The sequence below is a fragment of the Hydractinia symbiolongicarpus genome, chromosome 8 (assembly GCF_029227915.1).
Source record: "Hydractinia symbiolongicarpus strain clone_291-10 chromosome 8, HSymV2.1, whole genome shotgun sequence".
Classification (NCBI taxonomy): Eukaryota; Metazoa; Cnidaria; class Hydrozoa; order Anthoathecata; family Hydractiniidae; genus Hydractinia; species Hydractinia symbiolongicarpus.
Window position 1 is genome coordinate 26,267,294 of NC_079882.1, and position 143,435 is coordinate 26,410,728.

At 33.7% G+C, this 143,435-nt stretch overlaps 12 protein-coding genes, 1 long non-coding RNA gene and 1 pseudogene across 19 annotated transcripts; 7 read left to right on the forward strand and 7 right to left on the reverse strand.

Annotated features, from left to right (window-relative positions):
• Positions 1–429: 429 nt before the first annotated feature.
• On the reverse strand, positions 430–2,083 carry LOC130654108 (transmembrane protein 272-like). Of its 2 annotated transcripts, none has more exons than XM_057456637.1 (6): positions 1,944–2,083; positions 1,678–1,707; positions 1,468–1,492; positions 1,293–1,364; positions 1,039–1,098; positions 430–908 (listed from the first exon to the last, which is right to left on the reverse strand). In XM_057456637.1, exons 2-6 carry the CDS (start codon positions 1,687–1,689, stop codon positions 511–513), a joined length of 567 nt encoding a protein of 188 aa, XP_057312620.1. In that variant the 5' UTR covers positions 1,690–1,707; positions 1,944–2,083; the 3' UTR covers positions 430–510. The 2 variants fall into 2 exon arrangements, with proteins under 2 accessions (XP_057312620.1, XP_057312621.1); XM_057456638.1 differs by lacking the exon at positions 1,944–2,083 and adding an exon at positions 1,786–1,927.
• Positions 2,084–4,023: 1,940 nt separating this feature from the next.
• On the reverse strand, positions 4,024–10,068 carry LOC130654107 (GPI ethanolamine phosphate transferase 1-like). Its single transcript, XM_057456636.1, has 5 exons — positions 9,607–10,068; positions 7,302–7,586; positions 6,865–7,224; positions 6,571–6,759; positions 4,024–6,309 (listed from the first exon to the last, which is right to left on the reverse strand). Exons 1-5 carry the CDS (start codon positions 10,052–10,054, stop codon positions 4,751–4,753), a joined length of 2,841 nt encoding a protein of 946 aa, XP_057312619.1. The 5' UTR covers positions 10,055–10,068; the 3' UTR covers positions 4,024–4,750.
• A 2,054-nt stretch (positions 10,069–12,122) lies between these two features.
• LOC130653890 (uncharacterized) lies at positions 12,123–17,786 on the reverse strand. The gene is made up of 2 exons (XM_057456389.1): positions 12,524–17,786; positions 12,123–12,181 (listed from the first exon to the last, which is right to left on the reverse strand). The coding sequence occupies exons 1-2, from the start codon at positions 17,784–17,786 to the stop codon at positions 12,123–12,125; spliced, it is 5,322 nt and encodes a 1,773-aa protein (XP_057312372.1).
• A 2,275-nt stretch (positions 17,787–20,061) lies between these two features.
• LOC130654440 (uncharacterized) lies at positions 20,062–33,516 on the reverse strand. 2 transcript variants are annotated; one of them, XM_057457020.1, is made up of 13 exons: positions 33,365–33,516; positions 32,520–32,607; positions 31,954–31,984; positions 31,821–31,874; positions 31,016–31,174; positions 30,857–30,933; positions 30,504–30,621; positions 30,127–30,165; positions 29,912–29,944; positions 29,396–29,686; positions 29,005–29,226; positions 28,492–28,835; positions 20,062–20,461 (listed from the first exon to the last, which is right to left on the reverse strand). In XM_057457020.1, exons 2-13 carry the CDS (start codon positions 32,583–32,585, stop codon positions 20,240–20,242), a joined length of 1,656 nt encoding a protein of 551 aa, XP_057313003.1. In that variant the 5' UTR covers positions 32,586–32,607; positions 33,365–33,516; the 3' UTR covers positions 20,062–20,239. The 2 variants fall into 2 exon arrangements, with proteins under 2 accessions (XP_057313003.1, XP_057313004.1); XM_057457021.1 differs by lacking the exon at positions 20,062–20,461 and adding an exon at positions 26,848–27,441 and having other exon boundaries at positions 33,365–33,501.
• Positions 22,573–26,947, forward strand: LOC130654443 (uncharacterized). Its single transcript, XR_008984424.1, has 3 exons — positions 22,573–22,710; positions 23,738–23,921; positions 26,640–26,947. It is a non-coding gene; the product is annotated as an uncharacterized LOC130654443 (long non-coding RNA).
• LOC130654441 (uncharacterized) lies at positions 22,800–23,891 on the reverse strand. The gene is made up of 2 exons (XM_057457022.1): positions 23,723–23,891; positions 22,800–23,611 (listed from the first exon to the last, which is right to left on the reverse strand). Exons 1-2 carry the CDS (start codon positions 23,889–23,891, stop codon positions 23,421–23,423), a joined length of 360 nt encoding a protein of 119 aa, XP_057313005.1. The 3' UTR covers positions 22,800–23,420.
• Positions 33,517–35,474: 1,958 nt separating the features above from the next.
• LOC130653951 (tuberin-like) lies at positions 35,475–71,533 on the forward strand. 3 transcript variants are annotated; one of them, XM_057456447.1, is made up of 26 exons: positions 35,475–35,621; positions 37,571–37,695; positions 38,038–38,116; positions 39,317–39,445; positions 39,520–39,606; positions 41,487–41,597; positions 42,063–42,142; positions 42,713–42,774; positions 42,852–42,897; positions 58,073–58,159; positions 58,978–59,026; positions 59,484–59,609; positions 59,830–59,903; positions 59,977–60,247; positions 60,347–60,493; positions 61,663–61,848; positions 62,303–62,548; positions 63,126–63,894; positions 64,329–65,636; positions 66,334–66,410; positions 66,487–66,505; positions 67,076–67,410; positions 67,772–68,045; positions 68,421–68,560; positions 68,695–68,862; positions 70,517–71,533. In XM_057456447.1, exons 4-26 carry the CDS (start codon positions 39,326–39,328, stop codon positions 70,679–70,681), a joined length of 4,947 nt encoding a protein of 1,648 aa, XP_057312430.1. In that variant the 5' UTR covers positions 35,475–35,621; positions 37,571–37,695; positions 38,038–38,116; positions 39,317–39,325; the 3' UTR covers positions 70,682–71,533. The 3 variants fall into 3 exon arrangements, with proteins under 3 accessions (XP_057312430.1, XP_057312431.1, XP_057312432.1); XM_057456448.1 differs by lacking the exon at positions 37,571–37,695; XM_057456449.1 differs by lacking the exons at positions 35,475–35,621; positions 37,571–37,695 and having other exon boundaries at positions 37,748–38,116.
• On the forward strand, positions 49,951–51,494 carry LOC130653952 (CX3C chemokine receptor 1-like). Its single transcript, XM_057456450.1, has one exon. The coding sequence runs from the start codon at positions 50,427–50,429 to the stop codon at positions 51,333–51,335; it is 909 nt and encodes a 302-aa protein (XP_057312433.1). The 5' UTR covers positions 49,951–50,426; the 3' UTR covers positions 51,336–51,494.
• Positions 71,534–76,405: 4,872 nt separating the features above from the next.
• LOC130655227 (trans-acting T-cell-specific transcription factor GATA-3-like) lies at positions 76,406–79,841 on the forward strand. Its single transcript, XM_057457959.1, has 5 exons — positions 76,406–76,551; positions 76,705–77,393; positions 79,132–79,280; positions 79,369–79,494; positions 79,580–79,841. The coding sequence occupies exons 2-5, from the start codon at positions 76,745–76,747 to the stop codon at positions 79,799–79,801; spliced, it is 1,146 nt and encodes a 381-aa protein (XP_057313942.1). The 5' UTR covers positions 76,406–76,551; positions 76,705–76,744; the 3' UTR covers positions 79,802–79,841.
• A 24,275-nt stretch (positions 79,842–104,116) lies between these two features.
• Positions 104,117–105,066, forward strand: LOC130653891 (uncharacterized; annotated as a pseudogene).
• Positions 105,067–105,190: 124 nt separating this feature from the next.
• On the forward strand, positions 105,191–106,908 carry LOC130654703 (uncharacterized). The gene has a single exon (XM_057457320.1). The coding sequence runs from the start codon at positions 105,335–105,337 to the stop codon at positions 106,862–106,864; it is 1,530 nt and encodes a 509-aa protein (XP_057313303.1). The 5' UTR covers positions 105,191–105,334; the 3' UTR covers positions 106,865–106,908.
• A 4,447-nt stretch (positions 106,909–111,355) lies between these two features.
• Positions 111,356–113,585, reverse strand: LOC130655286 (cubilin-like). 2 transcript variants are annotated; one of them, XR_008984619.1, is made up of 3 exons: positions 112,789–113,585; positions 112,648–112,671; positions 111,356–112,569 (listed from the first exon to the last, which is right to left on the reverse strand). XR_008984619.1 is itself a non-coding variant. In XM_057458021.1 (2 exons), exons 1-2 carry the CDS (start codon positions 112,669–112,671, stop codon positions 112,315–112,317), a joined length of 279 nt encoding a protein of 92 aa, XP_057314004.1. In that variant the 5' UTR covers positions 112,672–112,685; the 3' UTR covers positions 111,356–112,314. The 2 variants fall into 2 exon arrangements, 1 of the variants encoding a protein (XP_057314004.1); XM_057458021.1 differs by lacking the exon at positions 112,789–113,585 and having other exon boundaries at positions 112,648–112,685.
• A 3,277-nt stretch (positions 113,586–116,862) lies between these two features.
• On the forward strand, positions 116,863–137,075 carry LOC130654340 (bifunctional 3'-5' exonuclease/ATP-dependent helicase WRN-like). 2 transcript variants are annotated; one of them, XM_057456901.1, is made up of 26 exons: positions 116,863–116,960; positions 124,496–124,840; positions 125,745–125,845; positions 126,329–126,388; positions 126,472–126,538; positions 126,608–126,686; positions 126,960–127,027; positions 127,106–127,214; positions 127,321–127,957; positions 128,164–128,345; positions 129,530–129,709; positions 130,423–130,507; positions 130,576–130,632; positions 130,916–130,971; positions 131,053–131,084; positions 131,164–131,241; positions 131,326–131,390; positions 131,715–131,791; positions 131,976–132,099; positions 132,542–132,654; positions 133,114–133,300; positions 133,486–133,578; positions 133,816–133,912; positions 133,987–134,052; positions 135,018–135,196; positions 136,897–137,075. In XM_057456901.1, exons 2-26 carry the CDS (start codon positions 124,519–124,521, stop codon positions 137,065–137,067), a joined length of 3,285 nt encoding a protein of 1,094 aa, XP_057312884.1. In that variant the 5' UTR covers positions 116,863–116,960; positions 124,496–124,518; the 3' UTR covers positions 137,068–137,075. The 2 variants fall into 2 exon arrangements, with proteins under 2 accessions (XP_057312884.1, XP_057312885.1); XM_057456902.1 differs by having other exon boundaries at positions 116,864–116,960; positions 133,114–133,285.
• Positions 137,056–142,232, reverse strand: LOC130654341 (uncharacterized). The gene is made up of 3 exons (XM_057456903.1): positions 141,167–142,232; positions 140,103–140,233; positions 137,056–138,449 (listed from the first exon to the last, which is right to left on the reverse strand). The coding sequence occupies exons 1-3, from the start codon at positions 141,258–141,260 to the stop codon at positions 137,169–137,171; spliced, it is 1,506 nt and encodes a 501-aa protein (XP_057312886.1). The 5' UTR covers positions 141,261–142,232; the 3' UTR covers positions 137,056–137,168.
• Positions 142,233–143,435: the final 1,203 nt, after the last annotated feature.

Genomic DNA, 143,435 nt, shown 5'->3' on the forward strand with positions numbered 1-143,435 from the left:
TGCTGTAGAGTTGTTCTTATTTAAAAATTTCGCTGTGGCTATTAAAATAGAACTGGGTTAAAAGACCTTAAGCGAACGTATTTCAAGAAGTTAGCAATTCGTAATTGTGCGCTAAAAAGGAATTTAATGACATTTTCTTCAAATGTGTTTCAAGGGCTTTTATGTATGAAACAAGAATTGAAGGCAACCTTCTCCCCAGGGCTCCTTTCTTTTCTGTCTTTGAGAAAGAGAAAAAGAGCTCTGGAGACGAGGTTGAGAACAAAGGTTGCTGAAGTGGAAACTACATATCTGATGGTGAATCGCGTTTTTTTTTTAAAAAAAATAAGAAATTCAAAATTCGCCTTAAATAATTTTTTTGAAAGGAGAGTTAGCTACTCAATAATTTTGGCTAAAATTCACTGTCGCGAAATTGTCAAAAAAATACTTAGGTTATTTGGCGTCAGAACTTACTTATATTCTGCAATAATCTCAATATTTTTAATCCAATAAATAAATCAATACAACCTAAATTTACTTTATTTGATTATAGGTTGAACGTCGTTTAAAACAGCAGGAACAACAACAACTAAGAAACGTGCAGACGTACGTCATAATGATGAACCAAAAGGCGAATTTATACGTCGTTTCGTCGCAATAGTTGTTTCCCGGTACGTAGGATGGCTCGTATTGTCGAAATACCCATACATTGCCGCAAAAAAACCAAGCGAAGGAGAATAAACTAACTAAGCCAAAGAAGAAAGGGTTAATCCACGATAAGCAATTTCGAAGAGCATTTTCCTCTGGTAGGGCTTTAGTACTTGCACCACAGACGATCGAAATAGGAACCATTATGAGAGCTGTGATGCCGCTAACAATCAAATAAATTGGAATAAGATCTTGAACAGGACAGTTGTGAATATTATTAGCACCTATAAAATAAAAATTGGTTAGTGAGGAAGCTAAACGGAAAAGTGGCTTCTGGGAAACTTGTCATCAGCTAATTTTAGGATGATCTTCTCACGAAATATGGAAAAAAGGCCCCAAAATCAGATTACATACCTATAATTAGCATGGCAATTGGTACACCAATGGCTGCAATGATTATAAACGCAGCAAAAACTAAAAAGTAAAAGGACAGATATACATACTGTAAAACAAGCAACCAACCGTCACAAGTTGGATGGATTTCAACTTTAGGGGTAAAAAGAGGTTATTAAGGGGAAGGGGACCTCTATTTTGATTGAAAGGTCCGGGAAGGATGAGCTCTGACTACCATGCAAAGAAATATGTAATCTACACAGCCCGAATCCTACCTACTGATCCGGTTGCACCAAGTACGTCAACAGCTCCAGATTGAATACCTGTCACAGTTCCTTCTACGCGACCTTAAAAACAAAAACAAAAATATTTTTTAAACTTTTGTGAAAAATTAAGCTACAGAAATTTCTTAGCCAACATCCTCATCAGCTAACAAACAAAAACAAATACCTTGACTGCTTTGTTTTTCTGCATCCTAAAAAGTTTCAACGTTTTGTTGTTAAAAGATCTAGACACGAATCACGTTCCCTTGGAAACGCTGCGTAAAGAAAACATGCTTGCGTAAGAAATAAAACTCTTACAACGTTAGATGACTTATGTATAAAGGCTTGCATAGTAAAGCGAAACACGTTTATTGCAAAAATGAAATAAAAAACTTACATCGGACGACATCTTTCTTGTAGTTAATAACTAAAAACAATCGAATAAATTTCTGTTTTAAAACATAAAAGATAATTAAGAAATTAAGTGCTTCTGTAATTATAATACCTAGTTTACATTAGGCGGCTCTTTTTAATAGACACAAGTAAATGGAGGTGTAATCCTAACTTTATAAAAGCCGAAAAAGGTAATAATAATAAAAAAAAAAAAATGGCAAGAGAAGCTAAAAATTAATTTCCCGGCTTGAATCTTGAGTTCTTTCCTACCTGGTGAGCAAACGTGCACGAAAACTACAAAATAAACATCTTTTGTATTTCATCCGCTGTTGCACCGGTTTTCTCTCTTTTCTCATAAAAATAATGAATTAGAATAACAGATGGTATTTTTCAGCGATTTTAATTTTTTGCTCAAATAAAAATAACGACTATGAATGAATAGTGGATAAAGCCACATGGACGCAGATGTTTTATTCTTAAACCTATCGAAGATTTGAAAACAGGATACGAAGTTGAATACAAATCAAATGTTGGCAATATTGTGATTACATACGTCCTTCTTTTTCCGCAGTATGCATCTTTAATAAAGAAGCTACCTTGGATAAATAATCGTTATCAGAATATTCTCTACTTTTTCTCCGACTTATGAATTACAAAAAAACAACAAAAACCAAAAAAAAACAAAGCCAACTTGTAGCTTGTTGTCAAACACACATAAAAGAGAGTGAGTTATAACTGGGAGGTTAGGGTGTAAACCTATTCAATTTGCCATGACTTTACTTCCGATGGACAGGAAAAGAAAGAAAAATAATTCAACAAACACCAAAAGAAATCGAAAAAAAAAATAAATAAATAAAGAAAAAGAGAAAAGACTCTAGGATCATTTTAATTGACGAAGAATGGATTTTTGTTTTTTGTACGTAAATTAAAAAATAATTTGTTTTAATTGTGTATGGTCTAAATTAACCTAAAATGGAAATAAAAAGATCTTTTTAAACTAAAAAAACTTTCGAATTTCGAGAATGACCCTACAATTTCGCGGAAAAAACTTTTGCATTTTGCTGATATGATATCTCCAAATAAATAAAATTTCGGGAAAAGAGGCAAAAAATAAAAACGCGAAAAACGCAAACGCTTCTGCCCGCGAAAGTTTTAAGTAGCTAATCAGTTCACGAGTTTCATATTCGCATCCATTAAAACAAGATTTCTGTACAAACCTACGTTCTCAGCAGCTAAGCATAAAAATATGATCTAATCGGTCTGGTCTTCCCTTAAACGAACTCAACTGTTGTGTATAAACTAAATATAAATAAACCTCCATATTTCTAATATATAAAAATCGTGAAAAAACTCTCAGGGTACATACATATGTTAGGCTGAGTTTTGATTAACCTACCTATGTGCCATTGGATGCAGCACAAACAACGGGTAAGCGCAACATTCAATAAATTTTAGTTAAGTTAAATAAATAAAAATTTTTTGAAACTTAGGCTTTGTTTGAATCTTGAGTGCAGATGATTTCGAAAAGAAGCTGTTTTGAACTAGTTGCCTTCGTGTTTAAGTTATTTAAAAAGGAAACACCTTTGTTGTTGCAAGGGAAGATCAGCATTTAGAAGACGGCGACGAATCCGTAAGAAGTAGGAGAAAACTTAATGTTTAAAGCCTCGCCCCCATCTCTGTACATAGCCTCATACCCCGTGTAAAAGTCTGCCTGAAAATACTTATGAGCCTATATAGCTTTAGGACTTAGATTCCGGTCTCACAGTATTATACCGAAGCGGTTTAGCCTGAGACTAGTTTAGCAAAGCAAGGCTGGTCTCAGAAAGTCCACGCGTTTACAAGAAACATGTGGCTCAGATTATAGGTAATATAAACAGCTTATTTGCAAAATATTTAAAAGTAAAAAAGTAAATTGACAAACAAAACAATCTGATGTTATAATATCGGAGAATAGGCATCCGGGCTAAACCCCAAAAGGTGTTTTTTTTAAAAATAGTGTAATTTATGAAATTACAAAATTACAAATTTTTGCCCAGGACATTTGCCTCATATTTTTCAAACATTTTCAAAGTAAATTCCAAGTTCTTCAGGACTAAATCGGGAATATTTTGCGAATAATATGTTATTGTTTATAAAATATCATCTGCTAACACGGGATCGACTTTCGAGCAAAAAATCAAAATTAAACTTCATTTAAAAACCAAGATAACATTTTGAAATAAGTAAAGATGAAATAAAAACGTTGCAATAAAATACAAACATATACCTTGAGATGATTAATGAATGTTGGATAAATTTTGCTGGATTCACTTTTAGAGAAAAATGCGCAAGAAATAAAAAAAGAAGAATTTTTTCCTTGTTTTTGCGGATTATAATTTGCAAATCGAATTTTTTTTTGCGGGATTATTTTGGCAAATTGAGACAAAGTGGTACACAAATTAAGCATGCCCGATTAATTCAGCATAAATTAATCCTCTTAATGGTGTATCTATTAAAAAAAATAAAAATAGATATAAAAAATAAAAGCGAGTGCAAACAAGTAGCGAAAACTTTGAATTACTAAACACTTTATTTTTGTCAACGCCAAAAATGAAAGATTCTTTATAACATCTACAAATTACAACAAATAACCCTTTAATCCGAAATCTTTAAAATATGATTTTGACATCTACAATAAATAAATAAAAAAGTAATTTAAAATACAATTATTATGAACAAAATAAGCAACTGAGAACGACTGATTTTTAAGGACTTATCCAGAAAATTTTAGAAAAATTAAGAAATTCCTGGATTTTGCAGAATCTGTGGGAAATCTGTATTTGAGAGGCTGCTGTAGATGTCATTTGAATTACACGGCTATAAACGAACCTAATCGATTGGCCATCGAAAATCTGATAAAAGAAATTGCGCGAGAAATCATTGCGATGTTGTGTTTTCGCAAAATTAAATTCACGGTAACAGGGTGCTTTCGATAAATAACGACTTTTAATATCTTATATTTCCTAAATGTTTATAAAAAATAATTTGCAGATAAAAATTTGATTCGCTAAAATTCCATACACCTAAAACATATTTCTTTATAACGAATGAAACTTTACATTCTCATTTTCAATACGTCCACTAATAAAATAAGAAAGTTCGTAAGCTGGAAGCAAAAACACAATAAAAATTAAAGTGATTACAAAATGGCTTAAGCTTTGACCGATATCTAACCAGCTTCCTTCGTCTTTAACCATAAAGAAAAAATTAATTGCCATAATATCAGTCAAAAGCAATATGATGGAGAATAAACCTCGCATTGGTAATCGAGTCAATGATTGCAGCGAGCGAAAAAAGTAGGTCACCACAAGAAACGGTATCAACACTTTTACACCAAGTATAAAACCTTGGATCCATGGATTGAATATCGTTTTGAAGCAATACGTGGTTGCAATGTCAAACGAATTAATACTTGCGATGTTACCTGTCCCGAAGAACGCCAAAAAAATAAAGTAAATAAACATAAAAGAGACACGCAGATGATCAGTGGATAAAATGTCAACAGTTGTCTTGCTTGCCCAACTTTTTTTGCCAGCCTCACTCGATAGAATGTTCACTTCCAAGAAAATCCACAAACTTAACTGCACTGTCAGAACCAATAAAAATAGAGCGTCATACGATATTGCCGTCAAAATATATACGGAAAACAACGACAAACTGACGGCTAATAGACGGATAATTGATTTTGAGTTCACCAAGAAACCGAGGCATGGCGATACCAGTAAAAATACCCAACTACATATTTGATTGACAAGTGGTAAACCGTCCCCATGTTGTACATGCTTCACTGAGTTCATTTTTAAAACGAGGCTAAGCACTAACATTCCTGTTAATAGCGATACGATGGATGTATCACGTGATTTTACTAACAAGCTGTATATAACACCGATGGTCGAGGCTATAAAGCCAGCTAAAAGAACTAAAAAGTAGTTCTCCTCCCTAGTGACGACCGGTAACAGCGGGAAAATTGATATAATTAAACTAATAACAGTCCAAGCAATATAAGAAATTTTATGCATTATACTCCACGGAGAAGAGTTTGTTACTATTTTATACCACGGCAACATGCTTAAACATAATGAAATCACAGAAAGTGCTCCCCTGTTGAAGAAAGCCACTACAATGATTTCCGTTCCGGCGAGACAGCATAAAACTTGAAAATAAAATAAGAGATTTGACTTCTTTAATATGGCGACAATGCTTCGAATTCTGCTTCCTCCTCCGTTAATCACTCTTTCGCACATAATCAAAGGTATTAAGGTGTACACAATATCTGCAAGATCTGCAGATTTGAACCAGTAAACAAAACAGATGATTGAGAGAGTAACATAATAGACGTAAGTGGAGTTGTTACACCTTGAATGAGATAGTTTCTCTTTAAAAACAGTCGTGTGATACTCCAATATATTCATCAAAACATATAAAATCCATGCTACAAATCCAATGTTAACCATAACACTTAAAAATAATCTGTTATACTGATGGTAATACTGCACACCCTCCAACGCAGACGTTATCAATTCTTCGCATTTAGTAATGGCGATTGAGTAGTCCTTTTGATCAATCATATCTGATATATACGCTAGTTTCGTCCTAACTACAAAAATGAAAGAAGATTCACAGTTTGAAATAAAAGATTGACAAACAAAATTGACAAACATCATTCATAAATTTTCTATTTTCTTTGACTTTTCCAAAATGGAAAAGTAAATCTCGCAGACTCATGATACACAACAAAATTCCCAGAATTTTTCTTGACTGGAAAATTTAATCATTCATTGCCTGACATTTTCATGTAATTCTGAAATTCTCTGACCTAATCAAGTTTAATCATTGTCTTTGAAAGGAAAAAACTTACCGCTGCTATCAGCAAATCCTGAATACGTTTTAAAGAAAAACGAAGAATGCTGTGCCTTTCTCTCATGAGCATGATATTGTTCTATTATTTGTTTAGCATTAGCTAACATTCCATCAGCTTTACTCTTCTCACTTATGTTCAAAATTTTGTATGGTAAGATACCAACTGAATTTACAGGAATACTAGTACCTAAAGAAAAATACTAAATGTGTACGTTCAAACACAAAATTTATTTTTATGTGGACATTTTCATTTCTTATAAGAGCTCTGGAGACAAAAATTAAGATCAGCTACCTATCAAAAAAGACATCAGTGGTGCTATATCAACCTGTTTAATATCATAACGTTCCATATCTTCTAAACCCCACACAGTACTCTGCAGATCATTATTTATGTTGTGCTTTCTGGATGATTTCTTTACACCAGCTCCCCATGCTATAAACGGTGTCTCAGTTTCACTCTGTAGACCTGTACCATGCGCACCCCAAGGTGTCATGCCATGATCGGATGTCACTATATATGAAGTTTTGTTATCGTTATCATAAAAACCACTGATTAAGTTGCTGATTTTTTTAATCTCTCTGTCAACTAGAGCCAGGTTTGCGATGTACTCTTCTGAGTCAGGTTTTTTCACATGCCCAATAGTATCGGTTCCTATAAAAATATATAAACAAAAATGGCCTATTTATTGGTTCATATTTCAATCAAAGATATAAAACACACATCCTCACCTAATAAATGAAGGAAAAATACGATCTTGTCATTATGAAGTTGTGAATATAATTTATCGTTCTTATTTGCCTTCGAGAAAAACTCTTCAACATGTTGGAAAACCCATTTATCTAATTTTGATGGATCTTTATCTCCAAAATCTATTTTGCTAGCATCATATGAATGGGAAACAATGTGCATAGAATCTTTATCGAATATACGCAGAATGTCTGGGCTTCCCCAACACCATGTTCTTGTTGATTGATTAAATACAGAATCAAAATCTACAGGATTATCCTTCCAACCTGCAGTAAAAAGAATATTAAGTACAGAAAATAAATATTTATGAAAGAAAAAAATGTGGAATCTTAGAAGTTTATATGAAACCTAAGTGACATAAAGATGAAGTAAAATTCCACACTGCAGTGAACAGTATGACTGTTTGCATGTCTCACTTTGGGATGAATTTAATTTCAGGGGGTGGCCCAAAAGGGCAGAATCTCCTTTGTTTGTCACTTTAAATAAGCATGCACACCGTTTGAGAACTGCATTTCACATTGAGGTGAACTGTTTACATGAAAATCTAGCACCGGTTTGAAATTGCACCTTAGTAAATTTTAATAAAGTGAAACATCACCCGAAGTAATCTTCCTTTCGCTTAAAGTGATAAAAAATCATGTAAACGAATATAATGTGGACGTAAGTGATTCAAACTGATTTAAATTCACTTCAAATCTTATGTAAAGTTGTATATTTGCAAATACTTTAAGAATTATATATTTGCAAACCTCAAGGATTGTGTAAAATGCAGAATAACGAATTCTGTGTAGTTGCTATGCCCCGTTTGTGGTTCCAGCAACTTAATTTCTGCTTGAGCAACAAAATCCAACCTCAAAACCTCAAATTTTTCGACATTTTTGATATATGTACGAAAAATGAGTCCTCTTTTAAGATTTTAGTCATTTTGATTACAAGCATAAATAATGACATCCAGAAAAGTATGAGTGTTTGGTTTAGGCAGCAAAATGCCGCCTCACTATTTCTTATTTCCAATGTTTGGCTAAAAGCACAATGTGAATAATGAAATGCAAGGTATAGCTTTTAAGTTAAAGCAGATGTGACCATGAAGAGGCAAAAAAAGGGCACAAAATAAAAAGGCAGTGCATTGGTAGTGGACAAAAAAGTTGTTTATAAACATAAAATATTTATCAAATAATAAAGTAAAAACGACATTCATTTTTTTAACTTATGCCAAAAACGCAAATATGTGCCCTTTGCAATTCTATTCAGCTTCAGTTATAAAATTTATTTCTAGTTTCGTTACAGAAAAAACGTAACATAGTAACCAAGTTACAGATCCTAAGTTATTGGATCATCAGCAAAAACTTGAGTGGTTTGGGAGCAGCAAACAAGTCTGTATGAACTGTGTGTTATCTGTATGAACTTTTTTTGCTACTTTCTGAAAATATTGCAAAAAATCATTTGATTGAAAATAGCCTATTGGAGGAAAGATGGGCTTCAACATGACTTGTTATCAAATCAAAGAAATTCATCATTTAAAAACGGGCTTTGCTATAGCAATTTGTCGGAAAAAAAACTTATTTTGAAAAAAAAGGCCACTACAATTTATGTGTCCTGCAGCTTTTTTTAGTGTCTGTTTTTTTAATTTTGGGCATTAATTGAGATCTTTACGAGTTTTTTCGGCTGAATCCTTTTTATTTTTTAAAACACCAAACTCGCCAATAAAACGCCCGCAAATTTTATTGTGTATGCAGCTTATCGGCACCCTCGTCCTAGAAATTGGTAAATACTACACACATACAAGTAAATGAATGCTGCTAATCACAGTAGAGAAGTTTTTTACCATAATTGGACTTTCTTCACCTGAAGTCTGCATTTTATTGCCTGTCGATTTTTCAGATTTTTTCTGCACATGCACAAAGAATACATACACAACCATTAACTATAGACGACTTTCATTGTGATCTGTGTTCTTTATGATCCCCAGACCTCTTATGCAAAAATCGACAGGCAAAATAATGCAGCAGGCAAAATAATGCAGCAGGTAAGTCGTTGACCAGTCCATTTTAAACTTTATTTTCAGTTAGAGGCATCTTTTGATCTTGAAATTAGAATAGTTTGCATCTACTTTAGATTTAGATCATATTTCAGTAAAAAGATACTAGTAGCCACAGTACAAAAGTTTTTAACCATAATTTTACTTTCTTCACCCAAGGTCTGCATTTTTACCTGTTGATTTTTGTAATTATTTCCGCGCATGTGCAAGAATCCCGTAAAAACGTAAACATTGAAAACCATCTATACCATTAGTTATAGCTGAAACATCCTCATACGTTCCAGCAATGAGTGATACATGACCAACTCTTGATTCTGTTGGAACTCTAGTATGTGATACTCCCCAGACGCCCTTATCTTTTATCACTGATCTCAAAAACTTGGTATTTTCTTCATACTTTCTATGAAAAGCCTTTTCAGCCTGAAGCCCATCAGTTATGATAAGTACCAATCGTTTTGCAGGGGTTTCAGTTGCATGAGCAACCTTTTTTAAACCTGGTATTATAGGTGATTTAAAATATATATGAAAAACCGATGAGAGATAAAATATATGCACGAAAATTCCAAGAAAAAGAAACCAGCCACTACTTTCATGCGCCATTTTAAAATGCGTATATGTCCTTGTTTCCTTGTAGTCCGCGACCACAAGTATAATGCGCGTCATGTAAAATTCACACTGAAAACGCAGTTTTTGCATTTTTAGACGGAACAATTTTGCAGATCAATTTTAAAAATAAAATATTGAACTAAAATTGATCTAAAATTGTTGTGTATATATGAATAAAAAATAATAGAACCATAATACTCAAATGACGTAATATTCAAAAAATGGATCTCATAAAATCAAGCTGGTTTGATTTTATTAGATTTTTCGTCAGAGCAATACTATTTCAAAGAAATATGGCGATCTGTTCACTTTCTTTTGAAACTCATGCACGGATTTTCATTCATTTTAAATGTTTTTATGCACGTAAAAGAGAATTATAGTAGCAAAAAGAAACGCGACTGAAAATTATGTCAGAAAAGTACGTTTTAATCGTATCAAGCCGCAAGGCAAACTGAAATACTTAAATAACTTCGGTAGCTCTTAAAAATCTGTCAATTTTAATTCGCTTAATCTTTCGCCTATACAGTTCTTTATTTTCCAACTTTTTTTATGTGAAAGAATAAAATTGGTTGCAAAGATTTAGAAGCACAAAAGTCTTTTTCCTTCATTGTCACTCATGCCTTATGTTATGATAAATTAAATTCAGATTGTTCCTTATATTGTATCGAGTATGTATACAAATATATTAAATCAATATAAAAATTGAATAATTAATGGGCTAAAATTTTTGCGTGTATTTTTTTCAACAATATTCCGACAAATAATATTTTTCGAAAATTGATCTACAAAATTGTTCTGTTCATTCGGGCCTTCACATTAAATTTTAAAATACTTCGTGTTTTATTTTTGTTAACAGTAGAAAGAAACAGGTGAGTCCAGAATAACAATGAAAAATGCTCATTTCAGTATGCGGCAACGCAAAATATTGCGGCAAATTTGGATTCGATCCAAATCGATAGTAAGTATAAGCCATTAGACAGCTAGTACTATATATAGTGAAAACGCACATCGACGCAGAACTTCAGCGTTCTGTCAGTGTTATATTAGCATGATGCACGATCTTTATTGTTTGTAGTATTAAGAATTTTTGTTGTAAAATTGTCGCCAATCTTCTGACATCACTCGATAAACTTGTTCAACAGATGGTAGAGCTTAACGTCGTTCCCAGGGTCTGTATCTTTTTTATATCAAGACCGCAAGCTCGTAGTTAGAAATAACAGAGGCACTGGGAGCTAGGTTGGGTCAAGTTCAATTCTCACAACCTCGTTTCCAGAGATCTTTTTCTTTTTCTAACAATCTCGGAAGGCATTACCTCGTAAAAAATTACACTGGGAATCGATCATCGACACAATTTTCCGCATCTCTGTTTTGTGCATCCTTGCCCGCTTGTTAGCAAAAGTAGCAATTAGAATTTACTTGAACGAGGGATGTAGCTTTGATTATAGGTGCAAAAATATTGCGAAAAAATCACAGGATTATGAGATATTTAAAAAAAACGGACAAAATACGGGTATAGAGATGATCCTGAGTATGAACAATGAAATGTTCCTTATCATAGGAATATATGCTTCAAATAATATCGTATATAACTTACAGGGATCGAGGCTAGCGAACATCATAAAAAATTTTACATATCAAACCCCTAGGCATATATGCGATAGAACAACATCTTGGTATTAATAACTCATCAATATTAATAACTTGTACCATGTAAATAAACAAATGCATTTTAAGTCCATCGAAGTTGATGGAATAAAGAGCTACATCCTGAATCCGAAAAAAAATAAGGGCTCGCCTAAGGACGATTTTTCTGGAAAAATACCGAAGCAGTTCGTCGACAATTACACAGAGAAGCTCACCAAAATTTACAATAACAGGAATATAAATGATACTCTTAGCGACGTTTAAAAATTTGAAGACGTAACTTTAGAGGTTGAAAATGTCAAAAGGGGGACCATAGTCCTTTTTGAACGAAAGATGTTTTATGACATAGTGATTTTCTGCAAAGTAAATTTTCACATAGTATAAGTATTTTAAGGAAAATTTATATAACACAACATACTCTTTTCTATATGATGCTCAAGTGGTATAGATGTTTAGACCAGGGTCAAACTGTGGCAGTTGTTCTAAAGGGATCTTAGCAAACCATTTGATTGCATTAACCATGATCTTCATATTGCAAAAATGCATTGCTTCGGTTTTTCATAAGAAGCTGTTCTTTTAATAAAAAGTGATCTTAGTCATCGTAAACAAAAAGTTTTTAAAAACCAGAAAAAAGAGGAGAAATAACTCTGTCTGTTTTTATTAAATTCTTCGCGGGTCTAACCACGCTGTTTCAGAGTTTACAACGTTTTTACATTAACGCATGCGCCGTAAAATAAACCAATCAAAATACAACGTATTGTCTAACATAATAAAAGAAACTATACAGAAAAGCTATTATACAGAAAAGCTATTTTCTTCATCCTCCCCCCGTAATTGACAGAAATCAATTACTATACTTGTCCTTAAAACGACGAAAGTTCTGCCCCTCTATCGCAGCCCGCCGGCGTACTCTACTTTCTACGCGGTGTTCATCGCACGCACCACCTGAACTACCTGAACTCTGTTCGTCGATGACCATAGGATAAAGTTGATTATCTTCCGCCTCAGTTGCCTTCACCTCTTCTTCTATCACTTCGAACGGTATTAACTTTTGAACAGGTCGATGCACATAAGTTGACCGGCCTGATGTCGAATTCACTTTTAATTTTGCACCTCGAGTTCGACCGTCCTTTCCAACAATTAATTTTTCTATCTTTCCGATTTTCCATTGCGAGCGTGGTGTGGGTGTGTCGTCCTTGATGAGTACAATATCATTCAGCCTCAACTCTGCGTCTGCTGTCTTCTTCCTTTCGTAAAGGTGTCGTTGCCTCAGTTCGTTCAAATAAGTTATACTAAAGCGTTTCCAAAAATGTTCTAAGACTGTTCTTAAACGAAGGACTCTTCGAGTGCATTCGGTCACATCTAATACAGTAATCGGTTGATTATTAGTTGTAGCATGGTTCAATGATCTCCCAAAGATAAGATGATTAGGGGTGATCATAGCTCCAACGTCTTCATCACTCGCATAACAGAGTGGTCTTGAATTGATTACACTCTCGACTTCACATAAAACAGTTTGTAACTCTTCAAACGTTAGAAACGACTTTCTTAGTATTTTCTTAAGAGATGTTTTTACGGAACGAACAAGACGTTCATAAAATCCACCCCACCATGGGGAGGCTGGTAGAATGAAGCGTTGACCAATTCTCATTTTTAACATATAAGCTTTAACCTCGGACGACTTAAATGTTTTGAAATTGTCACTTACAATTTCATTTGGTTTTCCTCTTCTTGAAACGAATCGCTTAAAGCCTCGGATGAACGCAGGTGATTTCATGTCAGGCGTGAGTTCAAGGTGGATTGCGCGACTACTAGCACAAGTAAAAAGTAAAATGTATACCTTTGAGCAGGAATGTCCGTGAATCCTTACAAATAGAGGACCGGCGTAATCAAGCCCTGTCGTAGCAAAAGCTTGCGTCAGATGATCCACTCGGAAAACAGGAAGATCCGGACTTTCTGGTGAGGTCATCGTTCGTCCTTGAAATCGCCGACATATTACGCATCGTCGTAAAACATTTCTCACTGTCTTCCTGCCACGCAAAATCCAAAATCTTTCTCTAATCTTCGCCAACGTTGATTCCACTCCAAAATGCAATACCTCTTCGTGGGCATTTCGAACGATTAACATTGTCACATGACTTCCTTCTCGAAGTAAAAGCGGGTGCTTTTGATCGTCTGTTAACTTTGATTCACCAAAACGACTTTTCAGTCTAAAAAATCCTTCAGTATCCTGGTAAACATTTAAATTCGACTTTGTTTTATTAAAATTCGAATTTTTGGTCATAGCTTGCTGTTCGGCACGTACAATATGGTCCAAAGATTTGGTTACTTCATCGACATTCAGGTTTTCATCGTTGTTTGATTCTTCATTTTTACGTATCTTTGCTATCAAATTGTTCTTAAAGCGAATAACGTAGGCTACGACGTGAATTAATTTGTTTAATGATCCATATCGAGAGAAATCAACGATTTCGTTCAAGTCAACCGCATTCTGTTCAGTAACAGTCAGTACGTTTTGTATGTCAGTCGAAGCTTTTAGCTCCTTTTCCACTTCAGTTTTTGAAAAGTCAGTTGTTACGTCATAATGAATGTTGTCGTTTAAAAGAAAAGAAGGACCGTTAAACCAAATACCATTAAAAAGACTCACAAAATCATCGATAGATCTTGTTGGTGGATCAGCAGGATTCTCTACGCCAGCTACGTGAAACCACATGTCAGGTGAAACAATTTTCCTTATTTTCACCACCCTATTCTCAATCCAGGACTTCCAAGTTCTCTCTTTACCCCTGATCCAACAAAGAGCTACTTGTGAGTCTGTCCAGCCAACAATGCGATCTATTTTTATCCTTCCAGCAATAGCCCTCGTGACATCCTCAATCAAAGTAGAAAGCAATAAACATCCTAATAGTTCAAGCCTAGGGATAGAAAGAGTTTTCAGTGGTGAAACCCTGGTCTTCGACGTCCAAAAAAATACTTTGATCCCAACCTTGGTAACAATCCTCACATAGACAAGAGCACAGTATAAACTAAGAGAACTATCACAAAACCCATGCAACTCTGCAGATACAACTTCGGTCCAATCAACGAAGGAAAACCTTGGTACGCGGACTACGCTCAAAAACTCAATTTTTTCTAACAGATCGATCCATCTAGCCTCAATACCACCTGAAATAACTTCATCCCAATCCGATTTATCCACGCACAAGGACTGAAAAAAAGTTTTAATTTGAGCTGTAATAGGAGAAATAATTCCAAGTGGATCGTACATAGAAGCAGATAAACTTAAAACATTCCTCTTTGTGAAAGAACATGCCTTAGATTTTCTGATAAATTCGTTAAAATCAAACAGAAAACAATCAGTGTGTTTATCCCATGTTAATCCTAAAACCTTATGACTATAGTCTTTATTTATTCCATTAACTTGGCTTTTAGCAAAAGTCATGTCATCTCCAATAGTCTTATCACACCCCTTTCGCCTATCAAAAAAAACTTGTAGTTCATTATTATTAGTAAACCATTTCCTTAATTCAAATCCAGCCTTACTCATCACATCCACGGCAACTTCTTGAAATTTTTTCCCTTCTTCAACAGAATTACAACCGGTTGTCGTGTCATCTACATACAAATCTTCACCCAATTTTTTCACAATCTCGGAATACATATCTAAGAATTTATTTAAATGCTGACGAATTGTTCCATTTAAAAGAAAAGGGCTGCTTGTTAAACCAAAAACAACTCTGAGGAAACGATAAATTACCACTTTGTTCTCCTCAAACCATAAGAATCGCAAAAAATCACGGTGAGGTTGATCAATACTAATATTTAAAAAGGCTTGCCTGATATCGGCAATAATTGCAATCTTGTTCAACCGAAACCTAAAAAGTACATCAAAGATCTTACATAATAAGTTTGGACCTGAGTATAAACAATCGTTAAGAGAAGGACCGTTTGCCTTACTGGATGCATCAAATACAACCCTAATCTTAGTGGTTTGCTTATCTTCCCTCACAACTGCCCTGTGTGGGAGATAATGGACATTACCACTTTCTCTGATTAATTCATTGCGACCTACTTTTTCAATTATACCTTCCTGGACGTATTGCTTAAAAATGTTATCATAGTCATCATAAATTCCTAGAGCATGCAGTTTCTTGGCCGTGGATCTAAGTCTTCTTTCGCTTACAAAATAATTATCAGGTAATGGATCGTGATCAGGCTTGAAAGGTAACCTTGTCACATAGCGTGATCCATCATGATAAATATGATTTTCAAAATCATTAATTACAGAAATTTCTTGACCCCCTACAGATTCAACCTGCCAAAATTTCTTTAACTCATTTCTTAGTAACTCATTTTTCTTCTCAACTTCCACTTTCATAACATGCTGTGTTTGCAAACAGTGCTGTTTCTGCTCCTCGGACTCGTATTTTCCACTTAAGACCCAACCCAACGTAGTTTCCAATGCTACAGGTCCCCCCGAACCCTTTTTCATTTTCCCAGTAAAAAAACTATAATAGAAATCTAGCCCAATCAATAAGTTTACATTCAAATCCCGACAATTCACGTTTCTATCAGCCAACTCTAAACCTTCCACATGAGGGTAACTTGCTTTTACAAACTCAAGGTATTGGTGGGTCAACGGACTACAAACATTTGGAACACAGTATGCTTCAACAAAACAAAATCCATGACAGTTCTTATGTTTAATCTTAACCTGGTAAACTTGGAGATCCTGAACCCTGGAATCGTCACTTCCGAAAGTCTTAACAATAACCTTTTCCTTTCTTAACGGTTTTAATTTTAAAGTCTTACATAAGTCCTGAGATAGATAGCTTCTCTGACTGCCACTATCGAATAGAATCCGCGTGTGCTTTTTTGCATTGCCTGATGTATCAGATACATCAGCAGAAGCAGTTTGCATTAAAACACCACTGTATGATGATACAAAATTGTTGTGATGAGCACCTGCTTGCGAACCATCAGAAGAACAAATGGAAATGTGATGTCTGTGTTTGCATTTTCGACAAGAATAGTTGCTAGGACAGTTTTTTCCTAAGTGTCCAGTTGCTAGGCATACAAAGCAACGACCTTGCTTACGTAACAATTCCTTTCTTGTAACAACCTCTGTCACAGACCTACATCGACTTGCCAAATGATCATTTCCATTACAGTATAAACAACTTTTGGACTTATTTAACAAGAAGTTTTGCCTATGCAAGCAACTTGATGTAAAAAACTCATCATTCCTTTTCATTTTTCCCTCTGCACTTGGCTTTACGACAGGTTTACAATTTTCGTAAGCAGTCAGTTCATCGTTAAAAAAGATCATAAGGCGTTCAAGCGTCCAAATATCGCTTCCAAATTTCCTAGCAATTATCATATTTAGATCATCCGGTAACTTTTCTTTTAATAGAGGAATCAACAAACTTCCATATGCAGAAATGTCCAACTTTAATGCACTCAAATTCCTAGTACAGTTTTCAATTCCGTTATAAAGTTTCCGTAAAGACACAATGTCAGATTTATTAGTTACCTTGTTCAGACGAATTAGACAATCCATGTGTGCTGATATCAGCACCTGTGGATTGCCATAACGTTCGGTTAAAATTTTAATGGCCTCTTTATAGTTTGTTGAACTTAAACTTAATCCAGATATTGTCTCAGAAGCTTGACCTTCGACATATCTCTTCAGATAATTAAATCGATCAATATCAGAAATCTCTTCGTTGTCATGAATCGACGCGCTAAACTGATCCCAAAATCCTTGCCAGCATAGGGGGTCTCCTTTAAAAATTGGCAGTTCAAATTTTGGTAAACGACAACGAGAGGACACACTTCTTACAGAATCTGGGCCGTGATGGTCAACCTCAGATGGAGGGGACAACGATAAAGATTGTAACTTTAACGTGACCGCTGCAAGAAGTTCATGTGTGGGATCAGTATATTCCATACTTTCTAGAACGTCCTGTTCAACTTCCTCTGGTTTCAACAGAGCTAAAACTTCATCATTCAACATGTTTAGCTGCTCAATCTTGTTAACAAGGTTATTCTGTAAACCTAGTAACTTTACATGAGTAGCATTTTCATCACTAAGCTGCTTTTCTATTCTTTTAGTAACCGAGGAAGTTTGGATGCGGATAGCCTTTCTTTGATTAATTTTCTTTTGTAGATCAGACATCTTCAGAAGCTTTAAAATAGAAGTATACCCAAACACTTACAAAGTATCCTGTGCCTAACAGGAGCCAAAATCTATCTCGATCTAATTCTTATCCACAAAGAGGGTAAACAGCAGTCTGTACCCAACAGGAGTAAACTTTTTCTTATGCACAAAACAGAAAAATGGCATGTAAAGAAACACGCGTTTAGAAACTAAAATAAAACAACCTTCAAAATAAATAAGTCTAAACAACAACTCCACGTATCAAAACAAACCAAGAAAAAACATGAATTCGTACTCTTCTATAGCCCCAAACCATAAGCTGTAAAACCAAAAACTATACTTATGTCTAAACCACGTGCTGGCACACAAGAAACAAAAAAAAGAAACTTCAATCAAATCCGTAAATATCTTTGCAATCAAGCAAAAATATCGATTTCGTAACGTCAAAGATGGCTGTCTAAAAACGTTCTTAAATGTCAATTAAATTATTAAGCAGTTCAAAAAAAAAAAGGTCAGTCAAGTCAAGTAGCGAATGAGCTTACTGAACTATTTTCGTTTCATACGTGTCTTTCGTTCAAATTTCGTTGATCCAATCTTGATCAATGTCTTTGCTCAACAGCAATAGCATCCAATTTTCTTTAATTATATAAATCAATCTTCGTGTCCCTCATCGGGCGCCATTTAAAAACCAGAAAAAAGAGGAGAAATAACTCTGTCTGTTTTTATTAAATTCTTCGCGGGTCTAACCACGCTGTTTCAGAGTTTACAACGTTTTTACATTAACGCATGCGCCGTAAAATAAACCAATCAAAATACAACGTATTGTCTAACATAATAAAAGAAACTATACAGAAAAGCTATTATACAGAAAAGCTATTTTCTTCAAAGTTAGCGTAGACAAATAATACGTAGTTGGATATATTGAGTGGCGCAATACGAGACTGTATTTTCAGACACCTGCTTTTTAATATATATTCGACTGGTGTTATACTTCAATGACGTCAGCATTTGTTATTCTGCTGGCGATAACACCCTTCATGCCTCTGGGGAATATGCAAACTCGTCCCTAGCGCCTTTTGTCTCTTTTTTTTACTGAACGGCGAGCTGGGGACGAGTTTGGGGAATATGTTGCTGAACTGAAACAAAAATGTTCACATGTTTTTAATTCTACGTAGTCAAAATTGATTCAGTTAAATGCGGAGAATTGCATTTGTAGCTAAATGGTCAGCATCTAGTGGAATGGGAGGAGATTAAGCTGGATAGAGATAACTACTGATGATAGTTTAACATTTCGTATTCATGTTTTTATCCTATGTACGAGAATATTAGAGAGAATTACTTGTTCTTATGCCACAAAAGAAATGTAGAATCATTAGAGACGCTTTTGTGGTATCTTAGTTTGTCCTTTTCAAGTAATTTATCAAGTTGAACGCACTCGTATAAGATCTAATGTTCTTGCATCTTCTAATAACTGTAATGTTTCTAATCAAATGCATCAATTATATTTAAAGTCGGTATCGAAGAAGATATCCCTTCTACATGCTTGAAGTTTCCATTACAAAGGAGATTTTCTAGATATAATTTGATCTATCATTCATAAAAAAATAGAATTAACTTGACCCGTCATATTGGTGAACAGTTCTGAAAATGCAAGTAATGTTTGTTCTCTCGGTTGAAATTTTCTGAAACAAGGTGCGGCAGTTGTAAAATCTTATATGAAAACTGCTAATATCGTCTTTTTTACCCTTTGGTCGAAATCTAGGGGTTTTTTTAGTTTGTTTTCGTGTATATATAATTTAGTCGATTAATTGGCTAACCACCTCTTTCCCTATTAAGACCCTTTTTTATTGAACTGGTCTGGGGAAATTGTTATCTTTTAGAAAATTGTAGCTATCGACTTCAAGCAAACATATCGCTATATTATCAATATCATGGCACATGAATATTCAAGTGACCACGCTAACACCAAGAATCTCAGTTGTATATATTCACTCAAAAACATAGAGCTTTTTTTTAATAAAAAATTGTAATAAGCAGGTGATATCAAGATAAACTATATGGTGTTAAAGGTACCCATCAATCTGAGGTTTCTGGCAATTTTTTGCTTCAAACAATATTAGTACTGCCAGGCTGTGAAAACATGTATTTGCAAAATACGTGGCGGCTGTGATTATTGATAAAGCACGAAGCGCGGAGTTTTAAAAATTTTTAACTACAAGTAATTTAGAATGCTGTTTCTATCAAAGTAGAACGCATCGCAAATTGTCAAAATTCATTTGTCATTCTTCACAGTGAGCTTTTTTTAGTTTTTCAAACCAATAATATTACAGATTTACAATAATGTTACAATATGTTTTCAATAAAGTAAATTTTTAATTTACAATAAAGTTTAAAATTAATGTACAACTTATTTTACATTATGGTTTATCCTTTTAAAGCATAAACCCATAAAAGTAAAAGCATGGACTACTTTATAGTAAGTAAACTTGTCTTCTTTTTTCCATTTCGCGAGTTGAAATATTCTCATAACTATGAGATTTCTTCTCCCATAAATTTTTTAATTTTCGTGGGTTTATGTCGTTGACAAAAACATGCTTCTGGTCAGTATCTATTGATGCAAATGAAGAACTTCTTGACTTGGTTGTTGATCCCCATATAGCAGATAGATTGCTTTTGCTAAAATATTTTTCACCCTGAAAAAAGAATAAAAGTATTTAGCTTTGCCAGTGTCTACCCAGTGGGCACTTCAACGTTGAATCAACGTTGAAAAGACGTTGCTTGCGACGTTGAAAAGACGTTGATTTTACGTTGCAAATGAAAGTTTTTTTGACGTCTTTTTCCGACGTCTATTCAACGTCGGACATCAACGTCTTTTCAACGTTGAAACAACGTCTCGCAACGTCTTTTCAACGTTGAAACAACGTCTCGCAACGTCTTTTCAACGTTGAAACAACGTTGCAGGACGTTGTTTCAACGTTGAAAAGACGTTGATGTCCGACGTTGAATAGACGTCGGAAAAAGACGTCAAAAAAACTTTCATTTGCAACGTAAAATCAACGTCTTTTCAACGTCGCAAGCTACGTTGAAACAACGTCCTGCAACGTCTCTTCAACGTTGAAACAACGTCTCGCTACGTCTTTTAAACATTGAAATAACTTCTCGCAACGTCTTTTCAACGTTGAAAAAACGTCTAACAACGTCTAATCAACGTCGTTTGGAAATGCTCTCGCAACCGTTATTCAGCGTCTTTTCAACCTTAAGAAACAGACAAACTTGACCGAATCAAATCATAATCGCCATTGTGGCTTCAGTTTTATATGTCCATAGTTTACATGTCCATGTATCTATTCCCTAGCATGATTCCGACGCTTATATTTGTGTTACGTTATTTGTACATGGTTATTGCGAAAAAGAAATAAAATCATTTCTACGATATGTCATTTTTTTATTATAAACATCGGCAGTATATACAACTTCTCCGCTGAAAACTTCCTAAATGAAACTTAACGGAGTTTTATAATACAAAATATAAAAACGATATTTCAAGTATTCACAACTGGTACTATGTGAGAATCTCCAGCGTTCCAACCCAATGCAAAAAATGTAACGCAGCAATGACGAGGTTGTTAAACGTGCAGTATTTGCAAATTTATAGCTGCGATTTCATGTGCCAGGCACGCCTCCTGATAAGGCAGCCTGTTAGTATGCTCAAATCACCTAAAGTGTCAAGCAAAACTGTTGCACCGAAGTCTTTAATCAAGCATTGGTTAGAGAAAAAGTATGTTTTCTTAATGAAGTCAGAGTTGAATACAAGGGTGTTTGTTAAGGATACCAGATGCGAATAAATACGATCATGATGCTATACTTTATAAAAAGTGTGAAAAGCCACCGTCCTCACCAGGTGCAAGAAGTCCAGGAATCGAGGTTGAAAATTACAATAAAAATATAATGAATATTATATTAGCACTGTATTTCCTTAAAAAAAGCACCCACTCATGCATATTCCATACTTTTACTAGTCACAAGTCCGATCTCTAGTAGAAACACTAAAAATTGTTGAGCTAAAATCACTTTAACATTTTGCCATTCTAATTTTCTGCCACCCAATCAAAATTAATATAAGCTAGAAGAATTTATTACGGCGCTTGAAAAATTTATAATCCTCTCTGATATAAAAGTTGTAAATTATTTAAAAATTAATCGATTTAATTTTCTTCGGCATTAGTTCTTCCCGCTCCTCCACATCTATCAGGTGCATATTTAAGGATTGATGCCGTACACGCACGAACTTCTCCTTCTGTCGCATTCTTTTGATGTTTGATAACAGTTTCTACAACGTAACAAAATTCTTATCACATATTGATGGAGGTAGTTTACAGTACAACAGCTGGACAAATAGATTTCCTCAGATTAATGTGTATTTTTCCCCCTGAACGTCGACCCCTCGAAATGGCGGGAAAAACTTAATACAAACTTGTCGGTTTGGATTAGCACTTTAATAAGAGCTATTGTATTTATTTGTACATATTTTAACCGACAATAAATAAATTAACAACAACAAACTAAAACGCTTACAAGCACATATATAAATTGAATATTAGGAATAGGATTTTTTTACTAACCGACAACAGCTTTATATAAGTTCATCCTTGCAAACCCAACCTTTTCACTTTTTCCCTTCCCTTTCATGTTGAGTGCCGACATTACTTCATTATTCATGATTCTATAATGAAAGTGGAATAAAAGTAAAACAATCGACATCGTAAGCGCATTTAATATATAGTTGCGAGTCCATTAGGCTGCGGGGCCGCATTCCGTAAACTATTCATTCAATTAAATAATTCTTGGACCTCGTGCACGATTTTTTTATGGAGAAGATGAAACGAAGCATGTGGGCACAACAAAGTGATTTTCCACTACCACTGTAAACTACACAACAAAGGTTAGTACATTTTAAATTCTCTAAGGGGTACTTATGCTTTGACTCACTTTAACAGAACATTTTTCACATTTTCGCGAATTTTTGAGCCACCAACTCTTGATAACTGGGATAGCTGTAAAATGAAACATATATCAATAAATATATTTCTAGCTACAGGTGCACACAAACACAAAAGTAGAAAAGTAGTATTTAGCTAGCTATAGTTGTTTCCAGGAGGGACAACAAAGGCAGTTCTTTAAGCTGTGTTCACACTTCATTAGAAGTGTAAGAATTCTCAGATCCAGGTTAACATTATCAAATTTTGAAAAAGAAAACAAGGAACTTTTGAGAAAAATGAGTGGCATATTTGGATTTATCAGCAAAAATTATATAACATAGGAAATTTAGAATACCAAGAGATTATTAGAACAGGATTTATTGTAATTTAAAGTTTTTAAATTTTATAAGAGTTAAAAAATTTCACTGCAGTTAATTTGTGTGGTCATTTCTTCATACAACATCAAAAGTTTGGCAGTTGTACTTAGTGTATAAACTTGAAAATTTGCATGTTTCCATAAATTTTGATGCTGAATTTAAATATGTTGGTCATTTTTGTTAAAAATGATCAGAAAATTCCAAGCATGTTAACCCGGATCCGAGAATAAGTGAACATGCTGTCAGGCTAAATAGTGTGTTTCATGTATCCTTTGGGAAAAAATGAATGTAAATGTTTAACTGACCAATCTATCATAGTTTGACTTGTCTTTTAATGTCTCCTTAAACTCTATTAGCTCTTGAACACTCTTTAGCAGTTCAAATGGCTCCTGTGGTTGAGCTGTGTCCGGCTCTGCTGCTTTTTCATTTTGTCTTCCCAACAAATTCCTGATATCGGTTAGGAGATACAATACCCTCTTCTGAAACTCTAAATCATAATTGGATTTTTTATTTACTAAATATATATATACCATGTATTTCAGTGGGATATTTTAAACATATCTATTTTATTGAATCCTGCTTTGTAATTACAACTTACTTCCTGTCGACATAGGAAAGGGATCGTTTCCAGAACTTCCACCTGCATTCTGTGATCCAGATGGTGTTTGTCTTACTGGACTGACATGCTTCCTCTTTAAACTATTTGGTGGTGTATGTGTTGGTGTTGTGTTTTGATGTTGTATCAATGGTCTGACTTCTGGTGACATGATGGATGAGTCTGTAAGCACATAAAAAAGGTATTTAATATCAATGTTGTATTAAGGGTATAAAAAAGTGCGAGAATAAAAGCGTGCAAAATAAAAAAGTGTGAAACTTGTTATCCCATGAAAACACTAAAATCGCACTTCCTAAAAATGTTGCCGATTAACACTAATTAATTCCGCCCTAATCTAAAAAAATTGAGGGACTAAAATTAATCCCACACTTTTTTTATTTTCACACTTTATACCCTTAAGGTATATAATATGCCTTATGTACTAATCTTTGTGCATATTAAATTCCACATATTTGTGCTTAAAGAATGTACATGTATATACAAATAAGAAATCTGTTTTGAACATTTTGTAAAAAAATTATGTAAGCACTTACCAGAGTCTTGAGCATCATCTTCTATATGTCGATATGTCATTGGTGGTTCACTTGGTATTGGTTTTTCTAAAAGTTTTCATTTTTGCATAAAAAAATCATAGCAACAGTGCTTTTCAAAAATAAATGTTTGAAAACTTTGAACATTTCGAAATACACAAAGTAAAAACGTAACAAGCTTTTACGAATTGCATAAAAATTGCATAAAAATTTCTGGAATACAAAATTAATCATACTTTTTGTAAACAATACATCACAAGACGGCGAGCTTTGTTTTTTTGTGATGACTTCTTCGTCATCCGTTTCTGCCTCCGTGAAATCAAACTCCTCACATAGTTTTCTATCTGTAAAGATAATATATAATGGTTCTGATACATGATTAGTTTTTTTTAAAGTTGTATTTGACTAATTAATTGAAGTAAAGCCACTTAGCATCGTACCTCCTGTAATTTTAACTCGGACTAGTGGAAATTTGTGCCATAATGCTGTAGGTTCTTTTAATTCTGCAGCTGCCTTCTCGACATTCAAAAAACTTGGCCAGTAGACTAAATTATTTTTTATCCAAACTGTTGGTATTGTACCTTCTTCTTCTTGTTTGTTTTCCAACCATATTGCTCGGCTCCAACTCATTTTATTCAAATATAGCTAATATAAAACAATGGTTACTCAGGGGAATTAAGGATTTAAATATTGACTTAACATGACAAGATCAAATACCGGATTGTAAGACTGTCGAATGAGGCATGAAGTTGGCTGATAGAAAATCTCAATCTTTTTCCAGCTCTTTGCAATAATTACAAGTTTAATAACTAAGTTTTAACCTAATTTGTATATATACATAATACTAGTGGTGTGTGCAGGTCTCTGGTATAAAGCAAGTAGTGATCACCAAGTTAATTTTCTTATTTTTGTTATAATTTTAGTGTAAGAATTGTAATTTATCAAGCAAGCAAGCACTCTATTTTTTAATAGAATTCCACAGGTGCACAAAATGTATTGAAGGAACCTTCAAGCAGACAATACAATCATAAGTTTTCAATCCTCTACGTTTATTTATCAGCATTTTCACTTCTGCATAGTTATGAATGTCTTTCAAGTACTTAAATGTCACAATTTTTTGCGAATCGATCGAGTTCAGATATTTCGCGGGATTAAATTTTAGTCAATATGCCTTTTTCATGAAAAGTTGGATTTTTTAAGTCAAAACAAATTAAAAGAATTTACATGGGCTTTGGAACAAAACATGCAGCTTTTTAAATATGATGATTTATAACTAAGAATTACTAAATACTTGATATTTAGCTTCAGCTATATATTTTTTTGTCACAATGTTTTCGAATAGATTGCTATAAATGCTTGCATATGCCAGGCACGCCCTCTTATAAGGCAGCCTGTTAGCATGCTCCAACCACCTGTATGTGTCAAGCATAACTGGTGCACATGAAAGCAAAATAGCAAAAATTTTAAATGGTTATTGAATCAAAAGTTATATCTTCAAATAGATTGCTATAAGTATGCTTGCATGTGCCAGGCACGCCCTCTTATAAGGCAGCCTGTCAGCATGCTCCAACCACCTGTATGTGTCAAGCATAACTGGTGCACATGAAAGCAAAATAGCAAAAATTTTAAATGGTTATTGAATCAAAAGTTATATCTTCAAATAGATTGCTATAAGTATGCTTGCATGTGCCAGGCACGCCCTCTTATAAGGCAGCCTGTCAGCATGCTCCAACCACCTGTATGTGTCAAGCATAACTGGTGCACATGAAAGCAAAATAGCAAAAAATTTAAATGGTTATTGAATCAAAAGTTATATCTTAATTAATGTTGTCACATGATTTACAAAGAAACAAACAATCTTTCATATTTTTAATGAGTTTTACGTTATCCGTCAAATTAAATTCCCGCCAAAATTAATAAATTTTGTTCTCCGCCAAATTTAATTTTTTTTGTTATCTGCCAAATTTTCTTCCCGCCAAAATTTTTGGATTGCAAGTATGTGTAATGTACTGTAAAATAATAAAAAAAGCTGGAAATACAAAATAACAATACCAGGCTGGAACATTAAAAAAGTAAGACCACCTCAGCCTGGGCATTATATCCATTAAATATTTTTTGAGAAATCTAGCTAGCATTGTTTTTTTAGAGATAAGTCTCTGGAAATAAATTTTTCTTACATTCTGAAGAATCCCCATCTCTCTTGTACTGAAATGTCGACTTGTTGACATGCAGACAAATAACATCACTTCGGCAATTTTTTGCCGACATGGAAAAATTTGATTTAAAATAATTTAGGGTCAAACGATTTATTTCTAGAATGTGTCAAATAAATATGCGTGAAAATTTTAGCTAACTTTTTCTTTCTTTAGATTCTGCTACGAATGCTACCGAAGCAAAGTTTACGAATTAGCATATGCTGTACAGAAATACTTTACTCACGTCTGTGGTTCTTCGCCCTTTTCGCCTTGTGAGTTGATACGAACTTCTTAGGGGCTTAGGCGCGAATTTCCTCATCGAAAGTTTCCCGCCAATGACTAGGAGGGATATTACATGCGACAAAGTAAAGGTTTAAATATGTGAAAGCGAAGTAAATAAACAGTTATTATTGTATTATAAATTATAATTTGACAAAATGGATTGTATTTTAAATGTCTCACATCCATAATACAAGTTGAAATATTTGTTTCTCTCAAAATACGAGGACAAAAAACCCCCTGATAAATATTACAAAAAATAAATCGAACGTTTGGTACGCTCTGTTGAAAAAAAATCCATTGAATGTTTTGTGTACATTTCATGTTTGTGTTCATTCATTCTCTGATGTTATGTCACAAAAGTTTTAACATAGCATAAGAGAATGAATGCACATTCGGCTCTTATGTAAAAAAGTACATAGATGCGGCTGTAAAGTTGCAAACAAATGGTAATATTTTGAAGTAGTAAAACTGCAGTAAAATTAGCGATATATATGAAAAACAACATAACGTCGGCATTAATATATCCAATCGCTGACAAATTACAAAAAAATTAAGTAAAACGTGCGTTCTTTATTTCTAGTTTATGACGATCTTTAACAAACACCGAGTACGCTTCGTTATTTTGTTGGACAGTTTGGAACACTTCTATGAACGTCTGTTTGAGATATAACTTTGCAGGCCAGTGTGAGACGAACTAAAACAAATAAGATTTGAACGGAACAGATTCTCGGTAAAAAGTTAATTTGGTGCAACGTTGAATAAACGTCGATAAGACGTCGGTTGAATCAACGTTGCGGGTGCGACGTTGAATAAACGTCGATAAGACGTCGGTTGAATCAACGTTGCGGGTGCGACGTTGAATAGACGTCGGTTGAATCAACGTTGCGGGAGTGACGTTGAATAAACGTCGATAAGACGTCGGTTGAATCAACGTTGCAGTACGACGTTGAATAAACGTCGGTTTTACGATCGTTGAAACAACGTCTTTTTTCGACGTTGTATCAACGTTGATATCACGTCGGTTGAAACAACGTTGTGGAAACGACGTTGAAAAGACGTCGATGATGCGACGTTGTATTCATGTCGGAGGGCAACGTTGAAAAGACGTTGAATTTACGTCGGTTGCATCGACGTTGCAGACCCAACGTTGATTAGACGTTGAATGTTGGTTGCGACGTCGCGACCAGAATTCAACGTCTAATCAACGTTGAAAAGACGTCGTGTGCCCACTGGGTAGTATCTTACATTTTTGCTGGTATCTCTCTAATACATCTTACCCTGGAGTAAATTTGGTATAGATAAATTTGTTTTTTTTTTATAAATTTCAAAACAAATACATTCTGGACCAAAGTGTCCACACAGGCTAGTATTAAATAACAAAGTTGGATGACTGACCAGTTTAGAAAAAATGAGGACATTGTCACTTGTTGTACATTGATTTTCCGTAATTTTCACTGTTCCTTAAATCGATACATACACACTTGCGGAATACCATTTCGCAGTGAAATTATTTTAGTTCGGGCATCACAACGTAATAATTGAGTTTCGTACGGTACAAAGTGTGGACACCATGTCGAAACAACGCTAATCCAAAAATAAGGTGAACATGGTACAAGTCTCAGCCCGTGTACATGTAATTGCTTATAGCTTATCTGACTTAGGTGCGTAGCTTTTTCTATCTGTGGCAATGTAATAGCAACGGAGGATTTTAACAGGAAAATGAAATTAACAAAATGTAAATTACCTTTGCACAGTTGTCACTGTAACATACATCATGAATATCTTGTAAAAACTGTTTTGACAAGCTTTCCATGCGATTAAATATAATCCAGTTATTTTCTTTTTTCTGTTTTAGAGTCTTGTTATCCACATTGGGTGACAATAACGTCACAATTTTATTGAAGTCATAAGGAATTTGATATCCATCTTGTTTTGCGTCCAATAAAAAACTTGGAATGTAGTTTATAATTTGTTTATATGAAGAGAGGTAGATGGGAATGAATTTGTGGACATTGTTTTGATGAAATAGGGCTCCAGTTATAACTTGAAGAGCGAATTCGAACGGCTTGTGTTTATGTAACGGATGCTCTACATACATAAATATAGAATAAAAATTATTTTTTTAATTTCACACATTTTTGTATCATCTTAATTGGCTGCTACATTAATAACAAAATACTTCCATGCTTTTGATAGACTAATTAGTCAAAATATTCGTTTTTCGGTCTAAATTTTTTATTTTATTGTAAAAACTCACCATGTTCTCCCTCTGTGATAAGAATAAACACATAATCACAGAACTGCAAGTTTTTTTGAAGATATAATGCAATACCACCTTCTGAATCTACTGAAGCTTGCTCTAATAATGACGTCCGTACGTCCACATTATAAACTGTGAGAAGATAGGCAAAATCTCGAAGAAATTTTTCTAAGAGAATGCATCCAGGTCGATGCAGTATCATAACAGTACAATGCTGACCTAGACAAGAATAACAAGTAAAAGTCAATGTGTAGGATGCCACAAACCATTGTTTTTCTGAATGAATAAATAAAATTGCCATTAAAAATTGCCTTTATTTCAAGTTATAATGGATCCTGTCAGCATTAAAGAAAAAATAGTTTTAATCAAACGTTAGTAAACTACCTACCTTGTGTTAATTGTTCGGCACTGTGTTTAACGTGTTTCTTTTTACAAATTCTAGTCTTTATAATACAATAACATAAGACAAAAAAGACGAGAAAAAATATGGAAATAAAAAGTAATATGGACAGTATTTTTTCTGTATTCTTTTTTCGAATGACAAGAGTAAGAGGTTGAAGTCTCATATCGCAATCCAACGTTTGTAATCTTGTTAATCTCTCATCCATCTGATTTGGTGAAGCAGAACACAATTCAATGGCAACTTGCTGTACTGTTTTAAAAGTGGGAAGGCTATAACCTAAAATGAGAGATGAACTGTTTGACATGCTTTCTGTTACAACTTCTCAAACAATTTCTTTTCAACCATGCATGCTCATTAAGATCTATAAAAAAGTTACTTTGCACGCGCTCGAAATGTTACTAATATTTTATTCGGTCTACAGTTACGCCACATGCAAACAGGTAGTTTTAAAAGGCGTGAAAGTTTCCTATCAAATGCTCAATCCACAATAATGACACTTACGCGAACATTTTTCTTTTAAGTTTTCTCGGCTTTCTAAAACAAACATTAAAGCAGTTACGTAGTATCGCCTCTGTAACAACAAAATATTAATCCTACTTACCTGTCAAAAAGCAAACTCTCGATTATAAAACTACAAACATGGGAGCACTTTAATCACTTGTAAAATAACAAAACGTGGGGGCAATTTAATCGCCTGTGTGTTACAAACTACTTACGGTTGTAAATATGTGTTAGCATCTCCATCTCGCATTTACCTATAAAACCCAAATAAAAAGGTTAGTTTTTTCCTCACAAGATTATTATCAGCATGTTGCTGAGGTATAAAGGTAGCACAATTTGCTTAGTAGCAGGTTAGAACCCGGAAATCAGTAGACTTTATATGAAGTGATTGCAAAAAACTCTGTTAGCATGTTACAGAGATTGCATAACTAAATATAAATTTGTAATGTTTGTCAACCTTAAATCAGAAACCTGTGGCTTCTAATTAACGAGTTTTTACGCAAACGCCGTCCGTATAAGTTCTGAAATTTGAAATTTAACAGAACACAAAAACCATAAGCTACCATGGTAACATAATTGATATGTGACGTACCTGTTGCATTCTGCACCAACTTTTGTTGTTTGTAGGTAGGTAATGAAATTATGGTAACTTCATAAGACACTTCAGCTTTCATTGTGATCGGTACCATCCTTTCACGGTTCCGACGAAGCTGCAGAGTATACAAATTTATAATATTTTTTGATTTATAACCTTAAAGCCGAGTAAATCATGTCAATAATGTTATGTAGAAAAACAATGAAAATAAAATTGCTACTATGTAAATTCAGTGGGAAGGGGACAGCTGCCAAGGGTGCTGCAAAGATCAACGAGTTTGTTTTAGAAAATGCACCTTTTCTACGGCGTCAATTGTCTTTAAACAAAGTGTGGTATAAATTACATTTTACCTCTTTGGCACCAAAATTTAAGTAAAAAGATGTTAGCCGTTGACGTGATTTGATCAAAACCAAATATCCCCAGCATTCTACAAATCAATGAAATAAAAAGTTCGTATTTTACTAACTTTTTTTCTAAAAAAGTTCTAAAAATAGTGTAAAATTATGTACCAATATTTTTAGGTGCCAGCAATTTACTAAACTCCAACATCAATAAAAAGGAGCCGTTAGTAATTACTTGTAGCTCTATCTTGGCTTTGTCGCACATCAAATGTGCATTGGAACAAGCTTGTGCCAGGTTAACCAGTGTTTGATTTGAAGGTTGAATAGCTGAAACATAATAACAAGATTTTTCGTTTTCTAGTTTTCCGTAATGCAATATTTATATAATTTAAACCCATTGTGAATAACAGATATTATCTGTGATTACCTGCTTATACGAAACGATAACAGAATGTGAAACATTGTACTATCTGATGCTTTGTATAAATATGAACACATTATTAACAAAATAGTTCAACCGGGTCATAATAAAACACATTGTCACTACCAATAATCTTTAACTGGGAATTAAAAGTTTATTTTAGGAGAACTACACATTAAGAAGTGTGTTATGTGGAAACATTGCCCTTTTAAAGCTTTTGCTTGATGGCAATCGTGGACGTCAATCATGCAAGTAACTTAAAACCAATGAGATGAGGAACTAGCCTATATGGCAGCGATTTATAACTTATATGCTAAGTTTATACTGTCTATAGTGCAGTAGAAGACTAGAAGACTGCTACATGGTTATCTGTTTTTTGTTAACACAAGAGCTTGGAGGTGTTTTCTCTCCTCTCGTGTTAGTTTTATAGCTTTTACAGTCAGTGAAATTCTAGATGCAGGAACACAAATTAAGTTATGGTTAAACATTGTTGACATAACAGTTCAAGTTTGTTAACATTCAATAAAAAACAAACAAAAATACCACACTTACACTGGTTTACGTATTGACTTTCAAACGAATGTGCATCGCATTTCAATTTATTATCTAAACATAACAACGAAATTAACACGAAACTTTTAAAAAGAGTTGGCGGTGGTAATTTGTTTTTGAGAATATTGATTACCTGAACTCTTGACATGATTCTTAGGAAGTTTCTGAAAGGGTAAGAAAAGGAAGATAATCCAACATCGTTTTGTAATAATTTTAGAGTTGAACCCTATCAGACTAAATCTTAAGAACTAACAATAACTTGAGTAAATATTTTATACACGTTCTATCTATCCTTTTTAATTATTTAGATGATTTAATTTCACTTATTTCGCGAATTTTTACGACTTTCGCGAAACAAAGACTTAGCGAAAAATGGCGTAGACACGATTAGTGAAATAAATCTCCACTAACATTCTACTTTTCGCAAAGTTCGTGAAATTTTGGTGAAAAGTTTTCAACCACATAACATTGTTCTTATTGTCTGTGATTCGCAAAATTCAATTTTCGCAATAGTACTCATTCGAAAAATTTTGGATTGATTTATTTTTTGGCACCGTAGCCACCATGGTTAATAACTGAAACAATATTTTTTATGTCATTTGCTTTAGTTCTTTGGAACTATATTTTTATGTTTCGTGTCATTGTCCCCTGAAAGACCACAGAAACAAAAATTTTGCCATTATAATTTCATCTGCATACCTTTTGTGTTGGTGTGGCAACGGCACAATGCATTGTCATGTATATCCAGAACCACCAATGACCCATCGGACTTCTTCACTGTGTTTTCCTGAAGAAGAAAATAAAAAATAAAATACAGTTAACTCCGGTAAGCCGAACCTCCAAGGGACCGATAAAAATAGTTCGACTTAACGAAAGTTTGAGCAAAACGATTCTCCTGTTTAGTCGAATTTAGTCTAAAATAAGATTATAGTTTGAATTGAAGCGTTTTTTTCAACAACAGTTACCGGAAAAAGGTGCAATCTTTACCATAAGAAAGGCATGCAAGTCCATTGTAAATAGAATTTTCCTTAACAGACAACATTATCTACCTTTATTAAAACGGGAGTTGATGAAAGCTAAAAATACGTCAAATAAAGCAAGCCTCAGAAAAGAAGAAATTTTCGCTGGAAGAAACTTTTGTTATTTTTTCTTAGACGTGTTTGGCGGAAGAAACTTTTGCGGAGAATGAGATTAAATTATCGAAAAGTTTCTTTCCGCGAAGGTTTTTCTCTTGCAGTGTGTTTGCAGTTTTTAAAAATACAGTTATAAGGACAATAAAGTTGTTTGAAATTACTGACAAAAAAGATTGCCACGTAACTTTTAATAAAATAATGTAACAACAAAATATCTGCAGAGCTGGGGCTCACTATGCCATACTTACTATGAAAAGTAACTTAAACTTTAGCCTAAACATCTTCTAAGCGTTATACTTTTAAACGAAGAGTACTAATGGCAACTAAAGAAGCAATTTTTAGGAAAACAATTGTAATAATATAAAAATAATAATAAATAAAGTATATATAAAACAAAATTAGAAAATTAACCTTTTACAAAGTTCATACGTTTATCTCGGATGAAGATTTTTTCGGATCTACATCATTATCTACAAACGCTGTTAGACATTACTAATCCACTTATAGAAATGTCAAAACTTAATTGTTACGACAGACGATGCATACTGCGTTACATAAACAGTCACCGGGCTTTCAAAATATATATTTATGTTGTTGTTTTAATATTAAGTCGTATGTAATGTGAAAGACTGCATAATATATGTGACTTTTGTTAGCGTGATTAAATATGGACAACTCTTTGTAAACCTTACGTAGTAATGTCAGAGTGGCATACGAGGCATGTTCGGAGTGATAGTAACAAATTTTCGTTAATTACTATAGCCTAAAATGTTTGTATCGTGTTACCAGTAACAAAAAAATGTTACTGGTTACAAAAACTCTTATTACTAAAAAATTTCCTTGTGTCGCCACATTCAACAACAATTCTAAGTCAACATTTTTGCATGCAGCCAATCAGAATGAAGTGATTAGGAGACACGATAAATTCTTTAGGCGATTGTAACATGTTTGAATTTTTTGTTATATGGCCTAAATTATGGTCTTGTGTCACCGCGGCTTACATATGCGCTCGATGCGGAGAGTTGATCTTCTACTTTGTATTTCATGTCAATTACCACATATATTTGAATGGTGAAGTTATTTTACAACTGTGAAGAAGCGTTCGAGATATTTTTAGTGCAAGCTACAGGGTAGTCTCGTTGCTAAACGGCGTTTTTTAAATGTAAATATTTACTTTGACAACATTAGTAGCCATTTTTGAAAATAATGAAAAGACTTGGAAAGCGTTTTATTTTAAAAAGATTCAAGCTGGAGAGAGGTGTTGCAAATTTATGAATGGTTGATATCAGCATATTTAGATGTCGATTCCATAATCTTTTTTGCTGGTTATCTCTTTAGCAGGTTGATTCTCACTCTTGTCTTCAGAACGTAGTGCCAATTTTAGGATTTGAAAATTAAATAATTTAAAACTAAAACAGAAACATGGTACAACATTGCGAAAACTAAAATTTTTATAAAGTGGTAATATAATTTTGCAAAAAGATATCTTGTTAAAAGTATTTTTAACTATAATTTTGATTTTGTTTTTTTTACTAAATTAAATGTAGAAAAGTTAATACAGAATTTTCGTGCCTTGTTGGAAAGTTTATTCCAAAGCGATAGAAAATGACCGTCCTTTAAACGCTTTTCAAAGTGACTGCACATTTAACTTTCAAGAAATCAAGCATCGACTGGTGACTTGCGATTCAACAACACTAGCACAACGTAAGGTAGAAACCCACAATTGATACAATCAGTTTGTTCAGTAACTGGAAAAAATGCCACTTGTTCTTTTAATTCTTCGAAAAAGTCTAAAAGGGGGAGTTTAAACATTCCTTAGAATTTAATATCAGATTGATGAGAAAGTTACAGGTGATTGGAACTATTCTGGATAAACCGTTCATCTTTCTGAATAAACCGTTCACAAACCGTTCATTCCGGAAAATCCGAAAGCGCTTGTAACGAATATATAACAGAATTATACGCATGCTTTTTTGCAATATTTCTCATCGACGATTTCCATTTCAATTTGATACCTTTATAGGTGTCACATGTGTGTCCAGGGGTAAAGAGGCTGTTTTTAATGAAATTTTTTAGTTCTTTGTTTTCTCTCGATGGATGTATTTTTTTTTCATCAATCAATCATAAGCAATGATGATCATGATGGCACAACATCGTTTATTAGAGGGGGCAAAAAAAACATTGAAAGAGGGCGTTTGAGTTGGGAACGTTAAAAGTAATTCTAGACCTGCACTAATTTGCTTTTATTCCGTAAGGAAATTCAGAATGATTTAGTTCTTAATGTGTTCCTTTTTTAGCAAAATATTAGCCTTTAACGTTTTTTTTAGTCCTTGCATCCTAGGTACTAGGGATCTCTTGGCCCCTGGGAGTCGTAATAAAATATAAGAGGGAAATTTCCCGGGGTCATAATTTCCAGCTACTCCGGCCACAAATCCGGCCAAAATAAACGGCCGTTGCAATTTTTGCAGTCCATACCTGGAGCAGGCAAAAAAAGGGGAAAAAGTGCAGAAGGCAGGCAAGCTTAATGTTCACTAATTTTTAAATTTCGTACGGTTTTGGTAGTATTGATAGCTATTGGACTTATTTAACTTAATACTTAATAGTCAAAGTCGCACATGGAAAGGTCACTGCCTGCTGAAACTTCTGTCATGAGTGGTCTTATATAAAGGTTGTCTTCAAAATTATAGTAGTGTTTATATTTTATACGATTATAGCCTGGCTAATTTTGAGGAATATACAATGTCAATTTTTCTAGGAGGCACCTATAAAATAGTTCTAGCTAGAGTGTTAAACGTTCCGATTTGAGTTGAACCTTTGAAATTTCTTTCCATCTCTAGTATAGCTAAAAATGTTGTGTAGCTAGATAGATGACATGACTTAAATGCTCTACCGACTGGACTACTCTTATTAATAGCTATCAGATAATTTAGTTCCATGGCTATCTAAATACTTCTGTCACATCGAATCAGAATCTTCTGAAAAGGATATTCTTCTATCAATAAGGAGGACCATTTGATTGATTCACACATGCCCATCACAATATAGAATAATCTTTAATTAATATTATGGGCTTTTGACAAGCAATTCCTGTCCCATCAAAGTGCTACTAAAACTCTGTGTTCTATGTGTAACTCACTCTACAAATTTGCGCAAGGATAATTCTAATAAGTTCAGATAAGACCACACGTTTTATCCAAAATAATAAAGCCAAAATATACAGAATATCTTACTATGTGCAACTACACAAAAATGAATATATTATTCTTGACCTCCCTTTATACAATGTCTATACAATAGACGCGAGAGAGTGCAACATCGGCAATTATTAATTTTTTAAGCTTTGTTAGTCTTACTTACCCATCCAGCCTTTTTTCAGGAGAGGCGTGCGATCACATGCGCATGCCTTGGCACACGCCTAAATCGTTTTGGACGTGTGATTAATCACACTCCTAAAAAATAGAGTTTTCAAAATCAACCTATATAATCCATTTTGTAGCGTGCGACGGCAGCCCTTGAAATAATTTTCAGAGACTCGTCAAAAAGAATTTCCGCCACATTTCGTTGTACAAAACGTCTGATAGATTTCTGTCTTGGTCGAAAACTTTTAGTCTCTGAATTATTGAATAGTCCTGGTCCTTTTAATCTATGAGCAATCCTATTCATAGCCAACCTGACCATCCTAGCTAATTCACTGACTCTTGACTTAGTTAAAAGAACTACGTGGACATAAATCTCTTTTGCCTAGCCCCTTCGTCGTTGGTCTCACACAAGAAATCCAGCCGTGCTGTTCTTCACTAATGCGGTGGTGAATGCAGACGGAGCACAGATGAATCAAGTCTGCAAAACTGCACTTACAAGCGGAACAGACATTTTATCATGGATTTAATTGTAGATAATTTCTTCATTTGACAAAACAATTGGAAACCATGTCCAAATTTAATGGATTTTCTTTATGCCGCAAGTGTTATTCAAACAATTTTAAAAACAAAACCCACATGCAGTAAAAAAAATTTTCTATATTAATTTTTAAAATGTAGCTGAACTTTTTAAATGAAGCTTTATTTAAGCCACGTGGATAGAGATTTTTTGTAATTTGAAAACAAAGAATATTTTTGCCCATTTGCTTGTGATGACCTGAAAAATAAGCAATAAATTTATAAAAATGATAGTATTGTCATGCATGCTATTTCGGACATGTAGAAAAGGAGGTTAAGATTGAGAGAGTCGCTATACATAGATGTTTAATCATCATGTTTATTGTTCACGATTCAAACGTCCCCCACTTTTCTACCGCAAAATGAATGCGCAACAAAGATTAGCCTTAGTAGTTTTTTGATGTCGCGAAATGAAACCGTGCCAGCAATTGCGATGGCAATTGCTGATTGCCAACGCTAATTTCAAGGGCTGAGAACAACAACAAAAACAGAATGGTAGATATTTACCATGATGTTGTGAACTGGAAAAAAAATGAAAAGAAATGAATATAAAGAAATTCTCACAGATATTTTTCATTTTTCTGTAATTCTAAGCTTAATTTAACTCTCAAAGAAGGATGTGAGTATCAAACCAGAGCAGTTATAAGCAAAACTGTTTTTAAAAGAACATTTCTTGTTATAGCTTTACTGCAAAATTTTCACATTTATGGACATCCACAACAACAAAGTATAATTGCTTGTGGATGTGCCCTTTCAATAATTTATAACCAAGCAATTACATTTCCTGTTGATTTAAAACCCATCAGGGTAAGTTTTTGCTCTAGTCAATTATTGAAAATGTAATCTATATATTCTTTATAGGTTGTAGTTGTTGTAGAAAATTGTAGAAAATATAAGCCCCTTTGTGGTTTGGAGGTAGATAGACAATCAGTACTGGAAAATATAAGAGATTATTTTCAATATTTTCATTTTATTTTTATTTTTCATTCTTAATAAGAAGCCCCAAAAAGAGAAAGAATTAACTAAGAAGTAGAGCTAATGGTCAGATTAATTAATTAAATCTGGAGTTATAGTTACAGAATGCATCTGTGGTTGGTTTAGAGATGACTTGAAAAACCTAATAAAGCATACTTTATTTTGTTTTCGCAGGACATTCATCAAGAAATCAAAATACCTTTAAATTGTGGCGATGACACCAGTAGACTAACTACTTTTTCAGCTTCCTGAGGTTGACTAATATATATATATAGGAAATGTGTTTTTAATACATAATAACTTATCAACAATTACTATTCACCATGTAGATTATTTTTTCTAATCATTTATTTCATTTCTACAGTTTTCTTAATTACCATATTCAGGTAAGGTTATAAAGCTACAAGTTTTTAATATCGTGATGCTTTAGATATTTAAAGATGTTTTTATGTTTTGTATACAAAATAACTTTTCAAATTTTACTATTGATTATTTACATTGTCATTACATTTTACTCATTTCTTTTATTTCTGAATTGCTTTTAAATTTGTTTTATTTACCTAAGTTATTATATAGCTCCTATGTCTGTTCTATAATAATCTAAAGAAAAAATCAAAGGAAATAGATTTCAATCCTTATTTGTGTAAAAGGAAGGACTGATGTCAAAAGTATATAACAATAAGCAAAATAAAACAACCTTCTGTTACTTGTTTGTCAATATCTTAAACTTGTAACTTGTGAAACTTTGTTCAAAATCTTTAGTTCATTCATTTCTCATTATCGTTGATTTTATTAAAGGTTTTTCACAGTCATTTACCAAATCTTTCAGTTAGCTGAAGGCTTCCATACAATAATATAAAACACAGAAATTGGAGACTGTTTTTTATAAGTAAAAACGAAACAGAAACAAAGGAATTGCAATGCAGCAACTTCTCTTTTTATAATCTATCGTTGTTAAAAAAATTGCAACAAAGAAATTGGAAATAGTATAAAATCATTGTCTATTTATACTGTTCTCTTTTTAAATGAAATTATCATATTCACAAAGATAATAAATTTTATGTTTTACTGTGTTATTTTTTTGTCTTTTTACTCAAGTTATACTTCTGAAGGCTCTGGGGAATACATATCACAGTATGGAGCAATTCACGTAAACAATGATTGTAATTTGTTTTGTGAACTTATAAAAGTTTAAATCGAATGACCTTGAATTTCAAAAGTGTAAAAATCAAACATTTTGTTTTGTTCAACCTTACAAGCTCGGTCTGTACTTTTAATGTCAATTAACGTGTGCTGTATAATATGCATACACTCAACCTTGGTTTTATTGCTGCTGACAGCAAACCATCTTTATTTATAAAAACATTTTGTGACTCCATTGTCTGCATACATATAATCCAAACTGCCTTGCCTAAAATCTTGATTAAATCACTAAATTATTGTTACTTTTTAGATCCTAAAAATGTCTCAAAAAGTTAAAGGGAAGATAAAAGCAATATTTACCAAAAAGACATCATCTGGAAATATACATGCTGGTGACAAGCAAGACTACAATTTTTTCTTTGGAAAAGATGTACTAAAGGTCTCGGATCCATACTTTGAATATTTTTATCTTAATAAGATTTTGATCAATAAATTTTCATGTTTTGGTTTTAGGAGATCAGCAATGAAAACACTGTACTACAGCGAGTTAAAGCACTCAAGGAGTTGACTGAAAATTTGGAGAGTAAAAGAATAGAAGAGGTATGTACCTCACAAACCTAGAAAAAAATGAATGAGAATGACATTCTAAACTTTAGAACTCACCATATCAGCACTAAATGTTAGTCAGATTACATGTCATTACTATCAAAATCTTTTTGTGCTTGGGTCTAAGTAATATTTAACATTTTCTCTGGTGGTAATTTTGACTTTTCTTTAACTTGAATCTTATAATCTGTGACTAAAAAAATGTTTATAGCATCTTATAATCTTCATGGAAAATGCAAGTTAAAAAATTGTTTGTAAAAACATTTTTATTCAAATTGCTGTTATAAGTAAAATAAAATATATGATAACAACCTCAAATTAGCTATTGTTTTACTTATATCACTAGTCGATAAGGCCCGTGGAGAAATCCATTTAGGCAGGAGGACAATGTAAAAATTTGTTATTTTAGACCTTTGCATATGCGAAAACAAATTGACAAAATTCAGTTTATCCGTTGTCTCTATTGTGTAGAGCTCTACACACTCATGAAGAGAATGTATGTGATTATGTGATTTTGATGAACCGTTAATGATATATCAGGGTTTAAAAATTATGCTGACGTCAGCAAAGACCCGCAAAAACACACAAAACTTTTTTTTTAGAAATTTGTATACCTGTTGCCTTCAATGTATAGGTCTTTAAACGCTGATCAAGAAAATGTATAGGATCGTGTACTTTTGACAAAGGGTTGGAGAGATATTAGGGTTTGAAAGTTTTTTGATGACGTCATCAACCCGTTCATTCTGAAAAAGATTCGGGGACCCAGGGCTGGAAAACTTACCCAAATTAGTCCCAGGTGGTCCCTAGTTACCACGCGGTAAAAAATCATTAACGTCACTACCTCATTTCCAAGTTATTTGGCCTCAAAGTTTTAAGTGCACTGTAACGGCTTCATTAATTTAATATAGGATATTGACAGTAAAGTAGTGTTCTTGACGTTGCGCCATAACGTCAGAAAATTTAACATATTATACATGCATTTTTCGGTTACTCCAAAGAAAATTTTGGTAAGATCAAAGGAAAATGAACATATCCACTTTGCCTGTTACAGACACACGGAAGTGGTGTATTATTATATAGGATATATTTAAAGTAATATTACTAAATGGGAAGAAAAATATTGGGAATGTTGGAAATAAGTATAAGTATTTATAAGGCAAAATAAAAGCTTTCGAATGTCCATCCTTTTTTAAAGAAATACGGAATTTAAGTTTGCGAATACAAAGGATTTTTCCTTGGGACCTTTTGTTGACATTGATGATAACAAAATTTCCATTAGATAGACACCAGCTGCTCCAACATCAAGGATGACAAACAAGAGTAAATGTGTCGAAAACCCTATGTTTTCCTTTTTTAATCATCAATAATCTCTGTTTGTTAATTTGCTAATTTAATTCTGGTTTGTAAATTCTATTTTAGAGGAATTTGAGGTGACAAATAATTTTGTAGATACAGTTTAAAGAACGCTTAATATGTTTTTAAACCCTTTAAATTGTTTTGCATGATTTCCAAATGCATGATTTTTTGTCTTGCGATACTTAAAAATAAACTTTGGAAGAAAATATGACCATTGCCATTCACCATTCATCTATATTTATTGCACAAACGGTTTTATTTATGGAAGAAAATTATCCAGTCCAAATGTCATGACTACAAGCGTAGGATTAGTTTGACAATCAAATTTCAGGAACTGTAACTTTGTTGTTACAAAACAAATAATTCTTATCATGTTGCCTGTTGTTAGTTCTTCTTTAATTAACATTCAGTGTAGTTTGCCTTTTAGCTTAATTATAAACTAATATACGTAATTGTTTCTAATTTTTGTATAGTAAGAATGTAGACCTTTTTATTAACAAGAGAACGTATTTATTAAGAATGCGATAGAAGCGTTATTGGTTACGATAACAGACCTTCTTCAACCTGATACTTCAGTGGAGGGAAGACATGGTGCATTTCAATTTCTTATATCTCTGGTTACTGGACAGGTAAGAATGCAAAGAAGATGCAACCAGCAGAGGCTAAGTAAAAGCTATGAATTTTACTTATGTAGTGCGCATTATTCAGAGAAGTATTTTTGAAGAAGACAATTTTGTGGATTTTAGCAAAACTTAAAATATTTCTATAAAAGATTAAAAAATAGGATTTGTAAGTTTAAATTTGTGCAAAATTTTTATCCATTACTTTTTGTTTGGGAGACACCTTAATAGGCAAAATTTGAAACAAGTGAAAAATATTGCCTATATATTATTCTGTTTTCGGTAGCAGGTTTTTTTCTTTTTACGTTAGAATTGCTTTTCATGGACTTAAGAATTCTAACCATTGTTTCATATTTTTCCTTCTATAATAATTATTTTAAATTTCTGTCTAATTATTCATTTTTAAAGATATGCAGTATTAATAATTTTACATTTTTCCTCCACATATTTATATTATTTTATTTTGTTGTTTAGTATGAGCGTCTTGGTATGTTGCGAAGTCATTTTTTTCGTATTGTCATTAACCATCCTTGTGAAGAAGACCTACACTTCAGGTTTGTGACATCCTATTTTCCTCTTTGTATTAATGAAATCTTAGTCCTTCAAAATTTGTATGATAATGATTTATAAGTCCCTTCTTTGGGAGTAATATAGTTATCTTCTGTAGTAAAATAGCAAATTTAGAATAGATTCTAATTTGGAAATCAATGTTAACGGTACTGAGAACACTGGATGACACCCTGTTTGTAACAATTTAATCTTCAAAATGGACAATTGTGCTGGGCAGCTGTACACGGCATGTAGTTTATCCTTTTCATAATTTCCACAGTTTTTTTAAAGAGGTATTTTACCTTTTTGAAACAATATACTGAGCCGCTCGATCTTAAAACGAGTATAAGACATTAAAGTAAAATAAAATTCAGATTTTTACCCTTTTCTGAAACTGTTCGCATTTTCACATATATACCTATATATATATATATAATATATATACCTTCATCCAGCATGTGTTTTTAATACTGTTGTTTTCTGATTGTTGCTATAACCATTGATTGGTGGTATTTCTTATTTCTTATTGCATTTGTAGACTTCGTTAACTGTGAATGGCCTACTTTTGTTCCTAGGATAATGTTGCTGAAGGTATTGACAGATAATGGAAAGGACATTTCATATTGCGAGCAAATTGGTAAAAGATCACTTTAAATAGGAATTCTTATTTTACACAAATACATCATGATGTTTTATTTTTATTTTGTCACATAGGCTGGTTTCTTGTGACTTTTATGTCAAATGCGCTATTTTCAGTTAGGTAAGGTTACTTTTTATTAAACTGTGACATTTTAGGCTTCTTTAATTGAAGACATAATTTTATGTGAATTGTTAGGCCTATCTATAAGTAAAAGAATTTTGTTTTTATATGGTGTGTCCTGACTGTCATTAAGTTTACTTCTCTCACAGTTCCCGAAATTTTTTGTAGTGTTGACATAAACTTTTTAAAATTATTTAAAAGCATTGCATCGTACAACTGAGGTGTGTCTATTTATTATTTATTCTGACTTAGCAATCGGCTAGACAAATTTTATAAGCTGACAAATTTTATAAGCTAGACAAATTTATAACCTAGAAAAATTTTAGTGTTCATTTGAGGTATTTAGTTTAATTGGATTTTTAACCTCCTTATGAACTATAAATATTTGGAAACAATTCACATCCAAAAAACAAAACAAAAGTCAGGAAAGTTGTTATAAAATAATTTTATAAAGCAGGTGGCATGCAAAGTACTGAGAAGCTGAAATATTTTTTTTAAAGTTTTTTTTTCAGAATGTTTAATTTGTTTTTATTATGAATTTTTGTGTGCAGCCCATTGAATAGCTATGCTGAACAGTAAATTTAGCCAATTGTGCCTAACTAGAATTTGTTATTATCATCTTGAGAGCTGGTCCAAAAAAATTGAAGCATTATAATAAGCATTATTTTAATTTCTTTTATACGTGTTTTTCACAAAAAATTATGTTTCTTAAATCTAAAATCCTAAAAATATTATAAGAGTAAAAAATAAAGCATTTTTCAAACATTTTAAAACTGTCTATCTATTTTGGGCACCCAAATCATAAGTCCCCTTAATCATTATACCAATATATAATTTGATCCGGCTCAGCCCCTGCACCTAAAGAAATGTCTGATGTCCTTGTGGCTTAATTCAAACTCTTACAAAAAGCTTTTACTTTATTTGAAACTTTTGTTCTGTTTTTGACAATTAACATCAGGAACATGATGCATTTTAGCCAAACTAACTTGTTTTTAATAAATTTTTTAACACAATTTCCCTCTACCAGTAGCAAATGTTTTATAGAATATTTTTGATAGCTTCTTTGATGAAGTTCCTTGCTGTTATGTAGAACTTTTCAACATTTTTGTTTGGGAGGTGATATAGTTACCAAAAGGAACATCATGTCCTGTAGATCGTTAAGGCTGGTAAAATTGGTCAGGAATTTGTAACTGAAAATGTTAAAAGAATTTTAGATATTAGTATAATAAATTGATTCTGTGGTAGTAGGTAAGAGTTCATGTGTTTGTCCAGGTTGTGTGTTGCAACCAATTTCAACCATTTCTCACTGACCAGAAAAGTTTTGGGTTGGATTTTTGCAATGTTTGTTTACTTCCCCAGTACTTCGCCCATTTCTAAAGACAGTTAAACTACTGACCCAAATTTTGTCTATAAAGTATAAGTACAGCAAAATAGAAATGTAGCAAACAATCCCTAAGCAAATAAATAAAGGGAATGCCAAGGTGATCACAGGTTCTAACCTTTACATGTGCTAAAGTTTTACCAATATATGATGTTGTATCCATTACACGAAAATGTATATATAACATCAGAAGTAAAGCTTTTTAAGATAAGAGATAGCGTAATAAAATCGTTCCTAAATGCAGTAATACAACAAATACTTTCTTTTTTGGCACATTAAAACACAAAGGGACAATATGTGTTGTGTTACCTTATCAACAAATTTCTTATTACACAAATCTAAAAAAAGTACTAGGATAGCTATTTTTTAAACAAAACCTACTTAAAAATTTATTGTAACATGCAATGAAATTAAAGCGTATTGTGAAATATAGAAGTGGCCTGTTTGTAATATAGTTGCTTTTTTAAATCCCTATATATGAGTTTGTGATTTTTTTAACATGTTTTACAACTATGACAAGTTTCATCACTTAAGCATACCAGGCCTTGCCTTGAGCAAATAACCTCCCGAGCAATTAATTGCTCGCGTCAGAGTGTGTACGCGAGCAATTTAGCTTGCCATATTTTTTGCTAAAAAAACTTTACATTTACTCTCTAAGGGCATCTTTTTCAGGAGAGGCCTGCGCCTTGGCACACACCTAAATTGTTTCAGGCGTGTGAATAAAATGTCTGATAGATTTCCGTCTTGGTCGGACACTTTTAGATCTCAGAATTATTGAATAGTCTTGGTCCTTTAAATCCACGAGCAAGTCTATTCATAGCCAACCTGACCATCCTAGCTAATTCCCCGACTCCTGACTTAGTTAAAAAACTACGTAGACATTAATCTCATTTGCCGGGCCCCTTCGTTGTTGGTAACCAGGTCTTACACAAGAAATCCAGCCATGCGGTTTTTAACTAATGCAGAGGTGAACGCTAACGAAGTCTGCAAAACTGCACATACAGGCAGAACAGACAATTTATCATGGATTTAATTGTAGATAATTTCTTCATTTGACGAAAAAATTGGAAACCATAGCAGATCCAAATTTATTGGATTATTTTCTATATGCCGCAACTGTTATTCAAACAATTTTAAAAACGAAACCCACGTGCGGTATAATTTTATGTATCTGACGTGTACAATGCGTGTACCCTTAGGGCCATTTTGGTACTAATTCATGTTTTTTAAACTTTTATATTTTGAAATTCAAAATTTATAAACTAAAATTCAAATATTTTAAAATATTTAAAATTAAAATCAAAAATTAAAAATCTTTTTTTTTTCTTTCGCGATCAAATATGATGCAATGAACCAACAGGTTCTTTTTAACCAACCCACTGCACTCCTGCATAGAGTTTTTTTATTAGGAGCGTTTCATAAGGAGCTGAAATTGGTGTCCAAAGTTTTCAGGAAGTCCTGAGACTGCCAGGCAGATATATTCTTTTTTTTACCAATATCGTTTTAATTGACTTTTGTTTGATATGCGTCTATTCTCTTGAATTTCTTTTGTTAAGAAAGATCTGGAAATAAAAGTTTATGCTAATCTTAGAAGTGTTTGAGATCAAATATTTTCAGAGTCCCTTAATTTTATAATTTTATAGGAGAAATTTAAAAAATGTAACTACACCAATCAGAAGCAATATTAATATTTATTTTTTTTAAATCTTTTTTTTGGTTTAGAACATTTGTTGACATTCATCGATAGTCTCTTATTGAACACAATATATGACAGTCTATTATTGTTATAATATTTTAAATTTCCGATTAACATTCGGATGTCCCTAGACAAGAACCCAGGATGCCTGGGGAGGAGACTGGTTTGACGTTTAACCGATGTGTCGCGTGCGTAGCGAAACTTAAAATTGAAAAGCAAAATTTGAATTTGAGTTTTCAATTATTGTTTTTTGATCTTTCTTGAGTTTTAAACTTTAAATTTTAAATTTTAAATTTTCAATTTTCAAATTAAATTGAAAATTAAAAATCATTAAATAATTTTGATTTTTGATTTTTAAATTAAATTAAAAATCAAAATTAGCCATTATTTCTGATTTTTAATTTTCAATTAAATTGAAAATCAAATGGCCCTAAGGGTACACGCATTGTGTACCTTCTAAAAAGAGATTTTATTTATTAGTTTTATTTAAACCACGCGGATAAAGATTTTTCTCATTTTGAAAATGAAGCATATTTTTTTCTATTTGCTTGTGATGACCTGAAAAATAGACATTAAATTAACGACAAACGACATAGTAGTATAGTCATGCATACTTAGTATAGTCATGCATACTATTTCGGACATGTAGAAAAGGAAGTTAAAATTGAGAGAGTCGCTATACCAGTAGATGCTCGATCATTGTGTTTGGGGTTCACAATTAAAAATGTCCCCCACTTTTCTACTGCAAAATGAATGCGCAACAAAGATTAACCTTAATGCCCGTATCGCACGCGTTTTATAAAATGGCAAATGAACTGTTGCACGATGGGTGAAAAATAATCACACCAAATATCTTTTCAGTTTCACTTAAAAGACCAATCAATTCTTGAGAAAAACGTTTATACTTATCTCAAAATGTTAATATTAACGCCAGCAATGGCATGCTTGGGTAACGAGCATTTACGCGAGCACTACGCGGGCGCGAGGAATTGCTCCTGACTCATGGCAATACATTAATAGTTGACAACACACAAAAAAGAAATAAAACAGCCTTGAATCATTTGGTATATTATCTACTGAAATATTTCAATCCAAAACATTAAAAGAACAGTTTGCCTTACAGACCCAAACTTATGATCAAGAAAACCACGCATAAAATCAAAGAAGATAACAATGCAGCGTTTTCGAATTTAAGAATCGAACATATTTCAAACGATCGTAACGTAACAGATATAAACATTGATTTATGTTTAGGTTTTAGGTTTAGGGTTATTGTAACGACAACAACACTGAATCACACAGTCTGTAGTGTTAAAAACAGTATAACGGAAGAATTATCTTTTACAGTTTATATAAATTCTTTTCTAGGATATATGCGCTGTTTTTATAAGTGTGTTTTAGTATTATTATATAGATGATTTTCTGCACAAAGATAGAGAGAAATTGACTCTCAAATGTGATAAAGTCTGTTTTTTGAAAATATTTTTATCAGCCTAATAATGGTTGATTCATGGACAAAATAAGTTAAAGCGGTTCAAAATTGTGGATTTTCAACCTTTTGAAGGATTGAATTAATAGTTTTTTTTATGTTTTGCACAAAGATAAGGAACAATACACCCTTAAATGTGACGAAGTTAGTTTTTTTAAAAAAGGTTTTAGGGCAAAATGAGTCAGAATGGTTCAAAAAATGAATTTTAGAACTTATAACTGTGAATTAAGTTGTTTTATGTTATAAAATTTTGATAATAACTGGCACCAACACTATTCATTGTTTAAACTATGTTTGTTTCAATAAAATGAATTATGTTGTTTAAATTTTGAGTTACTTAATAAATCGAGGTAGGTCAAATAAAGTTTCACTTTTAACACCGATATACACAGAAGAATATGCACAAAGATTATTGAATTTCCGCGCCCGAAGGCATAGGAAATTCTTTAAAACCGTCGTTTTTTTCTTTCGGAGCATTTTTTGAGAAAAAATCGACCCTGGGATTTCACATTGCTCCGCCACAGATGTAAACTTCGTACCCATGCTCCTTAACTACTGGGAAGTCTCGCATTGACGTTTCAGGCTAAAGTTGGTATTTGTTTTCGACAAAATTTAGCACAGTTAACAAAAAAGTATGCTGAACATAATGGTGACATCAAAATTTTGATTTTTGTCACCTAAATGCCATTTTAGGCCAAAATTGGTCCAAAAATTAAAACTACTTCATTTTCAACAAAATTTGGCACAGTTAACAAAAAAGTATGCTGAACATAATGGTGACATCAAAATTTTGATTTTTGTCACCTAAATGCCATTTTAGGCCAAAATTTGTCCAAAAATTAAAACTATTTTATTTTCAACAAAATTTGGCACAGATAACAAATAAAGTATGCTGAACATGATGGTGACATCAAAATTTTGATTTTTGTCACCTAAATGCCATTTTAGGCCAAAATTGGTCCAAAAATTAAAACTATTTTATTTTCAACAAAATTTGGCAAAGTTAAGAAAACAAGTATGCTGAACATAATTTTTGTCACCTAAATGCCATTTTAGGCCAAAATTGGTCCAAAATTAAAACTACTTCATTTTCAACAAAATTTGGCACAGTTAACAAAAAAGTATGCTGAACATAATGGTGACATCAAAATTTTGATTTTTGTCACCTAAATGCCATTTTAGGCCAAAATTGGTCCAAAAATTAAAACTATTTTATTTTCAACAAAATTTGGCACAGTTAACAAATAAAGTATGCTGAACATGATGGGGACATCAAAATTTTGATTTTTGTCACCTAAATGCCATTTTAGGCCAAAATTGGTCCAAAAATTAAAACTATTTTATTTTCAACAAAATTTGGCAAAGTTAAGAAAACAAGTATGCTAAACATAATGGTGACATCAAAATTTTGATTTTTGTCACCTAAATGCCATTTTAGGCCAAAATTTATCCAAAAATTAAAACTGCTTTATTTTCAACTAAAATTGACACAGTTAATAAAAAAAGTATGCTGAAAATGATGGTCACATCAAAATTTTGATTTTTTGTCAACTAATGCCGTTTAAGACCATAAACGTTTCAATCGCAAGACTTTCAACCATGAATGATAGGCTGTATTTTTTGTTAGCAATTTCTTTTAAAATGTGAGTTTAATGACACGTTTGGTTTTGTTTGCGTTTGTTGTAAGATATAATGTCACTAGTGTGCTTTATCTTCAGAGATTCATGCACCAAACCCCTTCGAATGTTTGGCACAATAACACAACGAATTAGGTTTTCATCAAATATTTTAGTAGCGCGCGGAAATTCTTATAGCCCCCAGGGCTTCTTGTTCACTTTTTAAATATTCTTCTAATACTTTTTTTGGTTTAATACACGCAAAAATATAAAAAGAATAATGTAACACCTGCCTACTAATTTCATATTCTTTCGTTATTTCTCAAACATATACACAGAGGATAATTAGAGTCAGAGTTCAACTATGGATAACTTCGAGAAACAAGCTGCTCTTCTCATTACTATCATGGGTTCTTGCAATAGCGTGATTAAAAATAGTAAAAGAAAAAAGCCTTGTAAAAAAAAGCACACAGTTTGGGTTAAGGAATGGTTACGAAGAGTGATGATGACGAACAATGATGAGAACCCCAATTTCCCCTAAAGAAAAATTAACTATTACTCTTATTTTCTTGGCCAGTGGCGAGTCACACGAAGGGCTAATGTATCAATTTCGGATCCATAAAACATATTTATTCCACGTAAATTATTTTGAAAAGAGTTTTGATTACCATTGCTCGTCATTTTTTTTAAAAAACGCTGTGCTTACTCAGCTTTACTCAACAATAACTAAAGTTTCTTTCACAGCCTTTCATTTTATGTGAGTAAAAGCGCAGTTTCGAAAGAAAAAGTGCCAATGACGTCATAATGCTGTACACAACTCATTGTTTAAATATTCTTTTTTCGCTGAATATAGCTTAAATCCATAACAAGTTATTATTTTAGTTATGTATAGAACAAAACTTTTAGAGAAAACGATGGGTATTTTTGATAAAATTCAATTAGAAAATAAATAAGGAATTGTTCTGAAGGCCTAACAGAACATCCTGTTTAACTGAGATTTTTTATTCTGTTTTTGTGTTGTTTGGTATAACCGTCCAAAAGTGTTGTTGCTTAAAATGTCTTTAATCAATCTCAAAAGTAGTTAGGTCAAACAATGTAAAGGAAACAGGTGATGACATTTTAAGTATGGAGACTCCTAATGGAATTAAACTAGAACACCTGCAATAAATTAATTGAAGGTTGGACTAAAAAAAATGAGAATTTTATTTAATAATAATTTCCATTTATTTATGTATTATTAGCTTTCCCAGCTGCTGCTTGTGCATTATTTCTCTTTTTTTAAACCAAATTTTATCGTATCTTTAAATAATATGGTGCTATTTGAAAAATGTATGACCTACATTATACATGTATTTCAGAATGACCAATAATTCGTCTGATGTGTCGCCATGCAGAAGCTATATGGTCCTCATTCTAGGTGTTAGTAATGTCGGCATCATAGAAAAGGGTGTGTTTTTTAGTGCATATACATTAGTGTCAGTATTGACATTTGTCCTTAATGCAGTGGTGATCAAAACTCTGTTAAAGCGAAAAAGAGCAAAGAGTGATAATCTCTTTCTTATATTATCCATATCTGATTTTTTGGTTGGAGCTGTTGCATTGCCGGTACTATCATTGGAATTTATTGTTAATGATAAACTGAACTGCCTAATTCAACCTTGGATTGCAACTTTCTCAATCTTCCCATTTTCATTTTCTTGGGTTTTGACAATTCTAATATCCATCGACAGATATGTTGCAATTTTGCTGCCCCGCATTCACAGACTGTGTAAGGAGACAAATTTTACTTACAAGTGTGTAATTTTAGTGTTTTTTTTTGTCGTCAGCTTTGCTACTGCATATGGTTGGAAAAAGAAAGAAGAAATGTCTTTGTTAAGTAACCCAGAGACTCATGTCAATATTTTCACTATAGCAATTCCTTTGATGGAACTTGTATTTCTTATATTCACATCATTTTTACATTTGCACTTGTACATATCTGTTCGAAGAAAAACAAGGAAAATGGATGCAAGTCGCCATACGAATAGTAATAGTCAAAGAAAACTAACAATAACAATAACTTTAATGTTTTTTTGTGCAGTTATTTTAAATATTCCATTGTTCGTCTTCAGTTTTTATGAGCTGTTTACAAGTAGATCCACTTGGAAACCAGTTGTCATGTATCGTGGTAGAAAATGGACAATGTTAATAACTTTCACAAATTCATTTTGTAATTCAATCATACTGATGCGCTCTTCAAGTTTTAAAAAGACATGACTAATAATATACTAATTATGTATTGTTTTCACGATACATTTGCCATATGTTAATTCCATGACATTGCTTTTATGTAGGTTATGTGGTTTTAATCCTGTTTTGTGAAATCAAATGTTAAGTCCAATGAAGGTCAAAATATTCTTTATACATATCTTTGAATTTTATTTGTTTTCAATAAAATTTGCCAGGTTTAAAGAAAACGTGTTGTATGATAAATCGATACTAACTAGTCAGTGGGATAAATCTATATTATAATATAGCCGTCGTCTGTCTGTCTCTGCGCGGACCCCCGCTAAGTTAGAAAATGATGTTACGGAAACACGAATATCAAATGCGATATATTCTTATCCACTTTGTTGCCACGGGTAAATTCAAAGGACGGGCGAACCCGTGGATTTTTCCACGGGCAACGACTAGTCTATATTATAATACCTGTATACGTCCGTCTGTCACGCAAAATGGTAGCTTAGCTGCGCAGTAGCGAGAAGCACGCAATGTGGTATAAAAAGGACGGGCGAACCCGTGGATTTTCTACAGGCTAACGACTAGTATAGATAAATTCACAGGATTCACCTGTCATTTATTTACCGTATTTCATGTGTCTTACTACTGCAGTTACTATTTTGTGTGACAGACAGACATAATACAGGCATTATATTATAAACTAGCAGGTAGCTCGTGGAAAAATCCACGGGGTTGCTTGTCCTTTATATATCACATATTTCGTGTTCCTGTAGCACAATGTTTATTTTGTGCCCAACTAGACAGACAGAATACGGCGATTATGAAAGAGACTAGTCTTCAACCTGTTGAACAATCCACAGGGTTGCCCGTCCTTTATATATCGCCTTGTGTTTTGTAACACAACAATTGTCTCACGGACACAGACAAAATACGGCAGAGACTAGTCGGGTTTAACCACAAGTAACTGTGTTAGTCATTGTCAGACACGTGGACCAATTAATAAGATATGAAATCTGTGCCACACATTCATGTGGAGCGCTTCGTCGTAAATCAATTGATTCGCACACAATATTATGGTTTCGAGTGTAATGTATTTTTCAAATAATAAGTTTTCCACAACTTTAGCTGAACTAAAAACACAGTTTACAACCTTTTGGTAACCCGTCATAGCAGATCCGTGTAGGTGTAATACTCCAAAAAGAGATTTATTACATCTTTGGTTAAATAGAAACACAGGATGCAACTTATTATTATTCCAAATATTTATACAGGATATGGCCACTTCAGTGTTTGAAACACTGTTATCAATGTGGCTCCTGTGTTCGGGATATATACATTAGGTATGCACTGGCATTACCTACCCAATTTCCCTCACATGGCATGGCTTTTCCCGTAGCTGTAGTAAAGACACTTGCTAAACATGCCCATACTGTGGAGTGAACCACGGACCTTGTAGCAAACTCCCTAACCACAAGACCACGCGCTGCTTGTCATTAACACTCGGCTAAATTCTTAGTACAGGTAAACCATGTTGCATAACAACACATCCTTTTCCAAAAAACTTTATTGCAACTTAATAAAGCAATCACTCAGCAATTTTATTTTGTAGAATAAGTTTTTATGACAGTAATAAAGGTGTAGCCACCTAACTGCATTTAGAATAAGAGTTATTGATTATGACTTTTGGTGCAGCCAAACTGCATTTGACTAGTTCCATTTTTTAGCCAGAAGAAAGTAAACTGCTATCTACAATCCCGGTCAAAAATAATGGCAGTAAACCCTTTTTACACGTGTAGCAAGAGCAAGATAGTACAAAGCCCCCTTTCCCCCAGTATCAATGTTCAAAAGCTGTGCTAACACGTTTCCAAACATTGATAATGGGGGAGAGGGGGTAGGATTATACTGCACTTTTTGTAGCTTACTGCCAATATATTTTGACCGGGATTGTAGATAGCCACAAACTAAATATAAAAATAAATATTATTGGCCAAATTAAAAAAAATTAAAAAGAATAGCAATAAATTAGGCTAGGTAGCTAGCTAGAGCTGGACTTAAGGATGCTCCCTGAAAATCTACGTTTGTAGCCAAAATCTAAAAATATGTTTGTTTAAGATTTATACATGGGTAGAAAACATGGCAACATTCTACCTTAACATGCAAAACATATAAATTGTACAATGCAAAGCTTTTAGAACACAAAAATGTGAAATTTCCTACCAAAGTGGCCATTACATTAGATTGTCCATCAAGCACAGCATTATTTCTAGAACCTTGTTGTCCTCATTAATAGAAAACATCGCTAAGCGTACCAGGGTTTATAATGAAAAAGGTGCAGTTTATGGCTTTTTTTATGTCTTTTTTTTTGTCAATAGGTGCTAAATTTTTTTAAAAAAAATGGATCATATAGAATTTAAAATATAACAAAATAAGATAAACAGAACCCTCGCTTTTTCAAGGACTTGCGACGAGGTCATAGAAGTCACTGCTGCTTCAAGTACTATTTTGTGTGCAAACAGAGTGGGGCTATTATTAAGAAAGTAAATTATTATTATATTTAATTCAAATTCAAAAAAAGGCAAATTCTATCTGATGGCGCAAAGTTCATAATGGCCACTAAAAATTCTTATGGAAAAAGCTAATCTGTAGTCACATGTTTTTTTTATGTAAACCTCCTTCCAGCCCTATAGCAGTACAGCATGTTGTGATAGATTTCGCCTAATTATTGCCAAAATTAACAAAGTGAGCAAATTCTTATTTATTTTATACATTTAATTTAATTATTAAGTGTAAACCATTTTCAATCATCTGTGCTGTTGCTTGAAGTTCGCTGTCGCAGACTATTTTGTATGATAGCAACGACAAAGCCTTTTTGTAAAAGTGTATTTAGATGCTGCAGTTCTTTATCTGTTTGTTTTTGAATTTTTAATTCTTTGTACTTTGTATCATTGAATTTTGTATTCTAAACCTTAAAGTATAAAGTATTTTTATCACATTTTTTGACCATTTGAAAGTCTTAAACAGACAACTTTTAAGATTGACAGACATATAGTCTGATGGAAGGCCCCTTAGTAGTTATATTTATGCCATTGTGTTAAGGTTTTTGTCCTTAGTCCGCTGTAAACTTTGACCAGTTTAAATTGCATGAATATAGTATAGAATATCTTATAATATAATTACCTGTGGCATCGAACCTCATTAATTTGCTACCTTGTCTATGCAGCTATACATAATGGTTAAAAACAAAAATCTCTTATAATAATACGCCAGTTCCGTGTCTCTGTGACAGGCAAAGTGGATGTCTTCATTTTCCTTTGATACTGCCGAAAAATGCATGTCTAATATGGTAAATATTCAGACATTACGGCGCGACGTCAATAACACCACTTTAACGTCAATATCCTATATTAAATTAATGAAGCCATTACAGTGCACCTAAAACTTTGAGGCTAAATAACTTGGAAACGAGTTGGTGACGTCAATGATTTTTCACCGCGTGGGTAACTAGGGACCACCTTGGACCAATTTGGGTAAGTTTCCCAAACCTGGGTCCCCGAATCCGTTTTGGAATGGACGGGTTGATGACGTCATCAAAAAATCTTTAAACCCTAATATCTCTGCAACCGTTTGTCAAAGATATATGATCCTATACATTTTCTTGATCATCATTTCAAGGTCTATACGATGAAGGTAACAGGGATATAAATTTCTAAAAAATTTTTTTTTGCGTTTTAACGGGCCATTGCTGACGTCAGCAAAATTTTAAAACCCTTTTATGTCTTTTGTTGTTCGTAGAAAAGTTATGATCCTATATTATTTTGATCAGCGTTTCAACCTCTACACGTTACAGGCAACGAATAAACTAAGTTTCGCCAATTTTTTTTTTTTTTTGGATTTGCAATGCTGACGACAGCAAACCAACATTTTCAATGTCCTATTGCCTAAGTGGATTTCTCCACGGGTCTTTATCGACTAGTCTCTTATAATAATACAGAGACTGTGTCTGTTTGTAACAGGCAAAGTGGATATCGTCATTTTCCTTTGATGTCGCCGAAAAACCTATGTCTAATATGTTAAATTTTCCGACGTTACGGCGCGACGTCAATACTTTAACGTCAATATCCTATATTAAATTAATGAAGCCATTACAGTGCACCTAAAACTTAAAGGCCAAATAACTTGGAAACGAGGTGGTGACGTCAATGAATTTTCACCGCGTTGGTAACTAGGGACCACCTATGACTAATTTGGGTAATTTTCCCAAACCTGGGTCCCCGAATCCGTTTCGGAATTGACAGGTTGATGACGTCATCAAAAAACCTTTAAACCCTAATATCTCTGCAACCGTTTGGCAAAAGTACATGATCCTATACATTTTCTTGCTCAGCATTTCAAGATCTATACGATGTAGGCAACAGGTATACAAATTTCTAAAAAAAAATTTTTAAGGTTTTGACTGGTCATTGCTGACGTCAGCAAAATTTTTAAACCTTTATATCTTCTTAACCGTTCGTCAAAACTATATGATCATATACATTATTTTGATGAGCGTTTCAAGCTCTACACATTGGAAGCAACGTGTAAACAAATTTGGCTAAAAAAATTGTATATGCAATGGTGACGTCAGCAAAACACCTGAAACAACCTATTTTTCTGCCTGAGTGGATTTTCCATGGGCCTTATCGACTAGTATCTATATAATAATACGCCAGTTTCGTGTCTCTGTGACAGGCAAAGTCGATCTGTTCAATTTCCTTTCATGTTGCCGAAAAATGCATGTCTAATATTTTAAATTTTCTGACGTTACGGCAATAACACTACTTTACCGACATTATCCTATATTAAATTGATGAAGCCATTAAAGTGCACTTAAAACTTTGAGGCCAAATAACTTGGAAACAAGGTGGTGACATCAATGTTTTTTCACCGCGCGGGTAACAGGGACCACCTGGGACCAATTTGGGTAAGCTTTCCAACCTTGGGTCCCCAAATCCGTTTCGGAATGCACAGGTTTATGACGTCATCAAAAACCTTTAAACCACAATATTTCCGTAACTGTTTGTCAAAAGAACATGATCCTATACATTTTCTTGATCAGCGTTTCAAGATCTATAAGATGGAGGCAACGGGTATACAAGTTTCTAAAAAAAATTTTGTGGGTCTGACTGGCCATTGCTGACGTCAGCAAAATTTTGAAACCCTTTTATCTCATTAACCGCTCATCAAAAGCACATGATCATATACATTTTCTTGATCAGCGTTTTAACCTCTGCACAGTACAGGCAACGAATAAACTAAATTTCGCCAAAGATTTTTGTAATTGCACTGCTGACGTCAGCAAAAAATCTAAAACAACCTATTTTTCCATTGTCCTTCTGCCTAAGTAGATTTCTCCACGGGCCTTATCGACTAGTTAGCTGAATAAACAAATAGTTGTTAATAATAGTTGTTGACTTTTTTTGTGTATCACATGAATAGCTATAAACTATAGCTATAAACTAAAAGAAATGTTAAAGAGAAAATTTTTTGGCTACTATGTAATATGAAAGACAATCTCTCCTTCAAAGCACTAAGTCTCAAAGTTGTTTCGGAAAAATATAAAGCCCAATGTCTTTTGCCTGAATTTAATGAGATTCAACCATCTCCTCACATTTATTGAGGATCTAGAAAAAGCATCACCACATTTTCTATTTGTACTAGATTTACACGGTCAATGGCAGCTCAGTTAGGTAACTAATAAGATAAATAAGTTATACTAATTGAATTGGTTTGGGGTTGTTTGTTATTATGTCGAGCCTAATTGTGTGGAAAAGATAAAGTTAGTATAAATATCTATGTAAAGAAAAGATTTTAAGGATACATAAAACACCTATTACCAGTGTTACCCATAGCTATATTTCCTAACCTGCAAAATAAATTTATCTAAAAGTACATATTTTCTGAAAGCCTGATAAATGTTTGATAAAATAGCGTTACTTTTTGTCATAAAAAGCTAAATAGGCGTAAAAATCTTGAACTTCTTTTTCGAGTTGCTGACTCTAGCGTATTCAGGTACAAGCATTTAAAGCTTATCACGATAAACTTACACCATTTAAATCTACTTTACTGGAGTACTAAAACCATTGTTTGATTTTGTTTTTAGTAAGAAAATATTCCTCTTGACTGTGCCTTGCCAATATATATAATAGAGATCGAAAACACAGGCATTAATGTTATTAATTTTTACTTTCTGTAAAAATCAAACTTTTATAAAAATAAAACATAAAATCAGCATTCAAAGCAATGTTGATTTTGCAACCAATTAAGCAAGCAGTTTTGCTTTGTATAACATTTATAAGAATTATTTAGATATTGTGGAATTAAATGCACTTTTTAAGACAGAATAATATATGATGTGGATTATAGCTGTCATTCAAAGGTTTATTATCAGACAGTTACCTGTCCAAACCTTGTTGTTTTCAATAATTTCAATAAGTTTTCAATAATTCATTAGATCCCATGTTTCCTCCCAAGAATCAACAAACAAATAAATAAGTGTCTTATTAAAGCATTTTTAACTTCAGTTTGTTATGTTTGAAAACAATTAAAAGTCTGATTTTAATACTTTAAGTTGCATATTACTTAGGTATCTTATGACTCAGTACCATTAGAAAATTTTTCAGCTTTTGTCAAAAATTGTAAAATGGAGTTGGATGCTTCTCTTCTTAATAGGTCTGGATTTAGATCAGGCTTTTCTTTTTATGTTTTTTGCATGAATTTTTTTTTGTTTTTCATAGTTCTGTTGAATTTCTTCATTTATTGGTAAACATTGTTCATTATAACTCAAGTTTCTTGGATAAAGACATCATTTGCTCATTAGTTGAGTAAGTATAAATTGAAATATTGCGTTTGCTCAAATGTATTAATCTAACATTTTTCAAGCAACAGGAATAGCGGTGCCTAGGATATGCACTTAAGGTGCAAATCAGGGAACTGGAATTTTCTTACACTGTCTTTTTACTATATTCTAAATCTTTATCGTCTCTTTAAGCTCTTTCATAGAGTCGCTTGAAAAATATTAGATCAAAACATTCCAACAGTGGTAGCTAATTCGCTCCATTGGTGTTACATAATTGCGTCTCCACAGTCTGCTGAAAGGAGGGGATGGGTTGGTGACTTAACCATAATTGAAACCTGAGGAAATGGCATTGTCGTCAATTTCCAGGAAAAAAACTTTGCTTGAGGGGCTGAGGGGTCCAGGAAGCTATAGGTCTAGAGGGAAACAGTTTAAGTTTTGCCTGGGGGTGAAGCCTAAGGGCCTAAGGGGATGGAGGAAATTATGTGTTAAGGATGCCACAAATCTAAGGATGTGAATATGTATGACGGTTAGATTTTCTCAGAAGTTAAAAATAACTAGTCTCTAAAATAATATTATGTTCAGTTCTGACATGTTTAAAGTGATTTATTTGTCATCTTTGGAAAGTTAGCTCTGTATCTGGGGAATAAATTGATTATGTAAACAGGGATTGTTTTAAGGCTAAGAGACCTGAGTACAATAATAATTTACTAAACGTTTTTATTTGTTCTTTAGTGGAATGAAATTGTGCCAATGAAATGATTGTAATGAAATTTATTAAGTCTTACAAAACCCTAAGCTTGTGGTCTTATTGTCAAAACTTTAAATGCATTCTGCTTGGTTTAGAAAAACTTGTGATTTCTGCAGCAATGCAAATGGTGAACAAGAAATTGAAGTAAGATTTTTTACAATTGATAATATGTAATAAGTTCTGATACAATAAGAATGTTTTCAGTGAAAATAAGCAAGAAGCAAACTAAATACTTATTTTATTTGGTATACACTCCTTTTATGAGCATAAAGCTTTTAGCATACTTAAGGTCAGACACTTAAAAAATAAGCATATTTCCAAGCTGGAGAATTTTCCCCTTATTTTCATTTCTTCCCAAATTAAGTGCAAAGAATACTGTTACGCAAAGGAGAGCGTAAAAAAAATATTTGGTTGAGGTTAATGATAAGAAAAAGCTGCATTTTACATGAAATAATTTTGAATTTAAATCTGACCATAAACATTAGTTTTAAAGTTAAGCATACTTTAGGCATAATTTAAGACTCAAATTGGAAATATCTTTAGCATATCGGGCTTTAGCTCCACTTACATGTACTTAAAAGACTACTTTATGTTACTTTAGAGCTGCCTGCTTTTTCTTGATGCCACGGTTCGTTATGGAGGTCTGCCGCCTGAAGGATTGTTCCCACTGATTGTTATGTTGTGCCGTACTGTCAATATTGAAAAATTCTGCCAACTAAGCTGGAAGGTATATAAAATAAACCTTTGCTTCCCATTGTTACACAATCATTTAATTCACAGATAAAAGGGGCATTATTCTTATTGACCTGATGGTGTTAATGCTTTTATATGCAATTTTTTGAGCATCACATTACGTATCTGCAACATTTATTGACCAGCGAGTATCTGGATTATCACACATAAATATTCCAAACTAAATGAAAGTTATATCTCTTTTATATATCTAGCTCATGAGGAACTTGCTTGGAACAAAAATTGGCCACACTGCGATTCTTATTATGTGTCAAATTCTGGAAGATAAGTATGCAACAATTTTTGAAAAAGCTATTAAACTATTAAGCAGAAATACAAAAATACTGTTTAATATTATTTAGCAACAATATTCTTGACATTATTCTTCTCCGTGGTGCTGTGTTCTTCATTGGTATGAGTATTTGGGGATCTAAAAAAGTCTCTTCTCTCCGCTTCTACCCAATTCATGTTTTACCATCATTTAAAATGTCACTGCAGTCAAATAATGTTCTTGTTGCACATGAAGTGAGTTTATCGATGCAACGCCTAGTGAAAAAGTTTGGTGGTGAACAGGAAATAATATCATGGGATATTATATTAGACATTTTGGAGGCACTTCTACGACTTCTGCAGGCAAGGACTTTTAAAGTGCCTCTATTTTTAACATTTAATGTGATTTAGTTTTACACTCAGCATTGTTTTTTTATATTTTAATTGTATTTTTTCACTTAGCATTCAAACACTGAGGAAAGTGAGTCATTGGAAACCATTGTTCACTCTTTATTAACAAACATTGAACAGCTCTATGCGGAAAATAAATTTTATGGATCTTCTGAAAGATTTTTTAGTATTATAGCCAGTTGTTCAAAGACGAGACCAGTAAGTTTTAATTTCTAATTTTTATTTACCATATCGCAGCAGTGTTTGATATAATTCATGCATTATCCGTCCATCCGTTGTGATTTTTTGTTTTGTAAGAACAACATTATCGTGCGAGAACAGTATTGTGAAGTCTAAACTATAAATGTCATTTTTTGTCACCGCTGCGATATTTTTTGTCAATTATATTCAGAACAGGCATGTTTTGTTTATTTTTTTCAATCAATTTGCATAATGCTATATACATTTTAAAATAAAACCACAAATTAAATTTTTAAGCTTGATTAAAATAAGGCTGATTTCTGCAAAAAAAGTTAACATAACATGAGTTTTTTATGCAGGCAGGATGGAATTAACCTGTAGCCACACCTGGGTGTCTTCCAGACCTTGAAAACCATTAGACGAGTTGACCTTATTAATATCGATTCTCTGGTGAAAACCTTGAAAACCTTGAAATATGGATATCCCCTCAAAACATTGCTGTCTGCAATCCCTAACAAAAAATATTCAGACAAGTTTGACCCCGCAAGTAATTACATAGGCCATTTCACACCAGATTCACGCCATTTGAACTTGCCAAACTTCACTTGTTAGTGTTATTTGACGTGAAATATTCAGTAAAGCGGACGTTTTACGTAACTTGTGTCACATGTTACGTTAAATTTTTACGCAACCTATGAGAATGGATAAACATTCTCCCATTACGTACGCTCTTACGTAAAAAAATACATACATGAATGTAGCTGCTGTTCATAAGTACAAGAGATTTGGGTGTGAAAAGACAAAATTACCAAAGCCTAATTGCGTTAATTGGGTTAATAACCGGCATGTATTTTTTTCCAATTGTAATTTATATAACAAAATTATTGAACAAATTAATTTATATCTATTTTTTTCTTTCTATTTTTTACACTTAAAAAGTGTAAAAAGCGATTAAACAAATACATACCTTCTTAACGAACAGAGCGCGTCTGAAAAAGAAAATTAAAACGCAGTTATGCAAGGGTGCAAAATGATGTGACTATAATGTTTATCTCATTTGCTTGAAATGTTAGGACTAAGAGTAAAATGATCATGATTACGAAGAGCATAATGAAAAAAAATGTGTGATATTTACTAAAACCTGAATAAAACCGTCATAAGCTGTCATGAGTTTTTACTTGTTTCAGGAACAGTCTGTCATTTCCCTTTTAACATACTACCAGGAGCTTATCAAACCGTCGAACGATGATTGGCTAGATTTATTTCAATCAGTCTTGGAAAGATATTACAAAAACGAAGAAAGATCATCGATCCGCATAAAGGTTTTAAATCTCTCAGCTTCGGTGTTTTCGCTGTATAGATACAAATACGAGGTTACTATATACGTTTTTTCATGCCAATGTTGAACATTTACAAATAGAAATTTTCATGTTTATGACATTATTTATTCCATATGTTTTTCATGTTTAAATTTTTACCACTTAATCCACAGTCAGTAAAAAAGATGTTGACACATGAGCGCAAATTTTGAAGTCCGTCACCACAAGTAGAATTTTTCTATATTAGATTAGAAATTTGTCAAAGATCAATTGTCAATATTCACGACGGACTTACGATTTGCGATTATATAGTTAAATCCAAACTCTTAACCTGTGCTAATTGTTGCTGACATCAACATGACTTTTTTTTGGCTAAACACTGTTTCGCATACTAACGCATATACAGAAGTTGCTAATGGATGTTTTTTGTAAATTTTCGAAACTGCCCAAAAACCTTCTGTTGGGCCAAATTTGTTGTTTCTAATAGTAGATACATTTCTGTTTCTAGGACGAGATTCTTAACCTTGTCTTGACTGATTTTATCGCAAGCAGCATTGCTGCTGAGAAGAACAAGGAAGTTTTAATTGTTACCTCTCAGTTGCTTTCTGATGTTATTAATATGTGCAGTTCAGATAAGTACCCAGAAGTACTGAGTGTTTTTGAAAAGTTACTAAATTCAACTGCTGATGTCAATCCACGAGATAACTTACAAGATATTGAAATCGCTATTGATGCTCTTATAAAAGCATTTAAAGTGAGTATTTTTATCTATGTTAATGCAAGGTTTTGCTTGATGTTTTACATTTCTTCAAGTAAATACTATGCCAGTGTTTCATGACTAGGTCCCCACACCAGGCTCCCTACAAATTGAAGATTTCCAATTCTAAAAAATTCAGATTATTCCTCATTACTCTGCAAGAAAATTTGATACCCAAGTAAAATTGTGCACATTTCTTGTAGTTTTTGAAAATTGTCTCCTGTGTATTGTTTTACCTGCTCTGCAAATGTTTATGGAAGAAGTAAAAAAGAGATATATCCATATATGTTACACCTTGGTTTTGCACCAGCTTGTTATGTTTTCGTCTTGTAACAGAGTAACTTTTTCCTTAGTAACTATAAAAATAGGAATGGAAATCTCCTTATTTCTCCTTTCTTTTCGCATCAAAATCTCTTTCAAAAACTTTATTAAATTTCCCTAATTCTTTTATAATTTTGATGTGAACAAGGAGTTGAAATTACCTTAACTGCTTGCCTCTGGAAAAATGTGCGCTAAAAATGGTAAAGAGCTATGTTGATTTTTGCAGCATATAAATTTGATTATTTTATTTTAGGAGAAATTGTTTGAACCGCACAATAATTACGTGGTGAATATTTTTAATATTTTGGTCAACCACATTGATCAACACTATACGTTTAATGTATCTGCATTCACTGGTGGTGTCATTAGAAAAAGAATATTCACCTTGTTATTGTCAGTAAGAGCTAACGAACGTCATTTTATTGGAATCAGTAACCACGAAGAAAACGTGAAGTACTCAGTGCATGCTATTTTTAAACCAAGTGTAGAAGATGTGGCAGGCTGTGGGGATTTTTGGTTGATTGACTGTGATTTCCAAAATGCATTTGAGATTATATTAAAGTGTTTAAAAAACGAACTTGATTGGATGGTGTTGGAGTATGTTTTAAAAAACCTTTCGCAGCAATTGCAAAACAAGAATTTATTTGTTTACTGTCGATGTAACATGAGTAAGCTTTGTGCTGCTCTTTGCACCATGGTGAGTGATAAAATGTACTTGAACAAAGTCTTTAACTGCCCTCCAAATATGGCAATATCAGAATTGCGAAACTTAATCTTTCCCATTTTGTCAGTGATAGCTACGTATCATAACTTAATATCTCGCGAAAGACAACGAGATTTAGTCAAATGTTTAGAGTTTGGTTTAAACACGTACTGTGCGCATACATGTGTGTCCTGTTTAACCATATGTACATTGGAAATGCAACCTGTCATGGTGAGGTTGCTACCACAAATTTTGGTTAGATTATCTCAAATTTCTGCGACTGTTGTTATGTCGATCCCTGTTTTGGAGTTTCTATCAAGTAAGTCCTGGTTTTTGCTTTTGCTATTGTTGTTTTTGTCATTATGATTACTTAAGTTTTGGAAGAAATTGTTTGCAGAAGGAAGGTTGCGAAATTAAAAAGTTTGCAGATAGGAACTTGAGGATTGTACAAATAAATTTCCAAACACGCACATTTTTATTAAGATTGCGTAATTAAGGTTTCCAAAAAAATAGGAACTGCCATAATAACTATTGGTTTAGTTATATTATTTGTTTCAAAGTTGATTTTAAACGGAATTCACAGGATAAGTAGTATCGAGCTGGAAATAAGGTAAAATGCGAAATAAAAGATGCCGATGCCCGTCCTTCTTTAAGAAATGCGGCAAGTCAAGGCAATTTCGCAAAAATTAATTCCGCATTCTTTTCTTCCACCATCTTTTCTTCCTTATTATTCTGGCAGTGGATTTATTTTAGCTCTTAAAGAAATACCAAGTCTTTATGTAAACTTTGTTGAAGAACAATACATGAGTATATTTGCCATGGCATTGTCTTACACTGACTCATACAAGTACGGTCTATACATCGTCACCCTTGCTCATCAAGTGATTGCAGATTGGTTTACAAGGTGTAGACTGACCTTTAGGAAAGGCTTCGTTACACTTATAGCGAAAGCCTTAAAGTCAGGCCTGCTTAACATCGAGCAGAATAAATCTGAACATAACAGCGATGACGACGTAAAAAAGTTTCACGAAGATATGTCTGATGTGTGTCTTGATATGATGGCTAGGTACTCATTCTCAACACATCTGTCCGAGCCAAAGCGTTCCCCTATGGTTGAATTCCTTCTGTCGAAAGGCATATCACACACTTGGTTGGCAGGCAATATGCTCGTTACTGTGACAACAAGTTCTACAAATACTGAAGATTGTGCATGCTCATTAATAAAGTGTAACGAACCGAAAAACGATCAAGAAACAGCAACTACGGTAAATAAGGAGGTTAACAGTCCTTCCAATAACTCTGAAAACCCTCCTGATGTTGTTGAAGAAGAAATTGGAACTGATGCACCTAAAGATAACTTTTCCAAGCAATCTAACGTGTGCAGTGAAATTGAAAATGATCCTGAGCGCTTTATTACTGCTAGCTCAGAAATACTTGACGATGGAGTGTCATGCGAAGAAGAGGGTTACGAACCTACTCCTCTTGTAGCCAAACTGACACAGCATCTTGTTGAACCCACCAGTGCAAGCAACCACGTGTTTTCGCCATCGGAACAACTTCTGTTCAGCCGTCAGGCATCAAAAGTGTTGATGTCTGACAATTTTGATGACGAAGACGATGATGATAGCAGTGATAGTGAATACTATGCTGAAAATATTTTTGATTTACAGCAGGAGGTAACGGAGGAACCAGTTGATGGCAATGATGAGATCGGAACTCGCTCACTTAAAACATCAACGATTACTGATGCTACTATTAAGACACCTGTAGAAGTAAAAAAGCCTCCAGCGATAGAGATATCCAAAGTTTTTCCAACCAAAAAAACGAATGAACCATTCGAACAGTATAAGCGAAACTACGTTGAAAAATCTTACGAGTTACCTAAGAGTAGGTGTCAATGTTCCTGTAGTGGATGGGCAGAAATTTATATTCGTAGACCAACTGGTAATACATCGTGGGTAATGAAACTGGAGAATAAAGAAAAGTTTTCAAAAACACCATTGTCTGAACTTAGCCTTCTAGCATCCAGTCTGAATACATCTAAAATCAAGAAAAAACTATGTAAGTAGAATATGTTTTTTTGTTTGTTTGTTTTATTCTTTAGTATTTAGTACAATTTAGTAAACTAGTAGCACCTCTGTATATTTCATCGTTAACACAAAAAGTATCTCCAACCTCATTGGCTAAGAGGAGAGATGTAAATATCATGTCTCATATTTAACATGTAAAATATGATGGCGCAAAATTTCTAGGAGTCTGTTTAGTGAGAGAAAAAACGACAAATGTTTGATTTCGAAAATAATTTCGAATGTTATCAAAACAAACATTTTAAACACATAGCTCTAGTATATGTAAACAAAGGTTTTTGTCTGTCTGTGACATGCAATTTTGAGTTTTTTGTCTCACATCTCTCTAAACTTTCCGTATTTTATAAAACTGCTTTGTCAAAATATACTATAACTTAATTTATTATGTAAAAGGCACGGTAAATTAACTTTTATTTTAATTTTACTCGATTATAATCTATTTCATCAAAAAAGTTTTAATTATTCCCGCCTTTAATTGAAATTTACAAAAAACATTTTGAAAAAAAAATTTACGATTTGATTTGTATTTCGTTTCATTACTGTATAACATATATTTTTTTCGTTTTGATATTTTTGTTTTTATTTTTTAAAAAGCTTTTAATGCTCGGAAAACAATTTGGCACTATGCACTGTGAGGTAACTATATAGTTCTTATTGGGTATTCGTTTTAGCAACTGCTTCTTCTACTGCTTCATCACACCGAAGAAGATTCAGCACAGGTTCCATGGAGAAGTACATTAAAATAATGGTAACACATTTATGACGTGTTATACTTGTTTTTCCTCTTCGGCAAGTATTTATATTTAACTGTTTTTTTGTTTTAGGAAGAAAGGCAATCCGAAGGTAAAAATTAGCTTGTTCATTGTAAAATAAGGTCAGATCATTAATTGAACCTCCTTTTAAAACAGAGAATGTTAATGTTGTTAAGTCAGTGTGTAATGTACATATTATTCTTACTGGTTAAGGTGTTCAGGCTTAATGTCGCTGTGTAGCCTTAACACATAATATCTCTGTTTAGCAATTTGAATCTTGGTATGGTTATAAGCATTCACGCTTATAGATTATACCTATTTTTTTCTTTCATTTGCTTCTTATTAGCAACTTTTTTAAGAATGAACACCAGAGCATCGTAGGTAACATGCTGCAACCTTGTCAGCCATGTCTTTCGTCATATGGATATTGTTTATTTGTCAATCATTTTCCAGAAGTATAGTGTTAAAAGAAATCACAAAAATTATGTAGGTCCGTACCAAAATAACATTGCATGATATTTAATGTAGCTGAATAATTTTTTGAAGAATATTATATGGAGAATACATGTTAAGATTTTACTTTAATTAATATTGTGTATTAAGAATTATACGCAGTTTACTTCTAAAACTTGCTGCAATTAAATTTTTACTTTTATTTTAGAAAGCTCTTTTTCACCAGACCTTGTTAATGCCATTACCATACCAAAGAAACAGCCCTTGAAGAAGTCCTTGTCCAGTCCTCGTAGTGCATCAAAACCATCAACTAAACATGACAGCAACGATACCAACAAAGAAAGTGGGTTGTTACCACCAGCTGAATTAACAACTGCATCAAATGAAACAAAAGTCTCCACCGCACGTCCTGATATGGTGTATACTGCTGATAGTAATACGAGACCCAACTTTGTCTGTCCCAATTTTGTCTTTTTACAGTTGTTTTACTCACCCTTTGGTTGCTACTTGGATCAAAATCCTGTTTTATTAGAACAAAATGAGGTAGCCTTTATTTAGAGTGTTTTTTTTAAGGAGTGCTTGAGCCTAACAAATAGATACTTACCTATAAAAAATTAAAAATATTTATAAACTGTTTTTGTTTTAACTGGCATTTACAAAAAAGTTTATTAATGTGTCTATTTTAATTTATAATCGAACCTCTTTTTGCTTTTTAATTGTCAAAACAATGCTGTGGGTGATCTCAAGAAGTTTTGATTCGACAAGTTTTGAGTTTAAACAGAAATTTTCTTATAGTAAGCATAGTCTTGCATTTAATTTCTACTACAAAAAGGATGGTGACTCTAGAATGTATAGTGCACAGAAATTGAATGGTAGTTAAACATTTCAATTGATAAATTTTTAGGTTATCGAGCGAGCCATGAAAATTCTGGATCGAATCCCATCTTATAGCACACATAAGTTTGGAGTTATATACGTTGGACGTGGTCAAGAAAAATCAGAAATTGACATTCTCTCAAATGAATTTGGATCGACAAGATATACTGACTTTATAGCAGGACTGGGAGATTTAATAAAGTTAACAGAATGCTCGGCTAACGGTTGTTTTACAGCAGGGATGGATCGCACTGGAGCGGATGGAAAATTTGCTTATATCTGGAAAGATGACACAACGCAAGGTAACTTTAACCATTATCACATAAGCTTTAATAACAGATTCTTTTATAATGAGTGGAGCCAGAAGAAGAGATTCTCTACCCTACTTCTTTTTGAATAGCTCTACCCTAATTCTACCCTTAAAGTTTTGATATTTGCGAATTAAATTATTAATGATTGGTTGAATATCAAACTCGTAAATGCTGAATTCTCAAAATATATAATTATGCCGTGGTTTTTCTTAATTATCAAGTTTGTACCTGCAGTATATTTGTGCATTTGTGAATACTTTGTGTCAATCTCTTCTTTATAACGTAGTGAAGTATGTTTTTTGCTTTATTATGCTAATTTTTTAACGCTATCATTTTGTAATCTTTTTTTCTGTAAATATATTTTAGTTGTATTTCATATTGCCACCCTGATGCCATATAAGGAGAAAGATGCGCAATGTGTGTCCAAAAAGTTACACATTGGAAATGATTTTGTGACCATTGTATACGATGATTCCAAACATGGTTATAATTTTGGTACGATCAAGGTAAAAAGGTCTTTTAATATCATTTTCTATACTATCTTGTGTGGTACACTTGCGGTTGTTGAGATAAGAGATTATTTTTTGAGAATGGTAAAATGGTAGTTTTGTGTTTAAATTTTATTTTTTGCTTATTTTAGGGTCAGTTCAACATAGCAGAAGTACACATACGCCCACTTGAATATGATAGCAACATGGTTACCGTTCGGAAAAAGTCTGGAAGTAATGAAGACAGCAACAGAGCACCTTATGTTGTTTCAGACACAAATTTGGCTATGTTGGTACGCCAGCTGGCGATTCATGCAAATGTAAGTTACTTCCCTAAACTATTGGTCTCCAAACTTTTATTTAAATATCTTAAAAACGTATTCACATGAAATATAAAATTTCCGTGTAACTTTTGTTCCTGTTTATAGTTACTTTTAATGTATGTTAAAAACCAGCACGACGTCAATATAATTTAAGAAAGCTCACGTCGGGTGTTTTCGTCCTACATAATTTTATTATGTGTTGCTTTCTAAGAAAGGATGCGAATTTACCTTTCTTTGAGAACTTTTGATCAGTGGTAAAAATACTCTAAAGTTAAATTTAATCAATGTACCCGTTTTTTTATGTGTATGTTTAATCATTTTCCTGTTCAATTTGCTAATACTTTTAATTTTTTTTCTTCTTAACTTTGATAATAGTTTTCGTAAAATTTATCAAATTTTGGGAATGAAACAAAGTTTTAAAAGTTTTGTATCGAACTTTTATCACGAAAGTTTTGTATCAAATTTTTTTCACAAAAGTTTTGTGTTAAACCTTTTTTATAAAAGTTTTGTATTGGGCTTTCTTCACAAAAGTTTTGTATCAAACTTTTTTTACAAAAGTTTTTGATCGAACTTTTATCACAAAAGTTTTATATCAAACTTTTTTCACAAAAGTTTTGTATTGGACTTTCTTCACAAAAGTTTTTGATCGAACTTTTTGCATAAAAGAACTTTTGTATCAAATTTTCTCGTAAGCTTTTTGCATCGAACTTAACCTAACATTTTTTAAAATCAAGCTTACCTCAGAAAAGTACGTTTTAGATCGAACTCACTTCATTCATTTTTTAATCGAACTTTTTATAAGTTGAGTCCGATTAAACATACTGCGTAAAAGTTTCAATACCCAGTCTGAAAATCTTTTTTTATAGCTAGACGCTTGCAGGTGGCTTTTGCTTGTTTATTTTGTTTGTTTGCATCTATATTATCATTTTGTAAATTAGTTCCCTTTCTGACAAACAGCTGGCGTATTTACCATAACTTAAATTACAGGTGATTAACTTTAATTTCCAGGTTTCTAGTCATTTGTTTAACTTTGTTTGTTTGTTTATTTGTTTGTATCGAACAGCATGAGTCATGTAATTGTTATTGTTTTATATTGTTTTGTTTGTTATTTCACCTAATTACTGCAACGATCTCGCGAAATGAGTAACATACCTTTTTTAACATTTGACTAAATGTCTAGGATCATAGTTGAAATGTTGTATTTAGTTACATGCGTGTTTTCATAGTTTAACTGAATCAATGTTACTAACAGACAACTTAACCACATCCAAAGGCGGTCATTCTCTGAAAATTTGTCGTGTAAAGAAAACTTAGAAAGACTACTTGTAACAATCCGAAAAATGTTTTTTTTATATGTAATTGCGTAAACGGAAACGGTCATAAAAAGCAAACGATTTTGTGGTTTCTCCATGGGAAAGCTGAAGCTTTATTGCCAATTAGTGTACGGCGGTGCGTTAGTTTACCAATTAGTCTTCGTTCCTTGATGAACCTAATTTGTTTGTCATCCTGTGAGTGATGAAGAATAAAAAGCCGCGATTCATATTATGTATAGTGTAACTATATCTTATGTATAGTGTAACTATATCTTATGTATAGTGTAACAGTAGCTTGTCTCCCCTATTTATAGTTAACAATTACTTTTTATTTCAAGATGGCTGTCGTGGCAGAGCAAAGTTCGAAGCAGACGACTAACGCGTACGCATCCAATTGGTTGGAACGCTTAAAACAAATTCACAGAATTAAAAATAAAGCAAAATCCACTGAGACTAATAGCAACGGACATGACCTGGCGTGTGATTTTACATTGTATACTTGATGATTGGGCATGGATTAACGTGTAAAATTAATTCTCCGATAACGAGAAGCGTATAATTTCGTTGCGTTCATTGGCCAGTTTTTCGTGTTTAAATTTTTGCTTATAAACAACCGATATAAAAATACTATGTTGTTTTTTGGTGACATGGAGTGTGTTTATTGGTTCGTTGTCTGCTGAATTCAACAAGTTCGCATGACTCTAATGTTCAAATGTAATTAAAACGATTGAAAATAATTGCAGGGCGGAGACTAGATGACCATGGTTTCATATCATTACTTATAACTTCTCTAGACCGTCTTGCATACTTACCATTCATTGTTCACAGAAGCAATATTAATGTTTTCATTGTAATTCTTGTCGCGTCAACAAATTCCAATATTAAACAGTCAACCAACGAAAACAAATATAATTCGCTGTAGTAATGATTTTATAGTTTATGGTTTTATATTTCCACGAAAAACTTTAAAATAAAATTATAAACATTGCCCTGCATATGCCACAGCTATTTATCTTTTGTTTTAAAAAATTCCAATGTTTTTAGAATTTTGAATTTTCAAATATTTTTCAACCGTTTTTGTGTATTTCAAGAGAATGTTGTAACTTGTGCAATATGGGGTATATTTTCCAGTTCTTACACTCGTAAAATCATCTTCTGCAAAGGTCGAAAAGCTCGAAAAATATGTATCAAGTGCACAAGGTATGGGCAGTAATTAGTGATTTGCGATTGTAAACTTAATTTGCGTCGTGATTTGCTGGAAAATTTTAATTGTAAATAAGGAAAATTCTATATTTGTTATACCGTGTGTCAACTAGTAATTTTGAAGAAAAATTGTTTATTCGTGGCTTTTTCAACCTTTTGTTTTTATTTGGACAGGGTATTGTTTAATACATATGACTAATATAACCTTATGCGATTTAGTTATAGTGAATTCATTATTTTTAAGTCACATGTGATGTCTTTTTGGAAAGTTTGTCTATTTTGGCAAGGTTTTGCTAAAAGGGAACATTTATGCAACACATGTTTTGTATCAGGAGTCGTGGTGCCATGGTGTTTTTTTGTTTGGTACCTTGACCATAGGAACGTCGAAATTTTTAACTCAATCAAAACACATAGGGTGGGTATTTTTTCTGTATACTGCGACGATGCTTCCCCACTGCTGACGATGTCTTTTTTTATAAAACATCTGCACTAAAAAAACCCACGAGTTTTACCAGAAAGAAGAAAATTAACAGCTAGCAGCTCTAAAAATACAGTTAAACACGCATGTAACACATGTGTTACATGCGTGTTTTAGCCCTTAAAATACGCACCCGTTTTTGAAAATACCCATTTTTGGTTAAAAATAATTAACTTTCCAAAACTTAAGTTGCGATTGGTTGCTAAGTAAAAGTCGTATATGGGTAATGTTGGGACCGTTGGGTAGCCCAATTCTTCCTCTATCTAAAACACTTATGACAATCTGGCCCTCAACAATTATGCTGGTCTAACTGCAGGGATCCAATTTTTTGTCTCTACATACGTGATTGGAAATACCCTTAAGAATACGTTAAAATGGTTTAATGGGCATATTCAAATTTCTTTGTTAAAACGCACGGGTAAATAAAAATTCCACGCTGTAAGGCTGTTATATTTCCTAAAGTCTATGACGCTCGATATCCATTTAAACTATCCTCTAAAATGAAATTTCCACGCCTGTTTATTTTGCTGCAAGTTTTACCTGTCTCTTTATCTTTACAACTAATAAAGCTAATGAAGATAAAAGACTCCGAATTGATAAATACCCAGGGTTTTTCTCTAATATACGTTATTAAGTTGATGTGCGAGTTAAAAAGCGATCTTTCAATTGTTGATGTGACATACTGAAGGTTGGTTCTTTGTTTTACTGCTATCCTTTTTTTATTTTTCTTTCTAAACAGAAACTTTTAGGAAATTGTGTTTTCTTTTTCTCGACATGTTTAAGCAATATGGGGAAAACATTAGCAATAGTGTTAAAATGAGAATATAATGGTAGCTAAGCTTCACGGTGTTAAAAAGATATTACAAGGAAGTTTCCACGTCTACGAAAAAGAAATGATTTACAATGTGCTGTTGTTTTTTCTCCTTTATTTGACCGAAATACAGAGATGAAAAATTGTTGTACAAATGATGGTAATTTCAAATATACATTTTTAATTTCATAAAGGAATCTCAAAATCTTTCAAAAGCGCGCAGAATGACTTTACAGTTTAAAAAGCGGAAAGGAAATTAATTTGTCGTTATTTAAGGAAACGATTTGGTTTGTTCCTTCTTTTCAAAGGCTAACCGTTTTTTTATTTTCACACCGCCCAGGCGTTTGGCTGGTTCTGAGTTGAAGCCCCAGCTAAGGCTATTTAATTAAATCAAAGTATGTCGCATCTGGGATCACTGGGATAATCGATACTCTGCAAAATATATTCGGGTTTGGGTGTAATAGATATACCTTATATTCTTAAGTGTAGTCACTACAATGCAAACAAGTACAACCGAAGTGCACTCAAAATTGTAGTAGCAAGAAAGATAAACTCAAATGCAAAAGATCACAGTTTGGTGAAAGTTAAATATTGTCATAAAAATTGAGTAGCAATATTGACGAGTGTATGGTATTAAAAATGTTGAGGTAACAGAAGACAGGGGATTGTAAAAATTTTATAATTTAGTCGTAAAGAAAAATTGATCCAAAAAATTTAGTCTATAAGTGGACCAAATAAACTTATGTACCACCATGGAAATATGTTTACATCTCTATGGTACTAACTTTACTCTTCATCCGGGTTATATTCGAGAACACGAAAGACATTGAAGCAAAGATGCACATGTATAAAAATTATTCATCTTCGTATTGAACGTAACTTAAGTGCTTGTTCATGAATGCATTTCCTTTTCCTTTTTTTTTAACTTTAACAAATAATAATAAACAATACAGAATAGACATTTTCGAACGGATATGGATGCACGAAACGTACCTGTATATGACGTGTACCGATATCACCAAAAACAATTGTAAAATTGATGCCGTATACTTTATTTCAAAAACATATTTCTTTATTATAAATGTTAAAAAGCTAGCCATCTTAAACTTTACCGTCGGTATCACCGTGGCTGTTCTACTGTTGTCACTGTTCTTGCCGTCGGCGTTGTGTTGGCATTTAGTCGCTGTTGTATCGTCATTGCTACTCGTTTCATCGCTGTTGTGATCTTTACTTCGTCACTGCTGTATTTTCTAATTTTTCCCTAATGTTTTTGTCGTCTTTGATTATCTTGTTGTCAACTGATTATCTTGTTGTCGCTGTTGTGTCGTCATATTTTCCACTTTGTCGTTGTTGTTGTCGTTCTCTTTGTTGTTTACCAATATTCTTATCGCAAAATGATTAAAAATGTGGAATTATACGCCTGCGAATATGTTAATTGTATGAGGTTAATAACTTGTTTACTTGTGGCTTTCTCTGTTTGTTCGACTAATCACGTGACATAGGGTAATGGTTTCGGTCGCATTCGCTGCATTGAGGTCAACATTACCTCATCATCTTTGCGGTTGATGTGTGTATAGCAACGAGACGTTTTTCCTTCTGTGAACAATACTAGACTACGAGGGGCAACTTCAACATTATTAAGTGTTTTAGGCTAATTCCGATGCTATCGTGATTTAACGGTAATCAACACTTCTATGTAACTGATCCGATATTTGATAATAACAAAAAATTGTATCGTGGGTAGGTAACATTGTTTTAATTGCAACAATAGCTTTTATGCAAACATGCGCGTGGGCGAAGGAGGAGTGAACAAGTTAATTGGAAAACATGTTGACGAAACAAGCGAGTCGACAAAAGTCCCTGAAAATATTTTGGTCTCTATAATCTTTTCTCCACTTTTGAATTTTATGAATACGAATGAGCAGAATCAAGTATTTCAAGTATCTTTTCGCCGTCTGAGTGCCTTAACACTATGAAGCTAATAAGAAGCTTGGGTATGAGATTGGGTGGACAGAACTAAAAAAATTCTTCCCAGACACTACTTCATTGTATAAAGTTTTTTTTTTATATTACCTTAACATGTAAAAAGGGCTCAATGTTTCATATATCTCTTCCATTACAAAAAATGTAAATGATCTAATCTTCTAAGAACAATTTTAAAGATACAATAAGGCTGGAAAAGTCTGCGAAAACACAATTGTAGTGAAATATATTGCAAGACAATAATTCTTGCAGAATCAGTTATTGCAATTTTGGGAAGTAAATAAATCTAGGTCCACAAAAATTTATTATGTAAATCAATATAAAAACGCATAAAATAAAAAGTCAAATATGCCACAAAATAAAGAACAGCTTTGGTTAAAGGTAAATTTCTAGGACCGTATTTTTTAACTAATTAGGGAATATTTATTAAAGAAAGATCTGAATATTTTAAAATTTGCGGTTGTGGGGTCCAAGGTGAGGTTTTATTTGTTTAATATAAAAAAAAGAATTGCTCATTTTTTTTTGGTCTATAAAAAATTCAAAATGGAAATGAGAACACGCTAGGTTTGGAAGTGTTCATTTCATGAACCTCCTGCAGAAATTCTTCTTTCCATTGCAACGCTGCTAAAAGAAATAAACTAAAAAAAAGATAAGATAAAAAAAGATATTTTAATTAAAACACTGAATATAAAGTTGAAATAATAAACTCGCTGTTTTAATTTGAAATTAGTAGTTTCTTTTGTTATGTTGAATTGAATGAAAATAATGGTAGTTTTTTAAAAAAATAAAAATTGTGCGTACATTTCTATGAAGTTTTCACTTTAACCAAATCCTATAAATACGCCAAGTCCATTTTTATTGTGAGTGGAATTTGATAAACCTTTTCACCGTTATAAAAAACGTATCAACATTATTTGATTGAAAGATAATTCTTGCCCTGATAAAAAAAAACAAGAACATTATAAAAAACAGGTTAGGCGAAGACAATGAGTTAACAATACCAGTGACCGGATGGGATATACAATAAAAATTAACACCATTGATGGGTATCTTGTTTTAAGGAAAAAAAGATCCCATTTTTTCGTAGTAGATGGAGGCTGGTTGCCAATGCACGGTGAGTCACTTAAAGTATTGATACCATCTTTTTCACTAGCGGCGCTTTTGGCGATAGCAAATAGATTCAATATTTATTAACTATTTGGCTCAATTTATCTACTAAAAATCCTCAATTAATTAAGTTTTTTTTATTTTTAAAAAATATATTTTTTGTATTCCTTTTTCTCGTGTGATTTCTCTTTTAGTTTACTTCGCGTGAACATATGTTCTCTTGAAGCTTTGAAAATATATATACGCCATATATTCCGTGTTCAAATCAAATCGAAACTACGTGCCACGAAAAACTTTCAAAATTCTGACTATTCAAGCAGAACAAAAGCCCACATATTCTATGGCTAATTAATTCTTCTGCATTTTGATTGGTTTAATGTATGTATTCGTCTCGACTTTGTAAAAGATTATGGCGCCGATAGAAGCGAAGTAATTACGTTTTCTGACATATGCATTATGTGAAGCAATTGAATTGAAATAAAGGCCTGAACAGAATAAAATAGTTTTTATTTAAGATTTTTGTGTTGGCTTGTAACGCAGTTTGATAAATAATGTCAAAATGAACTGTCTTTTTTATATTTCGTTAAGTGGCTACATCGAACGAAATGATTACGAAGACAAGACGTAATTAAACTAATTTTGATAAAGAGAGCGATTAGTTTTGGTACATAGTTAGAGATATTTAAAAAGATTTCAATAACTCATCATTTCTGATAGAGATAAGAGCAAGCTTAACAGAAGGTTAGTTATAGAGAAAAGTTAGCAAGGCAGGAAGTAAGGATTGTATCCAGGTATGAAAACATACGAAAGCTTTTAATAAAGTTTATATCTAGAGATTATTCAGGTCTTTGTTTATATACGACTTTCAATATCAAAAGACATTCTTTTTTTATAATATCACATTAAGATTTTTATCTAACATTGTAGATTTTTGTTTTATTTAGATAGAAACAATATATCAAGTTATCTTTGTCAAGCACAAGAATGGAAATGGCTAACGTTGAACATGCAAGATGGTTCCATCCGTCCATGTATTTATGCCAGGAGCCTGCGCCAATTTTATCTCATGGTTTATCACAAAGCTACACAACGGAGGGTGACCACTACTACAGCCACCCAGATAGTGTAGCGCACAATACAGTGACAGACATGGGAAGGCCAGGAATGACTGGCCATTCTTTTCCTTCTTTATATCATCCTCACTCTCCACCGGTGAACTCTTCTGAAAGCAACACAAACTGTGGATCAAGGTTGTATTTACCGGGCGCTGGTTGTCCGAACAGATCACCACATGGTAGCTTGCACCCTCCTAACCCTTGTGGGAATCAATCCTCCATGTGGCAACACATGTCTCCTGTTTCTACGGGACCGATACTTAGTCTACCACAATTCTCAGCTCACATGAAATCTGATCATGGGAAGGATTCCACAATTCCACCCGAGATGGATGTATCGCCTCATTACGCTGCTGAAGACATTAAATTTAAACTTGGCCAAAACATGTCCAATTATTCTGGTTTTCCACCCCAATTATACCCACCACATATGAGCAGCGTCGATTTTCCCGGAAGTGGTGTAGCGTTTGATTTTAGCGGTATCCCAAGATGTCGAACAATTAGTCGCTCAAATTCAGGTAAGAATCGTAAGAAATCTTAAGCTATATTTCTCGCGTTCTTATGAAGGCCAATTTTGACAGTCGGTGAAGTTTTTATTATTATTAAACATGTTGCGCACATATGGCTTGCTATAGAAGCGACGTGAGAGTTCCATTTACATGAAGTAGACGTGATAAAAATGGTTTTCTTTTAAGGAATTGTCTTTATAAAAAAATGATTCAGATATAGCTTTTTTTAAAAATAACTCAATATTTTATTATTCAATCATACTGTTTTCTATAACTTAAAGGTTTGATATACAATTTATTGTCGTTATATTTATTTATTTATTTATTTATTTATTTGTTACAGCTTTTGTTTTTTGTTTTGTATTTACGTCACAAATTAGTCTAGATCTAAATAATTGAAGTAAGTAGGAAGAACGTGAAATAATGCAAGCATAGAATTTAAAACTTAAAATTGATCACGAAATGAAAGAAATTTTATAACGAGGAATCTTTGTAACAACTTTCGTCTGCTACTTGAATTTCTAATTTATGTTGCGTGTTGAGAATCTTTTTATTCTTTCTTATTGCTTTACAGCAAATGCAAAAACAAAAATATATATCCATACGGTTTCTATTTATGTAAAAAAAGTCTAATTTGAGTAATCAAACTTTATGTTTCATGAAAGTTTATCTCGCGTTTATACACCGAAACAAAGTGATTTTAAAACGTGTTTAAGCCTTTTTTAAACATATCTTTATCAGTAAATATCATTTTAAAAGTTGCAGTGATTTAAAAATGGATTAAGTATAGATAGGATTAAGAAATAAAAATAACATTACATGTTCACTAATATGTTTGATCAACCATTTTAATCATTCCTGTGGTATGGTAAACTGAGGTGAAGTGGACGAACAATTTTTTCTTGTTAGATTAAAATTTAGCGTCAATTTATTAAAATATATTACAATATGGAATATTAAATTTCAAAAGTGGGAAAGCTGTGAAATCAAGTAAGTTAAATTAAAATAAACCGCACAAATTAGATACATAACAATAATTAGCCTCTTCGGCTTGTTTATATTTAATTGAAACCTGCTTTTTGTACTTTACCGTCAATTATATTTGTTTTTAATTAACCCTGTATAATAATAAGAAGAGGAAATTGTTTACTGGTCATCCACAATTTCTCATAATTATTTGAATCAAGTGAATTAAACGAGGATTTATTATGATGAAACTATAAACACGTTCGTACTGACTTGAAAGTTGCGTTGCGAAACGGTTAATTTGCAGAATATTACTTCTACTCGACTAAATTGCAGAACATTACTTTTAAGTGAAAACAATTTTCGCGGTTTTATAGCAACAATTGCTTTGCGTATTCTAATACAAATTTAAAATTGGCGAGCTTTTAAAGCAAAAATGCTTGGATTGTTTCTCAGTTTTCTATGATGTCACTGGCAAAGAGATAACCTTCGAAACTATTTTCCAGTATCAGAAGCTAGCTGGCTTTTGTATTCCCTACAAAAGCTTTTACACAAAAAGTTCCTTTATTCCGAGGTTGTACTATGGTATAACTTTAAGACAAAGAAACCTGTAATCAATGTGTATTGATTGATTGTTTGGTTGTCTAACGTTAACTGCATAAATTGTTATTTTAAAAATTAAATAAGCATCACCATACCTGACATTCTTTAAACCTTTATTTCTATTTTTTCACTAACATTTAAGGATTAAAACTTATAGAAGGATTTTTAATCCATTTAGGTGAAGGTAGGGAATGCATGAACTGCGGAGCGACATCGACGCCTCTATGGCGAAGAGACACAAGAGGACATTATCTCTGCAATGCTTGTGGTTTGTACCACAAAATGAATGGAGCCAACAGACCTTTAATTAAACCTAAAAGGAGACTGGTAAGATTTAATTAACTCCTCACCAGTTTGGTTTTGTTGCTGGGCAAGTTTCTAAATTGCACGTTCTCAACGCCTGTTTGTTTTATAGTCTCAAGCAAGACGTACTGGAATTATTTGTTCAAATTGTAAAACATCGCAAACTACACTGTGGAGGAGAAACGGAAGTGGAGAGCCGGTGTGTAATGCTTGTGGATTGTATTATAAATTACACAAGGTAAAATCTCTTCTCTCACCTCTTCTCGTCTACGTGACACACTTGATTTTTTAGTTTTACTATTAACCATACTTGTTTTTTTTAGATAAACAGACCGTTAACTATGAAAAAAGATGGCATCCAAACCCGAAATAGAAAATCTACAGGCAAAAGTAAAAAATCAAAAAAAGATGTGACGTCACTCAGTGATGCATTTCAACATCAAATGTCGTACCCTTCATTGCATTCGCAAACGATAATTCCTGAAGGAATGTATGGTGGAGGTGGCATACATGGAGGAAGCGCAGAAATAAGAACTGTCTGCTGAAATATTTTTCGTTTATTATAATATTAGTTGAAATTTTGAATTTTTGAAATTTATTTTTTTATTGACAGATGAACTTCATTATGTTCATAAATTTCGTAATTATTTCAATTCTTTTGTCGACTTATGGCAGATCTCAAATATTTTCTCACAACAACTTCTATAAAGGCTATCTAGTTTGTTTCGACTTACTTCATAGTTGTTTTACTGTTATAAAGTGTGACCTCTATCACATCATCATAATTTCTATATTATCTAATTTTTGCTGACTCAGCTATAAATATGTAAATTTTTGATGTAAAAATTATTTAAGGGAATTAAATTTTTTTAAATTGCTATTTTATTTTGTAGATAATTCTCCTTAGTTTTTGGGGAAATATATTTATTGTAGACAAAATAATGTTTGCTTATCATCTAAATATTCAATACAACGAATTTACGAATTAAAAACGACCATGGATTGGTATTTTTCCCACTTAAACCAAATAATAAACTACGTTGAAGGGAATATTAAGCATTTTTAATTTTAAAAGCACTTAACGAAAAAAATCAATTCGCATAATGAAAATCAATAGGTTTAATTTGAGAGAAACCACAAACGAGACACGATATTAAACTTCATGAATCAGGAGAAATTGAAGCTCGTGGGAATTTTTGAACGAGCTAACAAAAAAGAAAATATTCTTCAACAAGAAGAAATAAACTTTTGCGCTCGTATGTAATTACTATGTACAGGAAGAAAATTTGTTTTTACTGCCAAGCTTATTTAAAATAAAGAGAATTTTACTTTTTAACATTGTTTTATTAAACGAAGAACGTTGAAAACGCTCATATTTTGCACAGTAGGCCGATACAAAAATGTATGTAATACATCTTGATATTCTTCTTCACAACCTCCTTTATTTTCCACATTATGTCTTCAAACGCCATCTACTCAAATGAATGTAGACGTACTTCTTACTGGTTTACCCTACACCACCGCCCTTTTTGGCGGTGTTAAATCTTTAGTGTTCAAAATTTTACGCCGTGGCGGGAAAGTCGATTTAGTGCCATGAAAGGAGGGGAGAAGCAATGGGAACAAAGTTGGCAGAAAAGGCCAATTTAAAGTATTTTGAAACAAGCTTGTAAAAAGCTTGTCTCGTTAGCTCAACTTTGCCTGCAAAACAAATTTGTATGCAAAAGGCTCTTCATTGGCCACTTAAATTCAAACTTTTCAACTTCCAATTTCCTTATTAGATCAGATTTAGATTCTAGAACGTTTCATAAAGTTGAACTGTTTATAGCAGCCTCTGTTGCTCATATGTTACAGTTGTATATTTTTTCTACATCAGATAAATTTACATCTGATATAATCACTGGTGACAACAGCCTTAAGCAGAGGCATTTTGCTTGTTTTTTTTTCTTTTTCTAAGATTTTTCTTATTGCTATTAGAATTTGTTTTTATCTTGTCTGATCCTTGCTGTGGTGTTATGATAACAGATAAGTGAAATCTAACGGGTTCAATCCATATAGATCCATATCAAGGACGGAAATATGAGCGATTTTGATTTAACGAACTTTTCCTTATGCTATTTAAATATCTTATCAGTTTGTCATAGCCACAGTATGTGATGTTAACATCTGTGCAAATTGGATTAAGTTCTTTCATAATAAAATAATTAAACATTATGAAGTCGACAATTAAATGTTACAATACGTTTTCAATTCTTTTTCAACTCTTCATTAATAACCAGCCATAGATTCGTTTGAGTAATGAAATTAATTAAGGATAATTACGTCGTTCTAATTGAAATGGACAAGTTGTCATCTTTTTTGTATGTTTACGCAGTATTAAAGAGTCTCCATTACTACACAAGTCTCCTCCTCTTTTGATAACATTGACGTTGGTATAAACAAGGCAATTTCGGGATTAACGAAAAGATTAGTAGAATCACGTCTACCTTACTGCAGCTCCCATTATTAAATTATAAACTATATTGCACATCGCTAAAATAACGCAAACATTTTTAAGCAATCCATCTACATGATTCTTAGTAAGAGTTGACGCCTTGCACATTAAATTTTCATGACAAAGTACCAACAACCTACGTTAGTTAAAATAAAACCAATTAACCAATTTAACAAACAATAGCCTGGGTACTAATGTGGAGCCAATAGTAGTTAATCTACGTTTGGGTTACTAAGCAACAGAGTTACTGACATACTACGCAATAAGGCCGTTGTTAAACAAGGAAAATACTTTGACCTTCCTCCTGAATAATGATTGTTTCATACATATCTTTGATTTTAGTGAATCTGATTTGGGGCGTGTCGTTCATTAAGGTCAATTATAATCAACAATTATTAATTAAAACAAAACCTGGCACGATTTTACATCATAATATAGTTTTGTTAACCGTATGTCTGTCTTTTTATCTGTTTATCTGTTTGTTTGTTTGTTTGTTTTCTTTTTGTTTTCGTATATTTGTGTTTGTTTTCCATTTTGTTTTCGTTTGTTTGTTTGGCTGATTATTTGATTTTAATGAAAACATCGATACTTCTGCGACTTGTATGTGACAATTAAAACTTACCTCCCACGTAAAAACAATTTAATTTTAACATTAGTATTCGAGAAAATTTATTCTCCTGCCTGATTTCCATTCATAAGAGAGTAGTCAGATTAAAGAAACAAGTCACTATCGCGAAAATCTAATCCAGCAAATCCACCATCTTGGATAACAGCTCCCACGTAAAGTGGCAAACATCAAAGCATTTTAGATATCATTTTTGGCATATATATCTGACACGCCAGTAAAGTTTAAGTTTCTAACATTTAGGTTAGTGCTCTATCCGAAACTACGTCCCTTGTATCATATACGAGGGTATAGCGTCTGTAAAACGCGTATAACTCGCATCTTTAAGCAAGCTCCACCTACTGGAAACCTTATTGCATCAAAATCGGAAACGAATCATAAATAAGCCAAACCTAATGCAAAGAATGAAAAGTAATCTGAGTGGGGGGAACAAAACCTTCGACATTAACACTCTTGTCTTTACAAGAGATAATTGCAGAATGATTGCTTCAATAGAGATTACCTTATTTAGGAATGTGAGGTAAACTTAAGTTTTGCCATTGCTCCTCATTTTGTCTTAAAATTGAAATTATAGACTTAAAGCGTAATTTCCGGCGATCTCTCGGTGTGCCGTAGTGATATGACAATCAACAGATTAAAATTTTGTATTTGTTACGTCATGGGTCCTCTAACAAGTGCCAAGTTTAATTGACATTATAAGTCCGTTTTTCATATGTAATGGAAGTGTGTTGCTTAGCGTTTTTATTAACATGGAATAACAACACTTCGTATGCTCCTATAAACCCTTAGACGATGGATCGCGTAGAGCTACGGTCGAAAGTTGGGCAAAAGCAACCACAGTTGCAGCACCATAATTCCTGAGGACTAGGTTCTTATGCAAAAGCTGCCATTATTAGACAGGGAGGATGAATTGGACTTCCCTACGGTACCAAGCTATAAAACATCTTTGGAAAGGTGATTATTTTTTAGCCAAGAAGGGGTGCGTATTTTAAGGGTTCATCAACTGGCAAAATAGTTACAAGTTTAGCTAAGGAAGAAAAGAAAAAAACTGTTATAATAAAATTTCTCACGACTTCTTACTTTACTTTATTTGCTTACTTGCACGTGACAAGCAACGTACTACACGCGATTGGTGACAAAACTACACGTGACAAGCAACGTACTACACGCGATTAGTGACAAAACTACACGTGAGAAGCGAAGTAATACACACGATTGGTGACAAACTACATGTGACAAGCGACGTACTACACGCGATTGGTGACAAACTACATGTGACAAGCGACAAACTACACGCGATTGGTGACAAAATACATGGGACACGTGACGAACTACACGCGATTGGTGACAAATATGTGCAATGTAGACGAATATTTGGCAGTGTGGAAATACAAATTACTTTATGAGACATGATATAACTTGTTGAATCATATTGAACGTTGGTGTTAATATTGACGTTATAAATTAGAAAAAAAACCAATGAGTTCAATTTCTATAGAAATTTATAAGTTGGCAATAAACATGCCAAAAAGGAACATAATGGCAATTAGTAAAATTAAAATGAAAAAAGAATTTTAGTAAACATGACGCCATCCACACATTCCATTCTGATCGAGTTGTGTAATTTTCAAAAGGATAGGAGACATAGCTATGATTGTCATTAATTTAGATTTTCTTATCAGTTGTTTATAATATGTAGCAATATATATCACCAACTATAAGTACAATATACAAAAAATGTATTAAAAAAATACTAATTGAGATAATTGATAATTTAGATTTTTAGTTGCATATTATTTTCAAGCCTATAAAGTATACAGTCCAATCCAAGTTCAAAGCAGTCAATTACATAATTATCCAAATCAAGTCCTAGTTTTGCGAAGAAACAAATGCGCGTAATTTCGCGCTTGGTAGTTAATGGGCCCTGTAAGCCCCTTCTCTCCCTAATGTAGTTGGAGCCGAACCATTTACAAAATTACCTACAAAAGTACCTTTCAATACCCTAAAGAGGTCTGCTTTGCAAGTTATTCAACAAAACATCAAAATAAAATGTTTTCAAATCTGTCTAAAACCTATAAAATCAAAAATTATAACCAAAATACTATTAATTCTTTTAAACCAGGGCTTTTTTGTCTGCTTTAACAAAATTTAGAAAATTTGCTCTCTACCTCAAATATTTTGGTGATGCTGATAGCGACTACTTTGATAAGAACTCGTCTGAAAATGAAAGAATTTCGATAATAAGGAATAAGAATACTATTTTAAAACAAGCTGAATCAACATTAGGTTCTACACAATTATTTCCCTCTTTAAAGGGGTGCTTAAACTACTTGAACTGGGTGTGAATTTAAAAAAAAATAGACAAATAAATATGGCATTTGATGCACAAGGTATATAAAAACTTAATGTCCTTGATTATTCCATCAAACTGATATACACATAATTATTTTATCACACCGAACAAAAAGACACAATTGTCAGTGATAAAACATGCGTACTTCTTTCTGCATTGAATTGTTTTTAAGTACGTTTGATTTGCCAGGAGAATTGCCATACATGTTACCTTGAATGATATTATCCTATGTTTAATGTCATATGGAAAATATTTCCTCGGTTAGCGTGGAAATCCTTCAGCATAATATCGTTTTAGTTTCCGTGCATATGGAGGAAGGAGGGAGGAGAACACTTATTCTAACTGATGACGAAGTACCAAGTGGTAACTGTTTATTGTTTGTGATAAGAATCTATTTTTTATTTTTAAAAATTATGCCGAATCGACTTAAATTTATCCTTCCTACAGGGAAAATCCATGTTTCATCTTTTGTTTTGCTCTGGGCGAACGGTGTTGACGCCATGTGATTTCTGCCCAGTGGTCTGAATGTCAAAGTGAAGAAATTCAAGCCAAGATCTTATCCGGTCATTCACAGTAAGCAAAAAAACTAATTTTGTAGTTTATTATTTGGACCAATCGATGGATTAGGGGCTGTTCATATGTATCATTAAATGGCATTATTTTAACACGCCATATTAAATATGAATCCCGTACTATTATTTGCCTATTTCGCTCACAGATACAACATGAAGTTCTAGTCGATCGAAAATGTTTGGGAGACGATGTGCGGAGCTAGCGGTGACCATTTTGAATATTTCTTATGACTTTTCCCCCTTCTAAATTGTTTGTATTGTAGAAACATTCAATTTTGATATATTTTTACATGTTAGTATTAAAATTTTAACGCGTTTTTAGCCGCGTAATAATCTTAAACAAACCAATTTTAAGATTTTGGGTACCAACGTACATGTCAAGGAGCATTCTAATGCCAGCTAGCTTGTCATATTTATTCCTTTTCTTTCAAGGCTATTATTTAGTTTGATTAAAGCTACTTCTGGCTAAAAAGTGAAAGTAGAGAAATACAGTTGGCTACAAAAATCTTTCAAGTAACGTTTGTTATAATAAATGCAGTTAGATAGATACATTTTTTACTGCAATATACGCTTTTGCAAAAGTTATTGATTCAATGAGAAAGTCTATATTAACCTGTAATACTAATATTGTAACGATAGGCTGTAGAATGGTCTTTTTTAAAACGAATTTGCAATAAAATTTTTTGGAAAAGGTAATTGCGCCTAATAGGGAGCATTGGTGTGAGCAATCCAAATAGATGTGCGAAATGGTTTACCTGTAACATGCGATCATCCCAGGTTGACTCACGATTAATTTTTGAACTTTCATGGGAAGTAATTCCGCAAAATAAGGCATGCTTGCTGACTGTTTTTTTCTATGACGGGTAACAACCGGTTTTAACCTGTGTTTTCATTTCAGTTAAGTTGCGAGAAAGTTATTTCTTTAAAAGATACTTCACTCAATACGCTGTATTGCTGTGAGCGGTGCTCTGGATTTGCGGCATGCCATATCCCTATACTAAAGCATTTTACCTGGATGTGCAGCATAATTTAAGTGCCTAACCTGACGCTTAACGTTGGGCAGACTTTATAGCCGCATCTCATACCGTACACCTGTACTAAAAACCCCAAACACGGAAGTGCAACATGGTCTACCTGGACCTAAGCGCGAAATCTTGCGTGCAACACCTAATAAATTGTGGCTTAATCCGGCGTTTCGACGCCAGATGTCCCGGCCAATTAATTGTTTATTGTGATAGAATATATTCTTTGTTTTTTTTTAAAAAAAAATGCCAAACATAAATTTATCTTGCCTATTGAGGAAACTTCTGTTTATATGGGATAATGAATTACCCGCTTACCAATATCTAAATGTTCTTTTGCCATGTAAATGCAATTAAACGTTAAAAGCTAAAAGTTTCCTGTGAAACACACAAGTTGGCTTTATACCTCAAAACTTTAAAAGTTGTCTATGAATCTTTTAACCCTTGGTGTTGAACGCAAGATTGCGCGCTTAGGTCCAGGTAGACCATGTTGGTTTAACCTTATCGGTAAACGAAATAAGCAAAAAGTGACCAAATCGTGACTAAAATCTTTTGCCGACTAACAATTTTTTGCCAAATTTTTTTTATCCGGCTAAACATTTTTCAGGATTTTACTTATACCGACCACTATTTTTTGCGGATGTTTTGCAGCATGTCATTCTCCTTGTATTGAGTCTCAAGGTCATCAATTGTGCTAGTTGTGCCAGCATTTTTTCTTTAGTGCAAGCATTTGGATATTTTTCACAGCTAAAAAATTTCGTAATGGAAGTTTTAGCTGCCAAGTAACTTTTAAAATAAAGCAGTAGTTCATATGTTACAGGGATAGGGACATTTTGTTGCCCCTTTTACCGGTTCACTGAGACCTTTCCCTCCATAGGGTACATCTATGTATATTTATTTGTCTTCAAGTATATATTACAGATTACAAATTTCTTTTTTAGTCAAATATATTCTCCGCGGGAAATTGTTTAAATTCTCCTTTCTTTGTAAATTTTCTTATGATAAAGTCTTTGCAATACAAATCACTTACCACATATTTAGATTTGAATATACTTATTCTAGAAAGATGCCGTACTTTGCTTTCAAATTTTTTATTGTGTTAGGTTATCCTTCTGAATTACGTCATTATAAATATCTAATGTCCATCAATTTTTTTTCTGCTGAAAAATACAAATTAAAAACAATAAAAAAATGCAAAGCAAAAAAAAAAAAACCCAAAAAACCTCAAGGAATTAAAGAAATTACAGTTTACAAGTAGGCATAGCCATTAACTAAGAAAGTAATAAGTGACACTATGCTATTAACTGTAGTTTTGGGGGAATCTAGGGAACAGAGAAAACTAGTAGATTAGAAATGACTTTATATAAAATACTATCAACCGTCTAAGACCACAAAGTTCCTGAAAAGTTTCTAAGCATAGTTTTCAGATTAAAACAGTTACTTCTGCAACAAATTGCATGCAATACGTCTCAAGCAGTCTAATGTTGGCAGTCCTGGGTACGTTTACACTATATTTACGATTTGTGTGTTGCAAACAGCATACTTCTTTCTTTCCGGTACTGGAATCCTTCCCAAGCACTGAGTCAACTTCACGCGCGAAATATTTTCTTTCTTCTTTAAAACGGCCACCAATTTCCAAAAGTTGGGATAACACGCGTTGACATGTTACTGTATGGCGACATCGAGTGTTGTTTAGGAGCTGGTACATAGTGTTAATGTATTACAATATACACGCAGAAATCCTCCGTTAGAAATCATAATACCGAACAGTAGATATTTCCAGGGAAGCGGAATTTTCTTAGAAGTTTCTGCCCTTAAAGTATAATTGCACCCAGAAAAAATCGTGATAAGCTGGTAAAAAGAAGTATTTAGTCCGACGAAAACTTTTGTCGAAATCTAAACTTTATTCTGTATCAAAAACGGGTAAAAATATGAGAAACTGTCAATAGGTTATGGCATACTTTAATAATCGAGTCAATAATAATAACAAACATCTTTGATTTATCAATCTTATTCTTACAAATAATTGTTCTTATAAATAATCGTTCAATCGTCTTTGTTTTCTTTAAGTTCATCTCCATCTTCGTCTGGCGAGTGATAACTTCACTACAGTCATCGCCACCAGCTTTTTCTTCTTCCACTGCAAAGTGGATTTCGTTATCTTCATCGTGATCATCTTCTTCTCCGATTCCTTCATAATCATACGAATACAAAGATGTTATGAACTGTTTCATAACTGGGAATTTCTAAACCACCTGCAGGAATAGGTGGCGGTCGATATTGAGTGGAATGTACAAAACCATCTATTTTCCATCATCTCCATTTATTGGACACACAATAATTTTCCTGCTAAAAAAAAAAAAAAAAAAAGAGAAAGAAAGAAAGAAGTAAAAGAAAGGAAGAGAGCCAGAGAGATGGAGAGAAATGAAAAACATAGAACAGATCTACTCATGGTCACAATCACTGAATGTTTTAAGAGGGGTGGCAGCACAAGTCCAAATGTGATGTAAACTTTCTAAAAAGTACCACCGTTAAAATTTCTGGTGTTCTTATCATGTTTTATATTATTGTAGTCGTGTAATGTAAATACGTCTCTCTTTCTATCCTTTGGTTTTTGATGGAAATTTTTGCAGCTTTTCTAAATTACAAAAATGTCGAAACATTCATCTTGTTTTTTAACATAGAATTGTGAGATCCGCCAATCTAGAGATGTAAATTTTAGAAAGTTGCCACTCGGCGCTCACCATAGGGGCACCTCACGTAGCTACTATATAAGGCAAAATTCATATTTGTAATTTTTCTATATAGGACCCCCTATATTAAAATTGTTGTTACGGCACTTGTTAACAAAGCAGCCAAATCATTCATCCAGAATTTGTACAATAAATGGTTTTCGAATTTAGTGACAACGCAGCTTATCAAAGCGTGGCTCCAACTGATATTAAAATTTCGTCCAAGTTGTCGGATCTGAAACCGCTACATGCATCATAAATTGTCCAGCTGTATGAACATTTAGGCACACAACCAGATGGTTACACAGGGATTCGATGCTACAGGAATTACTGAGGCTGTCAAAACGCTCAATATATATAAAAAAGTAGAGAATCCTTTCAGATGTTAAAAAATTTTTTTGTTTGTTTTGTCACACATGACCAAAATTTCCAGCTACGATTGGACGAAATTTTTCGTCGACAAAATATTTCGTCATACAAAATTTTCGTCGGAAAAAATTTCGTCACCTTTGAAAAATTTCGTCACATCTGTTCGATAAAGAATAATTTAATTTTAATATTGATATTAAACTAATGGATTAAGATATTTTAATTTGAATTCTAGGTTCGTATTGATGCCACCGGAAAGGTTTAATCACTTGGTCGATGTATTGAAGTTAAAGGTAACCAAAGAAAGTCGGTGTAAAGAACGTTCTCCTCAGTGGAAAGACTTGGGTTGGCTCTGAGTTTCCTTGAACTGGAAACAGTCATAGGGACCTGTGCAGTTTTCTTTCGAAATGGGACACTTTACTATTCACGGGATTATTAACAGGTTTGCGTGTAGATATGGAACGTTTTGTTCAACTATGACTTGAATTGGCTCTCAGTTTTCTTGAACTGGAAACAGTCAGAGGGACCTGTGCAGTTTTCTTTCGAAATGGGACGCTTTACTATTCACGGGATTATTAACATGTTTGCGTGTAGATATGGAACGTTTTGTTCAACTATGTACATCGGCCTTCAACTTAGGATAAGTGGAAAGAAATTACCGAACAGTTTCATGAGTATAGGAATATGCATCCTTGTATTAGGGCTCTTGATGGCACAATTATAAAGGCTTCTTCAGTATGGTTTTCTTTGCAGTTTGTGTGCACCGTATTGTTTCAGCCTTATTGACACCGGAGGGTATTGGAGGAACAATGATGGTGGTATTCTTAGAGATTTCAACATTGGGAAGCTTTTTGATGAATGTGCCTGCTCTGAAAGAAATTCATGCAAGTGAAATGGATTTGCCATACTTTCTTGTTGGTAATGAAATTGCATTGACCCTGAGGTTCCTTGCAATTCTTGAACAATCTCATCGATTCGAGTGCTATTGCGCAACATACTCTCTTCATTTCGTTTACGTACGTTTTCAAAAAAAATGTTCTTTTGAAAACCGTACTTAAAACCTTAAGTTGGTTGTTAAACTTTACGGCCTCCGCAAGAATGTGCTTACATTTAAGTATTTTTTACGTAACGTAAGAAGCTTACGGACCATGAATGAACTTTCCGTCGTAAGACGAAAATTTAGTTAACACTGCGAGCGAATTTCTTGATCGCTTTTGTTCTTTTCCTTAAAGTCTGTCTTTGCCAGAACTTTTCGGAGTCCTTTTATCCGGGATGGTAAATCAACACGCTCCAAATATTTTGGCAACCGCCTCATTTAAGGAAATCAAATCTAGCACAATATTGCAACAGCCTTTTTAAATTGCTTTTTCTGTTTACTAAATTAAGAACCTTTGTTCCTTGTTTAAAACATCCTGTTTTATTTCGATACAACTTAACAAAAAACAGGTTAGTAATGGAAATAATATAAGCTTAAAATACCTAGCGGTATAAAAGACGTAACTATACTTTTATTTAAAACAAAACTTATAACTTTCGTGAAAATTTAAACTATGACTTAAATGTTTTTCAATCTTTGGAATCATTGTAGCCAATTCATATTTTCAGATCAATTGTTCACAGCATTTGGACAAAAATGCACGTGCAGAAAATATTAACCCTATTCGGTCCGGGGGAGGGGGCGGATTCCGCCCCCCCCCCCCCCCCCTGACTGTTTTTTTCGAGTAATGGCCAGTATCAAAGCCTCTGAAAGGTATGGGACCTAAAAATTTAGCATGCAGGTGTCTAATAGATAAATATTGAAACTCAGTAAGTATCATAGCCATATAAGAAAGCAATCAGTAATTATTAAAAAAACCGTCAGGGGGGGGGGGGGGGCGGAATCCGCCCCCTCCCCCGGACCGAATAGGGTTAATATTTTCTGCACGTGCATTTTTGTCCAAATGCTGTGAACAATTGATCTGAAAATATGAATTGGCTACAATGATTCCAAAGATTGAAAAACATTTAAGTCATAGTTTAAATTTTCACGAAAGTTATAAGTTTTGTTTTAAATAAAAGTATAGTTACGTCTTTTATACCGCTAGGTATTTTAAGCTTATATTATTTCCATTACTAACCTGTTTTTTGTTAAGTTGTATCGAAATAAAACAGGATGTTTTAAACAAGGAACAAAGGTTCTTAATTTAGTAAACAGAAAAAGCAATTTAAAAAGGCTGTTGCAATATTGTGCTAGATTTGATTTCCTTAAATGAGGCGGTTGCCAAAATATTTGGAGCGTGTTGATTTACCATCCCGGATAAAAGGACTCCGAAAAGTTCTGGCAAAGACAGACTTTAAGGAAAAGAACAAAAGCGATCAAGAAATTCGCTCGCAGTGTTAACTAAATTTTCGTCTTACGACGGAAAGTTCATTCATGGTCCGTAAGCTTCTTACGTTACGTAAAAAATACTTAAATGTAAGCACATTCTTGCGGAGGCCGTAAAGTTTAACAACCAACTTAAGGTTTTAAGTACGGTTTTCAAAAGAACATTTTTTTTGAAAACGTACGTAAACGAAATGAAGAGAGTATGTTGCGCAATAGCACTCGAATCGATGAGATTGTTCAAGAATTGCAAGGAACCTCAGGGTCAATGCAATTTCATTACCAACAAGAAAGTATGGCAAATCCATTTCACTTGCATGAATTTCTTTCAGAGCAGGCACATTCATCAAAAAGCTTCCCAATGTTGAAATCTCTAAGAATACCACCATCATTGTTCCTCCAATACCCTCCGGTGTCAATAAGGCTGAAACAATACGGTGCACACAAACTGCAAAGAAAACCATACTGAAGAAGCCTTTATAATTGTGCCATCAAGAGCCCTAATACAAGGATGCATATTCCTATACTCATGAAACTGTTCGGTAATTTCTTTCCACTTATCCTAAGTTGAAGGCCGATGTACATAGTTGAACAAAACGTTCCATATCTACACGCAAACATGTTAATAATCCCGTGAATAGTAAAGCGTCCCATTTCGAAAGAAAACTGCACAGGTCCCTCTGACTGTTTCCAGTTCAAGAAAACTGAGAGCCAATTCAAGTCATAGTTGAACAAAACGTTCCATATCTACACGCAAACCTGTTAATAATCCCGTGAATAGTAAAGTGTCCCATTTCGAAAGAAAACTGCACAGGTCCCTATGACTGTTTCCAGTTCAAGGAAACTCAGAGCCAACCCAAGTCTTTCCACTGAGGAGAACGTTCTTTACACCGACTTTCTTTGGTTACCTTTAACTTCAATACATCGACCAAGTGATTAAACCTTTCCGGTGGCATCAATACGAACCTAGAATTCAAATTAAAATATCTTAATCCATTAGTTTAATATCAATATTAAAATTAAATTATTCTTTATCGAACAGATGTGACGAAATTTTTCAAAGGTGACGAAATTTTTTCCGACGAAAATTTTGTATGACGAAATATTTTGTCGACGAAAAATTTCGTCCAATCGTAGCTGGAAATTTTGGTCATGTGTGACAAAACAAACAAAAAAATTTTTTAACATCTGAAAGGATTCTCTACTTTTTTATATATATTGAGCGTTTTGACAGCCTCAGTAATTCCTGTAGCATCGAATCCCTGTGTAACCATCTGGTTGTGTGCCTAAATGTTCATACAGCTGGACAATTTATGATGCATGTAGCGGTTTCAGATCCGACAACTTGGACGAAATTTTAATATCAGTTGGAGCCACGCTTTGATAAGCTGCGTTGTCACTAAATTCGAAAACCATTTATTGTACAAATTCTGGATGAATGATTTGGCTGCTTTGTTAACAAGTGCCGTAACAACAATTTTAATATAGGGGGTCCTATATAGAAAAATTACAAATATGAATTTTGCCTTATATAGTAGCTACGTGAGGTGCCCCTATGGTGAGCGCCGAGTGGCAACTTTCTAAAATTTACATCTCTAGATTGGCGGATCTCACAATTCTATGTTAAAAAACAAGATGAATGTTTCGACATTTTTGTAATTTAGAAAAGCTGCAAAAATTTCCATCAGAAACCAAAGGATAGAAAGAGAGACGTATTTACATTACACGACTACAATAATATAAAACATGATAAGAACACCAGAAATTTTAACGGTGGTACTTTTTAGAAAGTTTACATCACATTTGGACTTGTGCTGCCACCCCTCTTAAAACATTCAGTGATTGTGACCATGAGTAGATCTGTTCTATGTTTTTCATTTCTCTCCATCTCTCTGGCTCTCTTCCTTTCTTTTACTTCTTTCTTTCTTTCTCTTTTTTTTTTTTTTTTTTTTAGCAGGAAAATTATTGTGTGTCCAATAAATGGAGATGATGGAAAATAGATGGTTTTGTACATTCCACTCAATATCGACCGCCACCTATTCCTGCAGGTGGTTTAGAAATTCCCAGTTATGAAACAGTTCATAACATCTTTGTATTCGTATGATTATGAAGGAATCGGAGAAGAAGATGATCACGATGAAGATAACGAAATCCACTTTGCAGTGGAAGAAGAAAAAGCTGGTGGCGATGACTGTAGTGAAGTTATCACTCGCCAGACGAAGATGGAGATGAACTTAAAGAAAACAAAGACGATTGAACGATTATTTATAAGAACAATTATTTGTAAGAATAAGATTGATAAATCAAAGATGTTTGTTATTATTATTGACTCGATTATTAAAGTATGCCATAACCTATTGACAGTTTCTCATATTTTTACCCGTTTTTGATACAGAATTTAAAGAAAAAATAAAGTTTAGATTTGGATAAAATTTTTTATCGGACTCAATACTTCTTCTTCTTCTTCTTCTTCTTCTTCTTCTTCTTCTTCTTCTTCTTCTTCTTCTTCTTCTTCTTCTTCTTCTTCTTCTTCTTCTTCTTCTTCTTCTTCTTCTTCTTCTTCTTCTTCTTCTTCTTCTTCTTCTTCTTCTTCTTCTTCTTCTTCTTCTTCTTCTTCTTCTTCTTCTTCTTCTTCTTCTTCTTCTTCTTCTTAGCTCCAATAGATAGTCGAAAAAGTGTTTACGCAAACTATGATGGTAAATAATTTAAAATTTGGCTAATTAATCAGGTATGATTAAAGAGTATGTGACAGAAAATAATTTTTTTTTCTTTTTTTTCAGAAAAAAATTTTCTACAATAAAAGAGCAGAAACAGGGTATGTTTTTCCACTTTTCCCAAGTGGTACATGCGACGAGCGTTCGAACATCAGACACAGATTGCATCATGATTACATTTGGCTTTAAATGTACGTATCACTATGGAAATAATATGACTGCAAATGTTGTTCAATCCTTAAACATATTTTGTGATATAACTGATATAACTGCAAAAAAGCTTTTTACCAGCTTATCACGATTTTTTCTGGGTGCAATTATACTTTAAGGGCAGAAACTTCTAAGAAAATTCCCCTTCCCTGGAAATATCTACTGTTCGGTATTATGATTTCTAACGGAGGATTTCTGCGTGTATATTGTAATACATTAACACTATGTACCAGCTCCTAAACAACACTCGATGTCGCCATACAGTAACATGTCAACGCGTGTTATCCCAACTTTTGGAAATTGGTGGCCGTTTTAAAGAAGAAAGAAAATATTTCGCGCGTGAAGTTGACTCAGTGCTTGGGAAGGATTCCAGTACCGGAAAGAAAGAAGTATGCTGTTTGCAACACACAAATCGTAAATATAGTGTAAACGTACCCAGGACTGCCAACATTAGACTGCTTGAGACGTATTGCATGCAATTTGTTGCAGAAGTAACTGTTTTAATCTGAAAACTATGCTTAGAAACTTTTCAGGAACTTTGTGGTCTTAGACGGTTGATAGTATTTTATATAAAGTCATTTCTAATCTACTAGTTTTCTCTGTTCCCTAGATTCCCCCAAAACTACAGTTAATAGCATAGTGTCACTTATTACTTTCTTAGTTAATGGCTATGCCTACTTGTAAACTGTAATTTCTTTAATTCCTTGAGGTTTTTTGGGTTTTTTTTTTTTTGCTTTGCATTTTTTTATTGTTTTTAATTTGTATTTTTCAGCAGAAAAAAAATTGATGGACATTAGATATTTATAATGACGTAATTCAGAAGGATAACCTAACACAATAAAAAATTTGAAAGCAAAGTACGGCATCTTTCTAGAATAAGTATATTCAAATCTAAATATGTGGTAAGTGATTTGTATTGCAAAGACTTTATCATAAGAAAATTTACAAAGAAAGGAGAATTTAAACAATTTCCCGCGGAGAATATATTTGACTAAAAAAGAAATTTGTAATCTGTAATATATACTTGAAGACAAATAAATATACATAGATGTACCCTATGGAGGGAAAGGTCTCAGTGAACCGGTAAAAGGGGCAACAAAATGTCCCTATCCCTGTAACATATGAACTACTGCTTTATTTTAAAAGTTACTTGGCAGCTAAAACTTCCATTACGAAATTTTTTAGCTGTGAAAAATATCCAAATGCTTGCACTAAAGAAAAAATGCTGGCACAACTAGCACAATTGATGACCTTGAGACTCAATACAAGGAGAATGACATGCTGCAAAACATCCGCAAAAAATAGTGGTCGGTATAAGTAAAATCCTGAAAAATGTTTAGCCGGATAAAAAAAATTTGGCAAAAAATTGTTGGTCGGCAAAAGATTTTAGTCACGATTTGGTCACTTTTTGCTTATTTCGTTTACCGATAAGGTTAAACCAACATGGTCTACCTGGACCTAAGCGCGCAATCTTGCGTTCAACACCAAGGGTTAAAAGATTCATAGACAACTTTTAAAGTTTTGAGGTATAAAGCCAACTTGTGTGTTTCACAGGAAACTTTTAGCTTTTAACGTTTCATTGCATTTACATGGCAAAAGAACATTTAGATATTGGTAAGCGGGTAATTCATTATCCCATATAAACAGAAGTTTCCTCAATAGGCAAGATAAATTTATGTTTGGCATTTTTTTTTAAAAAAAAACAAAGAATATATTCTATCACAATAAACAATTAATTGGCCGGGACATCTGGCGTCGAAACGCCGGATTAAGCCACAATTTATTAGGTGTTGCACGCAAGATTTCGCGCTTAGGTCCAGGTAGACCATGTTGCACTTCCGTGTTTGGGGTTTTTAGTACAGGTGTACGGTATGAGATGCGGCTATAAACTCTGCCCAACGTTAAGCGTAAGGTTAGGCACTTAAATTATGCTGCACATCCAGGTAAAATGCTTTAGTATAGGGATATGGCATGCCGCAAATCCAGAGCACCGCTCACAGCAATACAGCGTTTTGAGTGAAGTATCTTTTAAAGAAATAACTTTCTCGCAACTTAGAAGAAAACAGTCAGCAAGCATGCCTTATTTTGCGGAATTACTTCCCATGAAAAATTTTATTGCAACTTCGTTTTAAAGAAAAAAACAGCCTACAGCCTATCGTTACAAAATTAGTTGTTGGTAAAAACTAATCCAAAGTATCACACAGGTTAATATAGACTTTCTCATTGAATCAATAACTTTTGTCAAAGTTTATATTGCTGTGAGAGATGTGGCTACCTAACTGCATTTATTATAACAAAAGTTATTTGAAAGATTTTTGTAGCCAACTGTATTTCTCTACTTTCACTTTTTAGCCAGAAGTAGCTTTAACCAAACTAAATAATAGCCTTGAAAGAAATATGACAAGCTAGCTGGCATTAGAATGCTCCTTGACATGTACGTTGGTACCCAAAATCTTAAAATTGGTTTGTTTAAGATTATTACGCGGCTAAAAAACGCGTTAAAGTTTTAATACTAACATGTAAAAATATATCAAAATTGAATGTTTCCACAATACAAACAATTTAGAAGGGGGAAAAGTCATAAAAAATAATCAAAATGGTCACCGCTAGCTCCGCACATCGTCTCCCAAACATTTTCGATCGACTAGAACTTCATGTTGTACCTGTGAGCGAAATAGGCAAATAATAGTACGGGATTCATGTTCAATATGGTGTGTTAAAAAAATGCGATTTAAGGATACATATGAACAGCCCCTAATCCATCGATTGGTCCAAATAATAAACTACAAAATTAGTTTTTTGCTTACTGTGAATGACCAGATAAGATCTTGGCTTGAATTTCTTCACTTTGACATTCAGAGCACTGGACAGAAATCACATGGCATCAACACCGTTCGCCCAGAGCAGAACAGAAGATGAAACACGGATTTTCCCTGTAGGAAGGATAAATTTAAGTCGATTCGGCATAATTTTTAAAAATAAAAAATAGATTCTTATCACACACAATAAACAGTTATCATATGGTACTTCGTCATCAGTTAGAAAAATTTTCTCCTTCAATGCCATATGCGCGGAAACTAAAACGATATTATGCTAAAAGATTTCCACGCTAACCGAGGAAATATTTTCCATATGACATTAAACATAGGATAATATAATTCAAGGTAACATGTATGGCAATTCTCCTGGCAAATCAAACGTACTTAAAAACAATTCAATGCAGAAAGAAGTACGCATGTTTTATCACTGACAATTGTGTCCTTTTGTTCGGTGTGATAAAATAATTATGTGTATACCAGTTTGATGGAATAATCAAGGACATTAAGTTTTATATACCTTGTACATCAAATGCCATATTTATTTGTCTATCTCCTTTAAATTTACACCCAGTTCAAGTAGTTTAAGCACCCCTTTAAAGAGGGAAATAATTGTGTAGAACCTAATGTTGATTCAGCTTGTTTTAAATTAGTGTTCTTATTCCTTATTATCGAAATTCTTTCATTTTCAGACGAGTTCTTAACAAAGTAGTCGCTATCAGCATCACCAAAATATTTGAGGTAGAGAGCAAATTTTCTAAATTTTGTTAAAGCAGACAAAAAAGCCCTGGTTTAAAAGAATTAATAGTATTTTGGTTATAATTTTTGATTTTATAGGTTTTAGACAGATTTGAAAACATTTTATTTTGATGTTTTGTTGAATAACTTGCAAAGCAGACCTTGTTAGGGTATTGTAAGGTACTTATGCAGGTAATTTGGTAAATGGTTCGGCTCCAACTACATTAGGGAGAGAAGGGGCTTACAGGGCCCATTAACTACCAAGCGCGAAATTACGCGCATTTGTTTCTTCGCAAAACTAGGACTTGATTCGGATAATTATGTAATTGATTGCTTTGAATTTGGATTGGACTGTATACTTTATAGGCTTGAAAATAATATGCAAATTAAAATCTAAATTATCAATTATCTCAATTAGTATTTTTTTAATACATTTTTTGTATATTGTACTTATAGTTGGTGATATATATTGCTACATATTATAAATAACTGATAAGAAAATCTAAATTAATGACAATCATAGCTATGTCTCCTATCCTTTTGAAAATTACACAACTCGATCAGAATGGAATTTGTGGATGGCGTCATGTTTACTAAAATTCTTCTTTTCATTTTAATTTTACTAATTGCCATTATGTTCCTTTTTGGCATGTTTATTGCCAACTTATAAATTTGTATAGCAATTGAACTCATTGGTTTTTTTTCTAATTTAAACCGTCAATATTAACACCAACGTTCAATATGATTAAGGTCAACAGTGATATCATGTCTCATAAAGTAATTTGTATTTCCACACTGCCAAATATTCGTCTACACTGCACATATTTGTCACCAATCGCGTGTAATTCGTCACGTTTCCCATGTATTTTGTCACCCATCGCGTTCAGTTTGTCGCTTGTCACGTGTAGTTTGTCACCAATCGCGTGTAGTACGTTGCTTGTCACGTGTAGTTTGTCACCAATCGCGTGTAGTACGTTGTTTGTCACGTTTAGTTTGTCACCAATCGCGTGTAGTACGTTGTTTTTAACGTTTAGTTTGTCACCAATCGCGTGTAGTACGTTGCTTGTCACGTGCAAGTAAGCAAATAAAGTAAAGTAAGAAGTCGTGAGAAATTTTATTATAACAGTTTTTTTCTTTTCTTCCTTAGCTAAACTTTTTAACTATTTTGCCAGTTGATGAACACTTAAAATACGCACCCTTTCTTGGCTAAAAAATAATCACCTTTTCAAAATTGTTTTTACAAAGATGTTTTATAGCTTGGTACCGTAGGGAAGTCCAATTCATCCTCCCTGTCTAATAATGGCAGCTTTTGCATAACAACTTAGTCCTCAGGAATTATGGTGCTGCAACCGTGGTTGTTTTGGCCCAAATTTTGACCGTAGCTCTACGCGATCCATCGTCTAAGGGTTGATAGGAGCATACGAAGTGTTGTTATTCCATGTTAATAAAAACGCTAAGCAACACCCCTCCATTACATATGAAAAAACAGACTTATAATGTCAATTAAACTTGGCACTTGTTAGAGGACCCATGACGTAACAAATACAAAATTTTAATCTGTTGATTGTCATATCACTACGGCACACCAAGAGATCGCCGGAAATTACGCTTTAAGTCTATAATTTCAATTTTAAGACAAAATGAGGAGCAATGGCAAAACTTAAGTTTACCTCCTATTCCTAAATAAGGTAATCTCTATTGAAGCAATCATTCTGCAATTATCTCTTGTAAAGAAAAGAGTGTTAATCTCGAAGGTTTTGTTCCCCCCACTCAGATTACTTTTCATTCTTTGCATTGGGTTTGGCTTATTTATGATTCGTTTCCGATTTTGATGCAATAAGGTTTCCAGTAGGTGGAGCCTGCTTAAACATGCGAGTTATACGCGTTTTACAGACGCTATACCCTCGTATATGATACAAGGGACGTAGTTTCGGATAGAGCACTAACTTAAATGTTAGGAACTTAAACTTTACTGGCGTGTCAGATATATATGCCAAAAATTATATTTAAAATGCTTTGATGCTTGCCACTTTACGTGGGAGCTTTTATCCAAGATGGTGGATTTGCTGGATTAGATTCTCGCAACAGTGACTTGTTTATTTAATCTAACAACTTTCTTATGAATGGAAATCAGGCAGGAGAATAAATTTTCTCGAATACTAATGTTAAAATTAAATTGTTTTTACGTGGGAGGTAAGTTTTAATTGTCACATACAAGTCGCACAAGTATCGCTGTTTTCCATAAAATAAAATAATCAGCCAAACAAACAAACGAAAACAAAATAGAAAACAAACACAAATATACGAAACGATTTGTCCTTAAAAAAGGCTTACTATGATGCTGTCACGATATTCTGGAGATTTTCGAGTCAAGAAACGAATTGCCTCATAATTCAGACATATTGGAAAGTGCAGCTAACATATTTAAGTTAGTTTCTCGGCCTGCACAGCTCCCCAAGTGAGACCTTAGAGATATAGAAGTGTTCCTTCTGGCACAGGCACACATGCACACGCACACGCTCAGTCAAACACAACAAATAGACTGATCATCCAATATCTAGAGGGGTAAGTACTTACCATGCTGTGTTGATTCATGCACATCAAGATAAAGTCCCTATGATGCTGTGCTTATTCATGCACATCAAGGTAAAGTCTCTATTATACTGTGCTTATTTATGCATATCAAGGTAATTTCCCCGCTGAAAATTTCGTCAAAAATCAACGCATGCGCAGTAGCGTAACCAAGTCATAAAACGACCGTGCCAGCTTCAATGAAGCTCACTGACAATCGAATTTTCATTAAATAAAAATAAGCACGCGCACCGTATTACGTGATATTGCGAAAAGTCGTGGGTTGGCTGGTTACTACAGGCTACGCAAGGCTAAATTGGTTGCCTTGCTGGAGGAGTTACCACAGAGACCACCTAGAAGGACCGGGCAACGAAATCCAGTTCAGCCTGTGGCAATACTACCCACACCAGCGGATATGGATGTATTCGAGAGACAGGAACTGTCAAAAAATCGTTCGGTTGTAGGGATAAAATCCGGGAATGCTATGACTGGTCATTACTAAAATCTGAAATAGATGTGTTTAAGAAACAGGAACTGAAAAAAAAAATCGTTCAACTGTCTTGAACAAGATGCAAGAGGGGTACAACCAGCTGATGGGTGTAGTACCAGGATCTATAAGGAAAGGGGTTAAAGGTGCATACAAAAATTTCTAAAATAAGATCAGAAACCTATACGATAGAGTAACTAAGGGTCATACGCTTCATGATGAAGTAGAAAAAGAGGCCGAAGAAGACTACCTCGTAAATTTTCAAAATCTATATGGTCAGCCAGGGCAAGATTTTACACCTCGGGAACATAAGCACGCGTTGCACAAAAGATTTAAAAGTTTTCGCATCCTTGGTATAGGGGGAGCCGATGTTGACGGGTATATAACGATGTTGCGACACAATGTGAAAACCTTGATAGAGGACCAGGTAGGGGAAGTGGGATCAGCAAAGGTACAGATGTCCCTATGGATTATGTGGAAGAAGAAAATACTACCAAACTAAGAGAAGGCTAACGAAGAGTACATTGAGGTAAAGAAAGTCTTTAACAGCAGGATGACAGAAATTTTCCAAGGTAGCGACGTAGACGATGTGCTGCATAGGATGTTTGCTGATATCAGGAGACACGTGGAACATCCAGCACTACCCCAGAGTGGATTCACCATTGGTCAAATCCTACACCTTGATGTAGACTTTCATAAGCTACAACTAACAAGAGGTTCATCATACGTAGAACTACCTGCATGGATATCCTCGTAATAGGCTATCTCAACCCAAAAAATGAGGATGAGGAATGTTTCATATATGCTGTCATAGCATCGTTACATAATGATCAACATCCTGCGGCGATCCCGGCGCAACATTAAACGTAGCAGGCAGGTGAATCTGCTGCTTGTCACGGATTGTAAAAAGACCCACTACACAACCATTAAGAGTCTATCGCGTCTCCTATGCAAGGAGCCATCAAGGTGCCGATTGCAGGTATGGGATACGGCGACGGTGCGGTTTATAAAAAATAGAAACCAGGTTTATTGACAGTTGTAGTTTAATGCCATCAAGCCTGAACAAGTTGGCAAGCAACCTTAATGATGGACAATGTAAAAATCTCGGTTGTCAATTCAACAAGGATTTTTAACTCATGGGCAGAAAGGGTGTCTATCGGTACGAGTACATGGATGATTGACAACGATTTGAGGAGGTGGAACTACCTCTCAAGGAAGCATTTAACAGCAAACTGAATGTGACCAAGATTAGTGATGAAGACTATCAATATGGAAAAAGAGTATGGAATTGTATGGACGTTATTAACAAGGGGGACTACCATGATGTGTATCTTAAGACAGACGTCCTGCTACAGGCAGATGTTTTCGAAACGTTTCGGGACATGTGTTTGAAAGACTACAAGCTTGATCCTGCACATTTCTACTCCGCACCTGACCTGGCATGGAAGTCAGCACTCAAGTATACCAGAATTAAGTTAGAACTCCTCACAGACCTTAACATGCTTCTCATGATTGAAAAGGGTATCCGTTAAGGTATACCACAGGCGGTACATAGCTATACTAAGGCAAACAAACAACACATGGGAGAACAGCATAACCCGGATGAGGAATCCTCATACCTTCAATACATCGATGGCAACAACCTATACGGGTGGACCATGTGTAAAGATCTACCAACAGATGGCTTCAAGTGGATCTTTAATGTCGAGGAATTTATCGAAAGGTGAATCGCGAAACTTGTCGAAAAGAACAACTATGGATACTTGCTATAGGTTGGTATAGACTATCCTGAGAGTTTACACGATACACATAAGGAGTTACCGTTTCTACCAGAACGTATGGTGATTAAAAAGGTCGAAAAACTGATACCAAATTTAAAACACAAGCGTGGGTAGGTAGTGCATATCAGAGCTCTCAATGAGGCTATAAAGCATGGGCTTGAATTGAAGAAGGTGCATAGGGTCATTCAATTTAATCAAAGGCCATGGCTGAAAGGGTACATAGATCACAACACGATGTTGAGGGCTGCTGCCAGGAATGAATTCGAGAGGGATTATTTTAAGGTCATGAATTTATCGGTGTTCGGTAATATTAAACTCGTCACCAACGGGGACAAGTATATGAAACTCGTCATGAAGCCCAACTTTAAAGGTGGAAGCCGGTTCAGTAAACACCTTCTGGGTGTAGAGATGGGTAAAACAGACAAGCCTGTATACATAGGTCAGGCAATCGTCGATATGTCAAATCTAATCATATATGAGCTCAACCACGACTTTATACAGCTCAAATAAGGTAGCAAGCTGCAGCCCTGTTACATGGACACAGACAGCTTTGTTTACCACATTCGAACAGAAGACTTTTATTGCGACATTGCACAAGACGTTAAGAAACGTTTCGATAAAAGCGCCTACAGTGCGGAAGACAGAAAGGCCCCTTCCTATGGCCTGATGAAGGAAGAACTATCAAGGAAAATCATGACGGAGTTCATAACGTTGAGAGCAAAATTATACGCCTACGAGAGTCTAACAAAAGAGGGTGGTGATTGCAAAGCGAAAGGGGTTAAGAAATGTGTTGCCAAGAAGTCTATCCCTTTCGACGACTATAGACAATGCCTGGTGGAAGGCGTCGATATATACAAAAGTCAGGTGCTAATTCAGAACAAGAACCATTAAATATATACCAAAGAGGTGCGCAAGTTAGCACTTAACAGGGCAGATGATAAAAGACTCGTGCAACAGGACCAAATTACAACGCTAGCCCGTGGATATTACCAACGGGCTGATGCCCGGGAATAAAGAATGGAAGTGTGTTTGTATATTGCTGTAATACTACCTTATTCCCTGGTTGCAATTTGTTTTTTTCGATACTGCCGTACAATAAAGAGAATGTCAGAGCTTGCACAAGTACTTGTCTCCGCATAATCTTTTGAACATGTAGAAAAACCTATGGATAAGCGCCAAGCTTTGAAATAAGGCCTGCGTAAGGGCAAACACCTTTTACTAAAGAAATGTACAAAAGGTTTTGTTGATAAGGTTCCCGATGAGGCCATCGAAAAGGTACACGCCGAGTACGTTCAACGTGAATTACAGGTAAAGGGGGAGAAGACTGCGAAGGCGTTGACTACTCATGTTATCAACCTGTATGCAAATTTGATTGCAAATTTCGTGGACATTGACTCTGTCCAGGGCCTGCGGCAAGATATCAAGGAAGACCCCATTATCAGAGATGCTATGGCAGACTTTGGTATTCTCGTGTACTGCACAATTGGAAGGTGTTTAGCGCCTATCTTGGTTGTGGGCCATACAGCGACACAAAACGCTACAGGCCCTGGAATCGAGGTTGGATAATGGGTCCCGGGTCTCGGGTATTGGTGTCAGGGTATCAGGTGTTGGGTCTCGGGTATCATCTAGGATATCGGGTCTCACTTTTCTTATATCTAAAATTTTAAATTGCTGCAAAAGAAAAAAATCTTTACTCTCGGTGCTTCTGTTATACACAATTTTTCAGAGAATTACCGTAAGGTGTCTATTAAAAAGATGGAAATATTTTTTAAAATATATAAAATGAATGGCAGAGCGATTGCGAATGCGTTTTTAAAAAAAAACAGTTTGTAGCTTCATATTATCGGAAGGGGCAGACGTGGATTCATAACATTTTTATACTTAATCCAGTTCACTTAGCTTTCTTCGAGCGAGGATATTAAAATAAAAGATCTCTCATATCTTACTCCTTCGATTTCCAATTAGTATGACGAACTACTCAGCCGGTATTGTGTATATTCTTATTTTTGAATCACGAGTTTTCTCAACCTCGTTCACGGGCCGATTTTAGAAGAAGATTTACTTTTATTTATACTGTCAACAATCTCTTATTGCCACAATGTAAATAAAGTGTTATTTGAACTAATTGCTATGTTTATTTAGAACGTACGATAAAGTTTAATCCATCCAGAAATAAAAAAAGGTTTTATAGACAGATTTTATTTATGGTTTACATTGTGTTTGATATTTTTTAAAATGGAAATGAAAAGTAAAACCAATCGACAAACACGCTGGGTAAGCGTCGATACGATGTTGTCCATAGTCGGAGAATTCGGTCCATTCCAATGGCTTCTTGATGGGCTATTTTGTTTTTTGATTGTTCCACGTACGTTTCAAATTCTGATCATGTATTTTGCTGCTATGAATCCAACTTGGAAATGTGTTGACAACAGCTCCATTTGTTTACTGAACGGAACTTTTTCCAATGACGATGATACACGATGTAGCATGCCAAGAAGCGAATGGGAATTTACTGAACCGAAGGAATTTTCCATTGTAACCCAGTTTGACATATACTGTGATAGCGAATGGCAAATTTACATGACAACGTCTATCTTATTTATTGGATGGGCGATCGGGGCGATTGTAATAGGTTGGGTGGCAGATAATTATGGACGAAAGAAAATTCTTTACCCTTGCTTAATGACTACGCTCTTAGTGGGACTCCTGTCTGCGTTTATGCCCGAAATTTACTCGTTTGTTGTATGTAGATTCGTCATTGGATTCTTTGCGCCCGGTGCTGGTGTCCAGATGTTTATCTTAATATCAGAATTTGTTGGATATAAGTACCGACCAATGGCGGGAATACTAATTTGGTTTTTTTTTACCATCAGCCTTTGTGTGCTTGGATTAAAAGCTTATTTCATACGACAGTGGAAACTGCTAATGATCGTGTGTACAGCTCCATATCTTTTCATTATAGTAACTTACAAATTTGTACCCGAATCTGTTAGATGGCTTCATATTCAAGGAAAATTAGATGAAGCAATGGGCATTTTTAAAAGAATTTCTGCATGGAACAAAAAAGAACTTCCCGAAGATGTTTCACTAGCTCTGCCTCCAACGATATCAGTGGAACATAAGTCAAGTCCCCTGGATTTATTTCGAACTCGTCGCTTAGTTATTTTAAACAGTATTCAGGGATTTGCTTGGATGGTCAACGCTATAGTGTATTATGGGATATCTCTTGCAGCTAACGATCTCAGTGGATCTTTGTATCGTGATTACGTTCTTATAAGTGCAGTAGAATTTCCAGCAGCCGTGACTGCGATTTATTTATGCGACAGAATAGGTAGAAAAAAAACAGTAATGTGGTTTATGGTGTGCGGAAGTGTTGCATGCGTGGTGGTTGCTGCTATTCCTGATGAAGGGGATGGACGTGTTGCCCGTATCATTTTAGGAATGCTTGGGAAATTCTGCATTACTTTAAGTTATGACTCCATCTACACTTGGTCTGTTGAGTTATTTCCTACCAGCAACCGTGCTGAAGGCATGGGATATTTACAAATTACTAGTAGAGTAGGAGCAGCCAGTTCACCCTGGGTGGCGAAAGGATTGAGAACATTACATAAAACTATGCCTTTCGTAGTGATGGGTTCACTAGCTCTTGTTGCAGCAGGGCTCTTATCGTTCTTGCCAGAGACTAAAGGGCGAGAAACTACAAGTGTGGATGTTTCAAATGAGGATGTATTACTGGAGGATGTGTCAACAAAATCTAAAACTTAGTTTTTGTTTTGTTTATATACATTTTTTATAATATAGCAAGGATACTTTTTGAGTTTTCATTCAGAGGCACCTTCCCAAGCTTCTCTATAATAATACGCCAGTTCTGTCTGTCTGTCTGTCTGTCTGTCTGTCTGTCTGTCTGTCTGTCTGTCTGTCTGTCTGTCTGTCTGTCTGTCTGTCTGTCTGTCTGTCTGTCTGTCTGTCTGTCTGTCTGTCTGTCTGTCTGTCTGTCTGTCTGTCTGTCTGTCTGTCTGTCTGTCTGTCTGTCTGTCTGTCTGTCTGTCTGTCTGTCTGTCTGTCTGTCTGTCTGTCTGTCTGTCTGTCTGTCTGTCTGTCTGTCTGTCTGTCTGTCTGTCTGTCTGTCTGTCTGTCTGTCTGTCTGTCTGTCTGTCTGTCTGTCTGTCTGTCTGTCTGTCTGTCTGTCTGTCTGTCTGTCTGTCTGTCTGTCTGTCTGTCTGTCTGTCTGTCTGTCTGTCTGTCTGTCTGTCTGTCTGTCTGTCTGTCTGTCTGTCTGTCTGTCTGTCTGTCTGTCTGTCTGTCTGTCTGTCTGTCTGTCTGTCTGTCTGTCTGTCTGTCTGTCTGTCTGTCTGTCTGTCTGTCTGTCTGTCTGTCTGTCTGTCTGTCTGTCTGTCTGTCTGTCTGTCTGTCTGTCTGTCTGTCTGTCTGTCTGTCTGTCTGTCTGTCTGTCTGTCTGTCTGTCTGTCTGTCTGTCTGTCTGTCTGTCTGTCTGTCTGTCTGTCTGTCTGTCTGTCTGTCTGTCTGTCTGTCTGTCTGTCTGTCTGTCTGTCTGTCTGTCTGTCTGTCTGTCTGTCTGTCTGTCTGTCTGTCTGTCTGTCTGTCTGTCTGTCTGTCTGTCTGTCTGTCTGTCTGTCTGTCTGTGACTTTTGCAAAGTGGATTATATTCTTTACAAATTTCTTTAACAAATTCTATAAAACATCGCCTATAAAATTGTTCTGTAATTTACCAAACTTTAACGTTAAAATAGTATTGACGTCAAAGGAAAGTTAATTAAGATTAGTGAAGCCATTACAGTGCACTTAAAACTTTGAGGCCAAATAACTTGGAAACGAGGTGGTGACGTCAATGATTTTTCACCGCGTGGGTAACTAGGGACTACCTGGGACCAATTTGGGTAAGTTTCCCAAACCTAGGTCCCCAAATCCGTTTCGAAATGGACGGGTTGATGACGTCATCAAAAAACCTTTAAACTCTAATATCTTTGCAACCGTTTGTCAAAAGTGCATGATCCAATACATTTTTGGGTTTTGACAGGGCAATGCTGACGTCAGCAAAAGTTTTAAACCCCTATAATTTATTAACCGCTTATTAAAACCACACAATCGTACACATTTTCTTGATCAGCAGTTTAAGCCCTATACAATGGAAACAACGTAAAAACAAGGTTCTAATTTTTTTGTGGATGTGTTGCTGACGTCATCAAAATTTAAATGACGCTTCTTTTTCATTTTTATCCTGCCTCAGTGGATTTTTCCACGGGCTTTATCGACTAGTTTTAGAATAATCGTGTAAACTTTTTATCACAGAAGAGGTTAAATCATAATAACAAATCCAGTCTTATAATAATGACAGCACTTTTATTGGGAAGGAAGTGTGGCTACATTAACAAGAATTAAATAATGGAGTCACGCAACGCGTATGTTGCAGGTGTTTTGCAAAGTGTTTTTCGCATATAAATATTAAAAAAAATCTACGCTATTTTATTTGCGATTTTTGGTACAAAAGTACATATGTTGTATTTGATTTAGAAAAAACAACGAAATAATAATTACAAAAATAATTTAGGTTTTTTTATGTTTAATTTTGTTTTTGGATAGCCTGGCAAAAAAATGCTGGTAAAAAGTGACGAATTATTTCACAGGTAAATTTTTTTTGATGACGATTTTTTTTCCCGATAAAGTAAATAACAAAATGAGCACTATTTTAAAGTAGTGTTTTTCACCCAAAAAAAAGGGTAAGAAAAAAAGAATAGCAATCCTCCCGTCAGATTTCCTCGAACAAAGCTGTGATGCTAATGGCGGAAATCTTCAAGCCCATGACCTTGCTATTTCACACTTTCTGCTACTTACTGTTCTCCTGTGAAAAGCAACATATAAAATTTCTGTTTGTATAATTTTTGCAATAATAATATCTAATCTTGGATAAATACAGTTTGGTTTTCTTTGACTCGTAAAGTTGTCTTCTTTTGTATTAAAAATTAGGAAAAATGATCTGCCCTATCATGTTCAACAATGTAAAAGAATTCGCAAGGCTTAAGAGTTGCAAGTATATTAACTTCGTTAGATAGAGCTGTTTATATTATATAGTAGTTTTTTCATTATATTCTTCACATAATTCTTAGGGATTTTAAGATTAAAGAGGCTGTTCATATGGAAGTGAGCTGGCCCGGTTGACCAGGATGCCTCACTTAGGTGAGATCTTGCCATGTTTTAAAAAACCTTAAATAAATACTTGTGTTCATATGAGAAGCGAGCCAGCCGGGGTCTCGGTTGTTTCAACCGAGATATCGGCATGGCGGCATGGAATTTTTCCATATGAACACACCAACCTGGCTAACCGAGCTGACACATTTCCAAATATGGAAATGTTAAAAAAACCAAAGGTTTAACTTTTTTGTCAATTTTTATAACTTTATATAATTATTGGTGAAAATAATATTATAATATATGATGTGAACAATAAATATATAAAAACAATTCAAAAGAATAACATTGTCATCATATTTTATTGTTGTGTATTTATCGTTGTTTTCACAAAATAAACATTCTCATGGATTACAATTTTTTGAAGAATCCCTGTAATTTAAATTTCCTCGATATAAAACTTATAAACAAAGTCTCATGACTTTCTTAAGCCCAACTAACCGGGTCAGTTCGCCTCATATAAACCTAAAAAAATTGGCCCACTTTATATATAGTGTAAAAATTCGACACTTGGTGACATAATTCAACTTAATTAGCTGTTGAACACACAGCTTCTAGTTTCGGCTAAAAGCTCGCACAGAATTCTGACCTTTTGGGTTTTAATTAAAGATATGCTTGTCTAGGACGCGGTTAGTAAAATTGACGGCTAATCTGCCATTTTAAAAGTTTTGTATTTAAATTTTGGAAAACATCTCTTTTTGACCTTTTCAACTTTTTGGTTTTTCTTTTATAATTTTTTATGCAAATAAAAATACTACCCATTTTTTTAGACAAATCATTCTTATTATGTTGCCTATAACTGACGTAAAGCAGACTAACTAACGTAGTCAGTGTGAGTACATAGCCATAGACAGAGAGACAGACAGCTAGCTAGCTTTTTTGTGCTTTTCTCCCAAGTTTTCCATTTAGTATGGTTTAAGTGCATTTTATGTTAACCATATTTTTTACTTCGTTTTGTGTTAACAATAAGAAGCAGAAGAACAATAAGAGAATAGTAAGGAAGCATAGATTTCATAATAATAAACTGCCACAATTTTTTGTCTCAAATGCTTTATTGTAGAATTAAAGACCTTTTGATAACCTGTTAAAAACATATTACTTGACATTTCCTGCAAATTTTAGCTACGATAACAAAATAATAACCTATGGTTGAAAATTAAACTGTGGAAAGTGAAGCGTTGGATTCAGCGCCCTTGCTATGTGCTGGTGAAATGAATTATTTTTACTAGCAACAACAATTGGAAGAACGGGACAACTTTATTTGTGACACCTATCTTAAATAAAAAGCCTATACTTGGGTTTTGTTAGCCGTCAACCAAGCACTGGCATGTTTGACATTAGGCACCAACCCTCAGCTAGAGAAATAATAATACGCATGATGTTGTCTCGTTTAAGTTGGATACAGGAAGTTATTGTCAATTTCGAAATTACAAGCAGATGTGAAGTGAAATGAGCTCTTTTTAAATCAACGATTTTAGCTTAAAAGAATGGTTCCCGTAAATCTAGGAAACCTAAAGGTGAATGTAGACATTGAAGGTAGCCGTGGATTAAGTCCACTTTCTGCGGTTTTTTCGACATGACCTTTTTTACCACAGGAAAGCCTGAAATGCTCAGTTTTTTAAAATTTGTAATGCGCAGATGCTCGTAAATACTGGACCCAGACGCTTAACGTTCAATGTAAACAAAGTAAGTAACCTCAAATTAGACTTTCTTTCTTTCTTTCTTTCTTTCTTTCTTTCTTTCTTTCTTTCTTTCTTTCTTTCTTTCTTTCTTTCTTTCTTTCTTTCTTTCTTTCTTTCTTTCTTTCTTTCTTTCTTTCTTTCTTTCTTTCTTTCTTTCTTTCTTTCTTTCTTTCTTTCTTATCAGACGCCGAGTTCTGGCAATATAATCACCGTAAACCAAATATGTGCAGACTCCCGTTAAATCTGACCAGGTCGCTTAAAGTCTAATGTAAACAAAGAAAAAACCCGCTGATGAAACTCCCGTTCGTGCGTCATTCAGTTTTCACCGCTGGAAAGCATGTAACTTTAAGTTTCCAAAAATGGCATCATATATATTTTAGATATACAGATAATAGTTACAAGTATATTTTTAATCAACTCACGTACCTTTATACCATTCACATGATCTACCATCACCACGGAAACTTGGCTTGCACGTGCATATATAAGAACCAATCGTATTTTCACATACGGCATTTGTATGACATTAATGTCAAAGAATGCATTTGTTACGATCTAAAATAAAATAACAAAACTTAGTGAAGACAGTCATGGTGTATATTTGACAATATATAGTAATTTTTTCTAACCTTTCGTAAAATATTTTGCAACGAAACCAGTGTATTCCGTGTCTATATCAGAGACAAAACTGAGTGTTAGCGGCCCGGTAAATGTGATCGAGGGTGGTGATTTCAGTTCACAGTACCTTTTGCCTAGCATTGGTGAAGCGATGTTAAGACCTTGATGAAGTGTCACATAATCATAAGTACAGTTAAGTTGGTATTCAATGTCAAATTTTGGAAACTGCAACGTGACATCCATACCATAACAAAATCAATCACCCAAGAACAAGTAATAGCTCGTGGATACAAATCCGGATAATTTGGTGATTGAATTACATCACTTCGTTTGGTCATTTTAGTGTTGCACACACCTAAAACGATTTAGAATTTTGATAAAAAGGTTGCTGGTTTTGACTTTTATCACATCTTTTATCACATCTTTATCACATCATCCTTAGCGGCGGAGTGAACGCTCAAGCCATGTGAGGGAAATTGGGGAGAAGGCACTGTGTGGGCCGTTGGATATTGCAGGGAATTGCCTGGTAGAGCGCAGATCTTAATTGGGTCTGCGTAACTCAAAATAAGCATTAAGTGCTCTAAGACTCCCCCATCTAAGCCAAGGCCCCTGCAGAAAATAATAGACATAAGGCTAGCCATGTAAAAATATACACATCATCTACAAACACAACCTCGTTTCCAGGGTTTTTGCTTGATGCTAGAACCGCTATGGTTTTGCCTCAGTGTCAAAAAAGAAAAAGCCTTGGAAACGAGGTTGATCACAAACACTACTTACCTCTAACAAGAAGCCACGATGTTTTTTCTCTACAGTTTTCATATGAATCAGTACGTTATTCTGTGTCGTTAACAAGTTAGTTCTTTTTCTCCAGCCACATAATTTTTGAAGGAGTCGACTCGAAGTTGTGTTACCATCATATATTTCAGTAAAATCCGTTGCATCGCTACAATTGGTTTCGTATTTCTAAATACCACAATGGATAACATAATGCTGTGAAAAAAGTTAAAAATATCGAAAATAATTTATAAACAAAAATCTTACATTTTTATCAGCGTAACTGCTCATCTATAAATAAAAATGAGGTAATTTAAAAAATCAGCAAATAATTATTTATGCGTAGACATACCAGAGGTGTGAATTAGAATGTTGGTGATAAATAAAAATGTTTTCAGAAGCACTTACTGCAAAATCTGCAAACGTAAGTTCAATGACATTTCCCAGTGCGACTTTAATATGCCATTTACAATTTAAGCCCGATTTATAAGTGGGATTATTGGGTGATTTGATTTGACCATTCCACTCTGTTGTCTCGAAAAAACAATCATCATCTGCTAAAAGTCAAGGTGTTATATGCTCACAATATGAGTATTACGTTTAAACAGAGACGGAGTGTCTATAGCGAGTTGCGTTTGTGTTCAACTAGTTTGAGTTCCCACTCTGGTGCACTTTGAACGTGTTGTTTTCGATCCAATTGAGAACAATTACTGACCGCAAGCAAGCAAATGATGTCAAATCTTGAGCACTAATAAATCTAAGTTTTAGGTTGATTGGGTGAGAACTCTATCTGGTTAGGAAGTATACGACACAAGAAAATGAGAGTTGATTTCCTTTGTTATTCTTGTTCATGTTGACATATTGTGTATAATACCTGTATAATACTTCTACAACAAAAATACTTTATACAACATTGTATATTTTATTGGCTCTAAATGAAGTTATCAAACCAAATAAAACACAGCTTAGGTTATAATAAATTAATCAACCTGCTGAAGGAAGGCGCAGAAGAGATAGGTAGAAAGGTTGCATCAAAATAATGTTTTATGTTCAAAGAAAACGATGTTTAAAACTCTTGCAGGTAATAATAGCACGTAATTATCAACTTTATCGTCCTCACTTGTGATCCTTCTTTAACATGCTGGCAATTTTTTTCAAACACGAGTTTATATCTGAAAGATTTGAAAGGAATATTTTTTGTAGTTTGTTTAAACTTAATAAATATTAAAAGGAAATTTAATTTTATCGTCGAGTAAATAATTTTTTATAGAATTATTAAAAATGAAGTCGAAATTAAGGATTCAATGAAAAGATCCGTTTTTCATTTCGGTTCCTTTCCATCTATTTTACGCAAGAAGTCATAACAACTGATAAATACTGCTTAAAAAACATGTAGGCCGCCATCTTGTCATTGGAATGTTTATAAATATATGGTGAACATTTTATCTCTGTCTGTATGTTAATATTACGCGGATTTTGTCTGTCTGTTTAAGTGGTCGGACCGCAGCTATATTTCGGATATAATACTACTTGTATTCTGTTTGTTTAAATGGTTGCGCGAAGTTTTATACCGGACCTCTCGTAGAGTAATTAGGGAATTAGATAAGGGTCTGAAGGACGTGAAATGTAATTTGGATTTTATAAACCAAATGAAATAGTGATATAATACCTTTTGTTCCTAACTCTCGTCGCATATTAAGAGAGCCCGTCGGTTTGAACAGAAACGATAATAAATATTCTTGATTGATAAAGTAACTCACTAAAACTCGAACACGCATATAGAGGATTAAAAGATTTTTTCTGCTCGAGATTTTGCAGTATCAGCTGAAGCAACGGACGCCATGATTGTGAAGTTTCAAGACTTAAACTATTGGCTCGATAAACGAAGGGTGAAGCAATACCCCATTTCCCATATCCATTCGCCGTAAATTAAAACGAGGTCATACTTTTAAAACGAGGCAAGTGTTAAGCATTTTATTTGGAATGCATGGATATATAAGAAGATAGGTTGTTAGTAATATTTAAACGTCATTATTGTAATCAGTTTTTTTTTCAATAAGATGGATTGACAAAAAAAGATATTACACGTATTGTTGAATCTTGTAGTAGTAATATTAAAGGAGGCTCAGTGACAGAAAAAGGCAAATTTTTGTTTTAAAAAAGTCATGCATGGCTAGCTAGTAAAGAACTATTACTTGTGTTAGTTAAGATCCTTTATTATTAAATGTGTGAGGAAGGAGTAATAAAGATAACCTATAATCTAATACAGCTTCTGAGAGCTGAAGATTGGTAAATATCGGTTCAAAATTGTCAGTAACTAACTGGCTACACAAATGCTTAGTAAAGTCATTATTTTTAGGAGTTGTACATATATATAGCGAGCTATGCATACTGCTATATAGCTAGACATGCAATGTTTTTAAGGTAGAACGCTTGATACTACTTTGACAAAAATGCAGAAAATCTAACATCACATTTTAATGGAAGTTTTTTGTTTTATATTTATGTAGGAAGAAAAAAAGGTTTGCTTAACCTTGTTTTAAATACGTACTTGAACCACAATTTTGTGTCATTTAAAACTGATGACAAATTAGTAAAAAAACAGCACTTAAAATTATGACTGAAAAATTTGATTACGAGCCTTATTTATTTATGACAACAAAAGATAAATGCAAACTAATATCTGCCATTGTATTCTCTACTACTTTACACTGAAATGGTTACTTATAACAAAACATATTGGTGACAGATGATAAGTACAACATATCCTTGAATGTAAACTAGGTTTAAACGTAATTATAAGCCAATATCATTTTTTGCAAATGTATTTTTATTCCTTAATCTTACTTGTATATAGATGTCTGCAAAATTTCTTTATACGTATACTTCTCTAGCCTTGACAATTAATATAGGTATACCTCAAAAAATTATAAAACAACAAATTTATACTCAAATTATTTACAAGTACACAAACTTCTGGAATACAATAAATAAATACTTTCAATAAGCCCGTGTGTTAGTTTATTTGTCAATTTTTTAAATTTTTTTTTTTTTTTTTTTTTTTATTTTAAAGATTAGAGCCTATTAAAACGGGAAGGCGCAGGCCAAGGCATCGTTTCCATTTTCTTCACAATACTCTATATCAATCTACATTTCTTTCGCACGGTGAAAATAGGAATGCTATTCTGGAGGGTATAACCCTTTTAAATTGTTTAAGCTGCTGGTTATCTGCACATGTAGATAGTACCTTGACTCTTTATAAAGTACTTATTAAACAACCGAGAGTGTAAAAAGAAATTCCGTTAAATTTCTTGGTCGATGTTATCAGCAAGTAATTGTGAGTCGAGAATAGTGTTTGATGACACAATTATTTATAAACTATTAGATATATTGTTGAAACAGTCAGAAATAATTACAATTTTTGATTTTAAAGATGTTTTCAATCAATCATTACATTCATTAAAAATTTGTCTAATAAAACTTTAGTTTTTTTAACCGTTATAGAAGAACTTGGTCGATGTAAAAGGATTGATATCAATCAACTCTTGTTTCAGGGTGTTCGGAATCGTGACGGAATATTTTCGAAAGTCATTACAGATGCCATCGCCATTACTCTTATAATAAAGAACCACCCCGAATTTGATCTCTACATATCGAAACGTCATCATTCTTACAGAGATGTCCGCCTTATAGAGATTTTAGCGAAAATGACTGAGCAAAAACGGCTTATCTGAAAAGGGCATGGGCGAGTGAATGTTACCATAGCCTCGGGTTAACCCAAGCCATGTAAGGGAAATTGGGGAGATGGCACACTGTGTACGCCGTTGAATGTTGCCGGAAGTTGTCTAGTAGAGCGCGGACCCTAATTGGGCCTGCGTAGCTCAAAATTAGCATTAAATACTCTGGGCTCTCCATCTAAGCCATGGCCCCTCCTGGAAATAATAGACAGGAAATGTCCCTCGACATTTGTGAGTCTAGCCATGTAAAATATGCACATCTCTCTGGAACTCAGAAATTATGATGATGACTATTTATTGGCTAAGTTTTGTCACACCCGTCCAAAACCATATGATACTAAATCTCAAGCCATAGTTTAATTTTTACTAAAGGTTTTTACTCTTTCTCACATTGCCTGGGTTATTTTTTTATGCCTCATGTAAAATTGTCTATTAACAGATTGGTGTAAAGGTACAAGTTTTAAGTCAATAAATTAATTTTTTTACCGAAGTTATTGCAATTTTAATTTTCTTAAACTGGCCGGGATAAATGTGCATTTAATGATAAAATGGCTCTGACGGTTAATCTACTGGCTTAATATATATTGTTTATGGTAACTGAAACATATAAAGTGATAAAACATGTTGGCCAACCACAACCTGATAAACAAGTTGAATCCTTTCTATGGTGTGTTTATCTTGATGGCTTGTTTGGTAAGTGTGCTATCATCGGCGCGCCGTACTATTCTATTTAGAGCATTTTGGCGCTCCGTGCTCGATGTTCCCGCTAAATGAAAGTCAAAACGAAAGTGGCACCACGACATGCAACACAGATTTTACCAGAGGCAGGCAGACTCCCTGCATGTATGTTGTAACAACTATGATAAATATGTAATTTTTATGTTATTTGGTAAACGGCTAAACTTTGCAGTTACACCTGTTCGGTTCCTTTGTCGGCTACAATTCTTATTATGTTATGTATAATCAACAATCAATGTTTTCTCTTTTTTGTAGCTAGCTAGCTAGCTAGCAGAAAGATGCGTAAGCTTACTGAAGAAAGGTCTCTTTCAGCTCATTTCTTTGTACAGAAACATTTTTGAGGCTTTAAACCATTATCGAGAGTAGATGGATAACGTTTTAACAGACTTAAAAAGACCTTACTTCACCTGCGCCTGCATCTTTTTTGCGTGCCACGCAAATGTTAAAGCTGAAAGGGCTTACCAGGGAAAATGTAAAAATCCAAAAAGTCTATTAATCAGTTGTAGCATTTTAGTATTGCAACAATTGTAACATAGCATTTTGCCATGAGCAAATAACCTCCCGAGCAATTAATTGCTCTCATCTGAGTGTCCACGCGAGCAATTTTGCTCCCCATATTTTTTGCTAAACAGGGCATTTTTCAGGAGAGGCGTGCAGCTTGGCACACACCTAAATTGTTTCAAGAGTGTGATTAAAACGTGCGCCACATTTCCAGTTTGGTCAGACATGACCGTAGCTCGTTTCGAACTTTTGTCGGACAAAACGTTGGATAGATTTATGTCTTGGTTCGACACTTTTAGATCTCAGAATTATTAAATAGTCCTGGTCCTTTAAATCCACGAGCAAGCCTATTCATAGCCAACCTGACCATCCTAGCTAATTCACCGACTCCTGACTTAGTTAAAAAACTATGTAGACATAAATCTCTTTTGCCTGGCCCCTTCGACATTGGTAACCAGGTCTTACACAAAAAATCCAGCCATGTGGTTTTTAACTAATGCGGAGGTGAACAGAATATATACTGCACTTACAGGCGGAACAGACAATTTATCGTGGATTTTATTGTAGATAATTTTTTCATTTGACAAAACAATTGGAAATAATAGCAGGTCCAAATTTAATGGATTATTTTCTTTATGCCACAACTGTTATTCAAACAATTTTACAAACGAAACCCATGTGTGGTATAATTTTTTTTCCGTATAAATTAAATGTACCTGACCTGTATACTTAAACTTTCCGAATGAATTTTTAGTTTTATTTAAACCACGCAGATAAAGATTTTTTTTAATTTGAAAACGAAGCATATTTTTCCCTACTTGCTTGTGATGACCTGAAAAATAAACATTAAATTTATGGAAATAGCAGTATAGTCATGCATACTATTTCGGACATGTAGAAAATGAAGTTAAGATTGAGAGAGTCGCTATACCAGTAGACACTCGGTCATCGTGTTTGGGGTTCATGATTTAAAACGTCCCCCACTTTTCTACTGCAAAATAAATGCGCAACGAAGATTAACCTTAATTCCCGTATTGCATGCGTTTTACAAAATGGCGAATGAACTGTTGCAAGATGGGTGGAAAATAATCACACCAAATATCTTTTCAGTTTCCGTGCAGGAATTTCACTTAAAAAACCAATCAATTCTTGAGAAAAACGCTTACCCTTATCTCAAAATGTTAATATTTATGCGAGCAATAAAATGCATTTACGCGAGCCCTACGCGGAGCGGGCAATTGCTCACAACTCATGGCGAGGTTTCATTTTAGGGACTGTTAACTAGCAATCCTAGAAACATAGCTAGCTAGCTAATGAATGGAAACAGTTTCCCTGTTTCAGAAACAATTTCCATGTTCCATATATATATTTACTTCCAATTTCCGGCTTTAACAACTGCGTGGCAGGCAAAAAGATGTGCAAGCTTACTAAAAAAAGGGCTTTTCACCCCATTTCTTTCTACAGAAACATTTTTGTGACTTTAAACTATATATTATCAAATATAGATAGTTAACTTCTGATTGAGATATATCAGTCAGGGTAAACACTTAATTAGGCAGTGATAGGCTAATTAGGCCATACCACCTAGTTAGGTGTTTACCCTGACTGTATATTTATAAAGATACCTTCTTGCAAAGAAACAGACTGAAAAGAACCTCACGTCACCTAGCGGCTCCATTTTTTTGCATGCCACAACAATTGTTACAGCCAAAAGGGCTTACCGCGAAAAATGTAAACAAGGGGTCTATATTTGTGTAAAATTAGAAAGTAGTTTTTGAATGCTGAAACTAATTTTAGTTTTCCATCTTCCGCAAGCTAATTTGGGTTTCTTTATTATTTGCAATGTTTTGAACAAATAGAAAGCCCTACCAATAAGCATAAAAATATTATATGGAACTTCATGGGTTCTCTTACTACTGGAGTTTTAATCAAATTTACCCAGTATTTAAGATATTTTTCCTCTAAACAAACAGAAAATAAAATCTGGTTTCGGAATTGAAACTGTTTTTCTTTTTTTCATTATACTGTTTCCATATCTGTACCTTATCCCTGACTGTTTAGTTGAGTAATATGCACAACAGTTTTGTGTAACTAAAAAAGCTGTAGTCCTATATAAACACTGCCTGAATTGCACCAAGGATGCTCTTTCTTTTATGCAATCTTCTGACTAATCCCTTGAATTGGTGATGTACAGCTATAATTCCCTTTTCTCTTAATGGTGACAATCTGATAACTCCGCTCACCACACTACTTCATGTTTTTGACTATAAACTGTCCTTTTAAAGCAAAAAGGCGGGTGATTGAGGTGGGCGTTTGACTTTTATCCGTAAAGAGCATATTGTTTAAAGAAAACTTCCGTAGCAAGGGTTAACCTAATTTAACGTTATTTTCCGCAAAACAATTATTTTTTCTCCAGTTTCTTCCACTTTTTGTGTTTTGTTAAGTTCAAAATTTACATTAGCTAAATCCTTATATCATCTACTGAGTAACTTAGGCAACCTCATCCCCAAAGATTGTTAGATTTTTTTTAGCTTCTCCTAGGAACAAGGTTCACAATAACAGGTTATATATAGATCAGTTAATTTTACAACCTGTTTGTTGAAATTAATGGAATATTAATAGTTATTGGCTATGAGAGTCATTGATTATGGTGACTGATTCTTTAAATTGAATGGCACATAAATATTACGTAACAGAGTAACAAAAAAGACTGGGGCTGGTCTGAAATTTTTTGGTGGTTGTCAAGGTGGCAGGAAAAACAAGTATTTAAAAAACGATATCTGGGGTTACATGAACATGAATTTAGTTGATTGTAATTCAGGGTTTGCTATAGGTGGATTTAAATTTCAGGGATTTGCTCTGATATTTGTTTGTGTCTAAGGCGAGTCCAACTTAATTAGTTGTTCTACAGGCAAAGTCGATAGTAGCTTATGGTCGGTCAATAGGCGAATTAAATTTAATTTTATCGAGAATGTATGATCAGAACAACAAGTGCTGTTTCGAAATTTATATATAGCACACTGTTACAGATGCACAATTAAAGATTCCGGGGTACACACTCGAACAAAAATACCGTGTAATTGAAGGCCATGGAGGAGTTTCACTCTATATTCGGGACGATCTGAACTACAACAGAAGAGATGATTTAGAAATTGAAGGAATTGAATTTCTATGGATTGAATTCTTCCCCAAAAAATCGAAACCGTTGCTCATTTCTTCATGCTACCAACCCCCTGATAACTCAAAATACCTCGACAGAAACTTTGTTGAAAAATTTAACAATATTTTGGATGCGATTACAGCAGAGAACAAAGAAACGATTATGTGCGGGGACTTTAACTGCAATTATAAGGTCCCCGGAGACCATTACAACTTGAAAGATCTTGTAAAACTGCACGGTTTCAGTCAGCTAATAAAGTCATACACGCGAATAACAAAGAACAGTAAAACACTTATCGATTTGTTCTATACGACAAACAAAATAGTAATTACCGATACATTGGTGCACACAAATTCCATAACTGATCATGGTTTAATTGGCATCAATAGAAAAATGAACTGTAAACGCTATCAACCAAAAAGAATAACGGCGCGTGATTACTCTCGATATAACAAAGAAGACTTACAGAACGAACTTCGTAACATACCTTGGGAAAACTGTTTAGCTGTCGATTTCAACAAAGGCTGGGATTTATTCAAAAATTACGTCACATCTACCATCAACAAACATTCACCACTGAAGAGAAAAATGTTCGGGGAAAGCCCAGTCCCTGGTTGACACGAGAAATACGTCAGTTGATGCACACAAGAGATTATCAACTACGCCGCTTCAAACAAACTAGCCTTGATGCTCATTGGGACAATTATAAGAAACTCAGAAATACTATAACAAAAAAGATACGTGCTGCAAAAGCAAACCACATCAGAAATGTATTTAAGCAATCCACTGACAAACCTAGCGACTTCTGGAAGCAAATCAAAAACTGCTATCCTACTAAGGGTACATGTGCTCCAAGTAAATTTTTCAAAATCAATGGGGAAAATGTATCGAATCCCAAATGTATATCAAATGCATTTTGTTCGTTTTTTACGAAAGTCGGATCCAAATTAGTGAACTGTAAAATCATTAATTACACATGGAAAATGTTTGACCATCGGGACCCCCTGAAGGATATAAACCGAACTAATGCAACATTTAAGTTTAAAGAATTAACAGTCCGAGAAACATTAAAAATCTTAGAATCGACAAATGCATCGAAAGCGGCAGGTCCGGACACATCACCTGCAAGAATTGTAAAGGATATTGCTACCGTAATTGCAGCACCACTTACGTTCTTAATAAATGCAAGCTTGTTATCTGGCACCTTTATAACATCAGAGAAAACTGCAAAAATTAACCCTGTGTTTAAAAATGGAGATCGCAGTAATATTGATAATTACCGTCCGATCTCTGTGCTCAACATCCTGTTGAAGACCATCGAAAGAGTCGTTTATAACCAACTAGCTGACTACCTGGAAGAAAACTTCTTCCTGAGCAAACACCAGTATGGCTTCCGCCGGAAACGATCGACTAGTGATGCAGTTACCAAACTTACAAATAACATCCGCGAAAACATGGACAAAGGCAAAGTAACAGGTGCCCTGTTTATGGACCTGAGAAAAGCATTTGACACTGTTAACCACAGTTGTTTACTTTACAAACTTCCTTACTATGGCATACTTGGTAAAGAGGTTGATTGGATATCTAGCTACTTGTTTCACCGAAGCCAAATCGTTAACGTTGATGGAGTACTTTCTGAGAAGAAGTTTGTTACCCATGGTGTACCCCAAGGTTCTATATTGGGACCTCTGCTATTTGTTCTTCTTATAAACGACTTTCCGATCCAGCTAAATTACTGCAACGTATTAATGTATGCTGATGACACAGTGATTTATTTTTCACACAAATTGCTAACTGAGATCGAAAAATGTATAAACTCAGATGCTGAAAAAGTGTTCAGATGGATGCAAGATAACTGTCTTATCCTAAACCCAAAAAAAGGAAAAACAGAATTTGTAACTTTTACATCTCGATCTTGTAACACCCAGATCAATATAACAATCAATAACAATGAAATCCACCAGCCTGCGTTCTACGAATATCTTGGTGTAATCATGGATAGCCATCTAAACATGAGCTCTCACCTTCAACGAATGTACAGGCAGGTTAGTTCAAGGCTCAAAATGCTCAAGAATGTAAGACGTAACATTTCACCAATTGTTGCTGAGAAGATATTCACGTCAATGATTTAACCTCTAATTTTCTACTGCTACCCTGTTTATGGTGGCATGAGCGATACATGGCAATTGAAATTTGAATCGTTATTTCTGAAAGCAAAATTCATTGTCAAAAATCGTAAAAAATGGCCAACTTTCACAATACGACTGAAAAGAAAAATTGTTATTGACGTCTTCAAATCGTTACATTTCGAAACTGATGGGAAATATGTTATGATCAACCACTCGATAAACACTCGAGGAAAGAACTGTTCACTTCGGCTCCCATCAATTAAATCTGAAGCTGGGAGGAAATTATCATATTATCAGGGAGCAGAACTCCCTACCTGTTAGTATTAGGAAAGAAACTAATTTTAATTTATTTAAAAAACTAATAAACAATTATGATTTTTAAACTTTTCTGGTTCAATCACGATGTGGGAGGGAACGGTTGACGCCATTGACACAAACAATACAATTTCCACGTCCTCTCATTGCCAAATGTATGGATTGTGTGATGACATCATCCATCGTTTCTTACATCGTGTTTCTTGATATACTTGAAAATTTTTCGCACAAAGTCTCTCACAATATTTTTAATTTTCTCATATATGGTTCTCAATGTTCATTCTCTTAAATTTTTCAATATCCGCGAATTTTTATTTCTCTCCGTTTAAATCTTACTTCGAAAATTTTATATTTTGTTATTTTTGTTTTACACAGGTCTTTCATTGATAACAGTAACATTTACATATATCTTGTATATATTATACTGACGTAGATAAACCTGTATAAAGATGAATAATAATAATAATAATAATAATAATAAGCAAGTTGTTCTTTTCCTACTTAAATTAATAAAACAATCATTTTTTAGTGTTCTTTTAATTTTTTTTGCACAGTTTATAGAAAAATCTAAATTTAAGTTCAAATTCTTTTTGCGGACTATGGTTTAGTTGATAATATTTAAAGTCTTTCGCAGCGTCAAATCATTTATTTAAAAATCATAACGGAGGAGGGTGTTACAACAATTGTATTCGACCTTGTTTTTATTATTTTTTGTAAATGGTATCGACTAAAAATCTAGCTGTATCACAGTTCAGCTAGTGCAATTTTAAATTTATATAATAATCCTGAAGGGTGTTGCAACAATAATAATAATTTGACTTGTTTTCCACTTGTATTGTAACTGTTTTACAAATCACATAAAAATTTAAACTTCTGTTTAACCACATAACTGTTTTTGTGATTGCAAAATTAGCACATTGTGCATTTTAGTTTCATGAACAAAGAATCAACTTCAAGTGACCCTAACAATGGTGGTCCTAAAGTAACGTTATCGATTCCTCTTGTTTTGTATAATTGTAGATTGACATTCAACCAACAAAAAATAACATTGATTATCTTCTATGCTAATTATATTTTCTGGAGATGCCTAAGCTTTTTGTTTGAGAAACTGAATTTATAATCCTGAAGAAAGCTTATAGTTAACTAGGCTACCTTAATGCATGACAGCATGGATAAGAAAAAATGAGGTGCTGTTTTAAGGGTTTATAAAGATGTTTTCACCCAACCAGTTTGATAAATTAATCATATTACATAAATAATAATACTTAGTTACCCAGATTATCATTCATACCAGCAATATTTTCTGAGCATGCTGTCATAATTCCGCATATTTAGCTATTAACTAAGACCTTGAAAAAGATTTTTAAAATACATTCCTAGACTTTCAAGCTCATTCATACAAAGTTAACTTGCTTTTTTATAGGAGGTAAGCTTTAAAAACTAATATTACAGTATGTGAGTGTTTTAAGATCAATTGGTCTTTAAATGGAAAGGTAAGCTTTAGAAAAAAACGCTGTGACTTTTTTTCATTCTAGATTGATAGAATGAGGTCGTAGTAATGGAGAAAGATCTCGATTCTCAACTAAAGGAGCTAAGTGTAAATTTAAAATGGGCAAATACATTAGTGGAACAATTAAAGAAATCATTGTCTAGTTTGGATCAGCCTACAATTAAACAATTTACCGATGCAGCAGGTACGATCAATGCAGGGATGTGTACATTTTGTACAACTTTGGATGAAGTTTTAAACAAACCTGAAGCAGAGGAAGAAGATGAAGAATATCTGGAAGAAATGCAGTCAACATTACCTTCATCCAATACAAACTATGGTGGTTGTAGTGATACTGATGTATCTGAAAGTTTAATGGAATATGATGCTGGTATTCTTTTCGTAGTTCTTTCTACCTTTTTAAAATTCTGTAAGTCAGGCCAATACAAAAAATTTGCCTTTGCCTAACACAATTTTTTTTTGCCTTAAAACTGTTTCTTTTTGGCTCACCTACTACATTTAATGTGGCTATCATGTTATACAATCTATTTTAATTGAAATGCATGTTTGTTAAGTGTGAAGATTATTGAAGTGTATCAAATCCATTAATCTCTTGACTGTTTCAAAATAAAAGAAACTGTCAAAATTTGTTCTCTATGGTGTGTGATCCTAATCACCTGCCATGCAGATTCAAGTATTTTTTCCTTGATTAAAGGTACATTTATAGGTACATCTAAAAAAAGCATTTTTTTCTTAAATACTCAACTGAAATGCAGGATTTTTTATTTACTGATGTAAATGCGGCAATTGACAATGGACAAAAAATTAACTATGAATGACAGGAACGCACCACCACACTTATGAGCGTGGTTAAAGACTTTCAAAACTGTAAATGTATAATATAGTCAAATATTTTTACTTGTGTAATGGAGAGACCCAGTTCTTGCATTAACCTAATGTTATACAATAAAGATCCACATAATTTACTGAATGTTTTATATGGTACGATGTCTAGATTTCCAAATTTATAAAAAAGTTTTTCTCTCCCATGTGCATTTTGTCCACATAGATTATAGTTTTTATTATTAATGTGTATAAAAGATAGGAATCCATCATACACTAACATTTTTCATCTCCACAAGCATAAATTTATTGTTAGGCATACATATGTTTCTCTAAGACTATACTGTATTGAACAAATGTCACAAAAGATGTCATTTTTCTAGGTTCTGAAAAATTGTAAAAAGGGTGCAAATAATAACATATTATCTCTTGTTGCTCCTTATTTTTTTAAGATGTAACAGAAGATTTTACTGCAACAGATCTTAATGATCCCATTGATGTGTTGTCCAGCTCAAATCCTCCAGCCAAAAAATCCGAGTCTGAATTTACTAAGGTATGTTTTAAGGGGATAAGAAATAATGTGCACTACACATAAGTTATAGAATAGTTAAAGAATGTTATATTATCTATTTTGTGTTGTCTGTATGTTGTTATTTTACACCTGGAAAAGAAAACATGAAAGAATTGACTGATGGTTTTCATTTCTGGTAAAATAAAGCTAATGTTGGAATTTTGTATTTTCATTCTTTTGTTCGGGGAATGGTTGACAAAAAAAAATTCTTTACAGCTTTTGATAATTTTTGGTCTCAGCAGGTTATATGGCAGTGGCTTAAGGTGGTCTTTGCTAAATCTTTAAAAAAATAGGAAAAATATAGACATTCATTCGAATGAGGGTAAAAAGTAGTTTTTGAAATTGTATTTTCATCTAAAAACCATTTAGATCCTGTTGTCAATCTGTTTACTCTATCTTTCTGTGTTTAATGTTAATGGCAAGAAAGTGAAAAGAAATAATTCATATTTTAAATAATATTTTTAGATATCCCCTAATGAAATAAATGTGTTACTGAATGATGATTTAGATGATACATTGGCAATTGTACGTATGTTATTTTTTAATTGGGAAAGCTAAAAGTTTAAGGTTTATTTTTTATTCTTAAGTTTTCTTTCTTTCTTTTTTAGGTTGAATTAGATGGGGTTGCTGATTCAAGCTTAAATAAGCCAGTTTTAAAAGAAGATGAGATAAATTGTAAGTTTTTGTATCATAGTTTTAAAAACGTTTAAGTAAAACTTTAATTTATAATGTCCTTTTTTTAAGGTTTGGATATAGATGACAGACCAGATCAAATTCATATTGATGTATTGAAAAAATATTTTGGATTTAGTCAATTCCGACCGTATGATATTTAGATTTATTATGTAGTTTTGTATGTTTTGTGAGAGAATCCTGTGTTTTAAAGGTTTTTACGAATTTCAAACTGTACATAAATGTTTCTACAGGAAATCTGAAGATTATTGAATTATTTCTTAATTTAAGATGACTCGAACATAATTGAACAGTTTTTTCTTCTCTTTTATTCTTGTCATAAATATCATCTACACAAAGGCTCCCGTTTTTCAAAAATAAATTCGTAGGATTTAACAGGAATTCTTTTTCAATTTGTTTTTAGAATGCAATGGAAAGTAATTAAATCTGTTCTCGAAGATAAAAGAGATAATTGTGTGGTCATGGCCACAGGTAACTTTAACTAGGGATATTATTTTTTTGCCTTGAATACGAATTGGAGAGATGTAACTGTAAGTGATATTGTTTCAGGTTCTGGGAAAAGTTTGTGTTACCAATACCCACCTGTTTATACAAATGGTGTCGCTGTTGTGATATCACCACTCATTTCGTTGATGGAGGACCAAGTTCAGGCGTTAACGTAAACAGTTGTTTTATTGGCTACTTCATCAATCTCTCTTAGATGAGACCAGTTGGGATATCGTATTAAATTTGCTCATTTATGACATTTATGTTTTTATTTTAAGGGTAGCAAATATCAGTGCATGTTATCTGGGAAGTGCACAAAGCAATTCTTCAAAAGTGACCAATGAACTTTTTCAGGGTGTGTATCGTATAGCTTATGTTACTCCAGAATATGTTACGTCTTTTACTTCTTTTTTGACTAATTTAAACAACAAAGTTGGACTTACGTTAGTTGCCATTGATGAAGCTCATTGCGTTTCTCAGTGGGGCCATGACTTCCGTACGTCGTATCGAGGATTGAATATTGTAAGGCAGCAAGTACCAAATGTACCTATAGTTGCACTAACAGCAACTGCAACACCGATAGTTCGAAATGACATTTGTGCAAATTTAAAGTTAAAGAATGCCATAATTAGATGTACTGGCTTTGACAGACCAAATTTATTCCTGCAAGTTTCGATGAAAAGCAATTTAGTTAATGACCTGTTACCATTACTGGTGCAGCAACATGATAGTAATGGTAGGACAAGATATGCATTTGATGGCACGACAATTGTTTATTGCCCTACTAAAAAAAAGACAGAAGAAGTGGCTGGCTTTTTAAGTCAATACGGAGTCAGGTGCCAACCGTATCATGCTGGGTTATCATTTACTAAAAGAAAGAATGCTCATCATCAATTTATTCGAGATGAACTTGATGTAAGTAGCCAAACCTATTATGTAAGTCCATTGTTGAAGCACTGAATGTCGTATTAACCATGTGGCAGCAATGTGCTGTCAAAATTGTGCTATTTCTGTTTGTTTTTTTTTTGCCTTACTGTACACCCCTAACTTTTTATCCATTCAGAATATGTACTATTAATAAAATTACGCTGCACTATTTTTTGCTAGTTTTCTTTCTCTAGTGCATTGTTGCTACTGTAGCGTTTGGGATGGGCATTGACAAGCCAGATATTCGAATGGTCATCCATTATGGTGCACCAAAAGATATTGAAAGTTATTATCAAGAAATCGGTCGAGCTGGCAGGGATGGCTTGCAGAGTTATTGTCACACATTTTACAACAACGGCGATTTCGCAATTAGCAGGTTATTTTTAATAAGAATGGTTCTTAATCGCATTTAACACGGAGGGAGGGGGGTGTTTATTTATATTAATTTAAACAATAAACAGGTGTGTTAATGAATCCCTATTTTCTTATGTTGTTATTACAGCATTGGTTTTTAGTAGCTGTATCTTACAAAACAGACCATAAAGAGAAATCGTCCAAATAACTACCTTTTAAGTGAAATATTTGCGTTGGATCTAATTTCTCGATTATAAGGTCCAAAAACTGCAAAATTCAGAGAATAAGTTTTTGCGATCCCACTAATTTGGACGCAATTGGCGAAGTTATTATTTATAATTCAGATTATAAACTTTTTTGAAAGTGAAAAGGGAATGAGAAATCATTGAAAGTTTCATGCATCCTTTCAAAAGCATTAAGAAGAATATTTTAGAAAAGAATTTTGCTCATTTCACTCCACTGCAAAACTGTTTACCATGGGAAAACTTCAGTATGTGTTCAAAAAAATGTTTTGGAGGACTACAAACAAACTAATTAGATAGAAATATATAAAAAGTTATAAAACAAGTTCAATAGATGACAAAACTAAATCAGCCAAACACAATCACCTGCTCACCCTCTCCTAGTCACAGAACTAATAGGGTTAAAGAACATAGTTTATTTTATACAAATTATACAAAAAGACTTACCAAAACTTAAGGGTAGTGTCCACTGCTACAATATATTGTTCAAGAGTGTCACGACGTACAATATTATGACTTCTAAGCTCACAAGTTTTTATGAATCAAATCAGTTTGTCTTGAAGAAACTAGCAGTTCCCTATTAAATCAATTTTCAAATGATTGAATGCCTGTTTTGTATTCTGCATATTTAAGCATTATCAAAACGAAATTTTGAACTATTTTTATATTTCTCTTGTATAAAATTGTACGGTATTCTACACCTTACAGTTAATGCAATATTAACAATAAATTGTAGCAGTGGAAACTACTCTAAACTCCAACTTCAACTTTGCAATTTGAGCAACGAATGTCGGACCTGTTTTTCTATCTTCTTTCACATAACTCCAAAGCCACGTCACAAAGGATTATGTATGAGCACCAGGGGACATTGTGCCCTCTCCTTATCTTGCACTGTGTTTTATTATGCTAGCCGGAGTATAGTCTTTAGTAAGCACATATAAATACCTTTCATTTATTTTTTTAGACAATTTCTTTCAACTATTACTGATCCGAAATTCCAGAATTACAAGAAAAATATGATAAGTAAGGCGGAACAATACTTGATGACGTCCGGCTGCCGTAGAAAAGCAATTATTTCTCATTTTGATTCGAATGTAGCGAGGGTGGGAGGACACAAAGAATGTTGTGACAATTGTCGAAACAAGTGAGACATTTTTTCCAACCATCAGTTTTTAAAAATCCGTGACTATATACCCTTTTTCCATGCAAAAAACCCGACCATACTTTGTTAAAGACTACAAAACTTTATTTTCACGATTTCTTTAAAAGTATGTGTAAAACAAGTTGGCAGTCAAGTTTGACTTGATTTTCGTCACCTTTAAATTTCGTCGCTTAAAGCCACCGAATAATTTGACCTGACGAATAATTTAGGCCATTTTCAAGTCTTTGTTTTGATTTTAAAACATTTTGAACGCCCATGCAGCTAAGTAAATGCATGGAAATATGGAGACCAATGCCAAGTTTTATGACATGATAATAACCAGAGTTTATTCTCTCACAGTAGGTTAGAAGTAAAATCGACTTTGTTTTTGAAATGTTAAAACTGGTCCATATATTTGTCGCCTCATATATTTTGTTGGTCTTACCTTTTGTACCTATTAAGTCATTTAGGATTGTTTGTGATCCGGTAAGGTATGTTACCGACTCTTAAATATCCGGAAATGTAAAAAACCACTGCTCATACTATTTAACCCATTTTTATATATGTTTTCTGATTGGAAGTAATTAACGTTATCAACTTTTATTCGTGTTTTTGATATGTTATGTTTCTTTCTCTGAGGACATAATATATTATGTATGTAAATAAAAATTTTTCTGCGCCTTTCTAACTCGACACTGTTTTATTCCCCTTGGTAGGATATTAAATCCTTCATCAAATTTGCTTGAAAGCGAGACAATGGACTTTGGTGAAGATATCAAAATGTTGCTCAAAGCCATACAAGTAAGCTGTTGCCTTCATAAGCCTTCAAACATCTTTACGACATTTCCAATTATGTACTTTTTTAATAGACCACCGGCGATGGGAAATATGGAATAAATACGCCTGTACTTCTCCTCAGAGGTTCGGTAAGATATATTTTCGTCAATATCTTGAAAGGAAAATTTTTATATGTATTTTTGGATTATATTTATTTAACAATTAAATTAAATTTAATTTAAATTTTATAATTTATGAGTTCATCAAATCTGCTGTAAAAGGAAAAAGGTTGTAGTCGGATAATGCCCACTGTGATGGGCGAAGCAACACAATAATACTTGACATATCTTTGTCGTATTTTTTTCTAATATTAAGGGCATGTGAACCTAATACCATTTCGTTAATCGCTGATATGTTTGTTTATTTTTACAGATGAGTCAAAAATTGCCGATAAGATTCCAGAATACACCAGTGTTTGGAAAAGGAAAGTTAGTCGCACTAGATTTAACATCATGCGAATGTCAAATTTTTGTTTTGCGGTTGTTATTCACTGTATAATTTTTTTTCAGGAATAAAAGCGCTCGATATTGGCAGGCGTTGGGTATGTTAAAAATTTTCAGTTTCAGCATTCGTAAAATAGCTACTAGTAATTGTTATAGTAACTTTTAATTCTGTTTTAGGCCGACAGTTGATAGGTGAAAATTTTCTTGGAGAGAAACCTGTTCCCCAAGGTTTTGGTTCGACTATATATACTACTTGTAAGAAAACTACTCTCTTAGTTTTTTCTTTTTTTCCTTTATGAGCAAGTGAAAAGTTCATATTGAAATTGTGATATTTTATAGCAAAAGCAAAGAATTGGCTTCAAAGCACTGGTGAACCTACTTATATTATAAAACAGCCAAACACGGTAAGATTTGTAGTTAATGTATTAAAAGGGATGCAACTGGTGGCTGACAAGAGAGAATTTTTCTAATGTTTTCAGTCAAGGGCTTGGAACCTATCAACAGCGTCTAGCAATGTAAAACCCTTTCTGCATAGCAATAAGAGGAAACAAAAGTGAATTGTTGCTATTTGTAGTGGCAATGGAGTACTGCCTGTACTTGCACCACTCTGCTCTCCATAATCTTAACTCCAGGTGTTTTTTAATGTAATATAATCCCTCTTAATTAAGGCTTCTAGTAGAATTGCTAGGAACTGTTTTCAATCATTGTTTTTTATTTTATACGTTCAGGATGTGTTAGCTGAAATCAAAGCAAGTTTACTTCCAGATAAAGCTGAAAGTTCGAACAAAGAGAGTCTGTATTCAAGGTTTGTGTCTTAATAAAACGGGCTTTCTGCCTAGGAGAAATAAATTCGGACGGCAAACTAACATGCTGTCACACTGATTTTTTTTAAAAAAAGTTGGACGAACATATTTGAACGTTTGCGGCCCGCCTAAAGATGAACGTTTCCGATCTTTTTCTGATAATAAAACCAATTCTGTTTTGTTTAGTATTCTTCCTGACAAGCCGTTGGATAAACCATGGTCAGAAGATGTTGGTAGTCTTCATGAAATGCTGACGTATACACCACGCTCAGGAATTTGTGATTCTGAGAAAGATTACAATTACTTGGAGGTAACAAAAATTACAGTTATATTCAAACTAAAGGATTATGCTAACTTAAAGACCGAGGCAGCGTGACCCCTTTTCTCAACAAGCATTAAAAAAATACAAAAATGAGAAAAAACGTAAAAAAGAAGATTAAGATTGGTCAGATGTTGCTTTTTAATTAGTTTGTTAATTGGAAAGACCTTACGAAAATCTTTGCTACATGGCTTTTTACTTATGCAAATAGTATTATAGTCACTTAAATTCTTGCTGAGAATATCAGATGCGACCACGCATTTAAGAAATTTAGTTTGCGTGCGAACTTTGGTTTCACAAAAACCATCAAGACTTGTCCTCATAAATACTGTCATGTTCCAAGTGTTTTGTTTTTTTTTTGTTTTTTTTAATTTCCTTAATTTTCTTATCCTCGCTTCTCTTTCTCGTTCCATTTAAAACTTGTTTCCATTAGGAGCAACTTCGTAGCCGAATCACTATCATTCGTCGTGGATTGGCGCGTGACTTGGATGTTCCTCCTTACATGGTTGCCACCAATAAGAATATACAGGATATGGTCAAAATAAGGTAGGTGTCTAACTTACTAGCGTTACAGTGCAACTTCAGCTTAGGCTGATCATGCCGTATAAAATCCCATAAGTGCTTGTTTAAAAAAACCACTTCAATTCCTCGAAAAATCAATCAATTTTTAAAATCAGGTGCCTCATAAAACCCTATAGCAGTTTTTTTTACAAGAATTTTTTAAAATATGTGTTTCTGCGCAGAATTTGTAAAAAACTTCTTCTCGTAAACTTGAGTTTAACTAGTTTTCTTCCTGCTTACAATAACGTATGGGCATCCTCTGTTTATAATTATCAACAAATCTCCTCTAAAATATTAGGCAGAAGTCCTTTTAATATCCGCAAAATCCATTGATTTAAAGGAAAGGTTGTATGGTCCCCTCCTGAAATTAAAACTTCCCTAAACTTTATTTTTCAATTGAAATTTCTGCTATAACACTTTTACCTGTTCGTTTTATGTTTACAGACCAAGCTCCTTGGAAAATCTACTAAAGATTGACGGTATCTCTTTGAAGTTGGGTCAACGATTTGGTAATTCCTTTATAAAAGAAATTCAACAATTTTGTAATGAGAAAAAGTTGAAGTTAGATGTCACTGAAGATGAATTTAACGCTGATTCAGCTAAAACAGCAAAGGAGGTATTTTACAACTGGGTAATGCAAGTTAATGCAATTGTGTTGTTTAATGTTTGGGATGAGTGAGGCACGGCCTAAAATCCTTTTTGTCGATAATGGTTAATATGGACTGGTTGTACAAAGAATGCGTTTTTATCCAATCTACTAGGTTAAAATCCCAAAATTTAAGTACCTGCTTGGTTGAATAATGTTTCTTTGTTTAGGTATCTCTGCTAATGCGAGGGGACGGCTACAAATCTACACTGACTTCCACTCAAAAAGAAACTTATGATCTTCACATGCAAGGAATGTCGGTGGTGAGTCACGTAATTAAAACTGTTTGATAAAATTAGTTGTCCTTGATCTTCTCCGCCGACGTTTTTTTACCTTAAGATTCATGTGGAAAAAAATGTACACAATTTCCTGAGTTCTGACGCCCAGGAGAAGTCTGAGCGACACTGTTATGTGTCATTTTTGTCTCTTGTTACATCTTCTACTAACTCAAACTCACACTAAATGCACACCAGCTGAGGTAAATTAACTCGTACATTTAGGATGGAATAGCGAAACAGCGTTCTTTCGTAGAAGACACCATCATCAGCCATTTAGGCGGCGCCCTGAAGATGGGATACCCAATAAATTTTAGCAAACGTAAGGATTGAATTTTATATCATTTTATTGCAGAGCAGTTCATAGCTTTCTGCGTAATCTTTCAATGTATTTAGTTAACATTACTGATGACATGATCAAGCAAATAGTCACTGTTGTTCGTTCAAAAGAGATTGGCTCAGGTAAATCACGTTGTTGTTGTTTTTTTGCTCGTGAGGTGTTGTTGGTATTTGATTACGCGTTTTTATATTCTTTTTATATTATTTTTGTAATTTTCTAAGTTTCCTAAAGTTCCTTTTGTTGTTGTCGTTGTTATTGAACCTTTATTCCGTTGCCTTAATTTCATTATGAGAAAAAGTTGTAAGAAGTCCATCATTAGACAGTTTATGTGTCATTATATTTTCAGATAAGGACATAATTTAGATTTTAGTCTCGAAATTGCCAAAAAACATTTACACTTCCAGTGTTTTAATGTTATGACTTATTAGAGAAGACTAGACATTCTTATTTCGTGACATTCTATTCCTCATTTGCATAACTTTCCAAATTGCCAGCCTGTCCAATTTTTAATTTTTTGGGCAACATGTCCCATAGCATGCGCATAAAAATATTGTCCGTGACGCCACTTCTTATTTGCTGCGGAATGGTCTTATGAAAAACTCTGTTTTAATGTTCTTTTTTTTTAAGTTAAGTGCGATTTAGTTATGGCAGCAGGAATAAGCTTTTTCTCCTATCTTCTCTCTTCACTCGATGTTCAACTTCTAAAGAAAACCAATGTTTACGGTTTCTTGCATTTTCATTTGTCAATTACACTATGCCTCAAATGGTTTTGCAAAATATTTTTTGCATGATATGGGGACACGAGGCAAAATGTGCCGCAACAATAATTTTGTCCTGGGACATGTTGCAGAAGGTGGGCACACGAATAGCATTTGCTATGCAACAAAATGTTCATCAAATTTTGTCCGCGGAGGACAGGCACGAAAAAGATTCAGATCTTTTTTGTCCCCGAAGTTGTGGAGAAAATTTTTTGCTCCATACAACATTTTTTTTTCTTCATTGCAGTAAAACGTAGATTGGAACACGAGCAATTGACTTTGAATAAATTTTTCTGTTTTTGTTACACATTCTAACGCATTCAATTTAGATATTCGCCGAATTCGACCAATCAAAGATATGCTTCCAGTATCAGTAGGTTTTGGTATATTGAAATTTGTTTTAATCATGTTGGAAATTACCTACGGTGTAACCAATGATCCGCCATCAAAACCAGAAGGTGTGACGAATCTTAACGTATCTAAAACAGCCAATCATATTCACAAATGTGTAAGTAATTTTCTCGGTGCGAAGTCGTAATATTGTTTGTTGAATGTGCTTTTTCTTCACAAACTGGAGTTTGTCTCGTATTCCACATCTATGAAGCAGACACAGATGCAAACGTGGACGTAGAAGCGGACACAAGCACTATGTGAACGCTCGTGGAGCAATCGAAGACATGAAGTATAAGACATGCATACGAATATATTTTCCTTCACTTGTTGCTTCATTATTACTCTTCCTGCATACTCGCTTTATGACTTTCGTTGTGTGAATCTGAATCGAAATGTAGGCGAGGAATGTTTTAAGGTGTGAGAGAATAAAAGGTTTTAAATTATAAGATCGCATTTAAACACGAAGAAAGAAAATGCATCATAATTGCAATATGTTTTTAAGTCTTCAAATAAGAAATGAAAATTGAAACGTATGTTTTGAGAACCCAGCATGTTTTATTGATGATGTTTTTGATTTAACAATACCGAGCGTGAGACTTCATGACCTCCACAGCTGAATTAACGCAAAGCCAGAGGAAGTCTTTCAGACGGACGGAGGTATAGTGTGCTGTTATTGACGTCCTATTGGAACCAACCAGAAAATATTGGAGCAAATCGAAGAGAGATAAACATGTCTTGGCAAAAAAATCGAACGAAATTTGAAAACGAAGCACACTAGAGCTTGAAAAATATCAGCATTTTTGCTTTGCTTACTAAAATGTTCTGCGTTTTTTTAAGATGAAAATAAAAATAGCCTAATTTCTTCGTTCATTTCAAAATTGTCCTTAAAATAACTTGCATTTCAAATTTGTCCCTAAAATGGCTTACTTCACGTTCTGCTTTACGTTACCGCTTTACTTCAGACCTCATGCGCATGCCTGCTTCACTTGCTTAGTGTCAGTTTCAACGCGAACTTGCTTATTCGGTGCCTACACTTTAAATTTCTTTCATAACAAATAAAAAGTACGAAAACTTGCGACCTGTTTTTTTATGTTTGAGTTTAAAATTATTACAGATATTGAAATTTGAGAAAAAAAGTTAACAAACTAAGTATGATTTCTTACTAAAGTTTTTTGAAGTATATGTTCCCAATAAAATAAATGTTTTTTCACCCCTGTGCGACTACGGTATTTCTTTATGACTGGTATGTTTTATTAAGGTGGTGGGTTTATGCGCTTGTTGAAAAACATAAAGGCGCTTATTTTGCAGGGACGGTTAATAAAGGGGGGTGTGGCTATTCTGTGATCTACAAAGCATAATCTGCATACTATCCAAAAACGTCAGAATTCCATCCTAGTTACTTACGTACATCAGAGATACAGAAAAGCTTTTAAAAACTATTTGGTAAGCTGTTCTCGTGAGAAAGAACGAGGAACCAACTAACGTACCATTTTACAACCACATGTGCGTGTTATTGCACGTCTGCAGAATTCAAAAAAACTTTATTTCACTCTCTAAATAAGTTTGTTATAAAGGGAACAAAATCTGATTATTTAACTCAAAAGCGGGGCTCAATACTATTTCAATGATGTCGTACAAACCTTTGTAGGTCCTAGTGTTTGCTACTTTAGGGCCAACGAATGAGAATTTTTTTTTGATTAATCTCTTTAATTCATTTTAATTCTCTGCACTCGGCATGATCCACAATTATGCCAGCCTAATTTATTTATTTTTTTACGGCCATTGATGAGATAAATGTAATTGATTTTTTTATAGGCATATTCATCTCCAAATAGAAATATACTGCCCAATCAAACAACAATTGCATTTAGTTCAACTCCGGCAACCTCACAAGTAGCTGGGAAAAGGAAGGTTCCTGATTGGATGAGCTCTACACAAGTGACGTCATATAAAAGAAGCAGTAGTAAAAATAGAAAAGGTTTTTAAAAAAAGATTTTTAAACATAATTATTGAATATGTATTTTATAAATAAACTTGTAAATATATATACAGGAGCATACCAAAGAAATGTTAACTTTTTCAAAATTTCACACTGTTTCGACTGTAAATTTTGGCCGAAATATCGCCGACAGTTTTCTCCGTACAGATTTTTTCTGTTCGTTTCGTTTCAATTTCATTGGAACTTTTTCACTTTCGAAATTGTTGTTCGGAACAGAATTTTCATTATCATTTTCATCAAGTGGACTGCCTGCAAATACTTTCTTTCGTTCTTTTCTCGGCTTTGGACTAGCCTTAACACTCTTAGCGATCTCGTTCATAGAATACGACGTCAGTTTGCTAAAACTAGACGTCATCGGTTTTTCACCAGGCGACAATAACGCCGCCGGTGTCAATAAGTTTTGTTCTGCTTCGTTGCGTTCTTTATATCCGCCATGTTTGTCAATCTCATTTGCTAATTTTTTTACTCGTGTAAGAGGAGAGGACTCGTCTTTAGCGTTCTCTTGTTCTTTTTCCAAACTTTTGAGATCTGAATAACTTCGACTTTTAATTAATTTGGGCGTTGCTGATTTATTTTCTGTGCTCTTCCTGATGGATGATCGTTTTTTGTCCTTTTTCGACCAACTGTTGGAGCGTGTTTGTTCAAGGAAAACGTCCTCCTCCACACTTTGAGAATCTATGTTGCTGTTATCTTCATATAAGGGAAAACTGTCTAGAGAATATTTCCCTACTGAAAATTTCTTTTTTGGTTTTTCATTGTCTGCTTTTTTTAAATGAAGTTCTAAACTTGCCTTCTTTTTCTTCTTCGAATCTTTCAATGACGAAATACTTGAAATACTCGCCGTATCATCGTCCTGTTTTTTGTAACCAAATTTGCGTTTAGAATCATAGTCTTCCAGTTCACTATCAATGCTGCTTCGATGAGATGACGTTAAAGTTGAATTTTCACTTCGAGCTCTTAGCTTGGTCTCCTCCTGTCCCTTTTTACCACCACCAGAGGAAGGATTGGAGTTGCAGTCTGTGTTCTTTGCAGTAACAACGTTCAAGTATGACTCCACAATAAGCGCGTTAAGGGGTCCAAATGTTGAGTTGTAGTCATCGGAAGCCGATACTTCCCAAAATCCTGCGCCATATTTTTGCGCCATTTCCTTACCTTCCTCATTTGATATCTCACGTAAATGTTCCAGATCTCTTTTATTTCCTATTAACGCAAGACATGGTGCTAGAGGTTGGTATGTTTTGTCAACAACATGAAGCATCGTGTTGATATCATTCAAAATAGTTGTTGCCATTGTAAAACTTGTCCGATCTATGATGGAGTAAATGACGGCGATGCAAGTTGCCCATTTTATTATCGATCCGTTGTCGCGCTAGGATATAAAAAAATACTTTGGTTAATAAGCTTTATCTAAAATTTATGTTTTTAATATTTTAGCAGTTTCGAGCCTTGCTGGTTCTCATAAGCTCTATTGAATTTCATTGAAATACGGTTGAAGTTCTAATTTTCGTGCATCATTACTCCACGAGGAAATACTGGCATTTTACACTACTCCGTCACATGTAGTTGCCTTTTTTCTTTTGGCAGACGGATAATGCCACTCAAAACCAGGCCCGTTTTTTCTTTATGTGGTTTCACAGTCATTCGTCGTATTTGTCCGAATAAGGAGAACACAAAAAATATATATTTGTTGCGACTGGCAGAATACAGTTTGTACTAAGCGCAAAAAAATAAAACTACACGTGATAAATACTAACGAATCGGTAAATTGAAAGCTTAGAAAATTTACGTTCATGATATTAACATTTAGTGTAGCAAAAAATAATTAAACTTCTCTTTCTTATCAACTTTGTTTTCAGTTTAAAATTCCAAACCTCGTTTATTGTAATTTCGATTCCGTAAATAGAATCTTAAATTGATCTCATTAAGATATGCCATTGCAAGTCAATTAATAATCAAAATTCATTGTATGTTTTCTGTTATTGTTGTTTATATATATAACAAACCGAATGCTAAGAGTTGTAAGGTTAAATTTTTACCAAAATCTAAGCACTCATTTATGTCAGATGTTTAAAAATGAAGCTATTATGGCTAAACCTAAAACACCGCACATAATTGGTGAAAAGGAATGCGGGATGTTAAAGGTCCTAAGCACAAGCGATTAAGAAGGTTGTTTCTATTTTTGACACGCACTCCAAACTTCTCAATGTTCACAGCGAATGTATCAAACATGGTCAAATTCTCATGTTTGGACGAAAGAGGAAATCGTGGTCGACGATGTTTGATAAAGTTTTTTGAGGAGCAAACTTTTTATCAAGCATTTTCTCCTTCATCACACAAGAATTCAGCGTTTTCATCTGTAGTCAAAAATCGCACAGTTACTACTAACTCTTGCACAACCTTATTTTAAATTCCCACCTCCCATCCTCGATTAGGCATTTCATCATTTGAATCCATCAGCTCATTCGACACTACAACTGCTAGATCCGCCATATTGAATTATGAATTTAAAGGGCTCTTCAGCGGGCGAAAGTTGGAGGAAACAACTCAAATGGAAAATTCTATTCTATCAGACATTTCATATCTTTGTTTGATAATAATATTAGATGCATTTGCGTCGGCCTTTAGGTCATTTGGTTAAATCTAGTTAAACGGCTCTAATTTTTGCTAACGTCAGCATGGCCCAATGTTCTGATTTTCCAGACCTTTCAGGCCTTGAAGAACTGCCCTGCCGCATTTTAGGAGATGTTCACTTGCCTACATGACAGCTAAAGTAAAACCTTTGCAGCATGCCGGCTAAGTGATACTGTTTAGCTATTCCTACATCAGTTGGACGTATTTAGGAACTTTAAAATTGCAAACTGGTTGCAAGAAATGTTTAATTTTCATGCCTATAGACAGACAACTCGTTCCCAAGCCTTTTAAGGTGTAGTTATATTTGGAATGCAACCTGATTCCGTCTTAATGCAAAAGACATAAAAAAGCCATGGGGACGAAGTTTAGTAGAGGTACATGATGTACTTACAATAAAACCCATGTCTTTCAAGTCATATTCAATCACTTCGCTACCGAACTGAATGTTGCGCCGGTACACGCGGTCTACGTTGCGTTGGTATTCACCAATAAAACGACGTGTTAGAAATCGAACACTGATCGCTGAAATGAAATATTTAATAACTAAAAAATAATTTTGTTAACACTTTTTTCTTTGCTTTTTTTTAATAGATAGATAACTTTAGCAGTCTTTATGTCTCCTACATTAAGACATTGAAAAATGGAATAAACTGAGAAAAATTTAGTCATTTCTTTGCGGCCAGCACATGATTTTTTTGTCAAATTTCCAAAAATTAACGATTGAAACGATTTATACTAACTTTCTTTTAAATTACTTTCCGCAAAAAAGTTATGGTTCGTGGATTATTATTCCTTGTTATTAAGTTTAAGATTTTTAAATATCTTAAACCATAAATTAATGGTTTATTTATTTAGGACAGTGAAAATCAACAGACGTTTTGTTCACTTCTTCTCACCTTCTTCAACTTTTTTTGTTTTCAAAGTGTCTTGTAGCTCTCACCATAAAAAACTTGCCGCCACACTTTTTACGTGAACGCTGTTGAAATAAAAACTTTCCCAAATAAAACAAACATTGATTTTAATTATATTAAATTTTGACTGTGAGATTTTTATATTATATCGTTTTCTATCGGAAACATGAAGTTTTTCTAAAATTCTTAGGATCTGACCCTTTTATTTTAGAAACAATGTTTCTAATAAAAAACGCGCACAGTTCCCTTGATTTCAAACGTATTTTTTACATTAACTTAATTAGAAAATTGTTAAAAATTTTATTGCTTTTTTTTCTGCATAAATCTAATTTTTCTGCGCAAGCACCTACGTCAAAAATGTTCTATTTTGCGTCCCTTAGATTTTTAATTCGCGTGAAATTTTCCTAGAAGTCTTCAAAATTATAGACGTCGTCAAAAGCTTAACCCGTAAACAAGCAAATTTTCAATAACATTGCTGACAAAATATTTATAAACAATGAGGCTCAACAATAATAAGCGACTTATAAAAAAATACTTGTAATACCTGACTTTCCAACACGAGGCCCACCAGTAACAGCCAGACGTACATCTGGCATGGCCGATGTGCTTTTCGATCTTTTGCGTATGTCGTCCTTCATTTTTTCTAATCCGATCTCTGTTCTTTTAAAAGAAATTCTATCTAGCAATATTTACAAGTTCAATTTTAAGCTGAGTGTTCTCAATTAGTTTAGATTTGGAACACAAGTGTTTCTCTTGTGTTATATTGCCGGCATACTATCAACTTTCTGAAAATTACAACATAAACAGAGACAAATTCCTCTTGCAACTCACAGGCACTTTAAAAATAAACACAAAAAAATTATTTTGTTCGCTTAAGTAAAGAAGTAGGCAAATAAATACTAAACATAACTTTTTACAACATAAAAACAGATGTTCGTCTTAACAGAAATATACAAATCTGCTGTCTATTCAGATGAAAACAGTTCTTACTCAAAAGACTTGAAAAGAACATCACGCTAAATTTTCAGTTGAACAAACCAAAATTTGTTTTGCGACACAAACTTTTGTAAGACAATCGTGGACGCATCCAAAATTATGTGAGAAAACCTCCTTTGTACTTTTTCATCCTTTTCTGCGTTTTGATATTCAAAAACAAAACGTTCCAGTAAAAAAAAAGAGAAAAGTTAGTCAGAGAGTAAACTGAAAGTAGAGGGAAGTTGTAAATAATGAAACTTTGAGAAGGTAAAGATTTCATCCAACAGAAAGAATTATCTTACGACACGCCAGAGATAAATAAATTTCACACAGTTCTATGTACACGTGCCCAAAAAATCTTCCATAATTTATGTACTCTCTTTTCATTCCGTCTCAAATGTAAACATGATTTTTAATATATTTACCTACACATTTCGGTCAACACGTTCACGTTGTGAAACTGTGATAAATATATTTAAGATATTTTGTACACAAACATAACCCCCTGTTTCAGGCGATCTCCTACCGTTAAAAAAGTTTATTCGTCTTCAAGAACGGGTAGAATATATATCTTTTTTTTTTCTTCTTGGTTTTAGCACAGCTGACCAACTATTTTATAAGAACACAGGCCTCAAATTACTATTAAGAACAATTCAAGTTTTATTGATCTTAATAACAACCCGAGATGTAACTTCTCTGGTAAATACTTTCTCAAGATAAAGCCACAAAAAATGCCTATTTATAAAGAAATTTAATAAATATTGTTCCTAAAAGTCTGGGAAAATAAAAAGGGCTGGTCCCAGACTATTTTATTGGTTCTTAAAAGAAATCTAGCCAGATGTACGAAAACAACAGAAAGAAAAAATGATCTTTCATTTTTTTACCCTTATTTGTAAGACTATAATTGATAATGGTAATTGAAATAAAATACCGGGTGGAAGTCTATATTGTGAATTTAAACATTTATACTTGTTACCAGGTGGTTACTAAGGTGTTGCTAAGAAGGTATCCTAGGGATAAAAGAAAGACAAAATTTAAAGAAAATATCAATCCAGAGAAATGACGTTATATCTAATACCATTGATTATATTGTTTTCTACACCGGGAACATCTATAAATACCATATTCTACACATGTAACATGTTTAATTACATGAATAATAATATTTCTTGGAAAATGGATATTTCTACCTGCATGTAAGAAACTTTAGTATGAATATAACGTCATTTCTTTATCCTAATGACGTCATTAATATCCATTTGTTTATATGAATGAAATCAATTTGTTTCATATCGTCCGTAGATAATGCTTGAGAAATTTAAATTTATTGCAAAATGGCCAATTTTAGGCATGTGTGACGTCATTTTTGATCCTCATAACGTCGTTGAACAAGTTTTTAATCTGGAATCTGTTTGTACATATGGTTTCTACAAGTATGCCTAGTTTTATCACCTGACCCGCGGCCATTTTATGCCGCGTGCACTCACTATTTCATATTAAAAAGGCCACAATATCTGGGGACAAGGGTGCTTACTACCTTAGTTGTATTAATTAAATAAATTGCGGGAAGGTGATCAATTCCTCAACTCAAGAAAGATTTTTAAGTTCCTTTAAAGTTTTGTGAATATATATCCTTCATTTTTATTATTATTTGTGATATAATGGTAGCCGAATAGCAGGAAAAAAAACAGTTTTTGTAAGGCTGTACAGTTGGCAATTTACGTAAGCCGAAGGTTTTTTTTTTTAAATCGCTAATGTTTTCAAACAAACAAACATTGGTCTCTGTGTAAGCGCATACATATCGATAAAATGACAATATGTTCAGTTACTTCTAAAAA

Coding starts and splice junctions, on each gene's coding strand:
- LOC130654340 (XM_057456901.1), top strand. CDS start 124,519: ATGGAGAAAGATCTCGATTCTCAACTAAAGGAGCTAAGTGTAAATTTA. Junction 131,085..131,163: donor TCGATATTGGCAGGCGTTGG/GTATGTTAAAAA, acceptor ATTCTGTTTTAG/GCCGACAGTTGATAGGTGAA. Junction 131,391..131,714: donor TTATAAAACAGCCAAACACG/GTAAGATTTGTA, acceptor TTATACGTTCAG/GATGTGTTAGCTGAAATCAA.
- LOC130654440 (XM_057457020.1), bottom strand. CDS start 32,585: ATGGGTCATTGGTGGTTCTGGATATACATGACAATGCATTGTGCCGTT. Junction 30,166..30,503: donor GTTGGTGCAGAATGCAACAG/GTACGTCACATA, acceptor TGGGTTTTATAG/GTAAATGCGAGATGGAGATG. Junction 29,687..29,911: donor CTTAAAAGAAAAATGTTCGC/GTAAGTGTCATT, acceptor CTCTCATTTTAG/GTTATAGCCTTCCCACTTTT.
- LOC130654441 (XM_057457022.1), bottom strand. CDS start 23,891: ATGTCACCAGAAGTCAGACCATTGATACAACATCAAAACACAACACCA. Junction 23,612..23,722: donor CTTTCCTATGTCGACAGGAA/GTAAGTTGTAAT, acceptor ATTATGATTTAG/AGTTTCAGAAGAGGGTATTG.
- LOC130653951 (XM_057456447.1), top strand. CDS start 39,326: ATGTCTCAAAAAGTTAAAGGGAAGATAAAAGCAATATTTACCAAAAAG. Junction 42,143..42,712: donor GAAGAAGACCTACACTTCAG/GTTTGTGACATC, acceptor TTTTGTTCCTAG/GATAATGTTGCTGAAGGTAT. Junction 62,549..63,125: donor CTCTTATAAAAGCATTTAAA/GTGAGTATTTTT, acceptor ATTTTATTTTAG/GAGAAATTGTTTGAACCGCA.
- LOC130654107 (XM_057456636.1), bottom strand. CDS start 10,054: ATGCAAAAACTGCGTTTTCAGTGTGAATTTTACATGACGCGCATTATA. Junction 7,225..7,301: donor ATTTTTCCTTCATTTATTAG/GTGAGGATGTGT, acceptor ATATTTTTATAG/GAACCGATACTATTGGGCAT. Junction 6,310..6,570: donor AGGATTTGCTGATAGCAGCG/GTAAGTTTTTTC, acceptor TCATTTTTGTAG/TTAGGACGAAACTAGCGTAT.
- LOC130653890 (XM_057456389.1), bottom strand. CDS start 17,786: ATGTCTGATCTACAAAAGAAAATTAATCAAAGAAAGGCTATCCGCATC. Junction 12,182..12,523: donor CGATGAACACCGCGTAGAAA/GTAGAGTACGCC, acceptor TTTTATTAAAAG/AACAGCTTCTTATGAAAAAC.
- LOC130654108 (XM_057456637.1), bottom strand. Junction 1,365..1,467: donor AGAAAAACAAAGCAGTCAAG/GTATTTGTTTTT, acceptor TTTGTTTTTAAG/GTCGCGTAGAAGGAACTGTG. Junction 1,099..1,292: donor TGGTGCAACCGGATCAGTAG/GTAGGATTCGGG, acceptor TTTACTTTTTAG/TTTTTGCTGCGTTTATAATC.
- LOC130655227 (XM_057457959.1), top strand. CDS start 76,745: ATGGAAATGGCTAACGTTGAACATGCAAGATGGTTCCATCCGTCCATG. Junction 77,394..79,131: donor AATTAGTCGCTCAAATTCAG/GTAAGAATCGTA, acceptor TAATCCATTTAG/GTGAAGGTAGGGAATGCATG. Junction 79,281..79,368: donor TTAAACCTAAAAGGAGACTG/GTAAGATTTAAT, acceptor TTTGTTTTATAG/TCTCAAGCAAGACGTACTGG.
- LOC130653952 (XM_057456450.1), top strand. CDS start 50,427: ATGTATTTCAGAATGACCAATAATTCGTCTGATGTGTCGCCATGCAGA.
- LOC130654341 (XM_057456903.1), bottom strand. CDS start 141,260: ATGAAGGACGACATACGCAAAAGATCGAAAAGCACATCGGCCATGCCA. Junction 140,234..141,166: donor GCCTCGTGTTGGAAAGTCAG/GTATTACAAGTA, acceptor ATTTCATTTCAG/CGATCAGTGTTCGATTTCTA. Junction 138,450..140,102: donor TGAAAGACATGGGTTTTATT/GTAAGTACATCA, acceptor TTTATATCCTAG/CGCGACAACGGATCGATAAT.
- LOC130655286 (XM_057458021.1), bottom strand. CDS start 112,671: ATGAGCAGTTACGCTGATAAAAAT. Junction 112,570..112,647: donor GCAGTTACGCTGATAAAAAT/GTAAGATTTTTG, acceptor TGTGGTATTTAG/AAATACGAAACCAATTGTAG.
- LOC130654703 (XM_057457320.1), top strand. CDS start 105,335: ATGGAAATGAAAAGTAAAACCAATCGACAAACACGCTGGGTAAGCGTC.